Genomic DNA, 144179 nt, shown 5'->3' with positions numbered 1-144179 from the left:
AGAGTGGCTTGCTTTAGCTTAAAAGAGTCCACAGGGGGCGCTATACTGGTATAGCCAGAGCACTGTAATTATACAAGTATAGTTATGCCAGTAAATTTTCCTCGGTAGACAAGCAAGAAGCATGTTCGAGACCATCTAGAGAAAGAGAGACTGACTGGTTAACAGAGAAACAACAAGAGAACTCTGAACTGCAGATGGCACAACGTGGTCTAGGCTTAGCATCCCATCAGTTAGCTTGGAAGTGTCTTAATTAAGCCTTTTGGCCCTGATTCAGGAAGACATGTAAACATGTCTAGACTTTAAGCACATGTGCAGGCTCAGTGACTTCACTGTGGCACTCATGAGCTTAAGCACCCTCCTGAATATGGGCCATAATGAGTCCATGTCCCCCAACACAGCTGAAGGTCAAACTGCAGTGCATTTTCCCCCTCACACAGAAAAAGGGAGCTGCTTTGTTGCCATCGGCTCCTAGGAATGGTGGACAATGATGCACCCTGGCCTGCCTTGAGGCTTCACGGGCCCACCACTTGGAAGGATACTTGGGTCAGCAGAAGGTTCTCACACAGCGAGAAGCACAATGCAAAGACATTTAAACAGGGATGTTTCAGGCGACAGGGAAATGGGAGCAGTGTACTGGCCTGAAGGACGCTACCTACTGAAGGAAAGAAAATAAGGCCTCTGAATATTTTCTTGTGTGTAATTAGAGGCACTCCATGCCTTGGGGTTTTAGAGAAGATCACCATTAGGCTCAGAGAATCCCAAATTAATGGGCAACAACAGGGAACATACCAAGGGAGGTTGCAAGTGAGTGGTGTCTCAGGCATTCAGAGATGGTATGTGACAGGCAAGAGTGCAAGAAGATGCATGTGCAAGTTTGGAATTATTTTCTCAAGTGCGGTTTACACATGCAGCTCCCCATCTGCATGCACCCAGCCTCAGCTGCCTTTCCAGCTGAGCAAGGTTCTCGCCACATACAACTCTCCTAACTGAGGCTTACCGCATCATCTCTTTACAGACCAGCTGCAGGAAGTGTTTACACACTTATCCGCCCTCTCCATTCCTGCTCCTGCCATCGCTGCCCGTGCACCAATCGGATTGCAGGATTGGGGCCTTTCACAACCAGACACACTCACATACCTACTCACTGCTGAATGTGTCCTTATTGGTACCCATTATTAGCCATAAAAAGGGGGCTCTGCATACAACAGCAGCTGCCCCTTTGAAAATTTACTCCTGGTTAAACAGCAGTTGTGGTGCCAGCAACACATCCGGCAAGTCTGGCTCCCCTCAAGGCCCTCTGTCTACAAAAACGGTAAAAGGAGCCATTCTCACAGGCTAACATGGAGTCATACTGGCAGGTGATCAGGATTTAAGCCTGTTTTTCCTCTGCAGAAAACAGCCCTTATTCCCTAAGAGCTTGCAGATCTCAAAGGGACAGGGCTATGAAACTAACCGTCCACGTGATTGGAGAGAAACTCGGGGCCTGGCCAGGAACGGAGGAAGCTTTCTTCAGAACAGGCCATCTCCCTTCCTGCGTGGGTGCTGAGCACATTTAATAACCAACAATATAAACGGCTCACTGGGATTAAGACAACCCACTCACTGGCCAGGATTAAAAACAGAGTTGTTCTCTCCTGCACAGATCACTGCTGCTGCTGGAGAGATTCAGGACATGGGAGCACCTAGGGAAGAGAGATTTCTGTCAGGTCTGAAAGGCAAAGCGCCTGTGTCTGTTGGGTGCAGAGGAGCGGGGGTGCTACGGGGTGCTCCATACGAGAGAGGTTTGCATAGATGGAAACAGCAGGCAGCACCAGAAATATGTAGCACAGTTCCTGCAATTTGCAGGGCCAACAAAATTTGCTGCTGTTGGGCACTACAAACAGCTTCCTCTGAGCAGCTTTTAGCAAAGCACCTTTCTCCTTTCAAAGCAGCGAAGAGTCCTGTGGCACCTTATAGACTAACAGATGTATTGGAGCATGAGCTTTCGTGGGTGAATACCCACTTCGTCGGATGCACTTCTCCTTTCGGCTCTGCTCTTCCTGCACGGGGTGGGGGGTTGTCCCAGGGATAATGCACAAACATTGCTGAGCCAAGGACCACGTCACGTCTAACTTACATAAAATGGAGCGGACTCTCTTCTATCCCAGCAGCATGGGGCCATGCAGATGGAAGAGCCCAGTATGCAATGCTTCCAAGGTGTTATGCCAGGTCAAGGTGGGACATTTCATGAAGGGAATTGTTGTATCCATGGGCCACAACTTCTTGCTGAAGAAGAGGAGGTGCTTAGGTCCTCACACAGAGCCCTGCAGGCCGTACTTCAGCCACTCCCTGCAGGAAGCAGAGAAGCCAAGCATAGCTGCTGCTCAGAGGGAGGGTGGGCTATGAGAAGCCCACTCCAAAAGTGCTCAAAATGGAGCAGGGAACAGAAAAAACCAACAGCATCTGTCTGGCTCACCAACAGCATGAGATCCTCAGCCTCCGTGGCAATGTCTGCATAACCATGTGGGTCTTTGGTCCATTCTAGTAGGGGACACACACAAGACCCTCAGAGACTACTACCGCTGTTGCCAGCAAAAGGTGCTAGTGTTTTAGCTCAAGCAGTAGTCTCGCTATTGAGACTTTCAAAGCCAACCAGACACAAACTGCTATTCAAATTACAGGGAACTGCATGTCTTGTGCTCTAGTCACTGCTGAAAGTCTTAGCCCACCCACGCCTTTCACGTTGAAGGACCCAGACTGAAAACCTGGGCCAGCCCAAGCAAGTTCATTACACATGCAGTAGGAGTAGCTATCATAGAATCAACTTTCCATGGGGCCACCCTCTTGTTGTGATCAGATAGGGAATAAAGATACAAACCCAACCCTCCCCCCAGAATCACTCCTGTAGGGAGCAGCACCCGATAAACCTATGGGTGGAAAAACCTCCTGCTTGTCATTTTGGGGCTGGCCCATTGCCGCCTGGCATTTCCTTACTCTGCTGCAGCCGAGCATGATTCCCCCTCTCCACACAACCAGCCATTTCCTTAAGCTGCCAAGCCACCAGGAGCTGGGACCTTCGGAGGATAATTAAAACCAAGCCAGCACACAGTCCATTGTCTTGTTTTCACTTTGAAAAAGGGACACTCTTTCCTTTCCTTTTCCCCAGGTTCCTCCAGTTATCTCCTCCTGCACTTAGTGTGGAACCCCTTAATCCCCTCCACAAATCTGCTAAAAACCAGCTTCAAACACAGTCACTGTCCATAAAACCTCCTGAGTCGCATTCAAAATGGGGGGGGAGGGGAGGGCGAATCTAAAAAACCAAACCAAACTCAAAATGCAACAAAACCCACGCACCCCCACCACCAGTTCAAATTCTTCTTTTAATCTCAATATATACAACCAAGTCCCTAGCCCAATTACTTGTCTTGCCATTGACATCACAATATTAAACTAAGAACTAAGCTGCTCTGAAAGTACAACCTGGCCATGGCTACACTGGCGCTTTACAGCGCTGCAACTTTCATGCTCAGGGGTGTGAAAAAAAACACCCCCCTGAGCGCTGCAAAGCCTCAGTGTAAACAGTGCCGCAGTGCTGGGAGTGCGGCTCCCAGCGCTGCAAGCTACACCCGTAGAGGATGTGGAGTACGTGCAGCGCTGGGACCACACTCGAAACTTCAAAAAGTGCAAGTGTAGCCATACCCCTAGTCTAAATCTTGTCTCCTTTTAAGTATTTAATTTCTAGTCCCTGGCACTGTCAAAGTCACTGATGCATAATCAGCAGCCCTTTAAATGAAGGCTCCCAAATTCGCATTCTGCATAGCTCTTGTAAGGCACCATGTGTAGTTTGTTGTTTTTTCAAAATGCTAATTGATTGTTAAATAATGTGTATTGACATTGGATAGCTGCTGCATATAACAGGCACAAATCGGTGAAAGAGGTGTCCATCCTCCAAAGGTTGTGGTTTTATTTCGGGTGAACAGTGCATTTAGCGCTGGTGAAAGAAGTCCGACTGACAGCCCCGGAAACCAAAATCCTCTCTTTATTCCTAAAACAGGAGTATGGAGGAAGCAGTTATACAAGCACCTCCACCCCCACCACGCCTCATCCATGACTCCACTCTCTGCAGCCAACTCAGACCTGGGATTATCTGCTGAGACTGCAGACAAGGGGCCCAGTTGTGATATTCTCTAGAAGGCAGACCTAGCAAAACAACTATGGGCTGGCAAATCAGATTGCAAGCCTCTCAAGGCAGGGACCAAGACACCTTGCTTGCAAGGCACCATGTCCCCCAAATCCTACCAACAGACAGTAGTAGTGGAACAACTGTTGGTCTATCCCACCTTGTCCAGAGACCTAGAGATGAAGCATTCCATACCCAATTCCCTAGAGCCACACTGTCACCCTTAAGTCTTATGGGCTCATGGATTCATGACAGTTCACCCAGGATAAGTTTTCTAAGGTATTTTTAATGACTAACAATAAATGAGAACAGGCTCCAGTGGAAAGACTGAGGCCCCAAACATCTGCCTCAGCATCTGAGAGAGAAGGAAAATATATTACTGCTGCCCTACAAATTATGGCTTCACTGTTGAAATAGCCCCTTCCCTAGTACTGTGAAGCCAAGATGCTCTGTTGCATCACAGTTTTTGGTATTGGAGGGCCGCTGCTGGCTACTAACCCCAGACAAATGCCTAGCCCTGTCACTTCCATGGAATCAGAAGCCACTCTTCACTGCTGCAGTTCACACGGTGGCTTTAAAAGGTCACCCAGACACAAGGGGATGTCAGCTGATTTAATACTTTTTCAACAAGCCATTCAAGTCTGTGAAGGTAAGGAGCATTTCAGAGAAGAGAGGTTTTCCTCTGAACCTGCTATTTTCATTCCCAGGAGCTACTAAAACAGCACAGAACTAGTCATCTCTTTGCTCACTCTGTAGTTAAGGTGCCTTTCTGTGCGACCTGAAAGTTTTTTTGAATACTCCAGTCAGTAAAATTTAAAAAAAATCACCTTCTTTTAAACAACAACCCAAGCCCCAAAAGCATCAATAAACCTGCTTGCTGGACATATATGCATTGAATTGCTACTTCTCCAGCGCCGAAAGACAGATACTTTAGCAAAGGGAATGCATTCTGGAGTATTTACCTTGGGATGCAGGCAAAGACATGCTACAGCTGAGCAGAATGGCTTGGATGTTTTCTGAAAGAACATAAGACAGGAGAGATCCTGGAAGACTGGAACAGGGCTAAGGCAGTGCCTCACTTTAAAAGGGGGAAAGGAGGAGCCAAGGAACTATAGACCAGTCATCCTGACTTCAATACCTGGGAAGATACTAGAGCAATGTATAAAACATTCGATTTGCAAATACCTGGAGGATGAAGGGTTAATCAGTAGCAGCCAGCATGGATTTACTAAGAACAAATCATGCCAAACCAGCCTGATTTCCTTCGACAGGGGAACTGATTTGGACTTCAGCAAGGCTTTTGACACAGTCCCTCATGACATTCTGATAAGTAAGCTGGAGAAATGCGGGCTCGGCAGAACTACCATTAAGGGGTACATAATTGGTAAAAACAACTGCAAACAATGAGTAGCTATTAATGGAATTACATCAGATTGGAAGGAGGTTTCGAGTGGGGTTCCACAGGGATCTGTGCTGGGTCTGATGTTGTTTAACACCTTTATTAATTACCTGGATGTAGGAATAGAGAGCACGCTGATCAAATTTGTAGATGACACAAAGCTAGGGGGAGAGTTGCAAACACTTTGGAGGATAGAGCTAAAATTCAAAGGGATCTTGATAAATTGGAGAACTGGACTATAGACAACAAAATGAAATTCAACAAAGACAATGTGCTACACTTAGGGAAGACAAACCAAATGCACAAATACAGAATGGGGGATAACTGGCTTGGCAGCAGCATTGCTGAAAAGGATCTGGGAGTTTTGATGGATCACAACCTCAGTATGAATCAACAGTGCGATGCTGTTGCAAAAAAAGAAATGCAATTTTAGGTTGCATTAACAGAGGCCTAGCATGCAAGTCACAGGAGGTGATAGTACCGCTCTACTTGGCGCTGGCAGGGCTGGCTCTACAGTTTTTGCCACCCCAAGCAGCACATTGAATTGCTGCAGCAGACGGCGGGGGCAGTCTGTGTGCTCTTAGGGCGGCAGGTGCGTTTCTGTGGCGGCAGCAATTCGGCAGCAGCTTCTATGTTTAGCTGAAGCAGCCGTGGACAGCTAAACATAGAAGCTGCCACCGAATTGCCGCCACCGCGGAAACCCGTGAGCCGCCCTAAGGGCACATGAACTGTCCCCGCCACCCTCAGCGGCAACTCGGCGCGCTACTTGGCGGCAAAACAACAGGGACTGCTGCCACCTGCAGAATGCCACCCCAAGCACCAGCTTGGAATGCTGGTGCCTGGAGCCAGCCCTGGGCACTGGTGAGGCCTCAGCTGGAGTACTGTGTCCAGTTTTGGCCACCAATTTATAGAAAGGATGTAGAGAAACTGGAAAGGATCTAGAGGTGACAAAGATGATCAAAAGGATAGAATGCAAGCCATATATGAGCAAAGGCTGAAGGAACTGGGAATGTTTCGTTTGGAAAAGAGGAGATTAAGGGGGAATATGATAGGGGTCTTCAAATACTTGAAAGGCTGCCATAAAAAGATGGAGAAAAGTTGTTCTCTCTTGCTACACAAAGGGCATGACAAGAGGCAATAGGTTCAAACTACAGCATAGTAAATCTAGATTAAATCTCAGGGAAAAACTTCTTAATTGTAAGAACAGTAGGACAAGTATCAGAGGGGTAGCCGTGTTAGTCTGGATCTGTAAAAGCAGCAAAGAATCCTGTGGTACCTTATAGACTAACAGACGTTTTGGAGCATGAGCTTTCATGGGTGAATACCCACTTCATCAGATGCATGCTCATGCTCCAAAATGTCTGTTAGTCTATATGGTGCCACAGGATTCTTTGCTGCTTTTAACAGTAGGACAATGGAACAGACTGGCGGGGGAGGTCGTGGAAGGTCTTTTGCTGGAGATATTCAAAGAGAGGCTGGATAGCCATCTGTCTTGGATGGTTTAGACCCAACAAATCCTGCATCTTGGCAGGTAGTTAGACCAGATGACTCTTGTGGTCCCTTCTAACCCTATGGTTCTGATTCTACATCACAAACCCAACAGTTCTCCAGGAGGTACTGTGGGTTCCAGAAGAACTCACATTCCAAATGGTACGCAATTATTTTGCTCCACGTAATCACAGTCATCTTTAGTCAGCCAACAGGGACCTGACAATTTCTCAGGAGTAGATTAGAGCAAGTAATTTATAACTTAGATGAATTTAAACTCCTTTCATTCATAGACCATCTGCTGACAGACTGCACTTCTCAGGTTTATTCATTATTCATATAATTTCTGCTAATTATTTGTCTACTTGCAACTTGTGAATATTTAATGCTCAAAATTTGAACTTTTTCATTGGACACAGTTCACGATATGTTTCTGTCATCTGATTTGATGTGCACGGTTCTTAAGATCAGGTTTCCATTGCAGAGCGGCCTTGTAACAGTCACTTAAAATTTATCTTGGTCCTGTGAACGGGCTCATACATTAGACAGCCTGTGGAAAATTCAGTCAAGAGGAGCACGAATGTAGTCAGAGTTCATTAACAATCTGAATGAATATTCACAATTTTATTTTTTAAGCAGCACTCTCCTGGGTTTCAATTCTGGGTCAGCCATTCACCACCTCATCCTCAGCACTGCAACCCCACCTACAAAGAGTTCACTCAGATGTCTGCTTTCTAACACTGGGTTTGCTTGGAAGGTGCCAAGCATCAGAAATATTATTTATCCTTCCGGTCCTTCCTAATAAGGAGGTTCCAGGGCATCTCCAAGAAAAAGATGACCAGAGAGACAGCAACACACTACTCAGAAGCAATAGGACACAACTACAGATAGTTATGCCCTCTACTGAGGGAAACAATTCACTTCTGACTAAATGAAAATTCAAATGCTCGTAAGTCAAGCTTTTGTTGATTTTTTTTATATAAATCAGGTTACATTACAGTGCCTGCCTAATCACTTGCAATAACCTAAGGGATGTGGTGGAGACAAAACTGTAGAGTACAATAACTTACACTTTATAGCATGTCCATAAAAAGGCACAGCAGATACAACTGGAGGTGGTGGTGCTCCTGTGGAGAAAGTGCAATTGAGGGCAGGTGAGGAGAGAAAGGCAAGATAAGTAAGTAAGGGTTTGGAGCAGTGACCCAGAGCTGCAATGAGAACTCAGTACCATCCCCTGTGCTCATTCTCCCACTGTATTGGTGGGGATGCACTGAATCCTGTGCCTGGATTAAAATGTAACGTCTCCCCCCAGGCCGGCACTTAAGCTTGATAGCAGCAGGATGAGGGGGCTCAGTTAAGAAAGCAAAAGAGTTTGCAGAAGGGATATTAACCCTCCTGCTTCCAAGTATTAGCCAGGGTTAAGAAGGAGCTTTCCCCACGGGCAGATGGTGCCATAACTTGTACTGTTCCCTGAAGCATCCAGTACTGGCCATTCACAGAGGCAGGGTACTGGGCTAGCTAGATCATTAATCTGACCTCTTACGGCAAATCCTCCACAAATTATCCCAGTGGCATCAACTGAGTCACAAAGGCCCATTCAGTAGGACTACTTATGTTAAAGAAGCTTTGCTGGACTGGATCCGGACTACTAACATGAAGTACTGTATATAGAGGCTGCTGTCCCATGTCTCATGGGACCATAATGTCACCAAACAAGATGAATAAAACAACCTCTTAAGACAAACAAATGAGCTGAACATTCAGAAAACGGAGTCATCACTTGTTTAGATTTAGAAGAAACGAAACAGTCACTAGAGACAAGAATAATTTTTACTAGCCAGTCAGATTTGTCAATATCGATTCCAGTCATGACAAAGGAAGAGCTTCCCTGGCTAGACAGGGGATGATTTATACTCCTGTCCCTTTGCTGAGCAGAAGAAGGTTTTGGTGGCTGGCAGGCCAGTTGCTCACTGGAGGAGAAATCGATGATGCAGAGTCAGGTATTTTCTTAGTATGATTGGTTTATTCCCAAAATGTATGCATCTCCCACTCCCTGATACAGGGGTGGTTGCAAATGGTGCAAAGGCAGAAGAAACCTCATGTCAGCCATCACTACCCTGTTCCCAGAAGCAACTGTCCTGCCTCTGTCTCTCAAGTCAGTCTTTTCTTCCTGCACCAGGCCCCGAACTGGTCACAGAGGAAACATTCCTAGCCCAAAGTGCTTTACTGGGGCCACTAGGCCTTCAGAGGTAAGTCTGGGCATGAAGCCCCTCACTCCCCGACCCTCCCATCCTCCCCTTGTGCAGCTACAGTGTTGTTCAAAGGAATCTCAGCGCTTTACCTGCCAGAGTGCTTTAGCCCACACAACTTCCTTAACAAGGGTGTGTGTGCTCAGAAATCAACAATCTCCAGTGTGCAAACCATTGACACCTTTCACCATCACCACAACAGGAGCTTTTCCATGTAGGTCAGTAGGCTAGGTTATTTGATGGTTACTTACTCTCTCTTTTTTATTATGACTGGCCGCAGAATAAAGGAATGGCCATTCTTTTCCTAGCCTTACTTTCAAATAGCTCCCAAAGTCAAGGCTCAGCAACTTCCAATGGCACTTCTCCTAAATGAGCTTTAGATAAAGTTTGCTCTGATTATATAAAAGTGAAAGGCATTACGGTTCAGGACACAGGGATTCCCTGCAAAAAGGAACTGCATCCTAATATGACTACAAGGAACTTTACTCTTTTGCAAACCTTCCTTTAAATGTCACAGCCACTCCCAGATTAATGGCAGCCTGCTGCTCCCTTTACCAACAATTAATAAATAAATAATACCATCTAATTCTTATGCTTGCTCTCACTTGTTTACAAGCTATTTACCAAAATAATAAATTGACTCTCCAGAATCTGGACGAGCAGCAGCCAAGAGAGCAGGCAAGCTTTTGAAGGAATTTCAGCACATCCCTCAGAAGAAATACAAATTCTCTTTATGCATTGCCTTTGTCAACTATGAAAAAGTGTTCGACAGTGTAGAGATCAATGCAGTGCTGAAAGCTTTTGCAGAGCAGGGCATCGACACAAACTATATCAAACTACTAAAGGAAGCAAACTCTGACTGCATCATGGATATAACTCTGTTCAACACTCCCCTTCACATCCCAGTGAAAAAAGGTGTGAAACAAGGAGACAGAGTTTCACCGAAACTCTTCACAACCTGCCTCGAAATGCTAATGAGGCGAATGAACTGGAAGGGTGGAATCAGCGTCAATGGCGAGCAGTTTAACCACCTCAGATTTGCAGATGATATCGTGTTGATTGCCAAAAATACTATCTAGAAAATGCTGCAAGAACTTAACATAAAAAAGTGGTCAAGTCAGACTGCAAATGAACTGCTTTAAATGAAATGTATGTGGTCTGATGCCTTGCCAAAAGCCCAAATAGTCAAAGGAGAACAGATAGAAGAAGTTGAACAATATGTCTGTTTGGGCCAAGAAATTAACACAGGCCACGACCAGGAAGATGAACACTCGTGAAGAAAGAAAGCTGGTTGCTGTGCATTCAATTCTATCAAGGATGTCCTCCACAGAAAAATCAACAAGGCAACGTACGCCAACCTCTTCTTCAACTCCCATAGCAGGGTTGCCAGGTTGCAGCATTCATACCCTTTGCATCAAACATGAGGTCGGATAAATGCTAACTTACCAACCTCCACCTGAGTGAACCTTTGAGGAACCCAGCCAGGAGCAACTGGCTGAGGAAGGGCCATCGCAGACAGATTTGAAACATTCCCATTTCAAAAGGGGCGAAAAGTCAAGCTCCTGCCATGCACAATGCTGTCACTGAAGAGCTGAGCAAGAGAAAGACAGAAGGAGCTTTCCCACAATAGCCAAAGCCAAGGAATCTGGCAGAGAGAGAACAAACCCGACACTTTCACTTCTAGGCCACGACCTCTTCCAGAGGCTCACAGCACAAAATACGAACCGATCCCCGTTTCCTGGGAATTGTATCACCACCCTTATTTTACACAGGACTGAAGACAGAAAAGTTAAAATATGACTTGTGCTAAGGCCCACAACAAGTCAGCAACAGAGCTGGGAATCCAAGAGTCCTCATATCCCCGTCCCATACTTTAACCACTATCATGCTCCCTCCTGGGGCAGGGAACAGAATCCCAGAGTCCTTGGTCCTCTTCCAACCACTAGGTGCTATTCCCTCTTCAGAAAGGGACCATGATAGATTTGAGATAACAAAGGACCAAAGACTCTTGGAGAATTTTAAAAGCGAATGCTTTGGTTTCTTTTCAAACTGGAGCTTACCAAAGCCTTCATTTTCATCTGCCAGGTTTTTCCATCACAGATGAAGCAGCTGCTCTCAGTAACGAGATTTCAAAGATCTCTCAGGAGAAACATATTCCTGTGAGGCAGTCCCAAGGGCCTGTGGAAAAGTGGATCAGTTTAGGTAAATGAGGAATGAGAATTCTCCAGCACCACCTGTGCACCTGAGTCTAATTGGGCTGCAGCTGCTGACTACACTGTTTTTTTTTTTTTAAACACCCTGTCTCTTTCCTGGTTCTACTGGAAAAGAGCAGGGACTTAACAGCTAATTAGGCATTTCCTCCACTAAATTCCCACACTGTTTCTCATTCCCACTTTTCCTCTCTCAGGCCATGACTACACTTGCAGATGTACAGCGCTGTGAGTTAAACCTGCCTTCGTACAGCTGAGTAGGGAAAGCACTGCAGTCTGTCCACACTGACAGCTGCCAGTGCACTGTTGTGGCCACATCTGCGGCACTTGCAGCGGCATTGGGAACGGTGCATTATGGGCAGCTATCCTACAGCTATCCCACAGAGAGCACCTCTTCCCATTCTGGCACCGTGGGCTGTGGGAAGGGGGCGTGGGAAGGGGCATTCTGGGTCCTGTCCCAATGCCCCGTGATGCATCGCTTCGCATCCCAGCAATCTCTGTGTTTCTGTCCACACGTGGCACCATCTTTCAATGGTTTTTGTGCAGCGCAATCTGTGTTCTGTTTTGGTCTGCGGGAAATGGAGCTCGAACTGCTGAGGAGTATGCTGACAAATGTCACCAGCATGTCACGTTTGGCAGTCGAGCTATTCCTTAAGATCCAAAGTGACAGTGAGGAGTCCGTCGATGATATTGAGTCACATAACGCAGACGACACAAAATTGCTTGTGGCATTCACGGACATGCTCGGCACCGTGGAATGTCGCTTTTGGGCTCAGGAAACAAGCACTGAGTGGTGGGATCACATCGTCATGTAAGTCTGGGATGATGAGCAGAGGCTGCAGAACTTTCGGATAAGAAAAGCCACTTTCATGGGACTGTGTGAGGACTTCGCCCCTACCCTGCGGCACAAGGACACAAGAGTGAGAGCTGCCCTGCTGATGGAGAAGCGAGTGGCTATTGCAATCTGGAAGCTGGCAACTCCAGACAGCTACCGATCGGTTGTGAACCAGTTTGGAGTGGGAAAGTCGACTGTTGGAATCGTGTTGATGCAAGTTTGCAAGGCCATTAATAGCATCCTGCTCAGAAGAACTGTGACTCTGGGGAACATGCAGGACATTGTGGATGGCTTTGCACAAAATGAGTTTCCCTAACTGTGGAGGGCCAATAGATGGGACGCATATTCCTATTCTGGCACCACTCCACCTAGCATCCGAGTACATTAATCGGAAGGGGTATTTCTCTATGGTTCTCCAGGTGCTTGTGGATCACCGTGGGTGTTTCATTGACATTAATGCAGGCTGGCCCGGAAAGATGCATGACACACGCATCTTTCAGAACTCAAGGGAGAGTCTTCTACTGCAATGCGGCTTCTGCCCTGGCCCATATGCAGTTTGCCTGTGTGCAGCAATGGTCTCCCGCGGCACAGTGGTGTGGACACGTTAGCCTGACTGGGACAAGGACTGCAGTAGTTCTCCCAAGAAACCTGCACAAGCGCATTGCCCACATTCTGGATGAGACTTTCAAAGAGATTACCAAGGCCGATTACTGCGATGTGATAGACCACATCAATGCGCTACTCCGCATCTAGGCATGCACGCAGCCCTAACCCTCCTCTCCAAAGAGCCTGCACCGAAAAAATTCCTTCCTGGAAAAAAAGCCGCTACTGGCAACCTGTTCTTCTGTTTGTCCTCCACCAAGTACCAGCTGCTGTGACTGGCTACCTTCCTCCTGGCTCGAGAAGAGCTCCTGGCTGCATGCTTCCAGGGATTCTGGGGCGTCTGCCCTGCCCCAGCACCCTCACTCCCGCTTTCCTCCTCCTCCTGCTCTGAAGAGTCCATGGTAGTGCTCAGAGTGGAGGTGGGGTCACCACCAAGTATCGCGTCCAGCTCTTTGTAGAATTGGCAGGTCACGGGAGTGGGGGGGAAGGCCCGAGTGGCTGTTTGCCTCATGGGTTTTGCGGTAGGCACTCCGCAGCTCCTTCACTTTAACCCTGCACTGCAGAGTGTCCTGGTCATGGCCCCTTTCCATCATGTCCATTGATATCTGCCCAAAGGTATCATAATTCCTATGGCTGGAGCACAGCTGGGAGTGGACAGCTTCCTCACCCCCAACACTGATGAGGTCCAGCAACTCGCCATTGCTCCATTCTGGGGATCGCTTGGTGCGTGGAGACAGTCACCTGGAAAGATTCGCTGATAGCACTCCACACCTGGCTGAGCAAACAGGAAGGGGATTTTTAAAATTCCCGGGGAATATAAAGGGCGGGTCTGATGGTTGGTCACCTGAGGCCAGGGCAGTAGAGTTCGAACTGATGACGAGAGTAGCTAGAACAGGCATTATGAGATACTGCTGAATACTTCTGAAGGCCAATCAGAGCGCATTGGGCGGCCACACTGGTGCCGGCGCAATACATTTTATTCCTCTCGGGAATGTGGAGTACCAGCAGCGCTTTAGCTGCGGAGAGACAGTGCTGTGTATGCCTTGCCAGTGTGGATGGGGAGTGACATACAGCACTGTGGGCGGTTTTATTGCACTGTAACTCGCAAGTGTAGCCAAGGCCCCAGATTTGCAAGGAGCTCCAGAGATTCTTTGCTTTTCAACAATCCTGGAGACAAACTCACTTTTATTAAAGTCCTGGTTTTTTTTAAAGGAAGTGGATCAATATGAGTAAAGCAGGTGTGAGTGCGTGTGTACGCACGTGCCTGTGGTACTCCTGGGGGAATTCAGTGCTAAGAAATTAAAAATTCTGTGCACAATATTTTAAAATTCTGCCTATTTTATTTGTCAAAATAACACACTATAATCAAGCCATTTCAATTATATTGGTAATTTATTTCAAAATACCTGTCAGTAATTATGTCTGTAACAATACAGACAAAAAAAATTCAGGAAATGTTTTGACAAATAGATTCCTTACGAGGCATATTATAGAACTGTGAGTAATAATTCAGCTACAGTACAGAAATGTATTTCCCGCCCCCCTCAGAAGCAGTGCAAAGGCTTGGGGGAGTCAGGGCTAATGGAGGGGCTGAAAGAGAGGGAAGTAATTGCTGAAAGGACCTGGAAGTGATCCTGGAGGACTATTGGTTGTGGGTGGGAGAAGTATGGAACATTTTTTTTTGGAGGGTGAGGGGGGATTGTTAGGGAGTTGGGAAGCATCCATCATGCACATCCTGACTGACCCTCTAGCCTCTCCCATTCAGTCAGGCACATCTGCCCATCCCCATGTATCCCTGCACCCCACTCAGCCAGCCACCTCCCCCTGTCCCTGTGTGGCTCTGCACCCCTTCTCCCCATCTCCATGTGTTCCTGCATCCCCACTCCCATTCAGCCCCTGGCTCAATGCTGTCATCCCACAAGCTCCTGTGCCCCCGCCACAGTCTGTCCCCCCCACTAACTCTTCTGAATCCCAGTCTATGTGACCCACCTCCAGCAGCCCCATGTGCCCTGTCTGTCCCCCTTATATCCCGTACCTCCTCACCTGGCCCTGTGGGCAGGGTGCTGTGAGGCAGGCAGCCTCTGCGCCCCCCTCCCTCTCCACAGCTGGCTGCTCCAGTGGTGAGGCAGCTGCCTTCTCTTCTGGCATCACATCAGCCCTTAGTGGGCGAAAGGTGTAACTGCAACACCTCCCTGGAAGACACTATTATCCTGCAGAGGAAAAAAAAAATCTGTGGGGAATATGAATTCTGTGCTCGTGCAGTGGTGCAGAACTTCCTCCAGAGTAACATGGGCACATGTTTGCATATGTGCTCCTGTTAGAGGGTGTGTTTCTGGGCTACAGCTGGTATTATGCATTCTGTGTCATAGAAGTACTAAGCAAGCTTCAAGTTTCAGAACACATTATACAAGTGGAGTTATGTTTTCTTTGTTCCCTGCCACTCTTCGGCTCCACCCAGCACCAGCAGCGAGCTGTGCTCAGAGAGGTTTACAGAAAACCACTACCCTAGCATGGGGAGTTCGGGTTTTGTAATATTGACATGGCAGTGGCACTCAGCACGCCAGATGCTGAACAGGTGACATGTTCCCTGCCCCAAAGAGCTTCACAGCTAAACAATGACCCGTCAGAGCATTACAAAGAGAAGGAAGAGGGGATTTGGGGGGAGGGGGGACGCTTTAGTTCTTTTGCACATGACTTGGTACAAAGAATACATTTCCAATCCCACCCCCAAAGTCTCCTTTGGGGCAAGACGCTCCCCTCACGCCACACATCCCATCCTCTCCACTATGCAGCCAATCTCTGTCCTCATCCACATGGTCACTCCAAGCCAATCATCCTCAACCTCTCACAGGAGCCATCCCCTTCCCTTAGCCCAGCTCCCCCTGCCCCCCGACATTGCTCCTGATGGGAGAGGCTCTGACGACTCCCAAAACGGTTTGTCTTTCCCCGTTACCCAGCCAAGCTGCCTGAACAACTGACTTGTTGGCTGCGCTTCTTGGGCTGGGACAGTTTGACCCTTCACCCCATGAAGAGGTTGTTCCATGGTCTAAAGAGAGAGATTTCACAAGACCTGGGCTGGGCTCTTCGTCTCTTCCCTCCTAGTCTCTGGTGGGCAGGGAGCGCTGGCTGGGATGAGCTAAGAGCTGGCAAAGGCACCAGCAGCACTGGAGAATAAGCCCTGTCAATACTGCCAAAACTTGGATAGTGACAATACCAGTGCCCTCTTTCCACTTTGCTCTGCTGCTGCACCTCAAGGGAACTGCCACCTAAAGCAAGACAAGGCAGCCAGGCAGGAACCAGATATTTCAGTCTGTTTCCAATTTTTAATCCTTCCAAAACAACGAAAAAAATAGAAGTTTCCTGCACAACACAATTCTGAAAATGTTTTGTTTCAAGTTACTGGAAATGTTTCACTGAGAAAACCATAATTAGTTCCAATTTCATCCTTTTAAACTTTTTTTAAAGGTTCTTATAGATTTAAAACAAAATAATTTTGTTCAGAAAAGTAGTTTTGAAATGAAAAATCAAAATGTTCCATTGCAAGAATGTTGAACTGTTTTCCAACAGTGACCAGTGCCAGGTGCCCCAGAGGGAATGAACAGAACAGGTAATCATTGAGTGATCCATCCTGTCGACCATTCCCAGCTTTGGCAAATCCTGAAATTGTCATTTAAAAAAATTTCAAAAAATAGCATTTTTCTTAAAAGAACCTATTCAGAGGAACAATTTCTGACCAGCTGTACAGGAATAAGCCTGCTGGTGCCAGCTGTGGTGGTGAAGTGAACACCTGTCCACTGTGTCAGTCAGTAATACTGCTCTGGTCATTAGTTACCAGCTTAGATCCCATCTGAACGGCAAGGGCACAAATTGGCCATTTAGCCTGCTGTAGCAAGGGCAGCAGTGCTGTGTTCAGGATTTCCACCTCTACGGTTCAAAACTTGAGGGTTTTTTTTGTTTCAATTTATGAAACATGTCCAATGAGTCTTGCAAATACATTTTAACCTACGTGAAAGCTGGAGCATAATCCTCTCTGCTTTTAGCCCATCTCTGAGATGCAGCTAATGCTGCATGTGGTAGCGTGCAATAGGCTTTAGCATTCCAAACAGCCTCATTATGACGCAGACAGAAAGCTCAGGAACAGCTTAAACATAAAATAGGAAATGTTTTCCTTGGTGCAAGCCAAAAGACCCTAGACAGCAAAGCAGACAGCGGTAGCCCCAGTACACATTTCTGGTCTCTAATTAGATTTTACTGTCCTAGCCTAAATGAATAGGCATTAACTAACTCCTGAACCAAGGTGCAATTAGTTGGGCATAAAAGAACACTGAAGGGATACTAATTACATTCTAAGAAATGAATGGAATTGAGTCAGAGAAGCAGAAAATTACCTTTGTGGGAAATCAGCGTAATAGTTTAAACTGAAGCAGCAGCCACTGCACGGACACCACTGAGATTCAGGGCTATCTCCCCACCTCCTTATATTTATGGCTACAAAAAAGTCACAAGCCTGCATCTAGATAGAGCCTGGGCAACAGCAAGATGTTGCATCTTGCTGGTGTGTCACACTGCAGCTGCCTGCACTGCACCTCTTGTTAGTGGGCACGTCGTCATTCTGGCATCTTACCAGCACAGCTCACAGGCAGTCAGGTTCTAGCTGCATTGCAGACTGTTTGCTAGAGTGGGGATTTCCCAGCCGTGTGGAGGGAACCCCATGCAATTGTCTCTGCTCAAATGCCCAGGATATGAGGAGATATGCAACACATTTCTCAGCACTGAGAAAAAAGTCCTGCAAACTCATATCTGCACCTATTTGGACGAGATTGTTCTGGCGTTGGACTGCTGAAAATGAAAATTGTTTTTTCTGCACGTAGAACAGAGGGCTCACCCATTGGCGTGTTCCTCACAATTAGGCATGGAATTCCAGGCTCTTTCCCCATTTAATGCTCCCTGCTGACTACTGATTCGGCCCTGCTGTGGTCTTTCCTTGGCCCTCTGGCAATGTCATGATTGGTTTCCAGCCCTTCCAGAGTCACAAAGTCCTTTACCAAGTCCAGTGGAAATATAAAGTCAACTGAACCTTCAGCCCCAATTGGGCCCAGCTGCCTGGCCATTTGTCTTACAGGCAAGCCTCATCTATAATGCAATGTCATCACCTCTGTCAGGCCTCCATACCTCAGTCCGCCCCATAGATCAGGGCTGGCAGTGTGCTCAACCTTCCCAAGGTTTCATGCAGCCTGCTGTCCCTCAGTGGTTTCTGATCTTCCTGCAGCCTTGAGGCTCAGCTTAGGAGCAAACCATCTGTTCCCCTGCTCTTCCTACCTTCTATCAGGCCCCTTCCCAGACAAAAGAACTCTCTACACCAGCGGTTCTCAAACTGTGTGTCAGGACTCAGGTGGGCTCAGGTTTCAGTCGTCCCCCACAGGTCGTTTGTAGTCATTTTTGTTGCCAGAAGGGGGTCGTGGTGCAATGAAGTTTGAGAACTGCTGGTCTACACCCGCTCGCCTGTGTCTCCTCCTAGCTGACCTCTAGTTTCTTTGAAATCCGTCCCCTTCACCTGGCCACACCTGCTCCAGGTGCAATCGGTGAGGTTACCACCACTCTCAGGTTTCTTTAACCCTTCTGGTGCCAATACGGGGCCTTCACCCATCACATGTAGGCAGAAAGCAGTTCTCCAGGAAAACCGATGATATTTCTGTATGTGTCAGTCACAAAAATTGGTGACTGCCCCCAAAGCTGTATTTGAAATGTTAATTTTTCTCTGCATTAAGTTTGAAAAAAAATACTTATGAGGTGGGGAAAAAAAGGGGTGAATTTTCACTGCTCAGGTCTGTGGGTTTCTCATTCCTCCTACTGTCACCACCTGAAGCACAAACCCAGGTGAGATTGTAGCAGGCCTACGGTTTCGCTGGAAAACACAGTCAAAATCTGCAAAAATACCGGTTCGTGTGTACGCAAAGTTAAAAGGAGAAAGCTTTTTTCCCCCTCTTTAAAACTTCCTGCCACTGAAACAAAAGCTAGAAGAGGAGGCCAGTTCCTAACCTCATGTGGTAACGACAGCTTCTTTTGATGTCTACTGGAAAGAAGAGAGTTCTGGGCTTGTACTGACCTCATTCATGACTTCGCATTTGAATCGGGAAGCTTTGCAGCCCTCTTTCCGCTAAAAGCAAAACCTAAAGCACAAGGAAGACTGAACTCTTGCTCTTCTGCAGCAGGAATGAAACTGAGAAGGCCGTGATGGAGCACAAGCCCCAGCGAGAGAAGCTGTGATAAGTGCAAGTGTGTGAGAGCCCTACCTGGTTCTAGAGAGCAAAGGATGAATCCCAGCCCAGCGTGCCCCACCCATGACACAGGTGCTCAGGGGGCAGGGTTAGAGGAGCGGGGGCTTGCTAGGTAACAAGGGGGCAAGGGGAAGATGCCTTTAGGAAGGTCAGGTTCCCCGTTCAGACTCATATCACTGAGGTGAGCCCCAAGCTGGGAAGTTTCCCCATTTACTCTATTTCTGCTGGTTATTTCCTGGTATAAGCATGGGACCAAAAACTTTGATTTGTGTAAATCCACTTGATTTCAGTGGAGCCAAGGTCAAATTTGGCCTTTTCTTCATTAAAAGATGCAACCTACCAGCTGTGCCTGCTTTTTCTGGTTGAGCCATACCCATTCCAGCAGCTCACAGGCCATTCATAGATATGTTAATACCTAAAGTCTCTAACAGAGATAATTGCACAGTTGGTTCCTCCCCCTGGAAGTGACTGTAGTTCAGACCTGCATTTGGATGGCGATTCTTAACCACCCTCTGTCACTAAGACTATCGGGGTCTGCTAATAATCTGTTTCACACCAGATCTGTATGTTGTTATTTGCAGGGCTTGCTGAGTTTCCATATCACAAGCACTGGATAGCTTTAATCTCAACAGGTACCACTGCTTTCTTGAATGAGTCGCGTTGGTCATTTGGGTTTCTTTTATGATGGAGTAATTCCAGCCAAAGCCACAGGCATGAAACCAGAGCCACCCCCTAGGATAACTCAGTGGTTTGAGCACTGGCCTGCTAAACCCAGGGTAGTGAGCTCAATCCTTGAGGGGCCACTTAGGGACCTGGGATAAAAAAGGAAAAAAAACCCATCTGGGGATTTGTCCTGTTTTGAGCAGGGGTTGGACAAGATGATCTCCTGAGGTCCCTTCCAACCACGATATTCAATGAGGGCTATTCCATGACACTCACCAGTACTTCAGCCAGCTGGATCCTGAGCAGGCTTTTCTTCCTTCCTTCTCCAGATGCTCAGTATCAGCCACTCGCCTTGGCTGGGCTCTTGCAGAAACAGCCCTTTGCTATGGGTGCTGGAACCAGGGGTGCAGCCGCACCCCCTGGCTCGAAGTGGTTTCCATCATACACAGTGTTGAGTTTGGTTCAGTGGCTTCCAGCGCCCCCACTGTACACATTGTTCCAGTGCCCCTGCCATTTACTGGAGATTAAATGACTAAATTGGCTACACAGAAAAACCAATGTTATTTTTTACTACATGGAACATAAGGAAAGTGAGCTGGTTCCAGGAGGTAAAAACAGCCAGTGACAGCAAGGTCCAGTGGGGAAGGCCCCAGGATTTGTGCCATGGTTTACATGACCTTGGGCAAGACATCACATCTCACTGTGTCCCTGCCCCCCAGCTGAGACCATCTGGATAGCGATACTTCCTCCTCTCATTTAAAAAGCACTGAGATTGGTAGGGAGTGCTGCATAATTCTTATTATGCAGCGTGTTAGCCAGGGTTCTGTGTTCTTATTTCCCTCTACTCGAGGTACAGGCAGAGTGCCCCTCACCACAGGAGCTCAGATTATGAGTCCAGACTCAGGTGGTGCAAAAGACTCAAGTGCTACCCCCTTTCCTTATATACAGCTGTTCTGCAAGGACTGGGCTGACAGTACAAGAAAAAGGCATCAGAGGGGTCTCTGTCCTCTGCTATCAGTATTGGGGAAAGTGCATTTTAACAGCAGAATGCATATAGGATAGGCTATCCTCATTGCAGCTATTTACAGCAGCCCTTTTAATTAGTTATGCACCACTAATGAGCATGTGCTTGTAATGCAATGCCCGAGGAATTAGTCACACAATTGCTGTTAACACCATGGGAATTACATTGCTAAAGCCTGATCAAATTGACATTCTATCCATATCTGTACTATGGATTCAAATCCATAGAACACTCGTTTTCCACGTTTAGGTCACTGCTGGCTAAAACCCAGCCGGTGCCAGGCAAGGGGATGGAGACAGGGATATGAAATTTTATCTTTATGTCCCTGGCTTTAATTTGATCCAGGGTGATCTCAGTAAGCATATAGGTTCTTATGTCATGCCCATCACCATTGAATCTGCATGTGCACCATTGTAATGCCTTCTCCAGTGAGATCTCAGTCCAGACCAATAGCCACACTCCATCGATGGCACCCTTCTTGGCCATGCGAGCAGAGGGGTTCTGGTGATACAGACAGGGCTTTATGCTCCAGGGATGGAAGTCTGACATCCGCTTAGCACTAGGTTTGATTTACAGACACACGTTAATGTGAAGATCAGCTAGAATGACAGAGTCAGCTAAGGAAAATGTGCACAGAAACATAACCCTAGCCCCCAGAGCACACCGCCTGGCCACCCCTTCAGAAGGAGACCCGCACTGTGCTCTGAAAGTCCTACACATGCAAGCTCAACCAGATCAATGGAGCGTGCGTGGTGGAGAGAATTATCACGAACACCCTGGCTGGCCTTGGCTCCCCGGATGGAGCACAGGGAGCAAGATGCACTGTGAATCAGCCACGACTGAAAGCATGGAAGGAGTCACTGATCGAAGTCAGTACTTCAAATCACACCCAGAATTAACTGGAAACCAGGGCAACCCCCAGAGCACAAGTGTCACTTACTCCCTGTTTGCTTTGTGTAATGACATCCCTGGCTGGGACACTGTAGGGACCTGGAAGCAGGAGCTGCTGCTGCTTGAGCTAAAGGAGGTGGCAGCAGACTCAAACCTCTATAGGTGGTCTAGCCAACAGAGGGAGCCAGACAATGACCCACATGATGTCATATGGCTTACAGCTACTGCAGCAGGTGAAGCTCGAGTGACCTCCAAGGGCAGCTTCACACAGAGGACACTGCAGTGACCCAACCTGGGGGTGACAAGGTGAGAGGGAAGCGAGAGAGCACCACTGCAAAGTGCACATAAAGAACACTATGAGCGGCTGCTACTAAGGACAGATTCACTCGCAGCCCACAAGACGGGCTCTCTCCAGGAACATTCCTTTTATCACCTCTGCTGTCCATTCACGCCCCACATCAATTCCATGGTATTCCTATTTGCATAAACCTTCTTGTATTAACAGCAATGACAGAACAGTTGAACATGAAAAACCCTCTTTGGAAGCAGCAAAATCAACAAAGGAACAAGGTTTCTGGTCCTCCCTGAGTGAACATTACTTTCTACATTATGTCCATTGTAATGGGAGCATTATAAACTCTTAATGTACATAGCCAGCCTAAGTTTTAGTCAAGCAAGCTGTCATCTAGGCACAGGGATAGTGTAGAGACCTCACTACTTAAGTGTGCTGAACAAGGGGCAGAGACAGCGCTATTGGCACTGCGGTAATTCTGCCAGAATGTCCACAGGGCTCAGGTATCTCGGAGGTAGGAGGAGACAGGCTCAGTTTTAAGATTTATTGTGATGAGGGTCTGCCCAGCATACAGCCATCTCCTCTGACGCTGGGGCACACACGCAGGGCTCTAGGACATTTGTTGGAATTAAACGTAAAAATAGAAACTAAGATAGGCCTCTCTATAAAGGCTGATCCCAATCTCCGTTAATGGAATTGAATTCTGCATAGTAGCCTTTGTTACAGGTGGCACGGGGTGTCATTACTTAGTCCTCCAGGAAGAATACAGATATTTCAGGTCGAGGAGAAACTACATACTGCATAAAAATCATAAAGCGCATCCTGGGAGGTGAGGAGGGAGGGAAAAGGAGAAAAATTTTAAAGATGATTTAAGAAGGAAATCCTACAAGCACCCTTAGGGCAGCTATGTGTGAGTGCGTGTTTTCTAGAACTTCTCATCTAAACCCCACAAGCGCAAACCTTAAGTCTTTCTTTTAAGAACAGTTTGCAGATACCTTGACTATCCCCTTTTGATTATTTTTTAAATCCTTCCAGAATTCTAACTAGCCCTTAAGTATTCTCTAACCATTTAGCAATATTCAAAAAGACTAAGATGCTCTGTTCACACTTTCCCAGCAAACTTCCAGATATTAGCTCATAGCACCTTCCTGACTCATAATTGCTTGCAATAATGGCACCTAATTCTTCTCAAATGAAAATCTCCTGATTAAGACCCATTCAGAGATAACAGGCAAGAAGAGATCCAGTGTCATCAAGTTTCCTTCATAGGGAGCTCCTGCCAAACAAACCCAAATTCTCAAAGGTCTGCCACTATCTAAGGGCTGGTCTAAAATTAGGGAGGTGGTGAGGAAAATCGATCTAAGATACGCAACTTCAGCTACGTGAATAGCGTAGCTGAAGTCGAAGTCTCACGAAGTCTCGTGCTCACAGTGCGGGATCAATGTCCGCAGCTCCCTGTCAACTCCGCTACCGCCGTTCGCGCTGGTGGAGTTCCGGAGTTGATGAGAGCGCTTTCAGGGATCGATATATCATGTCTAGATGAGACACGATATATCGATACCAGATAAATCGATTGCTACCCGCCGATACGGAGGGTAGTCTAGACATACCCTAACTGTGCTGGCACTTAAGAGCCACCCAATCTACCATCTGACCAGCTAGCCATTTTTTCCCCAAGCATTGCACATATCCTGTGGATCAGCCATGAAACACCTGGATAGCAGAAGAATCCCTTGAGCTACAGCGCACAAGGGGTATGTTGTGGGGACAGGAATTCCAAAGCAAACTGCAGTGTCTACTGGGTTTATTAACCTGTCAGCACTGTGAATACTCTGACTGTAGATCTTTTCTGTGTGGTTTGTTACAGGAGTGCTCTGTACCTGTACAGACAAACAGCCAATCTGCCACCGGATGGCTCTCAATAATATAGAGCACAGCGCCTGGGTTTTGCAGGACCAGTAAGATGCATGGTTGATGTTGTCATGGTACAATTCCCCACTCTGAACATTAGCGTCCAAAAGATGGGGTACCAGCATGAATTCCTCTAAGCTCAATTACCAGCTTAGATCTTGTAGTGCTGCCACCAACCAGGACTTGCAGTGCCTGGTACACTCTGGTCCCCCCAAAACCTTCCCAGGGGACCCCAAGACCCAGACCTCTGGATCTTACACAAGGAAAGTAAACCCTTTCCCCCACCGTTGCCTCTCCCAGGCTTTCCCTCCCTGGGTAACCCTGGAAGATCACTGTGATTCAAACTCCTTGAATTTAAAAAAAGAGAGGAGTGCACCTTGCCCCCTCCTCTTTCCCCCTCCCCAAGAGGTAATACAGATTCAAACTCCGTGAATCTAAAACAGAGGGATTCCACCTTCCCCCCCCTTCTCTCTCCCTGTCTCCCACCAATTCCCTGGTGAGTACAGACTCAATTCCCTTGAGCCTCAACAAGGGGGAAAAAATCAATCAGGTCTTAAAAAAGAAAAACTTTTAATAAAAGAAAGAAAAAAGTAAAAGTTGTCTCTGTAATTAAGATGGTAAAGATTACAGGGTCTTTCAGCTTATAGACACTAGAGAGAAGCCTTCCCCCCAGCACAAATACAAACTAAAATCCTTCCAGCAAAATACACATTTGCAAATAAAGAAAACAATCAAAAAGACTAAACCGCCCTTCTGCTGGTACTTACTATGTGAACAGAAAATTAGAGAGCCTGTAGGTATGTCTGGTCACTCTCAGAACCCAGAGAGAACAACAGACAAACAACAACACAAAACAAAGACTTCCCTCCACCGAGATTTGAAAGTATCTTGTTTTCTGATTGGTCCTCTGGTCAGGTGGTCCAGGTTCACTGCTTGTAACCCTTTACAGGTAAAAGAGACATTAACCCTTAACTATCTATTTATGACAGATGTGCATTGCAAATAGCTTCCTCCAGCTACTATTTACACCAGCTCTTACTCTGGTTTTCAAGTCAGAGTCATGGCAGAGGGAGGCACCACAACACTTCAGACACTTTCCTTTTTATTGTCCTGTTGGGTTGATCACAGCTCGAGCCATCAGGACCATTCCCGTGTCTCGTACTGCAGAATAGTTATTACATTGCCTGCAGGCACAGCTCTAATCATAGACCCACCATAGGTAAAATCTCGCTCAACTGAATCAATGGGAGAATTACCACTGACATCAGTGGAGCTAGGATTTCACCCCATAACCGCATGGGGAGGCTGTGTCCACCCTTCCCTCACCTTTTACTCTCTACGGCACCCCCATCAGCACACCAGTTTTTCATCCAGGGCCATTCCAACTATCAACCCTTGATTCCAGCACCCCAGGGCCTCCTTTGAGGAAGGGGTGTAAGAAGCAATGAGGTCGTTAGCACTCAGAACAGTTCTGCTCCCTCTTGGACCTGCCAAACACAGGACTGGATTTCCCCATGCAGAATAGCAGTGGGAGGCAGAAGCTGTGCAATCCAAACTGCCTCTCATTTTGTGCTACTGGGCTAGACCACACGGGAACAATGTTGCTTTAATGCTGTCACATGGAGCTGATGACAGGCGTCAGCAGCAGTTGTCCCCAGGAAGACAACACGTTGTATAGGATGGTTTTCTTGAGCGTATGCTGGTAGGGTGACCAGATGTCCCAATTTTATAGGAACAGTGTCAATTTGGGGGTTTTTCTTATATAGGCTCCTATTACCCGCCCCCCATCCCGATTTTTCACATTCACTGTCTGGTCACCCTATATGCTGGTAATTAACAATCTGCTTTGCTTGAATCTGCCTCTAAGAGGCTACTGGGGTCAGATAGATGGGGTTTGGAGCCAAGCTTGTTACCTAGCTGGAAATGCCTCCGAAAAGACATGCCTGAGATTGGCCTCTCTCCTTTTCATGCAGAGACTTCACCCTGTGCAGAGCTCTCAGCCCAGTTCTCTAGCCTAGGGGAAGAGGTCTCTGTTTCTAGGGTTTTGGCAATTAGGAATTATATTTAAAGCCCAGTTACCAGAGTGGAGAATTTCTCAGGACTTTGGAAGAGAGTTTGAGATACAAGCTCTAGCTTTGCACTCTTTTCCTCTGCATTCAGACAGACACAATCTTTATGTTCATAATAAAGCCTCTGGCTGATTTGTGCTTATGGGAGAAGTGCTCAGAATTTGTTGTGCAATATAACAAATAAGTTTATAAAGCAATCCAGGAGGTGGTGATCTCAGCACCGCTGCCACTTGTTACCTGGCTGCATGAGAGCAGGAGCAGCTGCAGCTCTGATGTTTGCTCCAGCCCTGAGTCACACGCTGGTTTTATTTATGGGATGCATTATTTACTGCCTTCACATGCAGCTAATTTAAAAATCAGATTTATCAGCAAAGCACACTGCTCCCTTGCCACTCCAGGGAGCATCATATTCAGCAGAATGTTTCCAGAGCATGAATGCTGAATAGGCAGATTCTATCCCAGTCCGCCACTATTTGGCATTGAAATCAGACTAAATACAGATTGTATCTGAGTCAGAATAGACGAGTCTGGTACAAAATCAGGCACATGCACTGGCTAGAAGGGGACCTGCACTGCTCCGCCCACTCTGCTCCTATACTGGATCTGAAGGAAATTCTCGTTAAAAAATTCAAATGTGATGTTTGGAGAAGAGAGTCACCCGTCTGCTCAGTCAGACCCCCTCTGCCCGTTGCTAATCAGGAACGTCCAGGACAGCTATGTGCCTGGGGCAGCTATGCCCTCCTGCCGCTCATGCCACTATGGCTATGGTCCACCTTTAGAGTGCTAACTTGATCACAGCTAGTGTGGTCATGTCTCCTTGAGCTGGGAACGCCACCTCCCAGTGCAGACACACCAGAGCTTTGCCCCAACTCTGGCAGGGAAAGGGTCGATCACAAGCTCCCACATTCTCCTGTTCCTTTCAGCTGCTTGCAAGCCCAGAAGAATGTACCATCTTTGTACTAGAGCTCATCACAAGGGGGGAGAAACAGAGGTTAATATTCTTGGCATCTCCTCAGTGGCTTTATGAAGGGGTGAAAGTAACTTACAGGACTTACTGGTACTGCTGGAGTCCTGAGGGGGGCGTGGCCTCATCCAGAAGAGGCGTGCTGTCAAGCAGAAGAGGCGAGGCCTCTCAAGATTTAAAGGCCCTGGTGCACCAGCTGTGGCTGGGAGAGGGGCTCCCAGCTGAAGAGATGGCTGGGAGCCCCCTGGGGTTCGGGGCAAATTAGAGGGCCCGGGGCTCTAGCCGCTGCGGGGAACCCCAAGCTTTGCTGGGATAGAGCTGGGATTTAAAAGGGCCTGGAGCTCCTCCTGCTGTGGGGAGCCCTGAGCCCTTTAAATCCTGGCGCCAGCCCGGCCACCAGAGCCGCAGGTGGGATTTCAAGGGCTCTGAACTGCCTGCAGCCACAGGGCGCTCTGAGCCCTTTAAATCCCGGCCCCAGCCCGGCTGCTGGAGCCACGGGTGGGATTTAAAGGACTCTAGGCTGCCCGCAGTGGCAGGGAGCTCTGAGCCCTTTAAATCCCGGCCCAAGCCCGGCCGCCGGTATGCCGTACCGGACCGTACCGGCTTACTTTCACCTCTGACTTTATGTGATATGGACACTCTTTGGCAAAAAATCAGAGGCCAAGGACTGAGTGTGAACTCCCTTCTCAGTGCCAGCGGTGGCAGGGTGGGATGGAGGGATGTAATGGGGCCATGCTGCACAAGGACTGCCATGCCCACCAGTTGCTTTTGCTGCATAGTCAGTATCCAGGGAATTCAGTCCAACCCTTTCACCAGCACCCACTGCACTGCTCTACCCCCTACAATACACACGTTGTTTAATCCATTTCTCTCCAAGGAAGGAAATGCAGACGGGACGAGGGAGAACCTTGAAAAGCCATACTTAGCAGAGACTCCAGAGGAACAGGACACTCTCCAGCAGGTTCAGTTATATTCCTCCCTCCTGAGGCTCCCTGGCAAGATGGTGACAAGAGAATCTGTACAAAAAAAAGTACATGGGATTGATTTCTGCAGCTATTGGAATGGAAGATTCAGGACCCAGAATGCAGAGTTACACCAAAGAGAGGGGTTCTGTTGAACTGGAAGAAATAAGATTCATTTGCAACATCTCAGAGAAGTATCACACTCAGACTGGAGCTTCCGAGTATATTTACACTCATTTATCCGAGGAGTCCTAGTAAAGGCAGTCGGAAGGCTTAGACATGTGATGTTTATGACTTAGAAGGGATTTCCCTAACATAGAAACCAATTCCACATTAACACACAGCATAAGCCTTGAATATTCAGGCATCAGAATGCTGCAAAAGCCTCAACAGATGTTCTAGCATATCAGAGTGTGGAGATTTGAAAATATGGTTACTGAGTCCTCTTGTTTGTGTCTGAATTCTGATAGTGCCTGCAGACCCCAACTGTGACCAGGGACCCTTGGTGGTAGCAACATAACACACATGGACTACAAGACAGGCCCTGCCTCAAAGAGCTTACAGTTTCAATAGGCAAACCAGACAAAGGGCAGGAGGAGAAACCGAAGCAGAGAGAGGGGACACGACTTGCCCAAGGTAACCCACCAGGTCAGGGCAGAACTGAATCCAGGTCTCCTGAGTTCCACTTCAGTGCCCCTTCCATTAGGGCATGCTGCCTCCTGGGTGCCCTAAAGGAAACCAAATGACAAGTCTAATACAAAAGTGAATCGCATTTGAGAGGAATTTACAATATGGTTAAAGTCCATTACGGGGAGAGATTGCATGCTAACGATTGATAGCTATGCTAACGTGCTGGATGTAAGTTCCCCCTTCCTCATTACAAAGGAGAGCTTGTCACCAGGCCCTCTGGCTCCTTTCTCCATGGGCCCAGAGTATAACAGATCTCCCCACCCTCTATTTGTGTGTTGGGGAAAAGGCAACATTTAATATTTCCCCATTGGGATCCAAACTCTGCCCTTTGTCCCTAATCGCTGTGATGACAGGACCCCTACACAGAGGGTTTCTATGCACAGCTGCCATCAGCTCCGAGGGAAGAGATGGATAAGCAGTGGGAAGGTGAGCTGCCCATTAACCACAGCAATTGGCTATTAAGAGAGGGAAGACAGACATTAATGATGCACTTGGATGACGTCGGACAGTTGTGTAGAAGGCTGTAGCAGGGAGTTGTTTATATACATCCATGACACACAGGGAGGGCCCTACCAAATTCATGGCCACGAAAAACACGTCACGGACCATGAAATCTGGTCTTCCTCCTGTGAAATCTGGTCTTGTATGCTTTTACCCTATAGTATATGGATTTCATGGGGGAGACCAGCATTTCTCAAATTGGGGGTCCTGACCCAAAAGGAAGTTGTGGGGGGGTGGGTGGGGTGCCACAAGGTTATTTTAAGGGGAAGGGGTTGCAGTATTGCCACCCTTACTTCTATGCTGCCTTCAGAGCTGGGTGGCTGGAGAGTGGTGGATGTTGGCCCAGCAACCCAGTTCTGAAGGCAGCGCCCCACCAGCAGCAGAGCAGGTGTAAAGGTGGCAATACCTTCCCCTGCCACCCTTACTTCTGTGCTGCTGCCTTCAGAAGTTGGCGGTTGGAGAGTGGTGGCTGCTGACTGAAGGCCCAGCTCTGCAGGCAATACCCTACCATTCGATCCTTACTTCTCCGCTGCTGCTGGCAGCGGCTGTGCCCTCAGAGCTGGGCTTCTGGCCAGCAGCTGCCACTTTCCAGTTGGCCAGCTCTGAAGGCAGCGCTGCTGCCAGCAGCAGTGCAGAAGTAAGGGTAGCAGTATCGCAACCCCCCCCCGCTTCCCCCCCACAATAACCTTGCAGACCTGCCCCCACAACTCCTTTATGGGTCAGGACCCCTAAAATTACAACACTAAAATTTCAGATTTTAATAACTGAAATAATTAAATTTATGATTTTTAAAATCCTATGTCTGTGAAATGGACAAAAATGGACCATGAGTTTGGCAGGGCCCTACACAAGCTGCCCCCATCACCAAGATTCATCTGTTCCATCCCCCTAACACATAGGACCAGCCCAGAGCCCAACAATTCCTATTTAACAGTAGGTGGTTCCCCTTTCTCCACCTCACATGACAACCTACCAGCAAACACTTCAGAAACTGCTAATATGTTTCCTGTACTTAATGCGTTATCAGTAGATACAACATCCTTCAACTGAACAGCCCTGGAGATATTGTCTTAGCGCCAAGAGGTTTTAGTATGCAGCAGGGAGTGTCAGCCATTCTACAAAAGGGGCCACTCTGCATAAAAAGTTGAATGCAATCAGAGCTCATCAAGAGATATCCAAATCTATCTCCCCTCTTCCTTTCCCCATCTGCTGTCCCTCCCCTCACCCCAATTCTCTTCTCACTCATACATGAATTTTTTTCCTCATTAATCTTTCTGGCTTAAAAATAGAAGCAGTGTAATCGGATTGGAGCAGGAGCCATTCTTGCTGTGATCCCCTTTTCTTCCCCAAAGATTTGCTGACTGTCTCCTTTCACGCTGCCATCTGTTGTGTACCAGGCAGATGCATTCAAACACCAATAAAAGATGAAGGGGATAAAAAAATAAACTAGGCAAACATCTGCTGGCTGACAAACCTGCAGCCTCCACTGAAGCCAAATGCTGGTGATGGGCATCGGCTGGAAAATTGGAAAAGGAAAGTCATGCAGCTTGGCCATACACACCCCTGACCAGCTCCAGGGAGAGCCACTCACTGGGCAGGATGCGAGGAGCAGAACACAAGACTGAGACCCCACTCGCAAAGGGACAAGGTTTTAGCAATGCATCACTTGCTGCAGAGCAGTGCCCAGCCTGGAGTAACTGAGCCCATTTTCCCCGGCTGTACCAGCCAGTTTTAGCCTGTGGCGGTGCTAGGGCTTCTGCAAAATCCAGAGTTGCTCCACACTGGTTAGAGGGCATGCAGTGGAACAGGAGGCACATGCAAGTAGGGACTCTAGCAGTAAGAACAAATGGACCCTAATTGTGAGCTCAGCTGTGAAAAATGAGGGTAAGGCTGTAAAATGTCACAACACATGGTGATAGGAAAAGGTGCAAAATGAAGACAGACTGAATTAGTCCAAACACAAAGGTCTGCTGATATAATTCAAGGGTGATGTTAAAATCCTGCCTGGTAAACCAGACCAGAGTGGGACCAGAAATCAATGAGCCCAAATTGCTGTGTCAGAAATTAGGCCCAACTAGTGGACCAAATAATGAGGGAAAGGGATATTGCACCCAGCACTTCCATCTGGGGCCCCTAAAGAGACTTTTTGGGGAGGGAGAAATATGGATGGGCAGCAGAGGCGAAGCAAAGGGTAAAGTCAGCTGACTGAAAGATGAGAGAAGGAGCGACTGCATCCCCACTATCTCCTGGGTCCCTCTCCTAATCCAGAGAGAGGCCCTGACTAGATTGGGACAGAGTGGGGCCTGGATGACACTACCAGCTCCACCAGCTCCAGCTAAATCCTATACACCACAGGGAAAGTGAGACTGCCTCCCTATGTGCCCTTTTCCTTCCCTACTCTATTTCTTCTTTCCTATCCCTCCCATCTCTGGTTTGGTCTAAGAAGAGTCTGCCTTAGCTGGCTTAGAGAGCATACTTTGCAACACTGCTCTGAGACAGTACAAGCTTGCCAGACTGTAGAGAGTCTGATCATACTGTGTACTGGGCTTGTGTTTCTCCAGCAGTGAGGCTGCAAATGCAAGTGAACACCAGAGACAAACACTGCATTTTCTACCTTTGCTCTCTCCCCCCATCCCTGCCCCTTTTTTGTGTGGGGGTTTGTCTTGTTCATCATTCTAGTAAAGGGCACTGGCCTTTAAGAACAACAGCAACAGTGATAGCTCCAGCCCATCTCAACGAACTTCTTCTCTTTCCCTCAGAAGGACCGTTCTTACGCTCTGAGAGACTGTCAAACAAGGGGAGTTTTCCTTCCCAAGACTCCCTCCAGCTAGAGGGAAAGGGAATAGGGGATGTTATTGTTAGAACAAAAGCCTAATTTAATACAGCATTTCAAATGCTGTAACGTCTTCCTTCTTTTCTGAGTCTTTTAACAGAAGGCTAAAAAGATTCTAAGCAGGCTGAGGTCTCTGCATCCCAACCCTGAACCCTGTTTAACACAGTTTAATGTTGGGACAGTTACAGGGATACCTTTGCCTCTTTGGGCCCTTTATTCTATCCGAATTAATACAGGCAGACCCAGCTAGGTCCAGGCACACACGCTTGAATTTCCAGCACTGGATGATGGACAGATGCATGCTGCACATGCTTGTATGCAGTTGGGAGCTAGCAAGTCAGGGACAGCAACAGTTACTAGATCTACTGGCAAGTACCGGTCTGGAACCTGGCACTTCAGAACCAAACAAAAGCAGTGGGCGTGGAGCAGATGCTCTGTCCCAGCTGGTAAGCCCCAGCACAGACAAGCTCTTTCTGGCCACCAGAGGCGGGACACTGCCCACAGCATGCTCCCACCAAACAGGCTGTCATTGGTTGTGGGTCTTGAACCTGAAGCCCAATGAACAGCCCCAGCAAGACTGTCTGTGGGGCGCCCTGCCTCCTTCACATCTCTGCTGAGCAAGTAGCAAGCAGCTCTTGTGCCTGTCTGCACGCGGGTCTGTCACATAGAAAATGGTACACGTGGCTCAGGGGTGGCCCTCACTCCGAGGTGGCAGACGCATTAGCCAGTCTCCTTCCCCTGCTTGCCTTTTGCATCACAGCATGTGTTCGCTGGCTAGGCAGAGCAGCTCGAACACGGGCACAGGGAAAGGGATCTGTGGAGCTCTGATCCCAGCTCTAGCACTGACTGCCTCTGACCTGGGCTTAGTCACTGCCTCTCGCTGTGCCTCACATACCCCACCTGTAAATCGGAGACAGCAAATGGCCCACCCTGCTGGGAGGTATAACTATCCCCCCCGCCTGCACACACCTCCCCGTGGGGCAGGATAGAGACTTTTACACAGTGATTAAAGTAGGGGGTGAAACAAGAGGGCAGACCCCACTGCACCAGGCTAGGAGGAGCTGGAGTTGTGTGGGTGTTTACACACGCTCAAGCCAAGTAAGGGAGGAGCTGTGGGAGTGATGCCTACAGCTTACCCTCCCCGTCATTTTAACCCCTGCTTTCAGGTCACATCCCCAGGAGCTGTTACTGCTAAAAGAGGGGCTCACCACAGCCAGTCTCCATCTCTCCCCAGGTCTCCTGGCTGGTGCTTGCAAAAGGCTGTTTCCCACTGGCTCGAACTGTGCCTTGCACTGCACCCTGTGCATACAGCCCCACATCCTCTCTGCCAGCACAAGCAAGGGGCTTGGGTTAAAACTTCCTTATTTGAGACAGGATAAAACTCTCTTCCCTACAAGCCCCCTTGAAACAACCAGCACAGCAGCTCCATTAAACCAGCCAACACCAGCTCCAGTCCATGCTGCAGATACAACACAGCTTGTGCTCCCTTTGAAATGGATCTCATTAAAGGGTCCTTGACAGAGTCACCATAGTGAGGCAATCAATGCCTCTCAGCAAGATGCCCAGCTCTGATTGCTACCCTGTTAGTCATGCCCACCACCCAGTCTGCATTAGCCTGAAAGGACCTGAATGACACCGCAACAATGGAGTCCTGACCTGTTCTAGTCCAAACATTTAAAATCTCTCTCTGCCAGGAGAGAGAGGGGGACAGCACGTCTGAAAAGAGTTGAAGAGGAGGTGAGAATCTGATACTGTCTTATTCCATTCAGCTCGGTGTCCGGAATGGAAGGCTCACGTCAGGGGAGTCTGCACAGCCCAACTGGGGGGTTTATTTTCTTTTATATTTCAAAGAAAACATCCAGGCTACAGTCATTGGAGAGTCTTAGGCTAACTGTCAAAATTTTGCAAGCTAGCAGCTTTGGGAATGAGAAGAGACGAGCCCCAGAGCACTGCAGCTACTTGCATTCCCACTCTCTTTCCCCCTGTCCTTGACCTAAGGCATAGGAGACTGGCTAGTGAGAATGCTCAAAGCACTCTGGACTCAAGGGACAGGCTGAGGACATTATTTCAACAGCTCCAAAGCCCTGGGGCATGATGGGAAGTTGGCTGCAGAATCTCCAGTAAGGGTTTGGTCCAGAAGTCTCCCAGCACCCTCAGACTCAGACTGCAGGTATACTGGGGTAAGCCATGGAACCCTGCACGAGGGACTGCTGAGGAACACAGCTTTGCTTTAAATCTCTCTAGGCTCTTTTCATTCTGTGTTGTTTAAAGACATTTGGGCTCTGATTTCCAGAGGCACTGAGCACACGCAGCTCCCACTGACTGCACCTGAATTCCAGGTGGTCAGGTCCTGCTGGGGCACAGGTTGCTATTGCTGCATGCTGGCTCCAATACTCCCAAAATCAAGGGCTGGGCTCTGGGCATTACACCTCTACCCCGATATAACGCTGTCCGTGGGAGCCAACAAATCTTACTGTGTTATAGGTGAAACTGTGTTATATCGAACTTGCTTTGATCCACTGGAGTGCGCAGCCCCGCCCCCTGGAGCACTGCTTTACCTCATATCTGAATTCATGTTATATCGGGCCGCGTTATAATGGGGTAGAGGTGTATTTTGCCTGGGATCATATACCCTCAAAAGGAAACCAGGGCAGCTATAAATGTCCTTATGGAAGGATGGGAAGCACAACACAGCCCCATGCCCACCAAAAGCCAAACAACTACATGTCACCAGCTCCTCATCCTCAGCCAACTTGCAGTGACCCGTAGCCCAGTTCCTGCTGGTCCTGTCCATCACGTATTTTATTGTTGCAGCTGGAAAGATTCCTTCTGCTATCAATGACACCTCACTTGTCTTCTGCTAGCCTGAGATTTCTTGACCTGTACTCAGGATGGGGGGTGGAACTGGGGTGATTTACCCCAGTAGCCTTTTCCAGATAACTGCTCATTACTTACTGGCTGAGGTAAGCATGATGTCATCACATCCAAAACAGTCCGTTCAGATTGGCTTGCATTATTCATATTCAAGGTCACACTGATGCATCTAATTGCACTGAATCAAACTGAAAACTGAAGTGCCAAGTGCAATTTAAACTATTACTGTGAGTTCCTCTTGGCTAATTCACCTTCTTCAGCACTGATGAAGAAAAATAAATCAGCATCATCGTTCGATCCTAAGCAAAATCTAGTGCATTGTGCAGAGGTAGATGCAGCAAGGGGGGGGTCTGTGTGAACTAGAGAGAGCAGTGACTGTTGGACATACGCAAGGTGCAGCACCCACCCTTCCTCCCCAAGTAGCCATGTGATCTCACCCCCACTGCGATACCACTTCAAGTCAGGAGTGGACAATACATTGCTGTTCATCATTTCCCTGCAATAATTCCCACCCTGTGGCAGCACCTTTGAAGTCTGAGGGAAAGGATGGCACCAGCCCTGGGAGCTCACAGTCAGAGGTCAGGGCAGGAAACAACGCAAGGGGATTTACTCTAGAAGCCAGCAAGACCCACTCTGGACAGTAAGTAGTAGGTCTTCAACAGAGACTTATACATACTCCAAGAAAGAGCCTTGTGGCAAGCTCAGGAAGGCCATGCCTCACCTCATGAGTTATGGCAGGCATTGCAGTAGTGCCTAACAGCTCCGAATCAGGATCCCACTGCACAAAACACACAGTGCAACAGGCCCTGCCTTGGAGAGCGTCCATCTTTTCTAAACACCTGGAATGGCATCTCTGCCTCTGGTCAAGGAAGACTGCCTCCATGCTCAGGGCCAACGGAAATTTGCAAGGAAGAGACCAACACAAGTTGGGGGCAAGGAGTGGCCTTGGAGGCGAAGTGACTTCGCTTCTCCCCCTTTGGACATTTGCAGTCCCGGTTCATTTGTGGACTGGGTGGTTTTGTTCCTACTTGCTACTTCACTGGTGACATCTGGCCCCTTCTGTTTAGTTTCATAGATCCATAGGCCAGAAGGGACCATTGTGATCTCCTGGGCTGAGAAACTCCCCCAGCAGATCTGTCAGTGAAACCCTGAGTTAAAAATGATAATGACGATTCTATCATTCTGAAAAGGTGATGATATCAGCCAGCCCAATTTGCTTGCAGAAATGTGAGTAGCAGCTCCCAGCTCTCTTCTATCCAGCTGCTTTGCTGTAAAATACCACACTGAGAAAGCACCAGAAACTTTGGGTGCTGTGAGATGAAGGTGAGATAATGAGAAGAGGAGACAGATGGAAAGGGATTTTTTTCTGTTCCTTCCCCCTTGCCCATCCCTTTTCTCCACTGTCTGAGCTGCTTCACTTTGTGTGTAACGGGAAGGAGATTTTACGATGTTTCCTTGGCATTCTAGGGCCTATATCAATTTCTTTGTAAATTACATAAAGTCTGAATTGCATGATTCATGATCCCATAGTCTCTTCTGCACCAGATGGGAATTTCATAGAACTCCTATCACAACTTACAAAAAAAGTGTATGATATGAATTATTTAATGCATTAAGTATCTAGGACAGAAACAGGAGCAAGGGCAGAACAAGCAAAGGCTGGGGTGGAATGGACCCATACATTGGCCTCTGAGTCTGAAGCCATTCCTAAGCTCAGTGCCATCATTCACAGAACATCGCTGCCATTGCTGGTGCCTGAGAAGGTCCAAATCAGATGGACAGATCATGTTTCTCCAGCTCTTGAGTTTACTAAAAGAGAGCTGGAGCTCTCGAGAGTTCCCTCAAGAGATTTCCAATCCCCCTACTTGAGCTGAAAAGCACAAACAATAGGCTCTCTCATAGCACACCGGCCCTTCCTCTGCTGTTTGAAGCCAGACCATGCTGTGAATATATACTTAACCTTCAGAGAATGGTTCCTCTGTTATTTTAGATGACCTATCCCCAGCCACCACACTGGGACCAACCAAGAGTCTTCAGGGCAGACATGTGGACAAAAACATATAAATGACCTTAATAACAGCAACAACCCAAAGCCTTCCGAACATACAAATTAAAGTTAGCAGAGACCCTCTTCTGGCTGACCCATTTGCATTCTATCAGGAATTTATACAGAGTTTGTCACAGTGGTTGTAGGTGCCACTTCACAGAGTCTAGATTGGGAACAATGAACCCCAAAGCAATAAATGAACAGAGGGAGCTGTCACTGAGTCCCCAGGCGATGCTCTGGAACTGCTCCCCACAAAGCCAGGCAGGACTTTGGGGAGTTTCCTCTCCCTTGGAGCAGACTGTCTCCAGGGTAGGAAGCTCACACGTAGCATTCAGCATGTGCCCCTCCGTGTGCTTCCCACAGCGAGTCCACCCGGTCAGGGTCCTGGGGAAGCCAGAGGGTCCTGCACCCCCATCTTGCAGTCAGATGTGACTCTCAGCCAGCCAGTAAAACAGAAGGTTTATTTAGATGACAGGAACATAGTCCAAAACAGGTCTTGCCAGTACAGACAACAAGAACCCCCTTAGTTAGGTCCATCTGGGGCCCCAGGGAGGCCACAGCCCCGCTGGGAGGCCCGAACCTCCTCAGGGCTCCCCTCCATTTTCCAGCCAGCTCCAAAAACTACCAAACCCCCTCCAGCCCCTCCTCTTTGGGCTGTCTTTCTTTCCCAGGCCAGGAGGTCACCTGATTTCTCTGTCTCCAACACCTTTAGCATCCCCTTACAGGGGGAAGGGCCTGGCCATTAGTTGCTAGGTGACAGAGGGTCGGCCAGAGATGAGGCCCCCCACAGTATTCAGATGGGAACATTAAAACCAGTCCCACTTCGTCACAGGAGCAAATTTACCATGACCCCAGCCTCCTGCACTGGAACCCAATGGACAGACACAGACACATCAGCAATTTCAGAGTGCTTAGAGCAGACTCTGGGCGGGGGTAGAGAGTCTTTCAATGCATTATAGATATGGCAAGGTTTGGGCTAAGCCAGGTTTCCAGTGGGGACTAACTGCAGAAGGAAAGGCCTCCTGGTGAAAGCACTCTAATCTCTCTCATCTCCTCGTTTATAGTGCCATGCCTTTCACCACCTGTTTAAACACCAGCAGCATGGTAACCATGGTCAGTACAATTTAAATGCATCAGCTCCAATGGCAAATATTTCCCTTTGCTGCATCCTTCACTGCCTGTGGCTGGCTAACAGCTGCTATTACCTCACCTGAGCTGGTCATGGCTTGGTCATCTCTTGCAGGAGTCGTCCTTCTTGATGCAGAGCCAAATTCCCCAGCAGTGGGAAGACTGTCACACTGCCCTGAATCAGCAAATCAGGGTCACCAACTTATTTGCCTGACCCCTCCCATGTGGTGCTCAGGGCAGAGGGAGAGGCACACAACCCGCACAGCGCACACAGCCTGGTGTTTGGGTTATCTGCACCGAAGCCTGCTTTGCAGTCAGAACTGTTGCAGTGCGGTGAGTCCATAGCCAGAGGATTGACCTGGATAAGCAGCAGAGTCACATTCTCCCAGAGCAGCATTTTCTTATCAATAATAGAAGGCAATTTCCCCATACAGGGGCTGGAGATATGTGGCCATTCACTATCTTCAGCTGCTGCTGACAGGATGGGAAGGAGCTTTAATAAGATGCGATTTGACAGTAACACAAAAACAACAACAACATTAAGGAAAGAATAATGGCAAACGCAGCTGTCAAAAACTTCCTGTTCTGTGACAGTGAGTGAAATCAGAGCTGTCAGGCTTAAGTAGTGGAGTGAAGGGCAGCCAAAAGGAAAGACCAGACCATGCAGGAAAGGACAGGTACGACCCACTGCAAGGAAGAGGAGAGCATTTACGATTCCAGTTCCCTCTAGCATGGCAGCATTAGTAGCATGACACCCCTCAGGAGAATTCCACTGGAAATCTCTCCCTGCTGAGTATTAAACCCGAAAATCTTCCCATCAAACACCCTCCACATCTCTAGTGCCTCTGCCTCCAAGGACCCAAAGGGATGTTCCGAGGATATACGTGTGGTGCCACTGAAACGCAATCAGCTCTGGAGTAGATGAGTAGCAGTCAGACAGCACAAGCATCATATTGTGCAGGGAACAGGAGCTCCATAAGCTCAGCCTCCTGAGCAAATATCACTACCTGGTGAGGTAAGAGTGAACAGAGGAACAGTGAATCCACAGCAGCAGTGCATGAATCTAGAGAGAGAGAGAGAGAGAGAGAGAGAGAGCGCGCCTTGTTAACAGAGGGACTGGACATTTTATATAGATCATACCAATATCCAGAGACTGAGTTGTAACAGTTAATGTTTAAAAACTTTTGGAAAAGCTGTAATACCTCATGCTTCCGGGGTTAAGAATCTGATTACTAAGGATGAGGAGAGACCTTAATTCCACATCTCCCCGCTCTACAGTTCGTGCACCTTCCTTTAGAGCATCTGGTGCTTTCGCCATCTGAAACAGGCTACTGGGCTTGGGTCTGACCCAGTCTGGCTACCACTTCATTCCTCTCACCTTGTCCAAATTCCTGGAGCAGAGCAGCCCTAAATTCTATGCCTCTGGCCCATTGTCAGTTTCACCCAAGCAGACACTGGATCTTGAGCAACAGCATTTGGGAGGAGAGCAGCTTTTGCTGGTGTGTGTTTGAAGCACCACAGGTATTGGGGCCTCATTAGCCATTTCTTGGTACGCTGGGGCTCCTAATGGGTGTGGCTTGAAGTCATACGCCTAAGAAAGTCCAGCGCTCAGGTTCCTGATCACTCTGCATCCTACATGCACCTTGCTACCAGCTCAGGATGAAGGGACAGAGAAGCCGTTACAGTTAAAAGAGCTTCAGCAGCAGTGGCATTTGCTACCAGATCAGTTGAATGAGTTAGCACTTCCCACCTGCTTCACTGGACGGACAGAGAAAGCGTGGGATGGAAGAAGAGGTTGGGGGAGGGTATGATGTCAACTGAGGCCTTGAAACTGGGGTATCATCATAGCTGGTGATTACACATGGAACATGCTTCTCCTCCCACAGAATTTCTCTCGAGACCAGATTATTACTAAGTAAAATCTGTTTATTCACATTTGAATATCAGTGACATCACTGCAGATTTTTTGGAAACCTTCTTGACCCAATCAGTAGCTTCAAGCATTCAACAGCTGACCTCCCAGTGGCCTACCACACTTCATCTATCCATCTCCCTCACTGATGGTCCCCTACAGTCGTCCCCTGCCACTGTTCCTTCCACGATAACTTTCTTGAGAAAGTTATTTCCCTCTCTGTACTTGATGTGACTAAAGTTTGTGCCTGTTGATTCCTGACAGCAAGGTCTGCTTCTCTCCAATAATATTTCTAACAAACGTTTTCTTTTAAATCCAGGCGATAAGCAAGAGTCTTCACCAGCACTACATCTCCAAAGCTTCAATTTTCTTCTTGCCAGCAGCATTGGTTTCCCATGACTCACATCCATGAAATGCTATGGAAAAAATTAAGTTTACCAGTCGAATCTTTGTATGTTTTTAGAAGTCATGGCTTTTCCAGACTTTCGCAAGGGAAGCCATCATTGAGCAAGCCATCTCTTGTCTTCTACATAGGGATCTCACTAAACTGGGTGACTGGGCAATAAAATAGCTGATGAATTTCAGTGTTGATAAATGCAAAGTAATGCACACTGGAAAACAATCCCATCTAGACACACAAAATAATGGAGTCTAATTAACTGTTAGGACTCAAGAGAGATCTTGGAGTCACTGTAAATAGTTCTCTGAAAACATCCACTCAATGTGCAGCGGCAGTCAAAAAAGCAAACAATGTGGGGAATCACTAGGAAAGGGATAGATAGTAAGACAGAAATATCATATTGATTCCATATAAATCCATGATACTTCCACATCAAGAATACTGCTTGCAGATGTGATCACCCCATCTCAAAAAAAGATATATTGGATTTGGAAAAGAATCAGAAAAGCACAACAAAAATTATTAGCGGCATGGAACAGTTTCTATATGAGGAGAGATTAATAAGACTGGGACTTTTCAGCTGGGAAAAGAGACGACTAAGGAGCAATACGATAGAGGTCTATAAAATCACAATGGGTCTGGAGAAAGTAAATAAGTTGTTATTTACTCCTTTTTATAAACACAAGAACTAGGGGTCACCAAATGAAATTAATAGGCAGCAGGTTTAAAACAAAAGGCATTATTTCTTAGACTCATAGACTCAGACTCTAGGACTGGAAGGGACCTCGAGAGGTCATCGAGTCCAGTCCCCTGCCCTCATGGCAGGACCAAATACTGTCTAGACCATCCCTGATAGACATTTATCTAACCTACTCTTAAATATCTCCAGCGATGGAGATTCCACAACTTCCCTAGGCAATCTATTCCAGTGTTTAACTACCCTGACAGTTAGGAACTTTTTCCTAATGTCCAACCTAAATCTCCCTTGCTGCAGTTTAAGCCCATTGCTTCTTGCTTCTTCACACAATGCAGAGTCAACCAGTGGAACTCCTTGCCAGAGGACGTTGTGAAGGCCAAGACTATAATAGGGTTCAAACAAGAACTAGATAAGTTCAAGGAGGATAGGTCCATCAATGGCTATTAGCCAGGATGGGCAGGCATGGTTTCCCTAGCCTCTGTTTGCCAGAAGCTCGGAATAATCAAAAGGGGATGGATCACTTGATTACCTGTTCTGTTCATTCCCTCTGAAGCACCTGACTTTAGCCACTGTCGGCAGACAGGATACTTTGGTCTGACCCAGTATGGCTGTTTTTATATTCTTATGTTCTTAATTTCTTTGGAACAGCCTCTCTGGTTGGAGATGTCTGATCCCAGATAATTTAATAATTTATATCATAAAAAATAGTGTAAGATATGATAGGAGTTCTATGAAATTCCATCTGGTGCAGAAGAGACTATGGGATCATGAATCATGTAATTCAGACTTTATGCAATTATAAAGAAATTGATACAGGCCCTAGAATGCCAAGGAAACATCATAAAATCTCCTTCCCGTTACACACAAAGTGAAGCAGCTCAGACAATGGAGAAAAGGGGTGGGCAGGAGGGGAAGGAATAGAAAAAAATCTCTTTCCATCTTTCTCAGGACTTTCACTTCTATTAGACGGGAAAGAAGAGCAAGTTCGCCATATCTGTTTAGCCATTCATAGGATATAAGAGTAATGGAACATTCAGTGATGTTGGAAGGTAACAACATTAAAATTGGTAAGAGGAATCAGACACACAGTGAACACGTGGAACTCTCTGCCACAAGGTATCACTGAGCCTAGGAGCTTAGTAGGATTCTTTGAAAAATTAGGCGAGTGTCAAGCTAATGAGAACACAGAATCATAGAACTGGAAGGGACCGCCCTAGTTCAGTCCCCTGCACTCAAGGCAGGACTAAGTATGATCTAGACCATCCCTGACAGGTGTTTACCTAACCTTCTCTTAAAAATCTCCAATGATAGAGACTCCACAACCTCCCTGGCCAATTTATTCCAGTGCTTAACCACTCTGACAGTTAGGAAGTTTTTCCTAATGTCCATCCTAAATCTCCCTTGCTGCAATTTAAGCCCATTGCTTCTTGTCCTATGCTCAGAGTTAAGAAAAATAAATTTTCTTCCTCCTCTTAACCACCTTTTACATACTTGAAAACGGTTATGTTCCATCTCAGTCTTTTCTTTTCCAGACTAAATAAACCCAATTTTTTCAATCTTCCCTCACAGGTCATGTTTTCTAGACCTTTAAACATTTTTCTTGCTCTTCTTTGGACTCTGCAATTTGTCCACATCCTTCCTGAAATGTGGCACCCAGAACTAGACACAGTACTCCAGTTGAGGCTTAATCAGCGCAGAGTAGAGCAGAAGAATTACTTCTCCTGTCTTGCTTACAACACTCCTGCTAATACATCCCAGAATGATGTTTGTTTTTTTGCAAGTGTTACACTGTTGACTCATTTAGTTTGTGGTCCACAATGGCCTCCAGATCCCTTTCCGCAGTGCTCCTTCCTAGTCAGTCATTTCCCATTTTGTATGTCACTTAAGAAAGGACAGAGTATTTATGGGTATATAAACCTTCCTGTCTCAAGGTACGATCCAAATACTGCCTGGCCAATAGGACATTTTCTTGCATCTTCCTCCGAAGCATCTTGTACTGACCAGGGACAGGAGACTTGGCTACACAGACCACAAAAGAGCAGTTTTTAACATCTGAGGGCTTTGCACTTACCCCATAGTGTTTGACTTGCTCTGTGCTCCAGGAACACAGCCTCTTTGCAGTTATCAAAATGCGGCAATTTCGAGCACTTAGCAAGAGGCAGCTCATCATCCCTGAGTGACCTGGGGTTTCATAGCTCATGAAGCAGTTGTCTTGGGACATCTCCTTGAAGTTAACAGCTGAACACGCTGCAGACTCCTGATGGAAGAGAGTGGCGATGACATGGGAAAAGAGCCAGTATTTTCTAATACCTTTGGTAGATATTTGCCAAAGGCAACAGGAAGCAGCAGTATAACCAGAGAATGGCACTATCTATAGGATTTACGAGCTAGGGACATGTGAAGCCTGTGCAGAGACTGGAATGCTGACGAGATCTGCTCAGGCTGCTCTGGGAACTCTTTGTAGGTGGTTCTCTTCTACAAGTGGGGACTTCATGCTGGCTTGACAGCCCTGGAGACTCTCCCAGCACAACTCCAACACAAAGCTCCCCCCTCACACACTGCCCCGTCAGAATGCCTCAGTAACCTCACCTCAGCTCCCCGGCCTCTCTGCTGGGACTGCTAACAGTGCCAGTTGCTGCATCAGTCTGAATGACACTAAGGAGCTGAACTTCAGACCGTCCACGCTGCAGAACGGCCATCCTCAGAGGGCAACAACTTTCAGGCATGGCCAGCCAAAAGGCCCCACTACCCAAGCTCTGAGCCATCCAGTACGGCACTGGGAATGTTGTCTTGCCTTCCAGCACCTTGCAGTGGAGTAGGGGAGGCCCTAGACACAGACATTTAAGGGGATGTGCAGTTAGCACCACCTAATGCTAGAAGCGAGGGAAGTCACCGTGGCAGCATGCCAGTGGCTAATGGATGCAGATCCCTCAGGCTGGTCATTAGAGTGAAGCAGGAGCCTTAAATCAATACGGAGCACTGAGAAACAGCATTTGGAAAGTGACCTTTCCACCTGGCCTTCAGTCTGAGCAGATGCTGTTACTGTTAATAACGCCTCAGCTCACTTCGGCTAGGCTCAAGCCAATTAGACCCAACACAGGCTGGCGGGGTACTCTCCCTTTAACAAGGTCATTTGATTTATAGATGTTTGCATATTCCCCACCTTTAATTTGATCTGGTGTCAATGATTCAATTTTGCTCACAAAAACCATTGTGGTTAATAATCATACTGTGGAGAAATCTATCACACAATCAAAGCACTGGGCGCTCAATTTCTGAGAGCACTACCCCCTTTACTGGAATGCAGATTAGCAAGCAGCAGCCACACAAAGCATCTCAACAGATAAGATCTCATTAAGATTCTATTGTCTCTCAAAATTTATAATTAAAAACTGGGGGCAAGCGACTCCTAGACCCCAGTACTGACTAGATTTTTTTTTTTTTAAATACTATCAGCTTCATTTTATGAACACTTTAGTACACAAAACCCAGAGAAAAAGGATTTGGATCCCTTGGGAAAGCATCCTGCCATGAAGAGATGCTGGAGCATTTCTGCATGATATTAGCTCCTTTAAAATCTCCACACTAGGCTATTGTGGTAAAAATGCTTCCATCATCGGTCTTCAGCAAATCCCCTTTCTTCCCAGTGAGGGTGCAGGAGCCCAGTTAGGGGCAATGGGGAAACCTAGCACCATACAGAGACTCAGTTCTCCACCAGCCAGGATTAGCATTAGAGCGGCAACAGGGTTTTGAGACAGGTGCTGGCACTGTACACAGTATGCATTGAGTGGGCTAAGGGCAAGTCTGAAGTTAATGTGGGGCACGATAAGTCTAATGGCATTAAGGAAGCTTATGGATACGGAGACAGACAATATGGCTTCCCTACATCACCTGCTCCAGCACATCAGGACCGCTGTCAGGTTTCTAAGTGGAGTGAGTGTGCAGTGGCAGTGTTGTCCCGTGGGCAGGGCCGTCCTTAGGCATAGGCAACATAGGCAGCTGCGTAGGGCACCTGAAAATTTGGGGCACCACTGGGTCTTAGTGTCCACCCGCTTGTTTTCCTATCCCTGTTCTGACCCTTCCTGCAGGCTCCCACAGATGGCTGCTCTAGCCTGGTGAGTCTTCCTTGGGAGGGAATCTAGTAGTTAAAAGTGAAAAAACCTCCAGCCTGCCAGACATATTAGCACAACATTGAAACTGTTAAAGAGACATTCAAGGGGTAATAAAGCCATTTAACAGACATTTGCCAACCCCAAGGTATATACTGACAGGTTTCAGAGTGGTAGTCCTGTTAGTCTGTATCAGCAAAAACAAGGACGAGTCCTTGTGTCACCTCAAAGACTAACAAATTATTTGGGCATAAGCTTTTGTGGACTAGAACCCATTTCATCAGATGTCCACGAAAGCTTATGCCCAAATAAATTTTTATACTGTCAGTTTCTGACTTTACTGACAAAAATAGTTGTGCATTAATGTAATATTTACACAGAACATGTCAGTCTACAGGACCTTAGTTTAAAATTTGCTTTAAAAATATTTCATTAGTGAGCTGGTGAAGATTATAAAATCACATTTCTAAAAAATGCTTGCATAGAGTTTTAGATGCACAATCATCTTTAGCCTTAAATGTGTGGATCTTCAGACATACAGTTTTTTAAATAAATCCTTCAAAAGACCTCCCTTATCTAAAATACACATTTTAATTACTATAGTTAAAAAAAAAAAAAGTGCTTCCAAGTCTTCCTGTGTCCTTTCTGTCCATCCCTTCACCACCTCTCCCCCTACTCCCCACTGAAGAGAGCCCTTAAAGGGACAACAGTCCTTCCCTTCCAGATAGCTGGACAAAGAGTTTCCCTTTCTTTACTTCTGACTATCCGACGAACTAGTTTTAAAAGAACCCTCCAGCAAAATCAGTACCGTAGTAAGACAAAATCCTTGTTATACCTAAAATCTTTGGAAACATATTTTTTTTAAAGTTGGTGAAATTTCATAACCATGTCTCTTGTTATGGAGATCACACAAAGTAAATTACTGTTCCCTTTTTCTAAAAGCAATGAACATTGTTATGAACACACTAAACCTCTCTGATTAATTTAAAAGAATGTCTTTGTTTCAGTGTGTTAAATATGTAGTAATCTGGAACGCTGGCTTAAGATCTGAGTACATTTAAAATATAAATTCAGTTTCGAAATACTGATTAAGAAAATGTAAAACAGAGAAGAGCTGCATCATGTATTCCATTATATGTAATGTTGTATTCAGCAGGACAGCTGACTCACCCTTACTATGAAGTTTTTGCAAATAAATCTCTGACAAACTTCAGGGCATATCAAAAAACCTGTGACTGACATTTTTTATTCCCAAATTTTAGTGCTTTTAATTAGGTACTTTCTTCATGTCCATTCTGCATGAGGGAGAGGGCATGGAAGTCTCTGTGGGGAACTGTGACTCTCCGCCACCACGAGGCAGGCCGGGCATCTCATTATCCTTTGCTGTCAAGTCCCTCCTCCCCTTCCCCACCAGGCTGTGAGCTTAGGCTGCCATCCGGCATAGGGGCACCAGTTTAATAATACTGCGTAGGGCCCCATAAATCCTAAGGACGACCCCGCCCGTGGAAGCCTGCTGCAATTCTGGGCCCCCTCCTCGTGACCTCACACATACAGCTCAGCGTGTGACCTAGCATGTATAGAGGATGCCATTTGGAGACTCAGGCAGCACTGAGCAGGACGGAGCAATGACATCCGACAGGCTGGATATGGCTTTTATTGCAGGGTTGCAGGTGCCGAGCGCCGTCGCTGTGGGTGGGCACAAGCTATCCAAGCCAGAGACGCTTTGGTTAACATTTCATGTGTGTTACGCTGCTCCTTTCACTGTGACTGCAACAGAAAGGTGCACAGCATACAGGGAGATGTGGTTATTAGACACTAGAGCAAGTATTTTAGAGCAGGGTGCTCCTTAGCAGTGCGGTTGCAGGAGAACTCAGCCTCAGGATTTAAGTAACGTGAGCACCTGTTGTGAGAAGCACACTGAGGTGCTGTCTAAAGATAATGTAGTGGCCCTAACACAATCGTGCCAACACAGAGGAATGCAGGTGAAAAAAGAGACAGTTAAGAGGTCATGGATAAACACACCCAGAGAGGACAGACCAGTTACAAGCTGTTAGAAAGAAGCCTCGGGAGCTCTGACAGCCTCCTCAGGCAGGGACCTGTGCCAAAGTAAAGGCAGATATTTAGCTCTACCTACCCCAGACACATGTTTACACAGAAGTGGTTTGCAGATAACTAGACAAGAGACTCGGTTTCCACAGCCAGTGAGTCAGATACTGGATCCCAATGGGACTGGTGTTCATTCCTAGGCTGGGTACAATGTTCCACTTGAGTGTTTGCTATCGTGTCAGGTTACACTACAGCTTGTTGCCTTCATTTACTTTGCACCATGTTGAATTTAACATGAATTACTCCAGCACTATAGCATCACTTAGGTAACTCAATAATTAACATTTCAAGAGAGCATGGATTAAGGTTTCAGTCAGCGAGGCCCATTCAGGGAACAACGCTGTCCCAGGGACTGGGGAAGGCTGACATGAGAGCCCGCAGTTACGCCGTTCCCTTCCAGAGGATCAGTCTGTCAGCCAACACAAGCTGAACAAGGGTTCCAGCAGGAGACCTACTCCCTGATCTTTCAGCAGAGGAACATCATGGATGGAGGAGTGACCTTGTCCTTTGGCCATTCACCTCACTGCTCATTCTGTAATTTCCTTCCTTCATTCCATTTGTTCCCTAATACACCTCTACCCCGATATAACGCAGTCCTCAGGAGATAAAAATCTCACTGCGTTATAGGTGAGACTGCGTTATATCAAAGTTGCTTTGGCCCCCTCGTTCTTTGTTCCCTGACCACTCCCTCCAGAGACCCCCGTCCCAATCACCCCCAGGACCCCACGCCCTACCCAACCCCCCTGTCTCCTGACCCCTCTGACACCACCCCACCCACTGAGAGGCACTCACCGACGGCGGGAAGCGGAGTGTGGTGGCTGGCAGGTGGCGGAGTGGAGCAGGCTGAGGCTGGGCTGCTCTGCTTCCCGCCATTGGTGAGTGCAGGGAGGTTGGGGAAAGGATGCCCCCCTGCACTCACCTGTGGCGGGAAGTTGAGCGCCACTGCTGGGAGCTGGCGGACTGCAGCTGGCTGGGGCTGAGCTGCTCCGCTCCCCACCGCAGGTGAGTGCAGGGAGGTTGGGGAAAGGATGCCCTCCACACTCACCTGTGGCGGGAAGTGGAGCGACGTGGCCCCAGCTTGCTCCACTCTGCCACCTCCCAGCCGCGGTGTTCTGCTTCCCACCGTGGGTGAGTGTGGGGAGGTTGGGGAAAGGACGGACCCTGCACTCACCTGCAGCGGGAAGCGGAGTGCTGTGGCTGGCGGAGTAGGGCGGGTTGGGGCCAGGCTGCTCTGCTTCCGCCGCGGCCGGTGAGCGCGGGCTGGGGATCCCTTCCTCTAAGCCCAAGCGACACAGCTGGGCCTGGGGCAAGGGAAGCAGAGCGGGCTGCTCCCAGGCCCCCATTAATCTCCCGGGGCACTCTGGGACTGCTGGGCTACCAAAAGTGCCCTCCCACAGCTCCTGCCCCCCAGACCTTGGGAGGGGGGGAGCCCTTGACCACCTCCGAGACCCTCTGCCCCTTATCGAACCCCTCGGCCCCGGCCTGGCCCGGCACCCTTAACAACGTGTCAGAGCTTTACCGCCTTATATGCGAGCCCATCTTATATCAGGGTAGAGGTGTAGTTATTTTATTAAAGAATTAAAAAAAGTGTTTTTTCCCCTCTAATTGCTTTTGGCTATACAATGCTAACAGCCACTTGTTTTATTTTTGTATAGCATGGCCCAGGCCTGGGCGGAGCTGGGACCTCTGTCTTCCACTAAATTGGCATGCAAGGCCCTCTGGCATTGCATGCTCACTGATACTGTATATTAGGTGGCCTGGGGCAGAACTGACTAGTTAGTGTCCTTTTGGAATATGCCGGCAAACTAACAGCAGCAACGAGATTATATGCACCACTCTGAAAAGAATGCAGTGAAAAGCCAATACCTCGGGCATAAAACAACACGCTAAGAACCAGGGACTGCTCCTTGCTCTGTGTAAGAGGGATGCTGGGCTAGGAGGCACTGTACCCCTTAAGATCAGGGGTGCCCAATGTCCTAGCCAGCCATCGAGCATCCGCCGAATTTCGGTGGCATTTTGGTGGCGAAGCCTCCCGATGACGCTACTTGCCGCCAACAAGCGATGTCATCGAGAGGTGTCGCAGCAGAAATGCCACCGAATTTTGGTGGCATTTTGGTGGATGCTCGACTGCCGCCATGGTCCTTCGCCTGGCGCCCACCAGACGAAAAATTGGGGACAACTGCTTAGATGATCAGGAAAGTCTCTTTGTAAATGGTAGATGATGCAAAGCATTTTGTTCAGATGTCTGAGCACAAGACAGGAGGAGGAAAATGCAATTTGTGCCTTTCCTGTATTTTATGACCATGGTGAAAAAAACAGGCAGAAGACAAGTTCCATTTACAAGGACATCACAAGCCAAGGCTCTGTTAGCACGGAGATAATTTCACTGCCTGGAAGCAGAGGCTAGCAGGGAAATGCACTCTGGAATTTGCACAGGAGGGGCTGGGCTTGGCTTTATGTAACTGAGGTTCTTGTCCGGTCCCCATTGCCATACTCATCTCACATGTATAGCATTTACCCTCACAACCCTGGAGTGGTCAGATAGCGCTATTATCCCCATTTCACAGGTGAGGCACAGAGAGTTTAAGTAATTTCCCCAAGGTCACACAAGGTCTATGGTGGAGCGGGGAACTGAACCTGGATCTCCTGGGTCCCAAGCTAGTGCCCTAACCAGCGAAATGCCATCCTCTGTGAGGCACAGGGGATGGATCACTGGATGATTCCCTGTTCTGTTCATTCCCTTTGGGGCACCTGGCTTTGGCCACTGTCAGAAGACAGGATACTGGGTTAGATGGACCTTTGGGTCTGACCCAGTCTGGACCTTCTTATGTTCTGTGCCATAGAGTTGTCTCAATGGCAAAACGCAGCTGGCCCCTAATTCCAAATCAAGGCACATCAGAAAATAAAGGTTCTGCCTCACAGAGCATACGGCTGGAAGAGACTGCTCCCATCATCCTGTCCAACCCGCTGCCTAATACAGGCCAGAAAATTTCATCCAGAGAGTCTGGCAGCAAGTGAATACTGGAGCCCAGTAATTGTTCGATGGTAAATAATGTAGGTGAGAAAACAAGGGGAGTTTGGATTTAAATCCTGTTTACGCATCCCTCTCAGGTGCTTCTCTGGACACCAGGACTGCACACACTGAATGCTTCATAACTGTTAACGTGCTTACCTCCCCAGCACTGGAAGGCAGGGCAGTTATGTTATCCCCACTCTCATACAGCTGGAGGAGTAAGGTAGTAAGAGGCTAAGGGACGTACCCAAGATTGCTAAAGAGGACTCTGCTAAGGGTTTGGGACAGAGTTGAAAGCAACTCTAGAAAGGTTTTTTCCTGGATGTCTGCAAGGTATGAGCTAACAATTCACTCCTGAGAACAGTTCATGTAGTCAGAGTTCTGCTGAGTGTGAACCTAGGCCCCGAGCCAGATTTGGTCTTGCCCCTGTACCCGATCCTAAACCAGAGCTGATTGCCTCCTTTTCACCATTCCCCAGCGAATTTCTGGATGACAGCCACTGCAGGAGAAAGATTTCCACTAGTAGAAAGAGCTAGCCAAGCCCAGGATTGTTTAAGACATTAACACCAGTCCAAAATGTAGTCTATGAAATGCAGGAAAGAGTTAAACGGCTCGCATGTCTGGCAAGAGAAACAAACAGAGCTTAATGAAACCTTTATTTGCAAAATATATTTTTTAATTTAAATGCAAATGGGGTGCTGCATTGTGTGCAGGTCACTCATGCTAAGATGCTGTGCAATTAGCAAGGCTGCATCTCAGGAAGCCAAGACTGCTAATGGGCCAGCATTTCGCATGCATTTGTTTTTAGTTAGTTAATTTTTTTTCAAAAAGGGATGAGTCTTGCTTTGCAAAATACAATCCAGACTCCATTCAATGAAGCCTCTCCCAGCCAACGATGGGATCAGGGATACACTCACAGCAGCCCATTAGATATTAATCGAGTGGGACACAATGATTTCTGTATCCTGGAAAGCCTTTTGGCAAGCCACAAATCACAGCCTAGTGGTCGATACAAGCTCCCAGTCTCGGTCCTGCAACAGTCAGTGCCAGATGAAATGTTATGGACAGTAAATCTGAGCAAGGCTCTGGGAGAGATTTTTCTAAATACTAGGATGAATTACATAGAAGTCTTCAAAAGAGACATTAAACAATGTGAAACTGCACCTTAAAAGTGATGAACAGGCCAGTTTAGCAGAGCAGTTATTCCTAGTGCTACACGTAAGTTATAGACAAGTTAATAAAAACCCTTTGTAGGGGATTTCATCTGGAGAAAATCTCTCTGTACCAAGAAAGATGAGCTGGAATTGGGTCATTATGATCCATGCCCTTCAGGGACATGCTGGAACTTACAAAGCCTCAGATTGTGTTAAGCTCTTCTTCTTGCTGGTCCAGCTCTGCTCTACTGCTGCCGCCATCATCTGCTGAAGGCAGCTGGACCTCTAGCAGCATGGGAAACAGCGAGAAGCTCATCAGTAGTGACCAAGCAGCTGTGTGAGCACTCTGCTGCCAACCTGTCAAGTATGTGCCAACAAGCAGCTGCTGGAGTTCAAGCAAAGCAACTGAGATAATATATATTTACAGGAATAATCTGAGTCATTGGCAAAGGGTGGCAAGGGACTGACTCAGTGAACTGAAAAGAATTTGTGTTTATGGCTGCTGGAAATCACACTTATAGCTCATATTAGCGCTACCATAAGGGCTTCAAAGCCAAAGGAAGTAATAAGGATTGTAAAATTACCACATGAGCAAAATATATCACAGTTACCATCTATGGTTGCCCCTTTGCTGCTTCTCCTAGGCCAATTTGCTTGGGAAATTCACCTTGCTGGGACAGGCTGAGGAGGGAAGTTCTGCTGGGAGTCCAAACATGCTGCAGAGTCCACACCCTCCCCTACGCTCCCACGAGGGAGGATATTTGGGTCTCATTCCTAAATCTGACAGTGGTAATGGATGTGTGATGGATGAGATCTTGCAACATTCTTGAGCATCTCACATGAGAGAAAGAGAGAGACACTCACCCACATGGAACAGAGTCAGCCTCTCCCTCTCCCCACCCCAGACATATGCACTTTCCAGGGGCTTCCATTTCTTCGCTAATCTTTCTCACTTGTGCAGGATAAAGCAATGAGCTTTGCTGAGCAGGAACATACTGCACCACACACATAATGGGAGCTGCCAGTCATATGCTGCCCAATACCACAGAAACCTCAGGGACACATCAGGGACACCCCAGATTATGGGACTGAGTGGCTTAGTGGACTGCATACTGAACCCTCCCACTGCCCCAGGGCACCAACTCCAGCCGGGGTAGGGCCTGGGTGCTGTTTCCACCACCCGATTGGCTCCTGGCCCGTGTAGAGAAAACTGGTAGCCTCTAGCACCTGCTCACCTGATAATACTGTAATGGGGGTCACTAAGCTCTTGAGCGCCTCCTGCTGCTGCATGCGGTACGGCAGCCCTTGTCCCACTCCTGGTTCCCCCTGCAGGTTGACAGCCTCGCTTGGTGGATCTTCAGTGACTCAGCCCTCTGGCCAGGTCACCCAGTCAAAATGAACCCCTTCTGGGGCAGCAAAAGGTCCAGCAAAGCTGTCTGCCCGCACCAGGGTCTTGAGCCCCTGCTCTGTCTGCACCCCTTCGCTCAGGCTTCCCAAGTAGCCTTGTCCCCTTCTCAGGGCTTGGCTTAGGCCTGTCTCCCCTCTCCCAGGGTTTATACCACTTCACTGGTGGCTTGGGGGAAGGGAGAAAATGGGCTCACCCACTACTCTGGGTTCCAGTCCAAGGATCCTATTAATAACAACCTCTTGCTGGTTCTTCCCTGGGCCTCTTCCCATCTGGTCCTTCATCTTCAGCTCAGGGCTGAAGTTCTTAGAGCCTCGCTCTTCCGCTTTATGCAGCCACAGACAGATCCAAGTTCTGGTTGTCTCATGAGCGCCTGTGGCCAGAAAGGCAAGGCATGGCCTGCCCTGACCTGTCCCTACCTTCTGGTCCCAGCTCAGAACTGTCTTGCTACGACTCTGCAGTTCCTTTTACCAGAGCCTGCTGGGCTCTAATTAGATGCTTCCTGGAGGCCCTACCTCTGCAGCTCCTTTCCTGGGATGGGATGTAGTAGGACCATAGGGCTTCCATCAGAAGACACCCTGTCATCAACTTCCCATGGGCTGCCTCAGCAAGGAGCGCAATGACTGCCTAGCTTCTGGAGGTGGAACTCCACTACCAGGCAGGGCCAGGCACACTGATTGGGTACAGTGGGCAAAAGCTGTACTTGTTCTGTAGTTGAAAATACAGAGAGGGCTTTGCTCTCAAGCCAGCAAATCCACCAAGCACTGAATTAACTGTCAAAGGCACAGGCTCATAGCTGGGAGCTTCATCTGCCCATGGAGATTTTCACATTCCAACTAAAAATCAGGTATGCCATAACTGTATTTTGTGCAGCATTCCTGCTTCAATGACAGCTCTGAAGCAAGCTTCACCAGAGACCAGCTCAGCCCATCTCTAGGCTGTGAGGAAGGGGATTAGTCTGTTTGCACCAAGCTGTTCCCTTCATTTACAAGGACACTTACCATGGCTTAATCTACATATGTGCTTGCTGTTTAAGGAGCTGCTTTAAATGGAATTATACAGAGGCTGTTATTGCTTTGCAACAGGCACTTGCCGAACGGCAGCAGTCTTGTTCCAGAAGGGAATTAAATTGGGATTTTAGAAAGAAGAATGTAAGCAGCACAGCTCCTCAAAGGGCAGGAATTCCTGTGGTGTAATGATTTAACTATTTGGTCAGTTCTGCTTTGTGTTCCAGCAGCAGCTAAGATGGTCACTCAGATTGTCAAGGCAACAGATTCAGGGGAATTCACAGTAACATCGGATGAGTGAACAAGTGACACACCCAACATTTCTCCACATGGGAGAGATGCAGAAGCAGCAGGCAAAGATTAGCATGGCGGTTCTTTGCAGGGCGTTGATATTTGTTTCCCTGCCCACAGTATAAAAGCAGCGAACATGAGACCTGTGCACATGTATTGCGCCCTATCCAACAAGTGATCGTAAGGACTCTGACTTAACAGAGCATCAGGCAGGTGACGCAACAAAGTCAGTGTTACATAGGGGGACCACACAGAATCCCAGATGTTAGAGCATTTCAAACCACTAGATGCTGCAATTTGTCATTTAAATTTTTCCCACAAAACACTTCTTAAAAGACAAACTATAAGAGAGTAGCCAGTGTAAAGACAAGGTGTCCTCCCCAGGGCTGGGAAACATGGAGACGGGGGCTAACTCACCTTCCTTTTGCTCTGCTGTTTCCTTCCCCTGCCCTGGCAAGCATGCAGCAGAGAGGTTCACCTTGTGGGTTACCCACAGCTGTGATACTGGGCTAGGGGCCAGTCTGGAACTGTGAGAACGCTGGTTCTGGGAAGTGACACACTAAGTCCGATGAAAGCTGTGGACAGGAGAAACAATGATACATCACTACCCTCCCTAATGCAAACTCAGGGAGCATTGCTAATTATAGAAAAGCAAGAGCCAGTTCAGATCTCCAGCTACAGGTCACCAGCTCTGCTAGGTTTTGCAATTAAGCAAAGAGACGCAGCATGTATCAACCTAGGAACCTGCTCACTAACAGACACTTTGTTGGCTCACAACAAGCTTTCTAGACACAGTGCCATCACTCCCTAAACAGATCCAGGCAATTTGCCTGCTCCCATCACCTGGGTTGCATCCTGCCTGCTGCCAACGCCCATTAGTGTCTGTGCTGGCAGATTGGTGCAGGCTGCTTTGACAGTTCCTTGAACAAGGAAAAACAAAAAGCAACAAGTAGCCATTCGGATAGTCACACTCCACCACCATGGAGTCACTGTTTGGTTATAGGCCACATCATAACAGCGTGACCAGGTCTATGTATGCAGACTTCTCATTGGCCAGAGACTGAGAAGTCTCTGTGTTCCAAGTGTCATTTACGCTCACTATTCTGGGCCTCCTCAGTCCAGCACTAGGTTTCCCTAATGATACACAGCTGCCATCTGGCACCACTCCCAGTGGAATTCAGCCTGCGAATTCAGTGAATAATCTCAGTGCCTGCTGCTAAGAGCAGAACATGGCTGTTACAGCTCTCTACCCCTCATAGCCTGTTCCTTATTCTCCACAGGGAATCCCAGACAGAACACACTGACAGTGCTTGTATCCTGCTGTTCCACTAAGCAACAGCTACACCCTCTGCCAAAGGGTTGCAGTGAAGTCACAGGCTCCTGCTGACCGTGGGCCCAAAGCGTTCCACAGAAATGCCCTGGTGCTTTAGGGCTGCATGGGGAATGTGCTGGGCATGCTGGATGCTATTTGAGTGGCTTATCTCCCTGCCTGCAATAACAATGAGTGCATCTTGATTAGGGGAGCCTGAACCAGCACAGCAGCCCCTGTCCCTGCAGTGGAGGAGAGCAGCCAAAAAAAGGAAGGGTAAATGTTAGCCACAGGCACCAGAGCATACCCCCAACCCTGACAAGTAAAGCCATGGAATCTTTACTATCCAGGTAGTTCAGAGATGGCTTCTTGCAGCATACTGCATAGAGCTCAGAATCTCAGCCTCATATACTCTGCTGGGATCCAGGCCTGCATGTAGCTAGACAGATGCTATGCCTGCTAAATCATCCCACCCAGCTAAGTAATTCCTCATGCTGATGGCCTGAGTCTCTGCAGTAAAAGCTGCCAGCTGCTGCACATCTCCAGTGACTCAGCTATCTGGACTCTTGCTCACTAAGGGACAACTAACTTGCCCAGAGCCCAGCACCCATCTCAAAGAGTGAGGCCAGGTGCCTTGCAGATGTGCGTGGGTGGGAGTGAAATACTGCGGAGATTGCACCAGGCCAATGGCTGTGGAGCTGCTCCATGTGTGGAGGACAGAAAGATGCACATGGGAATAGAGCTCAGCAGAGGAGGGCATGCAACCCCCTGTATCCTCCCTCCTGCCTGTGCAAAACAATTGCACCTGTTCTGGTGCAAAGTGGGGAAATCTGATCCTATTGCAGTGGCCACGTATATCAAAATCCTACAAGTCCAGCTGTTGGGAGCACAGTAACCTGGTCTGCACATCAGGGCACAGGGAAGCTGCAGCCCTTCCTGTCCCTGGTGTTTGGAATTCGGCAGTATTTGTCACTGAGGGATTGCATTTTCTCCCTCTCTGCAGGACAAAGCGGCAGCCAGCCTGCGAGATAAACCATGCTGTGAAAATGTTATTGGCTAGAAGGGGAAGCATGATCCTCAAAGCCCTGCAGCAGTGTCAGCTCTGAGCAGAATGGAGATGAGGCTGAAAAGAGCACTCTCTCCAGCACATACAGATCCCTCACACTGTCCTTTTAGCGCTCATCAATAAACATTTACAGTTTAATCAACATACATCCCTTTATAAAGCAAATCAATAGCTGCTCATTGGCAAGAAAATGAGATAAATAGTAGCCTTACGAGCATTTCTGTTCCCTGGTCTGGGTCCAACCCTGTGCTGCTGGATGAAATGAGACTTAAAAAATGAAGTACATGGACTTTGAGCAGTTCTCTGTAACACTGTCTGATGTTCTCCCATTTCCAGGGACAGTTGTGATTCTGCTCAGATGCGAAGAGGAAGAAGCATTACAGCTCCAACAAAGAGCTGAGTTTCAACTATGGACTAAAAGGAGCAGCTGTGGTAAATGGATTGACTATATTGGTGGGGCTCAGGACTCCTGGGCTCTAATCCTGACTTTGCAATGCCCCTGTTGTGATCTCAGGCAAGTTCCTTACCCTCTGTTTCCTCATCTGTAAAATGGGTTAATGAAGCTCATCCACCAGCATAAAGTACCTTGGGAGTTACAGATGAAAAGTGCAAAGATATATGATGGATTCTCGTACCACTCTTAGCTCTGAGACACCAAGGCATGGCTGTACCCTCTGTATCAACTACCCACAGATCCTAGCTGTTTCCTCTTAAGATGCAGTGCAATCCATTCACACTGAGGAATCACGGGCACTCTGACCAGCTTCCAGCTCTTGCATATATACTTCCTGCCATCCCATTGATATACACTTTGACACACCCATTCAAACACAGACATATATGTACATGATGGATACAGTCAAAAATCAGGGAGCTTTCATGATGCTGACATCAGGATTCAAACAGCTGCATGCTTTCTGGGGTGATGAAATCTGGTCTAACATATTTTGATTCAGGGTAGATGCTATAAAAATTAGGACTTTGGGTTCAATTTGTTCAGTACACTTTTGTCTAAGAACCGCAGTTTCATTCTGAAAAAGGATTGTGTCTCCCTCCCAGCTTCCCTGCCAGGATGGGCAGGGATGGTGTCCCTAGCCTCTGTTTTCCAGACGCTGGAAATGGGCAACAGGGGATGGATCACTGGATGATTCCCTATTCCGTTCATTCCCTTTGGTGAACCTGGCACTGGCCACTGTGGGAAGACAGGATACTGGGCTAGATGGACCCTTGGTCTGACCCTGTAAGGCCGTTGTTATGTTCCCCTATGCGCGGAGTAATCGCTCTGGCCCATGGGGTTTCAGTGCAAGGGTTGTACCTAGACAGCCCAGCGAGGTATGTGGAATCTCAAAGATGTAAGAACCAATTCCCTCCCCAAGTGGCAGGGGCTGGATTCAGTCTCTTGCCATCTCACTTCTCTGCTTCTATTACACTTGCTTGTCCCTTTTTTATGAAGGAGATGGCCTGAAGGACTTGGAAACCTGGACTGTTTTGGGTACAAAGGGAAAGCTGTCATCATAAAGGGAAGAAATTTCTCCTCCTTTCTTTCAATAAGAATCATCACTGACTGGCAAGGATCCCACGGTCAGCAGCAGCAACTCCCACCTGCCCTCCAGTTACTGCTGAGAATAGGACATGCTGGCGAAGGGGCAAAACCATTACAGATGACGTGATTGAGACCTGGCAGCACCTCCCCCAGTCTCACCTCCCGCACCAGGAGGCTGGCAGCTGCAGCATGCGTTTCCCAAGGCAGGTTTACGCTCAGAAGCATAAACTAGGGTTAGTGTCTGTGGAGAAATATGAGCGCATGTTCTCCTCTTTCCTCTGTATTACTACAGTTCCTCTAAGGCTAGGTCCTTTCCCCTCTTCCAGCTATTTTCTCCTTTGGAAATGCCCCGCTGAGTGTTAAACTAATTTTTCTTCTCACATTGTTTTACTGTGGGGTGCTTGGCAAAGATGGATCCCGTGTAATGTTACATAAACTGCCCTTCTGAATCATCTATCACAGTCAATTATTGCATCCCCAATGCTAATGCGCCATCTAGGGATCAGCCTGCATAGAACAACGTCCCTTATGGAGATAAGCTAAAGTCTCTGTGACAATTAATGTCCCCCCAAAAAAAAAGGCATGTGGTGGTCAGGGAGGAGGGCAGATAGAGGATTAATGAGCACTGTAGCCTCTACATTTAGAGAAGCTTCTGAAAAGGACCATAAAGTGTTACAGGGACAGATAAATTCTAGCAGCCAGAAATCAGGGAGACGAGAAGGAGTTTAATAAAATATCCAATTATTTTCAATCACTGAAGGATTAAAACACAGAGGAGATAGGAGCTGCAACAAAAATCCAAAAAATGAAAGTCATTAACAAAACCCCAGGTGGATGCAATTGTTTTCCTCTCTTTGATGGCCCAGTTTTTTAATTTTACCAACACCAGGCTACTGTGTTAATTTTTAAATAGGCTTGGGTAACAGACTATTAACTATGCATGATCTCTTAATAATTATTGGTTCTCTGTTACTACTTTAGGGGCTGAATATGATGAACAAGCAAGCTCCTAACTTGGTAGAGAAGGCAATATCAGAACACAGTTTTTTCAGGCTTTCCTTATAAGTACGCTAAGGTGCAGCCTTTCCCAATTGCACTTGGGTTATGAAGTGAGGAGCTTGGGGATATGACACTCAGGACGGGGAGCTCTTCTAAAAGTAGGGCAGTTCTGCTGCAATGGGGACAGTGCAAAGTCAGCCAAGGGAAGTTAGGAATGGCCGTGGGGACCACACTCAGAGCCAATGCCAAGTGTTGCCTTCTTCTGAGTTATCTCAAAGCACTATCATTAAGCAAGTCTATCCATTTTTCAGACAAACAGCAGGAGCATATGAGGGACCGGCAGCCAGGTATAGAATTGGGAATCCCTACACCCAGACCTCTGCTCTGACCTCTAGTAGTTTGTAGCAGAGGCCTGCCCCTCATCCGCAGCACAAAGCCGCACAAGTCCACAAAGGCAGGCAGGTACCAAAGCTAACAGCATTTATTTGCTCTGGGTTTGGGCCCTGTTCTGCTCTCCTTTTTCCTCTCTCCAGAACCTTTGTACAGACCTATCCCAGTGCAGCCACCCTGATGTTCAGTTCCCTTCCCAATAGAAAGCTGTGCCTTAGAGTCCCAATGAGTCCTATAGGCACACATGGGAACTGAATGAGGCGCACTTAAGTAGCTGAGCAATCACATGGAGCATCTACCAGGTACAATACAAGCCTGCACAAAGCTACCAGGCAAGAGCGGCAGCTAGCTGATGGCCCTTCTGCAGCTGCAAAGCCTCTTTCAACAGCTGGCAGCAAAGCCAGGCCTACATGTGGGTCAGCTAGCGCTCCTGGAAATGCACAGTGCAGAGCCTGGCATCTGGATTTTACTCCTGCCAAGTCAGTCCCCTGGGTGACCCTGCTACTTGGCTCTGCTGCAGCAGCAGCTGTGGGGGGGGGGGGGGGAGGCCAAAGGTTCCCATATGTCACACTCCCACAACCAGTGACATGCCAAGTGACTAATACAGTCATGCACACCAACCACTGCTCTCTGCAACTAGGGCTTTGCTCCTGCAAACTTCCCTTGTAGGTCAGAGCAGACCTGCAGTAACTGGCACTTCCCTGCTTTGGAGTAAATTTGGGGGTGGGATTTTAGCACAAAGATTAGGGCAGATGAAGCTAGAGCGGCGCACAGAGCTGTTAAAGCAAGTGAACACAGAAAACAGCAGTGTCGAAGATGGAGCATGGGGGGTGAGGGGGAAGGAGACAGAATGGTTATACATTCCTTACCAGAACAAGAGACAGTGCAAGAAGGAATATATTGAAAGAAAATGGGTAAACTTAGCAAAGGAAAACAAAAACCTACCACACTTCTCAGAGAAAGGTTGGCACAGCTCTCTGGGAGATGTCCCGTCTCCCACTTCTGCAGTGAACAGCTGGGGGCTTGCTCACATCACCAGTCGTAGCCGGGACACCTGGCTACTAGGACCTGGAACAAGAATACCAGCTCATGTCAAATCAACTGACAGTTGCCAAAAGGAAACCATCTGTGGTCACTAGCGGGATATGCATGTCTGAGTGGAAAACAGCAGCCGAGTGGCTTGCCCTGTATAGGTAGCCTAGACCATGGCAGGTACCCTGAGCCTTACAGAAGTGCATACACCATCCCGCTCCAGAGCAAGGCTGGGGGAGTCTCCTACTAAGAAAGTGTTACAAAATGAAGATGACAAACAGAATGATTTCTTCCTCCACTAAAAGCAATTAAAAAAAAACAGACTGAAAATATAAGTGGTCTGAAATTGAAAGTAATTCACTTTTCCAGATGGAAGGCAGGAGACAGGAACAAAGCTGGCAATTAAGAATCATCTGCTATGAATACTAAATACCTGCCACAGCATGCACAAGGGCACACAAGCAAGAGGCTCCTTCCCCCTCACCCCCCATGCTCCAAAACCAGATCATTCTAGTTACATCAGCTCAGACATCCTAGTTACAATGTCTGAATCTTGCTACTGGCACCTTGCTGCAGAATTCTCTCTTGGGCCCTAGTATGAATGAGCCATTAGCTAGCCAGCTTCAGCTGGATCATTTCAAATACCCTTTCCTTCAGGAAGTCTTTCCACAGAACTGATATTATAAACACTAAGAAGAATAGAAACTTCCCAGGCATCAAAGGTCCTGCACATTTTCTTAGAAGAGATGGACTTTCAGTTTGAACAATGACACTAAGAACTGACAAGTGGCCCACGGATGTTTTTGGACACTTAGATCTAATGTGATTTTTAGCTATGATTTGCTAAAATACATTAGAGATTGTACAATCATGTAAGCAATTGTACATATATAATATCTCAGACTAATTCCAGTTCAATGTTTGACTATTTGCGAGGTTTATTTTGAGTGGTTATACGTGGCCAAGCTGTCGGCAAACATTAGTTGCGCTTATTGTATTGACTACTTTCTTGCAGCTAACCAAGAAAACGAGCATCTTGAAAATGCCTGCATCACTGTTAGCCTAGAGTACATTCCTGTCTTCTTACCAGGGGAAACACACAGCCCTGGTTTACGTTTCCACAGGTGAGAATGGAAGACTGAAATACTGCAACACACTATATTAAACTGTGTATGTGTAGGAGCCGCCTCACTAGTAGGGCTTGCAATACGCTACATCACTCCAGTGCAGAGGCTCCAGATGAGGGAGGGTTGCAACAGGATATGTGATAGGAGTCTAGGAATCCTTTTTCAACCCACTACACTAACTTATCCTGTGTTAGAAATAAGTGACACCTTGCGCATTGATGCCAACAGACTCTCTCTGATGGCCTGTTAGGCTGTCCCGTCCCTACAGCACTTGTGCTATGTTGTAGTTTTAATCTAGTTGCACAGAGATTGCCACTTGCAGTCATTTCTTCCCAACCCATCCCCACATTCTTAGTGACAGAAGTGGATTAAACCACTCAGCTCCCTCTAACGCAGGTAAGCCTGTAGAATGCATCAGCAACTGGCAGGATCAACACTTCGGAGTTCAGACTCATATGCTCAAATCTTATCTATTGAGGGTATGGCTCAGTCCCAATGGAGCAGCCAGCTGCCACTCCGCTACCACATATAGAATCCAGCTCTGGAACCAGGCGATGTCCCTTATCCAGGGACAGAAGGAATGAGAATCACTGAAGACCCAATACCCTTCCAATTGTTCAAATCAAGAGTATGCTCATGATGGTCACTTATATATGAAGAAACATCCACCTTTCACATTAAGAGAAGAACTAGTCCCTCTCCCCCCTTGACTGTCACCTAGTTTTGCTGCCTTTTCTCTGGAAGATTTAAGTCTGTTTTTTGTGACTGTTGTGTGCCCTGTATGCGATGGAAGCCACACCAGAGACTCGCACTGTATGTAGTGTTTTATTGAAGGACGGTAAGTTACAACAAACAAAAGTATGTTACACATGCTATACAAAATATACATTCTTATACGTGAGAAAAATAGAGATACTAGGAAAGAGCAACAGTAAATGAGGGCAGATCTGTAGACAGTGCCTTAGACACACCCATTATTAGAGCTGCTTCACTTTGGCATTGACTAACAAAGATGGGTATGTTTATGGGAAACAGAATAACTTCTGTTATTCTCTGCAAGTCAGACAGATCTCTTGGTAAACAGATAGGTGAATGTCTTAGCAAAACACAGATAGCTGCATCATCCTGTTTCTAACTGTGTAATTTAGGAGCTGTTGCTCTTAAAACTGCAGTTGGAAACTTAGCCTGTTTTTCAGAATGCAAAAGTAGTACATTGGTAAGTCAGTCAAGGCTATGTACAACCAGCTTAAAACCACTTTGAAGAGGCCACTGTTTATGCCAGGACACTAAGTAAATCTGTTCTATTGCAGGTAGCATAACTTACAAGCCTTAAACTTGATTCTGCACACCTTACAAGACAACACTGCTTTTGACTTCACTGGGAGTTCTGAGTACCAGGGCAGATGAGGCTCCCTAACCTGTCATGCACACCAAGTTAGCATCAGTGGGTTGCACAAACAGAGATGCTAATGCCATGTTGACTTGTGCTCCATACAAAATAGAGGGAGAGGGAAAAAAATGTTTGCCAAATGGAAAGAGGAAAAAGCACAGCAGAAATGAAGTGTTATTTTTCTGCTGCCAAGAGATCATGGCTCTTAACATGCTGTGGACCAGCTATGCCACACTGACATTTATCATGTGTGACCAAATCAGGCAGAAAGCCTGAAATGATGCAAGTTTCCCATTGCAGCAATTTCATAATTGGCACTTCTGATGTGATTTTAGGCTATCAGAGTATGTCTACAGACTTTTGGAGTGAGCCTCCCAGCCCAGCCCAACAGAATTGGGTTGCAGGGCTTGTGCTAGTGCTCAAACAGTAGCTGCATAGCACTTGGAAGTTGCAGCTCAAGCTGACACTTACCCCCCTGCCCCAGGCTTTAGGGCTCGAGCCGCAACTTCCAAATGCTGTCTACATAGCTACTTTCAGAGAGCTAGCTCGAGTGTTGAGCTGCTTTGGGAGCCTCACTCCAAAATACTGTGGAGAGATACCCATAGACAACAGCAGGGTTCTTTGGAACAAAGGTAAGTTCAGGCTAAAATCAACTATATGCCTTCCTATATGCAGTTCAGAGAGAAACTTAGGGTTTCCACCCTCTTCCCCCATCAGGTACTTAAGAATTTCCCTTTGAGCTGTAGTGAGTGTTACATTTAGTAGCCCAAAATATTGAGAACTTCAAAACATCAAGGGACTAAAATGCCAGTGTTTAGTTCTACTTTATCTGAACATCAAAAACAACTGACTCCCCCCCACAGTACAGCTGCTGGACTACCTTACGGTTTGCTTTAAGAACTCTGGGATAACTGCCACTGCTGAATCTTTGATCCTTGTTTGCCTGGATCTGACCACCAGCCACGCCCGAGAAGGAAAGTAATGGATATTTTCAAAAATATTTGAGGCGGCTCACTTACCCTGTAGGTGAGCTGATCTCTGGCTCAAGCAAGTTCTAGCTGTGGTCTCTGAGAGGGGGGGCGTCACCTGAGATGCCTCAAACCTTACAATCCCATCTAAGAAGTGAACAGCAGGAGAAGTCACTAGTTCTTGCAGAGTTCTACCTTTTGGTTTGATGCAGACTGCGTTTTTCCTTCTAAAATTGAGAGTCACGGTGCTGAATCCACTACTGATCAGTGGATTTTCTAGAGACTGAACAAAGGCATCAATGATCAGGAGGAAAGCCCTGGGGATCTTATTTACTGGAGACAAAATACACTAGGAAGGACAGCACCACCAAGTGCTTTAGCTATAAGCTCACTGTGTCCTTGAAGATGCAAAATAGATGAAAATCATGAAAAAACAATGTAAAATGAGCATCTCTACCTAGATGATTTTACCAGAAAGTGACAGCTTTTTAGACAGTGTAGGATTATATTATTCCTTTGATATATGTTATGTGATTGGTGACACTTCTGTGCCTGTGCTGCTGGGGAGAAGACATTCATCGAGTGATTCTGCTGCTAACATGTCACACAGGGAACCTCAGCAGTAAAGGGAACTGCTTTCCAAATGTAGGGAAAAAATGGCTAGTAGGGGATTTAAGTTTTAAAGTTTCCTGATTTTTCAAAGGTGAGTCTTACCCTTTAAATATTTAGGATGAAATCCTGGCTTCATTAATGTCAATGCAAGTTTCTGAACCAACTTCAATGTGCTAGGATTTCACCTCTGATATTTTGACGGATAGCTTTCAGAAGTGCATATTCACCATTGCTGTGGAACAGCTTACTAGAAAACCCACATAACAATACACCATGACACTTCACCATGGACATCCACTTCACAGCTTGCCCCCAGTAATCTAAATGTCTAAGTGCTGCATACTCAGTACTCACCCTTTTGCAATGGATTGGAGATATTCAAATACATTAAGGGCTATTATAGAAAGAGGATGGTGATCAACTGTTCTCCATGTCCACTCATGGTAGGACAAATCATAAACAGCTTAATCTTCAGCAAGGGAGATTTGGGTTAATTTTTTGGAGAACTTTTTAGCTATAAGGGTAATTTCAATCTAGAACAGGCTTCCCCAACGATGGGGATTCCCCATCCCCCCTTGGGTGTTTAAGAACTGGTTGGACAAACACCTGTCAAGGAAGATCTAGGTTTATGTGGTCCAGCCTAAGTGCAGGGGGCTGGACTTGATCTCATGAGGTCCCTTACAGCCCTACATTTTGTATGATTTTATGTCCAGCCCCACACATATGGTGAGTAGCTGGAGGTTTCTGGTACAGCCACCACCAATGATATGGCTGCATTTGCGATCAGAATTAGGCTTTGATGTTGACAACTCACTGAGATGAGAGGGGAAATTTACTCCCTTTTTTTGGGGTGTGGGGCAGACTAAGGTCTTGTCTGCACTGGATATTTCAGCCATCTGTGACCATCCACTTGTGCAAACACCTCCTTAAGACGGGAAAAAATGCTATAAGCCATGATTTGTATACCACTTTCAAGCAGGGAGAAAGTTGCACTGGTGCAAATAGTAGCCAAGTTGTCTGTCTACACTAAGTTGGTATTTACATTGGTGCAGCTTAACATTACTTTGAAGTGCACTATACTGGGTGCCTGTATCAGTGCAGCTAACTGATGGTTGGCCATTGCTGGCTGTAACGAGGGCAAGTCGGCCCTACAGGTAGAGGACAGGTAGCAGAGTATCAGGTCATCCAGCCAAAGCTCTCTGCTGTATACAGCATAGAAAGGTCTTTTTATGAGGACATTTTAGATCTTGGCAGAGTCTAAAGATAGTAGCTACTGAGAGCTCATTGATTTTTCACACCTAACACTACTTTCCCAGATGATTATGAAGAAAAGTCATTTTGCATATTCAGGCCACTGCCAAAGTATGTCACCATTTTAATCTTGTTTTGTTCGCCACTTACAAGAACTCCTAGGAAAGTCGAGATTAGGTTCTGGTTTGTTACTTCAGGGTTTCTGTGAGACTTCATGCTCCATGGAAAATGGAGGTAGTGTTTCATACAAAGAATTACAGAACTCTTCAGGCAGATTTAAGTGGGTCAAACTTGGTGCTCAAGACACCCGACCATATAATGAAGAGGGAGCAGTTTACATGTATACTGTCAAGCCAGATGCATACACAGCTGTATGTAAATCAATGCTATTCACTAGGGTCACAATTTCACCGACATCCCAACATGAAAGGATAGATCTATCCCTGAAGAAACAAGCGTTCAGACCCACAAAACCTAATCAGTACAAATCTTTATGGTTTGATAGCCAGTTCTCAAGAGTACAACAGGATGTAACAGTATTTTTGGCATAATAAAAAATATTTACATTATGGCCAACACATTTATTTGTGTATATAAAATATTTATAAATGCAAATCTATTTACAATTAGAGCAGCAGTTCTCAAACTGTGGGTCAGGACACCAAAGTGGGTCGCGACCACCTTTTAATGAGGTCGCCAGGTCTGACTTAGACTTGCTGGGGTCCAGGGCCAAAGCCAACCCCCAAGGGCTTCAGTCCTGGGCAGCAGAACTAAGGTTACAGGCCCCTGCCTGTGGCTAAAGTCCTTGGACTTTGACCCCCGGGCCTGGGGCAGTGGGGCTTAGCACTCCCTCCGGGTGGCAGGGCTTCAGTGGGCTCAGGTTTCAGTCCCCCCTCCTGGGATTCTGTAGTAATTTGTTGTCAGAAGGCGGTCGTGGTGCAATGAAGTTTGAGAACCCCTCAACTAGAGCACTACTTTACTCATAGGAGAAAAAACAACCCTCCAAAAAGTTACCAGTCTGACACAATGATGCAACTCCTGCTAGCAGATTAAAGGAACAGAAAGCTGGACAACAGCTGTATGGTTGCAATTACTGGAGAATTCTATGGGGAGCATGAAAGGCAACACGAAACAGCAAAGCCTTCTTGACAGAATTTTCAGAACAGACAGCCCGTGTTGATATGACATCATAATGCTCATGCCTTCCAATACTCTTGTAGTGGAGTTCACTTCATTCACCAAAATTGTCCAACCATAATATAATGCTGTGGCTCCCCGTCTTTCCAACACAAGTAAATCCAGGAGACAAAAGCTTGTGCCATCATCCCACTCCTAGCAGAGAGTCTGTCTTGGTCCACTCAGCCTGTAATTGTAGACATGTGTATAAAGCATCTTTGGGCAAGGGGTTAATCCTGAGGTAGAAAATACAAAGTCAGTTGATCTGAGTTTGCTTCCAAAGCTTCACTTTGCTGTTTATGTGGCTTTACTAAATTCCTGAATGTTCCGAGTCCTGTTAAAATCCAAGTTATGTTCACGTAACCTGTGGCAAGGTCTAGGTGAAACAGCTTGTTCTCTCTCACCGTCAATGACTCCCTCACTTCGGAGACCTTGAGGGGCCTCCTCACGGATTGACTGCTGCTTTGGGAAGCGTGAGTGAGCCAGCCCTATGTCTCTGTTTAGTCCCCATAAGGGTAGCTGAAAAGGTTCTTATAAAAAAAAAAAAAAAAAAAAAAAAAAGGATAGGCATTTGAGTTCATGATACATGCACCAAAATTCTAAACAAGGATTAGATGTGATTTGGCAATATGACATTCTTAACAAGATTATTTTCTTTTTAGCTTTGAGAGCACATTTTACTGGAAGCCTTCCCACTGTAGCAATCTGTTATCGTAACCAGCTACAACATGCCTGCAAGTTTCTCCAAAGGTTCTCTGGAAGAATCACAAAAAACCTTGATTCTATTAAATTAACAATGTTTTTTTCTTCAGGTGCTTTGAAACATTAGGAATTCTATTCAGTAAACATACAAAAGTGCTATTTGGATTTCTTGTGGGATATCTGTGTGACTCTAAAGCAAAGACAAAGTTGGCAGAGAAATATACTTGATATATATAGTTTTTCTCAACTCCAAGAGCATTTGGACATTTGGTGCAAAGCTTCAGATTTCTGTTCATTCAAAGTGCAGTCTGGAGAGGAAGTGTTCAGTGATTAGATTAACTACCCCACACACAACAATTTGACCAGATAAAATTGGACTAGTCCAGTACGAATATATAAGGTAACAGGCAGGCTTGTGCCGTTGGACTGGAAGAAGAGGATGAGTCACGAACTTACCATTATTAGTCTGCTGAGATGAGAGTTTCTTCTCATTTATTCTGTCATGATGGGTAAGAAAGGCAGACATTTCTCTGTCTACTATAAGATTATCCAGAATTCTGGCTTCATGTTGGGTGTCTGTTGGATAGGTCTCCTTGGGCACTTGTACCATAAGACTGGACAATGTGTGATCCAGTGGGTCCTCTTCTGTAATGTATGCATAAGGACAGTACTCACGGGTCCTGGAGTAGATGTTTGCATTGTCATAACAATCTGAGCAGATCACTAATGGCCCTGTGCCACCTGACACAATGGGGGAACAAAAAATATTCTTTGTTTAAAAGAGTAGGGATGCCAGGTCTCTACAGTTGCTTTTATAGAAAGGTATGATCATGCAATATCACGTGCCATAGTGAGAAAGACACTGACACAGGATTGGTACTGAATTCCACAATGCATGCTTGCTTCTTTTGGAAAATAAGCTGCAGGAGAAATGCGCCATATTCACATGCACAGCAACCTAAATTCATGCTAGCCCGGTGACTCAGAGCTTGCCTGGGAGAACAGAAGTTTAATGTGGTGTAAAGCAAACTCATATTGCCTTGTAAGTTCTAAGAGCAAAGACGTTCCAGTATCTAATTAACATACATGTCTTCCTAATCAAATTTGTATTAAAACAGTTCCTTACCCTACAATTACTGTGGTTCTTCGAGTGCTTGTGTCTATTTCCCACTCTTGATGCACATACTCCCCATGTTATCCAGATCAGAAGCTTTTAGCCAGGTTCTGTTGGGATCACATCTGTATCCTGTGTACCCTTTGCACCCCCACCTCCCATCTGAGAGCATGAAGGGTGGATTGGGGCCAACTATCTCTCAGTTCCTTCACCAAAACATAACACAGGTCCTGTAGTAATAGGGCTGGAGGACAGGTCATGGAACAGATGAATATGGACAACGTCTTGAAGAACCATAGTTACTGTAAAGTAAGTAACTGCTTTTTCTTCAAGTGCTTGTCCATACATATTCCACTACCGCTGATCTTAATTCCTATCTAGCCTCCTGTGAAGTCTGAAACTTCATGTCATTTTACATAATCATACTTGGCAAGTTGCGTCTGGTAACTGACAATCCTAAAGTGGAGGCTGACAGAGGGCAGGAGTAGCTCTTGGTTCAGAGGAGATCCAGACATCTGAGCTACTTTTCTTTAGGTGTTTGCTTGCAGCAGCTTTTCTGTTCTGTCCTCTCCTGAGCAGCAGTGAAAACAAGGGATCCAGGTGTAGGATGAGTGTAAAAGTACTAGAATTCCAAAGATGGTACCTGGGACCTTCTGTCTGCCTTTTTGGATGCTGGGGGAAAGTGATGCGGGTATCTGCCTCAGAAGCTGTGCAGTTGCTACCTGTCCCTCGTTTATGGCATAGCCAGCCAGTCAGCCTTGCACTGAGGAGTGCAAGATGTTTAACAATTTGTGGGATATCTCCTGCCCTACATCAGCTGGAATCTCTACTGTCTCTGCCATCTGTTGAAGGAAGTCAAATTTTTAAAATTAAGATTGAATGCTATTCTAAAAGATCCGCTCTAGGAATTATTTCAGGGAAGTTCTAGGGCCTGGTTTATACAAGAGCTCAGACCAGATGATCACAATGGCCCCTTCTGCCCTTGGAATCTAAGAGAAGCGCTGTAGTCCTCAGGGTGCGATGGAACAGATGAGACAACAGCATCAGGTGAAGATGAGATGGCAGAAGGGCAAGTTCAGCTGACTGATGAATTTCAGAGACTTGCAATTGTTGAGGGTCACTAATTGACACCTGTGGGCCGATGCTGTTGGACCCTCCTGGACCCTACCAGGGTGGGAGATCTAGGCTTAGAGGGGGCCTAGGAGTGAAGTTTCTTGGCATGATGGAAATCTCTTGGTGCCCAGTATAGCCATGAATGAGGGCTGTATGCAAAATGAATTGGGAGTCACAGCAGAGTGTAGCAGGAGGGGCGTCTCTGTAGATACCTTGTATTTACCACAGTAACCACAAGTCCTGGATTCTCTATATAAGGATCATAGAAAGAAGCCTTGGAGTAAATAGCTGAACCGCCCCCACTATGGAGATGAGGAATATTCCTCTTCCATTGGTGGTGCTGATGCAGTAGGTGTGTCAGAATCATAAGAATAAAGGAAGGGACCTCGAGAAGTCAAGTCCAGTCTTGTGCTGGGGCAGGACCAAGTAAACCTAGACATCCTGACAGATGTTTCCAAAACCTGTTCTTAAAAACTTCCAATGATGGGGAATCCACAAGCTTCATTGCAAGCCTGTTCCAGATTGTAATTATCCTTATAGCTAGAAAGTTTCTTCTAATATCTAACCTAAATCTCCCCTGCTACAGATTAAGCCCATTATTTCTTGTCTTACCTTCAGTGGATATAGAGAATAATTGATCACCATTCTCTTTGTAACAGCCCTCAATGTATTTTAAGACTTTACCAGGTTCCCCTAGTCTTTTCTCAGGACTAAGCAGACCCAGTGTTTTTTGTTTGTTTTTGTTTTTTTTAAATCTTTCCTCATAGATCAGATTTTCTAAACCTTTTGTTGCTGTCCTCTCAACTCTCTCCAATTTGTCCACATCTTTCCTCAAGTGTGGGGGACACTACTCCAGCTGAGACCTCACCAGTCCTGAGGTTACCTTCCATGTCTTACATGAAACATCCTGGTAATACATCGCAAGATAACATTAGCCTTTTTTGCAACTGCATCACATTGTTGACTGATTCCATTTGTGATCCGCTGTAATCCTCAGGTCCTTTTTAATAGTACTGCCAGCTAGCTCGTTTTTCCCCCATTTTGTAATTGTACCTTTGATTTTTCCTTCCTAAATGCAGTACTTTACATTTGTCTTTATTAAATTTCATCTCATTGAATTCAGACCAATTCGTCAAGGTTGTTTTGAATTCTAATCCTATCCTCTAAACTGCTTGCAACCCCAGCCAGCTTGATGTCTTCTGCAAATTTTATACACACTCTCATTTCATTATCCAAATCATTAATAAAGATATTGACTAGTACTGGACCCAGGACTGACCCCTGCAGGACACTAGATATGCCCTCCCAGTTTGACAGCGAACCACTGACAACTACTTTTTGAGTATAGTCTTTCAACTAGTTGTGCACCCACCTTATTAGTAATTTCATAGACCATAGCTCCCTAATTTGTTTTTATGATAATGTCATATGGGACTGTATCAAAAGCCTTAGTAGGTCTGGGAAAATCTTTTGTCGGTACACTACACACCTCTGGTGCTGAAGAAATAACAGTGATTGATATAGCTAAGGAAATGTTTATGGTTTATGATAATTGTGACTCAAAAGACAGATGCTACTAGATCTAGTGCTGTGTATCTCAGCATCAAGACCATCAGTACCATGAGCAGCAACTGTGAGGTGGATGGGGCAGAACATTTGTGCTAACAAAATTTGTACCAAAGTAGCTGGTACTGGAGCAGAAAGCCTTAGTGACAGTATGGAGTGCCCAACAGGCAGTGTCACAGAGACAGACAGATGGAAACTGCCTGAGAGTGCTCTTTGGCTGGTACTGGTATATGGAGAACAGCATTTTTGGGTGCAGAGGAACCCAAGCTGGGTCCTGTGCTACCCTTGTGAGAGGAAAGCTGCAGCGATCTATGCCTCTGACAGGTTCTCAGACAACAGCCTGTTCTTCTCTAGAGAAGTGGATGACTGCATTCTATTTCTTTCAGCAAATGAAGATGACTTGAAGTGGAAGCAGTAGAGGAGTGCTTCTCAGAAGCTGGGGCTCTAGATGCAGTCATAACATTCACAGTCAACTGAGTACTTCTGGTGGAGGACTGTTCAGATCTGGGTGGATACTGTTTACCCTGATCAGAAGCTGACCTCACTAACTTGTCTAGAAGATCAAACTTCCCTTGCCTAATGGGTTCTTTTAGAAAAGATACCAACAAATGGAGCATTTATCAACAACATGCCTCCCAAGGGATACAACACTTACATGAAGGACCATACTTGAACATGAAAGATTTTTGCTCAGCCATAAGGGCTGAAGCCCAGTATCCAGAAAAGCTTTCCAGAAATGAACCTGAATAGATGATTACCCAAAGCGAATCAAACTCTGATCTACACTGCATAGGTAACTTATACAAACCAAAAGGGACAGGCACCTTGCTCTCAGTCCTGTTCTGCAGCCATGGGCTGCACCACCCTTTGTGCCACAGGGGGCCAGGAGGGCATTTGGGCACAGACACAGTCCCAATGAATTGTCACCATTCTGATCTTGAGCATATGGGGAGCATGCACCCCAAAAGTGAAAAATATATACATACAGACCAGCACTCTAAGAAAAAGAGGTAGGGTTTTCAAATTTAGAGTAAAGAAAAATCTAAAATTTCTAGAGTCTAAAACATTTAACCTTCAATGCTAATGCAATTACCTATTATCCTGCTTTGCGTAATGCTACAATGCAAAGAGGCATACTTACTATCTGCTCCCTTGTGCACATAGCCATTTGCAGGAGGCATAAGTTGTTGATGGCTTCCTGCCTCTGAGTTGCTGTAGCCTTCTTGAGGTTCAGAAAGAGTTCCCTGGGAGGATAAATAACTGGGAATATCTGCAGGTAAATTCATCTCCTCTGAAAGAGGCAGAGATTAACATTGACTATCTCAACAGTAAGTGATAGTATTTCAAAGTGGTGCTGATGCTATTCAGCAGACTAATGCAAACATACTGAGAAAAGGATTTCGTTCATATGCCATCCCCATTCTCAAGAAATTAAAAATCCACATATCCAGTTAAGAAAGACTAACCAAAAAGCAAGCAGAACCAGTCAACATCTTACTCTAAGTCTTGCAAGTATTCTCACCCAGACATAAATTTCAAATTCTTATTTACTACCAACTTTGTGAACTCATTTGTTTCCCTCATTTCAGAAGAGCACTATGATTGACACGGTATAACATATTTAATGTTAAGGAATGCATGTTTGACTACTACTTCTCACCAGAAAAAGAGAGAGAGAAAAAAAAGAAAAAAACTCTAGGGAAAGCCTGAATATACCCAGTTGACCCTGTGCATAAACCCAGAATTCAGCTGTGACAAACAAACGCTTCCCCCCACCCCCGTCAGGTCTCTTCCTTTACATTCTTTATGGAATTATTTCATTTAGTTATAGGTTAAAACACAACAGAAGTAAACTGGCCTTGTATTTTACCTACCTGTGTTAGTGATGCTGTAGTCTTCACTTTTTCTCCGCATGTGATATATAACTATAACCCATACCAAAGAGGTGCCCACAACACAGCAGACTACAACAATAATCACAATGCCAACTGTCGTCCAGCCATCTTCTTCGTGTAAAATACCACTTTGGGAGGAATCACAATTTTGGGAAGATAATACATTTAGGTAAATATGGCCACGCTCTGTGCCAAGTGTGTTGGACATAATGCATGTATATTTCCCAGCATCCTCTAATCCAGCATCCACAATGATAAGGAGTTGATTGGCAGCAGCAAAGAAGTGTCGTTCTGTTACTGTTAGGGGCCCATCATCTTTAGTCCAGTTCAGGCGAGGGGCTGGACTGCCACCAGCTATACACTGCAACACAGCAGTTTCACCTCGGGTTACTGTCCTGTCTTCCAGAGGCCTAACAAACGAAGGAGTTTCTGGATATGGTGGAGAGGAAGAAAAGTTATTTTAATATTGTTAAGTCAAATAGGATTAAAAAGATAATTGCACAGAATCTCAATTGCAACCTTCCTACGTGTATCAAATAATATTTAGAATCCAATCCCAGAGTTTGAAAATAGAGATGGGCAAAGAACAGTGGTCAGGAAATACTGTGACAGATCTGATGTGATGGAAGACACTTCTATGAATGGTGGACTCACTGGAACTGATCTCGACAGAGTTCTGCTGAATACATTGAAGGTAACACTGCATGAGGTGATGTGAAGTCTTTTCCATTTCTATAGTTTATATATGACCTTCATGTAAAAAAAGGATAGAGGATCTTCAAAAAAAACAAGCCCACCAAAAACAGCCCTTCTCGTGGTATTTCCTTCCTATACCAGCTCAGCATAGTCCAGGTCGCCTGTGATTAACTTCAGCTCCCTGAGTCAAAGTTGGAATTATCAAATCTATAAAAATCAACCTAGTCAAGAAGCGTCCCCATAATTCTCTCCCCCAAACCCATGCCAACATATACAGTAAATGAAGCTGCAGACTAGCTGTGCAGTGAATCACTGATCAGAGGTTATTTCATTATGCAGATTGATATGGACAACAGACAGAGGCAGCAGAATTAGAAACGGTTTCCGAGGTTGGCATTCAACTTCCCCAAGATAATGCAAGTCAACAACAGGGAACTCTGCTGTAGCCACGCACATCATCAAAATACATCTCTTCCATGGTTCTTTACTGCAAAACGCCATCTACAACCAGATAAGTAGAACACTGGTCCCTTTATAGCTTAGTCACATTTTTTAAGATGGCTCAAACTGCTACCTTAAGATCAGAGAAACATGCCATTCTGGTAGCACATTAATTTACATCCAGTTCATTTAGATTCCTTATCAACTTCTCATGTAAGTCAGCTACCACCATCATCACAAGAAGTTAAGTGAAAGGATCTGTACAGTTCCAGAATTGTGCTTTGCTTACCCAACACAGTCAGTGTGGCATTTGCTGATAGACCTCCTGCAATGTTTTGTGCCATACAGCTATAGATTCCCATATCTTCTATTTTTACATTTGCGATGAAGAACACATCGTCTTCAGGCATAACATGCATTCGCCTCTCTCGTGCTGCAGGGAAGTCTGTGCCACCGTCTTTCTGCCATGAGATCTGGGGAGAGGGGTGGCCCTCGGCAGCACACTCAAGTCGGGCCATGGCCCCAGTACGGATAGTTAGATCCATGGGGGTCTTCAGAAAGGAAGGCAGCTCTGCAGTGAAGGAGACATTATGAACTGAATGTGAAAACATTTTCAGATCAGGGCATATAATAGCAAAGTTCTTCTCTATACTAGAGGAGTGAACTGTACCAGATCTTACAGACTGCTGCAATTCTTTTAAGGATTGTAGGAATTATACAAATGCAGTATATTCTTTTATTTAAAATTCTATAATGGAATACTACATCTGCAATGCCCCATTAAGATCATCTTAGTGGGGGACAAATGTCCCAACCACTACCTCTCAGTAAAAGGTGAAAGCAGCACGGCTTAGCTTAATTCACAAGTCTTTATTTGTTCATACTTTTGTCGCCTGTAAAAGAGATGAATTATACGTTAATAACTAATAGCAATATCATACATGGCTCTGCTAAGTGCTCACAGGCTCTCCCCCCACTACGAGAGTCAGTGCCTTTGGAGCAAGCCAGTCAAAACTGGTGTCTCCTAGAATGGATTTCTGCTCTGGACAGACAGTCCCCTCCACTTATCTAGTGTTCTCTAAAGAGTTGGTTTAACATGGGTTTCTTGGCCATCTTCTTTTAGGTCATGAAAACAGAAACCTTAAATGGGGCTCAAATACCTCAATAAAATGGTTGTTTCCTCAGTTTTATGTAGCAGATCTACTCATGTCTGTCTCCCTCAGCTTTGCAAGTTTTTATAGGGGAAGAGTGGCTGGCTCAGCCAACGTGGGGAGCTTTCAGTTTAGAAACAGTAATGCTGCACCCATTTTACTGGACTGGAGAGAGAATTATTCACAAATTGTGACTAGAGCTTGGTGAAAACTAAAGTTTTCAAAATTTGATTTATTTAATTTTGGCCAAAAGTGTTGTAATTTTTGACCACTGATGGAAATGATAGGTTTGATAACTATGATAAATGCTGAAAATATCATGCAAATTTTTCAGCCAGCTCTGGACATGACTCCTCTCCACAGACCCATTATAGAAGCAGCCAGTTTTATTTCTGCTTTTGTGAGCCTCTTTATGGAGTCTGAACAAACATTGGAACTTCAATGAGGAGGAAATCATAAGCTTTTGTAAATCACAACTAGCTTCAAAAGCATTTTTCTAGATAAAAGTTTAATTATAACCTCAGATGAAAAAAAAATAAAGTTTCTCTTTTGTTAGCATATCTGCTTACCATTGACAGTCAGTTTGGCTTTGTTGGAATAATTGGAACCAAAGTGATTGGTGACAATGCACTGGTATTTCCCTTCATCGGTGAAATTCACATTGAAAAGATGCAGGACTGTGGTGTACTCAAGGACCTCTCCATCTTGCTGCTGATACCTGGCAAAATTCTCAACTTCTGCATCATACAATATTTCGTTGTCTTTACGCCATGCAGTGGACATTGGTGAATCACTGGTGCTTACTGCAGTGCAAGTCAAAGTCACATTTATGCCTTTTAGAGCAATTGCGCTCTCAGGATGTACTCTTATCTGTGGTTTAGGAAAGTCATCTGCGAAAAGAATAGCAAGATTAATCAGGTTTTCCCTTCAGCATGCAGCTGATGTTGCAAGAAAAATACTGAAAGGTATTTTATGGGGAAACAATGCTGTCTGAATCATAGTAACATTTGCTTCCACTGCTTATCCCCCACATTAAATTATCTTCAGTTTGACATCAGTCAGCTGCTGGGGAAATGAAACTGCGCAACAGGATTATGACAACAGGTGGGGGCAAGACAAACAACAAGAATAGATGAGGTGAAAGACACCTCAAGGTCTTCACCAGGACCCTGTATTTTTTAGTTACCTGGATTTGCTACAGATATACACAGATGCATAATTGTGCTTCACAATCTAATTTTATTTTTTAAGGTACAGAAACTCTTATTGCAGCAAAGACATCTTTATAGGCATCACACAATGTAGACTGGGGGCTTGCTGCGATATGTCTGCATACAAACAACCTAAAGAAACCTCTCTGAGAAACATGAACTGTCCCATTCCTCCCGAAAGTGTGTTGACTGATGTCTGGTGACGATTTACATGTCAACATACCTATTTCAAAGCTTACTGTTTTAACAAAAAAGCTTCAGTTGTGCTAATCCATTGGCAGATGTTAGGTTGGGAGCACTCAGGTAGGAATTAGGAGCTCAAGACTCACCAAAGATTGCTAGTGACCAAAAAAGGAGGTAGGGTGCTGGGGAAAACAGACATGTGGGTGGACAGATAAAAATGGCCAGGTGGTTAAGGTGCTAGCCTGGAACTCAGGACACATGGATTAAATTCTCAGCTCTTCCGCAGAGTCCCTGTGTGATCTTAGACAAGTCACAGTTTCCCCCAATCTATAAAATGCAGATAATAGCACTTTCCTACCTCACAATCCTTTCGCAAGGATTAATATGTTCAAGTTTGTGAGGCACTCTGATATTATGACAAAGGAAGCCAAATAAGTATTACCCTGTCCAGGATGCCCAGACTATCCTGTGGTACCAAAAATTTAAGCTACCCATACTCTCCTAGGTACTAAGAGAACCACTATTACTGGGTTCAACACTTTCTACAAAGCGACAATCAAAAACTTGAGCCACATAAAATTTTCACAGTAAACTAAAGGATCCTGCCACAGGACTTCCCCTCTTATAGGATCATAGAACTGGAAGGAACCTCAAGAGGTCATCTAGTTCAGTCCGCTGCATTCAAAACAGGACTAGGTATTATCTAGACCAGGGGTTGGCAACCTATGGAATGTGTGCCACCTTTGGCACACGAACCGATTTTGCCTGGCATGCGGCTGTCAGCCAGGGTTCCGGCCGCCGGCCCCACTCAGCATGCAGCTTGCTGAGTGAAGGGAATCCCAGGCTGGCAGAGGCTGAGTGGGGCCAGTGGCCGGGAACCCAGACCAGCAACAGGCGTGTCCCCTGGCTCCCGCCTCACTGTGGTCGGGTTCTGCGGCTCCCAGGAGTGTGAGCCAACGAGGCGTGGGGCCCTGAGCCTCCTATGGGAGGGGCAGCAGCTCACACTCCAGAGAGCCGGAGAGCCCGAGCGCGGCGAACAGGGGGCGCATGGGGTGAGCTGCCCGCATGCATTCGCTGCAGGAGCCCCCCCGCGGGGGAGAGGGTATTGGGCCACAGCCTGGGCAGGCACACCCCCCCGCTCTCCTCTCACTGTGCTCAGGTTCTGCGGCTCACGGAAGTGTGAGCTGCCACCGCTGTCCCTCCCACAGCTCCCCCACTCCCGCTGCCTCAGCACTCCACATGGAGTTTTGCCTCCACATGGAGCCAGCGTCTGACTGGCATGGGCCTGGTAAGAGGAGTCCCGGGGGCAGTCAGGGAGCAGGGAAAGGGTTGGATTGGTCGAGGGAGTCCCCAAGGGTCTGTCTGGGGGCGGGGGTGTGGATAAGGGTTGGGGCAGTCAGGGGACAAGGAGCAGGGGGGGTTGGGAGTTCTGACCAGGGCAATCAGGGTGGGAAGTGGGAGGGAGTGGAGCTAGGGCAGGGCTCTCCCTTCTTTTTTGATTGTTGAAATATGGTAACCCTAGGCGAGGGAGGAGCCGGGGGGCACATGAGGGCTGGCACCTGCATACATCCATACAGCCTGCAGGAGCCCCCGGGGGAGGGCGCTGGGCCGCGTGCTGGGCCGCACCCTGGGCAGGAGGGGCAAGAGGGTGCAACTGCTCCCCGCTAGTGGCACCGCCGCCTTTGCAGGGCTGCTGCCCCGCTGTACTGCACTGGCTCCTCCATGGCTGGGGCTCGCTGCTGCCACAAGCAGGATGCTCTGGCTTTCCAGTGCCTCTGAAAGGTGGCTCCTCCCTGCCGAGCTGCTGCAGCAGCCCAAGCCCAGCAAAGCCAGTGAGTGGACTCAGGGCGGGGCCACCTGGGTGGGGTGGGGAGGGCTCGCAGGGGGGCTGTGCACCCTCCAGGGGAGTTCAAGGGACGGGGAGGGGGGAACCTGGTTTGAGGAGCAGCCCCTGGGCATGGCTGGCCCCTGGGGTCTATAAAGGCTCGTTGGGATTTGCCCCTCAATGAACTGATGTGTGGGATGGGGGTGGGGGGCTGGCACACAAGGTGGAAGTTTTGCCTAGGGCGCAAAATATCCTTGCACTGGTCCTGCCCCAGGGGGTGCGTGCACCCCAGGTTAAGAACCACTGCACTAAACTCATAAGATCTGCAATTTTAATTTAATTTTAAATGAAGCTTCTTAAACATTTTAAAAAACGTGTTTACTTTATATATAATAGTTTATAGACTTAGACCTTTTAAAAAAGTTAAAATGTATTACTGGCACGCGAAATCTTAGAGTGAATAAATGAAGACTCGGCACAACACCTCTGAAAAGTTGCCGACCCCTGATCTAGACCATCCCTGAGAGGTGTTTGTCCAACCTGCTCTTAAAAACCTCCAATGATGGAGGTTCCACAACCCTGACAATTCAGAAGTTTTTCCTAATATCCAAGCTAAACCTCCCTTGCAGCAATTTAAGCCCATTTCTTCTTGTCCTATTTTCAGAGGTTAATAATTTTTCTCCCTCCTCTTTATAACAACCTTTTATATACTTGAAAACTTATGTCCTCTTTCAGCCTTCTCTTCTCCAGATTAAACAAACCAATTTTTTCCATCTTTCCTCATAGGTCATGTTTTCTAAAACTTTAATAGTTTTTGCTGCTCTTCCTAGACTCTCTCTAATCTGTCCTCAAATGTGGCACCCAGAACTGGACACAATACTCCAGTTGAGACCTAATCAGAGCGGAGTGGAGTGGGAAAATTACTTCTAGTGTCTTGCCTACAACACTCCTGCTAATACATCCCAGAATGAGGTTTGCTTTTTTTGCAACCATCTTACACTGTTAACTCATATTTAGCTTGTGGTCCACTATGACCCCCACATCCCTTTCTGCAATACTACTTCCTAGGCAGTTATTTCCCATTTTGTATGTGTGCAACTGATTGTTCCTTCCTAAGTGAAGTACTCTGCATTTATCCTTATTGAATTACATCCCATTTACTTCAGGCCATTTCTCCAGTTTGTCCAGATCATTTTGAATTATAATTCTATCTTCCAAAGCACTTGCAACTTCTCCCAGCTTGCTATCGTCCACAAACTTTATAAAGTGTACTCTCTATGCCATTATCTAAATCATTGATGAAGAATCTTATAATAGACTATACAGTGCCTCAGTGCAATAGAAACCAGGGAACTTGGGAAAAATATATAGCCACGGAAAGAGCCAAACCAAAAAGTGATGGTAGGCCAAGTTATGCATGCACACACAAATTATTTCTTTGTCTCCATTACTCAGCCCAATAATCTCCTTCAATTCAACATGAATGTCTGGTTTCCAAGAGGGGTGCCTTTCTACTTAGGTACTACCATACCCCTAAGTCAAAGTCATTAAGAATACAAACCACAGACAAAGTCTTCAGGATTCACATTGAGAATGCTTTGTCCTGCTAGCCATTCAGGGTGAGCACAGCTAACATTTACATCCTGTTGTAAATGGCTGTCAACGAGCCACTGAAGCAGCCATTTCAACTGGCAGTCACAGAGAAGGCTGCTGGTGTTCAACATCCTGCAGAAACAAGGTTAAAAAGGAAAAGTCATTCGTTTTAATTTACTCATTTCTCATCTATGCTATTGTGGTGACATAAAGCAGCCGAACAGCATTGGCATATACATACAAAGTGCCCACCACCACAGTATCTGGATCTTAGGATACCTACCGGCTGCTGTCAGTAAATGCCGTATCAGGAAATCTTTACTGGACTGAAAAAATTATTCACCCCCTTCTGGAGAGTGAATCTGGTGATTATTTACTTAGAACCAGGAAGGGCATGCACCAAAGAATAAGAGATTCCTTTCAGCAATATCCACTCTTGTCCATGAATGACAACTCATTTTAAAAACATACAAGACAGTGAATAAAGTCTCACATGAGTGCCTAATGTAGAAAGCATGTCTCACTACCCTCCTCCTCTCAGTGAACTTATGTGAAACTAAGGCCATGGCTACACTAGAGAGTTGCAGTGCTGGTGAGGGGGTTACAGCGCTGCAACTTAGGATGTGGCCACACTTGCAAAGCACGGCCAGTGCTGCAACTCCCTGGTTGCAGCGCTGGCTGTACACCCAGTCGTGCCACGGGTGTAGCGATTCCAGCGCTGGTGATTCAGTGCTGGTCAGCAAGTGTGGACCCCACCAGCGCTTTTATTGACCTTCGGTGTATAAGGAGGCATCCCAGAATTCCTGTCCACAACAAACCGGAAGAAAGGGGGAGCTCAGAGTTCAGCCAAACTGCTTATTTAAAAACAAACACAGCTCCTGTTTGCTGAGCGAGCGGAGGCAGGCAGGGGAATTACTTTGGAATGTTCACAGCTGTTTGCTTGAAGAGAGAAACAGCACGCTCACACGGCAGAGGGGGAAGGGGAAGTCCATGTTGAGCAGATGCTTATCTGGTCTGACGGCTATTTAGGAGTGCATAATTTGCATTTAGTGAATGAGAGAGGGGTGGGGGAAGGGGTCAGAACTTTTAAAATGATTGAAGGTAGGCACTGTGTGTCTTCCAGTCCTTAGAACTTGCAAGGCAGGGAGCTGAGAACAGTGTCAGCTCCAAAAATCCATTCTCTCTGTCTCCCCCATGCTCCCTGTCACATTCCACCCCACACCCCTCTTTTGAAAAGCACGTTGCAGCCAATTGAATGCTGGGATAGCTGCCCACAATGCACCACTCCCAACAGCGCTGCAAATGTGGCCACACTGCAGCGCTGGCCCTACACAGCTGTACGAACACAGCTGTAACTACCAGCGCTGCAGAACTGTAAGTGTAGCCAGGGCCTAAGTAATAGCCCATCTGGCCAGGATTAACTAGATGGATAATTTTAAAACAGATTACATGATATTCAGACTTCATCTTCTACAGAGCTATGAATTATACTCCCATAGAATATCACTGGGTGAGTGGGTCTCTCAACATTACATAACATTCTACATGTTTAAAGATCACATGTGCCTTTGGCAAGTGTATCTGCTGAGCTAGTAAAATCCCTGCATAAACTTCAGTAATACAAGGACTTTTCCCCCCTAAAGGGGGTTCAAAACATGAGGCTAGTCAAGCCCCCTGGAAAGGTTTCCGTTTGGTCATTTCTCCTGTTCACTGGCTAAGTTCCAAGAAGTTTTGAAATTTTTATACAGGGAATATCTGAGGCTTTTGTCTCTTAATTGTCTGAAAACCAGGCTAGATTTTTGAGTAGACAAGTCAACAGCTTTAATTTAGTTTCAGAGGGGCCACATGAAGCATTTAATTTTGTAATAAGGAGTGGGGTACTGCTAAGAGCCACATTAATGACCATAACAGCATCAGTCTGCAATGTTGGACCCTTAAGGAATATAAAGACTTCCTCTGTGTTCTATTTCAAAGCAGACATGCACAAATATTAAATTTTTTTCTTTAAAATTCCCTCCTCCCCCACACACATTCTAATATGTTTTCAGAACACTCCTCATTTTACATTTTAAATATATATATTTTTACAGCAGAGAAATTTGATTCCACCAAGCCTGGTGGAGCACAGTTCTGATATGCAACCTCGTTCCGTGCCATCACAAGGGATTGTCAAACAGAAAAATGCAGATACGGATTTCCTAACACCAAGTGACAAAGCCAATTATAGACACCCAGGAAGTCTGGCTCCTGCCATTGTGGGGATAACAAAAGCTAACCCCAGCTTTTTATTAATCAGAGCACTGCTTTAAACACCCACACCCCGAAGCAAGAGTTCCCATGAACCACTCTCAAGATGAAAGAGCAAAGAAGATGGAAAAACACTGCAAGGAAGTATTGTAGTTTATAGTAATTATGTTCAGGAAGAGATGATATAAATTCTATCAGGCATTAGATAAACCCTATAGCCATTGTTAAAAATTTAATTTTTAGATAGAATTTACCACCACTGATGTCTACTTTGTTTTACTGATATTTTGTAATAGAAGTGGAACATATTTAAGCAAGACTGTAGGAAAGTCTATAAGGGACACAGTATGGTCTAACTTGCAATAAAGAAATATACTTACAATTCACTAAAGTGAGTCTGAGCAAAAGCATTTTCTTGGATAGACATTATTGCATTGTTGTTCAAATCTCTGTAAATTAAGCAAGAAGAGTCACAGTGGGAAAACTTCATTTTACATTTTAATGCTGAACAGTTGTGATATTTGCATGTTTGAAGAAGAGACATGTCTGAGGTTGATAAACAGAAAAAGCGACAAGAACTACAAAACAAAGTACTTACAGATGTTCAAGTGCTTCAAGACCAGAGAATGCTTTCTTTGTAATTGATTTGATCTGGTTTCCTTGCAAGATTCTGAAAGACAACCCCCCCAAGGCCCCAACAAAGAAGACTTTAACAGACAAAATATTTTAATACAATATAATGTGGCGTAGTGTTGGCCAATGTGAACAAGGGTGGCTAGGTCTCGCCTTACCTGGATGCAAGTTTCCCATTAGTATGAAGGAGTTCTGCATGCATACCAGTGACACTCCCACCCAACAACATGGTAACTGCTTTTCCAAAAGGATTTTAAAATAAAGGTCAAATATTCTGACAGGAACCTGCTGAAGTGAACCCAAGGGAGCTAACTAATAGCCCTTCCAAAGGATGAAAGTAAATTTCATTAGCTCTGACCGTTAAGAAGTTGAATTGTCAACAATGATTTTCAGCAAAGCTTTTACCTGAAAATCTACTGGCACTTAAAACTTTCCTCAGATATAGCCCAGACAGTAATTTTAGAATGCATAACAGACTTCAGGTCTCAAATCATGTTTTCTGAAGTGAGACTGGAAGCGATTTTATCCTACAAGTACTTCCATCATTTTCAATACTACATCAGAGACACCCACTCCTGAATACTATTGTCAAGCAAGAGTTCAAATAGCCTTAGTCTAAATTACTTAGTACAGGGACTACATTGAATACAAATGTTCTTAACAGAAAAGGCTTTTCTCAGACTTAATCATATTTGCGTTCAAACTATGCGCTATTAAAAATATTACTGGCTTCATTTCTATTCCAATGCATTGGAAAGACGTCATTTCCAGGGCTTGTAATACATACAGTTTGTTGAGGCTGCTGAGACCTGCAAAGGCTTCATTCGAATCTTCTATGGCCCAAAAGATCTCGTTGTTCCGCAAATCTCTACAAGAGTATAAATGCCTCATTTACATGCCTGGGAAAAATTATATTCATCATCGCTAGTTACTAATGACTGGGGATACAGAATTTCTTTGTGTATAAGTAGTAATGTGCTACTGCATAGTACTTTACAAACACTGAACCTCAACATCCCTGCAGGAAGATAAACACTTCATTATACAGATGGGGAAACAAATGGGGCAAGGTGGGTAAGTGAATTGCCTAAAGTCACAGCATCACAAGCTGAATCACAAAGAAAACCAAGAAGCTCTGAGGTACAGTCTCTTGACTGGATATTTGGTAAAGACCAATAACCTGGCTAGTGATCACCATGTGACATGGACTATTTACTAGAGACTGGGAGGAGCTCCTGAAACCAGTTGTTTGCGTAAGTGAATTAAGCAATAAGTTCATAGTGTTAATCTTCCAAGTGACAGGCTTGTGATAACGTTAGCATATTAAAAGATTACATGCAGGTTGTAGCATACGGCTGCCAAGCATGAAGTAGGAGATTTGCAACACAGCGCGGGTGTTCTGCTCACAAATCTTGTTACCAGCTAATGGGATTTCTGCTTGACCCCTGCACAGCGCTTCTGCCCTTACAATTTAGTCTGCTGTTCTGTACTAAAACCAATGCAGCACTCCCTGGTTTGGGAGGGATTATTAAATGATTCACTGGGGGGGGGGAGGGAAGAGGGGGTAATAATAGATTCAGTAAAGTTCCTTTTAAACTAAAAGTCGGATTTACCTATGATTTTAATATCTTAGTATATAGAGGTATTTGCAGATATACCAGCGAGTTGTGAGGGAGAAATATTAACGCAAAACAATTGATGTTTCATTAAAATATAGACATTTATCAATACGATAGTGCTCATGTGCAACAAATTAACTGCCATAAGAACACTAAATAAAATTAAGGACAATAGAGAACGGGCCTCATTTAGCATAAAAAATTATTTTCTTTGCTGTATTTATGGTGAAACAGAACCATTGTTAGCATTGCTTAGAATGGAAGTTTTACTTTATAGACATTAATATACTGAAACAGACCAAAAGTCTACCAAGTCCAGTTTTTTGCCCGTGGCAGTAGCCATTTTTATTCGTTTAGTAATCCTGAAGTAATTGGCTCAGCACCTGCAGAAACATGTTCCACAGGTAGGAACCATTTATTAACTTTCCTTTTAATCCAGGATGCCCAGAATTCCACCACTACTAATGAAGAGCTAGAATGTGCAACTTCATTCATGCTGGCAAGCGCTGATGCACACAACAGACCCACCAACTACAATGGGTAGCAGTGCTCACGACTGGGAGCAAAGACTGCATAATCTAAACCCAAAGTAATTTTGATGCTAAATTAGAGAGTTTCTCTTTGAAGACTTGTTTACGGGGTAGGCAACATACACATCCCTAAAGTGAGGTTCTAATCAGAAAGTTGTTCCAAGTAAGTGACACTGTGGTTACATGGGAATAAATGTAGCAATACCTACTTCTGGAATGCTCTCTAGGTCAGCCAAGTTTACAGCTTTGGATAGTTAATGACCAGTCAGACATAATATTATAAAGTAAACAAGGTGATAAGATTTAAGACTTTTGAACTTCTGTTTTTAGATATCTGATCTCTTTTTGCACATATTCTTTAATCCACAGAAATATAACCCATATATCATCTGCAGTTTCTGTGTGGTTACCTATAAGTTTACTATCTTTAAAAGAAGGAGTGTTTAAGAGCATAGGGTACAAAGAATACTTAAGTCAATCTTAACATACATTGGGCAGATGGAGGACTAACAACGGAAATTAATTTAACTATTAAATTGAGTCTTGGTGAGTGTATACCTGTGCTATTTGGACCAATTCGGTGTTTTGTTTTTGTTGTAAAGCACCAAGAGGGAAGGGAGAAGGGGAAATAGAACTTTATTGTGTGAACCGACAGAATTTGCTCCTCACGCACGGAGAGGCATGAATGCTCAGAGCCTTGTTAAACAGGCCTGCCTGTTAGCTGTTTGACGCCCCTTAAGAGCCCAACAGAACCCTAATAATTAATCTGCTCTTGTTCTTTTTCATGCTACTCTAAATCTAAGAGATTAGTTTTAATTGTTTCATTAAAAGGTTGCATTAAGGTTAACAGAATATGACTGCTTACATAAAGGTGTCCAGTGATTTTGCCTAAATAGGCACTTTCTTAATGAACTGACGGAACGCTTATAAACTTGCACTCTTTCAGGTAGCTTTGTGTAGAACCATTAGAAGCGTTCAGCTCTGAAGATGTTTTTAGCAAGAACCAGGATTGAATCCTTATTGCTGGCTAAATCCAGTCAGAGTTACATGTATTAATGAATTTATCAAAATATATGCACAGTTACACCTTAGAATAGAGGTGGCAAATCTTTCTGCACTGTTATGTTATATATGCATTGTGAAGTGACCATGTGTGGAGGGCAGAGAAGGGGGAAGGCTTAAAACAGTAATTTTTATGCCTAACATGGATTCACTATTTATGTTGGTTTACATGTTTATTCCCAGGGTACCCAGTCACTATAAACTGAATGAGTTAAAAAGCAACATTTGGGCCCAAGTTCACAAGGCATCCTCACAACTGATACTTATGTTGGCTTACTGAATGAAAAGGATGATTAGACCATCTCCAGTGTCCCCTGCAGAGAGGCAGCTCCTCCAAAGCAGGAGGATGGTTTTCAAGTACCCAGTAGGATGGTGTAGAGTATCAGAGGGGTAGCCGTGTTAGTCTGGATATGTAAAAGCGGCAAAGAATCCTGTGGCACCTTATAGACTAACAGACGTTTTGGAACATGAGCTTTCGTGGGTGAATACCCACTTCTTCGGATGCATGTAGTGGAAATTTACAGGGGCAGGTATATATATGCAAGCAAGAAGCAAGCTAGAGATAACGAGGTTAGTTCAATCAGGGAGGATGAGGCCCTGTTCTAGCAGTTGAGGTGTGAAAACACCATCATATGCCAGCAATGCCCCTCTGCTATGTACATCGGCCAAACTGGACAGTCTCTAAGGAGAAGGATAAATGGACACAAATCAGATATTAGGAATGGCAATATACAAAAACCTGTAGAACACTTCAACCTCCCTGGCCACACAATAGCAGATCTTAACGTGGCCATCCTGCAGGAAAAAAACTTCAGGACCAGACTTCAAAGAGAAACTGCTGAGCCTCAGTTCATCTGCAAATTTGACACCACCGACTCAGGATTAAACTAAGACTGTGAATGGCTTGCCAACTACAAAACCATTCTCTCCTCCCTTGGTTTTCACACCTCAACTGCTAGAACAGGGCTTCATCCTCCCTGATTGAACTATCCTCATTATCTCTAGCTTGCTTCTTGCCTGCATATACACACACATACATATATACATATATATATACACACACCCACACACACCTACCTGCCCCTGGAAATTTCCACTACATGCATCCGACGAAGAGGGTATTCACCCATGAAAGCTCATGCTCCACAACGTCTGTTAGGACGTCTATAAGGTGCCACAGGATTCTTTGCTACTGTAGGATGGTGTGCACTGACTCTTGCCGTCGGTTAACAGGATACTCCCCAGGGCTATCAAGCTGCTGCCTGCCGCCAGCACTAGTGTTTTTTTTAAAAAGCTTAAGACTCTTGGCAGCAATTACTCCTACAGGACAGCCCTCTCAATGCCCCCATCCCTTCAAAGACAAGATGACAGCACCACAGGGACTAAGGCTTCTATTGAAGGCTTTATAGGCTCACACAGTCAGTAGCGATCACAGCCTTTGCTTTACAACTAAGGAAGCTAACAGAAGTAAACAGGAATTTTTAAACTGGAACCCTTCTGCACTTACAGAGTTTGAAGATTTGACAGCCCTTTAAAGACACCATCAGCAATGTGAATGATTCTGTTGTCACCTAGATTTAATTTCTCCAATAAGCCAAGTCCCGCAAAGGCAGACTCATCCAGGCGGGTCAGCTGGTTGTACGACAAGTCTCTAGAAACATTAAGTGTACACAGTAAGGGGAAGAGACAAGAGACTAACCGACAGCAAGAATATCAGACAATGAGGTCATCAGAAATCAAGAATCCCTGTTCAGATTTATTTTCACTTCTATTAGAATGTTTTGACAAAGGCCTAGCAAAAAGAGATGCAGCATTTTCTATGCATGTTCTAGCCAATGTCATGAAGTCCCCGCTGAAATGCAGCCCAGCACTTACAGTTCAGAAAGTCTCTGGCAGAATTCCCATGCATCTGGACTGATCCTGTTAATGGCATTTTGGCTAACGTAGAGTTGTTGCAACGTTCGTAAGCCATACAACCAGCCCTTGTTTATTTCTGTCAGGTTATTATGTTCCAGTTCTCTAAAGAATTAGAGAAGAAAACGTTTTCCAAGTAGACATTCAATGAGAAACACATTTTTATAACACATTTTATAGCACTTCCCATCAGTTGATCTTAATGATTTGCTAACATTAAGCCTTGTAGCACGCCTGTGGGATAGACAAGATTATACCCTTGTTATAGAGGCCAGAGGAATAAATGGATGCCCACAAAAAGGGTAAATGACTGCCCAAGGTCACAGCGTACCAGTGGCAGAGTCAGAATCCTGGCTTCTATTCTTAACTCAAAATTATCTGTTCTATCCAGTAGAAGATATGGCCTCTTGTTTTAAATCAACTATTAAAATCTCTTGGTAGCACTGCTTGGGTGATACATATGAGATCCCCCTGTGTCATTCATACACCTAAAAGCCAAGACCTTATAGTTAAACCACTAACATAAAGCAAGTCCAGGATTAGCAGCATTCTCACTTGTACCTAGGTATAACAGAGACTCCAGGTCGCTTCCCCTTCCCACCCCCAACCCCTCACCCCCATAACATTTTTTTTTAATGGAGTAGTTTGCACAATTTCATTTCTTAGTTCTTCATATGATGGCAAGAGTAGTAAAACTGAGTGAGAGTCTGAACTTAAGATTCTCTTGGAAAGTTTCTGGGAGACTTCCCAATGGACCTTGAATTTATGGGTACACCAAGCTTTAATATCAATCATACCTTAGTTGGAAGGCAATCCTATTTGTAATGTCATCAGACAACCAATCAGAAATGATTGTTTCATTTCTATATTCTTTGGAGAACAGTGGTTCAGGGATAGGTTGGGAAGGCAAAATGCATACCTAATCAGAGCTTTTGGACAGCACCAACAGCTGGGGCCACAGTAACAGGGTTGAGGCTGTAGGGATTGATATGTAACTACCATAGAAGGTTACAGTTTACTCAATAGTTGTGCATGACAATGAGAAGACTGGAGAAATCTTAAGAATACTGGAAACAGATTCCATCAATGCAGTAGAGAGAGGGTGACACTTTCTGATTCTGGCAGAAGGGAGAGAGACAGTAATATCTTTACATCCTCTTTGGAGTTACCATGAAAGATGTGAAGCCATCAGCTTCCACAGTGAAGAGTAGAAACGTAAACACATTTTCTGTACTACTCATCAACAATTCCAGTGAAGCCAGGCATCATGAGACACACAGTGAGGACCCACTTTCCCTGTTGGTGCCTGAAGAGGATACCTAACAAAATGCTATGAGCAGCCATACTTACAGTTCTTCCATATTATCCAATCCAAAGAATGCTCCATCCATTAGTTTGCTAATCCCATTGCGCTGCATTTTTAATGACTTTAAGGATTCCAGACCCTGGAATGTAAGACTTTCCACTATTTTAATCCGGTTCCTTTTAAGTTCCCTTAAATAAAATAAGTTAGCCGTAAGAGTTTAGATATCTTTCACTAAGAAACACTTGCATCTACCAAGAACACATTCTCAAGCAAATGATACGTTTTAAGCATTGTTCATTGAGTTTAAGGGACATCACTTACAGGAATTGCACGTGAGGCAATTTGAAGACCTTTGGTGGAATCATACTAATTCTGTTTCTGTTTAGTTTCACCACCACTAGAGAACTGGATAAGTTATCAAGGCAGCCTGCTTCTAGGGTAGTTATTCTGTTGTTACTCAGATTCCTAAGAAAGGAGGAGAAAAGATTTTCTCAATATGGAAAATTCTACTTTAAAATTGCATAAGAATGTCAAATTAATATTTGTATTACAACTAATGTCTTGTAAAGTTACTTGGTCTCATCAAGTCCCTAGTTTCAGGAATTCAAGTTCTGGTATCATGGGTTAACCTATTTAATCCAAAAAAGGACTACAGGCAAGAGAAGGCATGACTAAGACAAGGACAATCAAGTGACATGGCCAAGGTCAGCAAAAACCAGGATACACTAGGAAGTTACCCAATGCTGGCTGTCAGACACAAGCATGTTAGTATAGGAAAGTCACTGCTAGTGTAGACGGGACAAAACCCTTTTCAACCCAACCTGAGAAAGCATGAGTATGACTTAGTATCATTGTGTTTTAAGTGATTTTGTCCTATCTACATTTGCAGCTGTACAGTTCAGAGGGACACGTTGCTCTATGCTCTATACTACAGATGGGACCTTTGACCGTAAGGCTCTTTGAGGCAAGGGATCATGATTCCTATCGGCATGTAAAGTACAAAACACGTTTATAACATTGCCTACATAAGAAGCACGTGGCTGGTCAACAATTCAGCCTGGGTGGGAAAAAAGGCTTCTTCTGACTCCTTAGCCCAGCCATTAGTTCTCATATCCTTTTTTACCATGGGGAAAAAAGGTGATGTTAGGTTGTACTACAATGTAACTATGTACTTTCAGCAGACTACAGATCAGTTACCTCATCATACTTACAGGTACTTCAACTGCATTCGTGGGAATGAAGCAGCTTTAATTTCTGATATGAGGTTAGAGCTAAGGTCTAGGTTCTCCAATGAAAGGTAAAGTTCAAGCTGCTCTGCATTTATCTGTGGAATTGTATTGTGTACTCTACAAACAAAAGAAACAGCAATGTGAGGACAATCACCAGAACGCCACTAGGAATGAGCAACATAACTAGCTATAATTAGGGGTCCAAGGATTAGGATTAATAACCCATGTCTGAGTTAAAAAAAATCTAATGTACCTTTCCGGGTGTTAAGATCCATAAAACCTTATTTCAGGTCTTGGCAATGTTGGATGTCTCCTCCCCACAACCATCCTGACAGTAAAGGTGCTTTTTATAACAGTCAGACTTTAGCCTCTGGGGGGCTGGAGGTAAGCTGTTTCCTGTGGGAATCCTTGAGTCTGGAACAGACACCCCTTCCCCCCTGCATCAAAGCACCTCAGGCTTGTTTATCAGACTGCACGACAGAAATCCTCCACACACTCTCCTCTCCCCGCTCTGCACTCCCAGTAGCTTGCATTCGCAGGTGATTTAGAGTTAACTTTTGGTCAATTGCGTTACTACTGTTTTTTGTGGGGTTGTGTGCTTTTAAAAAAAAAAAAGTGTTGTACATCTACCTTGAAGCATTTTAAATAAAGATATTTAAACAAGTTTAGTTTTTTAAAAATTATCTGCTTTCAATTCCTTTGAGACTAACTTTTTCACTTGCTTATAAGAGAAAGCAATTTTTTCAACTCTTTAAATATTTACTTACAATGACAGAATAGTAATATTAGCAGTTGGTTCTCCAAAGTAGGGAATTTCACTTAGCTCATTGTAATTCATCTTCCTGAAAAACAGATTTCTTTACTGACACTTCAAAAAGGGAAAAGCCATTCTAGAGAGCTGAACAACTTAAACATTTCTCTTGATACTATAGCATTGTGAACACTTTAGCTACATGAATGACCTTTTGCAGTAGACAGTGCTAGTAGACCCCTTAAGAGCTAGTTTAGTAACAAAAGTTTGGAAGATTCAGCAATCCAAAACACAGAACTGCTTTAGGTAATTTAATTTAATGGCATCTAAAAATTAGCTACATTCAAAACAAAGTGATGCCCTATTTCTATTTTAAAATAATGGAATGAGTACTAGATTTCTACGCTTCCTGCTGAAATGTGGTTCTGAGGGTGGAACATCTCTGCCTTACACATACTGTGCTACTAAAATAGGGCTGTCAATTTCTGCTACCTTGCTTCAGATATTTTTTAGTAATTCAGACCATCCTGATGTGCCTTAGGAATCAGATCTTAGAAATTGTCAAGTTAAAATCCTAAATATGAACATGTAAGAACTCTGCAACGAAGTGTTTAAAATAAACAAACAATGATAACTTAGATTAACTTACACTTCTTGCAGTGTGTGATTAGACAAATCAATGCTCCAGTTAGAGGACAGTAAGTGATTATGACTTAAATCCCTGGAGAATAAAGAGAAATAAGAGATTATTCTATAGTCTGGACCCAAGTAGTTGTGCTGTACATGACAAGTTGTTTCACTAAAATTCACAAGCAGTTCAAATCCACTTTCATTTTTTTTTTTTTGGAACATATTATCCATATTACACCAAACAAACAATAAGAAGGGTTCCCTCTAAGCTTACTATATTCATTACTTGGAAAAAAAATCTAGCTCTTTCTGCCATTAGTGGACTAACTCTTTGTTTTTTAAAATAAATATGGGTTGACAGATAAAGAGATCATATGACATATTTGCCATGAGCACTTTTTGGAAGTTTAATGGCAGTTTTCCAAAGCTCACTAGGAAAGGCTCCCCACACCTTCAAAAGATGTGCTGACAATACCCTTTTAAGATTCCAGCAGTGCCTCTGGGAAGGTTTTTGCAGTAGTGACCCTGTTTTCTCACCCTCCCCAATGGTAAAACCCTTGACAGATACATATATCTTAGCAGTTAAGGCGAGTTATTTTGAAGAACAATCCCTGCACAAAGAGCACATAAGGAGGAGTCAAACAAAAGATAGGAAAAAAGAAACTAGGGCACATTCAGAAGCACTGTTTTAGCTCCAGTTTGTTTTTGTTTACAGACTACACTAGTGAGGAAAAGGGAGGACAAATGGAACAGTAGGAAGGGAATGTAAGAGTTTGGTAAACAGAAAAACAGGAAAAATTAAGTCTTATCCCAATTCACTTCACATTTTGTAAAATGCTCTACTTTTTCCTCAGACCTAACGTGTCGATTGTTATACAATGGGGCCTACAAACCCAAACTGACGTGCGGGACACTGGACAAGCATATAGTAAGATTGTAAGCTCTTTGGAGCAGGGACTATCTATTCTGAGGCTGATGTGACTTACAACAATTACCAAAATCAGGCTGACAAGAGAAATGTGATTCTAGCCTTAACTATGGAGAGAGAGAGAGAGAGAACTGTCGCTCCATAATAAGGTTGCATTAAAATATTTTTTTTAAATCCACCTTGTTGATGCATTTTGGCTTCTATCCACGGCAAAGATGAAACCCAGGCAGCTTGTGCTGACAGTCCAAACATGGTATATTAGAACAGGGCTGGCAACAACAGCAACTTTGTGAAACAGGACAGATAACAGAAATGGTAACGGTTTATCTCCCCCTAGCAAGCACACCAATGACATCTGTCTATATGTTTCAACAATGTCTTTATTAAAATAGAAAGTTCTGTCTCAACTAGCTTGAGTCACACCTGCCTATCAGTGAAGTACTGGATACTTTCACCCTGAACTTTCATTATAGCTTTATGCATGATACAGTTAAATTAAGGTGGTATCAGCAATAGTAGCTCTCCTTTTGCTAGAGAGGCATTCTTCTCAGATATAACACACACAGTCACACTTTATACATTGCTTATAAAAGCTTAAGTGATTAATAGAGGCTACAAATATAGGCTGTATGAGTTACAAGCACATCAGAAAGAGCTGGTGCATAAGCCTATAAGCAATTTGACCCATGGAACAAGCAACTGCATAGTTTCTAAATAGAATCTTCAAGTGCAATCACACACGCCATGCTTAAATTAGGCTTGCACATTAGTAGCCAAGAGTGGGTTTTGTTTTTGTTTAAAGAGAAAGGATGATTCCCTTTATAAAATACCAAATTTGAATATAACATGATTTCCAACATTTAAAGTGAATTCCATGATTTCACAGTCCTTTAGCATTTTAACAACTTTCCAGTTTGAGTGAGCTCACATCTGAAACCTTATTTGTTAACGTTTCCCTACACCACAGATGATAGTTGTGGCAGACACTAACCTTATTTCCATCAATAAAGAGAGAGATGGGTATTTGGGATAAACACCGAATGGGATCTTAAAAATCCTTACTGGAGTCCTCAAAAAAACTTCTGAGCTTAATTTTATGCCAGAATCTGGGAATATTATTTATGCTTCAAAACTGAATGGGACACAGTCTAACCAGAGATGCATGTACTTTCCTGAAAACCTGGTTCTCTCTCAAGTCAGAATTTAGTTGAAGACAAAAAAAGGCATTATCTGAAATTATGCAGTTTGTTTTGAATGTTTGAGACTGTTGCATCCAAAGACAACAGCTGGCCTCAAATCTTATGTGTACCTCCTGGAGGATGGGGAGGGCAAGGCATGGTGCACACAATGTCACTAAACACTTACAGTAAAACAAGCACATATCACATTATATAGAAATATTAGCAAGTGGGGGGAAGTCAGAAAGATTGATAAGTGCACTCAAGCAAATGGATTTTTCTTGCATGCAGGCTTGTTTTAGCTTGAGTGTAGGAAGTTCTGACAAGTGCAAATAAGTTCTCAGTTGCCACACATGGAAAAACTCATTATATTTTTGCAGATTGATCAATCACATGGTGACCTGCACCATTACCTCACTTCAATTTTCTCATGAACTGAGAGTGAAAATGCCATAACATGAATCAGGAGGGGCCACAGCAGTAACAGAATAATTTACTTCTCATTCTAAAATGATAGCCTCTCTCTCGAAACTGATGTTTACTGGCTGTTTGTGCTCTGATCGTCAACATCACATAGCCTGTGGACTAAAAACTTCCCCAATTGTTTGCTAACTCTGGAAGTCAAATGTGCCAGAGGGCTAGAGATAGTCTAGCCGAGTATCCTATCTATTCTGATGGCCAATCCCAGCTGCTTCAAAAGAAATTTCAAGGAACACCATAAATGAGAATTATGAACTACTGACCCACATGGAACATTACATCCCAAATCCAGGTGCATAGTGGCTGTAACCTGAACAGTGAGGGTGTATATTTCTTACAATGTTTTTAATCTTATCTAATGTAGCTGTGGATGTTGCATGCTAAATTTTTTTAATCCTGCTAAATTCTTGGCAACAACATCTGGTGGCCATGAGTTCCATGTACCCGAACTCACCAGACAGGTCTCACCACTCATAGATCCCTCATTTAAGCTTCTAAATATACCTGACCTGCCACAGCTGTCTCAGACACCTTCCTCTTCCAGAGCTGCTACAATGTAATCAATATCCCTGATTAATTTAACCTGTTACAACACCAGATTGTTGCCACCTAGACACTCAGTTACTAATGAATCTTAATTTCTTTCACCACTCCAGCCTCTAGAAACCCCAATGCTATTTGAGTATTTATAGAGTGAATAATGAAAACATGTCTTTGTGAAGAAGAAATGGCTTTTAGTGTTATGAACTTAACTCCCACTCATGCTAAATCTGTAGTGACGTAAGTGTAAAAAAATGATGAATTATAAAAATTCTTGGTATCATGCGGTCACACTTGCTGTTAATGTCACTCTTTAGTACCACTGGGATGTACATAATTTATTTAGATACGGCATGCAGAAATCCAAACAGGCTTGTGAATGAGAATTTGGCGCTTCAAATAAAATTTAGAGATACTCTCAGAAATAGATGAATACAAGTGACATTTTTCTCCTTCTGAGGAGTCCATGAAACACAGGTAAAATCCTGTCCACATGGAAACCAGTAGCAAGACTCTCTGTCAACTTTCATGGGGCCAGGATTTCTTCTTCATTTGTAAGAGACTATAGACAGCATATTTGTATCCAGCATTCTGTAGCATTACCTGAATAGTAACTGAGATGCAAATGGCTCCTGTAAGAGAACTCTTTTGCAGAATTGTTTTCACACAGCGTTTCTGCACCACATGCTGCTTGTCAATAGTAAGAGCGAAGCAGCAAAATATTAAGACCAACTGCCTTCTCTTCCATCTGATTATCTGTATTGAGTGCAACTCTCTCTGGCACTAACAGGTATGCTCACCACAACAGTATTAAAAACAACACAGCAGATGAATTACAAACATTTTGATCATGGCAAGAGTAAGTCAATTACACATCCATGGAAGAATAGCAGAAAGCAGACAAATTCAGTCCCACAGATTTATCCACTCATTAACCTTGTTCTCACAGGGTGAAATCCTACTTTTCAAATCATGTCAAGAAACTAAGGATAATCTGGAAATTGAATGGTTTGAGCGACTGATTGCGAGTTAGAACCTGTTGCTCAATTCCAGCACAGACTTGTGGTCACCTAGAGCTTTATGAAAGCTGTTCAGTGTCTGAAAGAGGTCTGGTGGCTTCAGTCTGCTTCCACAGACAGCAGAGTTCACACACAAAAGCCACCACTTGAGTAGCCATCAAAGACAAGGAACCAGGAATTGACTAGGTGATGGAGACTAAACAAATCTTGCCCCTTAATTTAATGATTTTAGCAGTCATTGCCACTAGTTTCTCAAGTCAGAGGCCTTGGCTACACTGGCGCTTTACAGCGCTGCAACTTTCTCGCTCAGGGGTGTGAAAAAACACCCCCCTGAGCACAGCAAGTTACAGCGCTGTAAAGTGCCAGTGTAAACAGTGCCCCATCGCTGGGAGCGCAGCTCTCAGTGCTGTAAGCTAATCCCCATAGGGAGGTGAAGTACCTGCAGTGCTGGGAGAGCTCTCTCCCAGCGCTCGCGCTGCGACCACGCTCGCACTTCAAAGCACTGCTCCAGCGGCAGCGCTGTACAGCTGCAAGTGTAGCCATACCCAGAGATTACGTTCAATGTAATTTGAAATCTGTCTCTCTAAACTTTCAGAAAGGACATAACTACACCACTGATTCGTAGAGCTAACAGCCTGAGATAGTGACTAGAACAAATGATAATTGGAATGATGTGAAAAAGGTCCTACACCTTGGAAGCGAATGATGAGCTGCACAGCTTTCTATTATTCTACAGCAGAGTTTAAGATTTACTCTTTGGACTACTGGTGTGCAGAGAGCTGCCTGCTCATATGGCGCTACATCCTCATTTCATGCTGTAACTACTATTAGCAATAAATAACTTTCTAATATCACCTTTCCATGTCAGCAATTGTTGCAGTTGCTCTAGAGAATTTTTCAGTCATAAGAGGGATGAGAAGAGGGAGATCACCACAAGACAGTCTCTGTATTAGAAAGAGGGTTACTTTATGAAGCAGTTTGAGTACACTTGAAACAAACCATCAGGACAAGTGTATTACAAGTCTTACTGGATCCTCAGACTAGCAGCGCTTTCTTGGCACTGACATAGAACTGAATATAGCAAGCTCTGGACCTTGTATTTTTTTGTTCCCTGGGGATTCATATTGCTACCATGGGAATGTATGCTAATTTCAGTAAAAAGCTACTCTGTAGCTGAGACACTGTTAGAGAACTACCTGGCACTACACAAAAGCTTATGCTGAAATAAATTTGTTAGTCTCTATGGTGCCACAAGTACTCCTGTTCTTAATACTGTGCTGCAGCTAATTAAGATTCTCCCGCCCCTGCCCCCCCACAAAACAAAACAAAAAAAGCAACCACCCCCCAAACCCACACAGTTTCTGAACTCATCTTATACCTCATATGGTGAAGCGATGGCCTCAAACACTACCCTATACCGGAAACCCACTGACCGCTATACTTACCTACATGCCTCCAGCTTCCATGGAGGATACACCACACGATTCATTGTCTACAGCCAAGCTCTAAGATACAACCGTATTTGCTCCAATCCCTCAGACAGAGATAAACATCTACAAGATCTCTATCAAGCATTCTTAAACTACAATACTCACCTGCTGGAGTGAAAAAACAGATTGATAGAGCCAGAAGAGTACCCAGAAGCCACCTCTACAGGACAGGACCAACAAGGAAAATAACAGAACGCCACTAGCCATCACCTACAGCCCCCAACTAAAACCTCTCTAGCGCATGATCAAAGATCTACAACCTATCCTTAAAGATGATCTCTCACTCTCACAGATCTTGGGAGACAGGCCAGTCCTCGCTTATAGACAGCCTCCCAACCTGAAGCAAATACTCACCAGCAACCACACACCATACAACATAAACATTAACCCAGGAACCTATCCTTGCAACAAAGCCCGATGCCAGCTCTGTCCACATATCTATTCAAGTGACACCATCATAGGACCTAATCACATCAGCCACGCTATCAGGGGCTCGTTCACCTGCACATCTACCAACGTGACATATGCCATCATGTGCCAGTAATACCCCTCTGCCATGTACATTGGCCAAACCGGACAGTCTCTATGCAAAAGAATAAATGGACACAAATCTGACATCAGGAATCATAACATTCAAAAACCAGTGGCAGAACACTTCAACCTCTCTAACCACTCAGTGACAGACTTGAAGGTGTCAATTTTGCAACAAAAAAAACTTCAAAAACAGACTCCAAAGAGAGACTGAACTCAAATTAATATGTAAATTGGATACAATTCAGTTAGGCTTAAACAGAGACTGAGAATGGTTGAGTCATTACACTAATTGAATCTATTTCCCTATGTTAAGTTCTCCTCACACCTTCTATCATCACTTCAAAAGTTTTCTGGTATTTTTTTTTCTCCTGCTGATAACTCATCTCAACCGATTAGACTCTTCCTGTTGGTACGCATACTTCCACCTTTTCATGTTCTCTGTATGTATAAATATCTCCTGTCTGTGTGTTCCATTCTATGCATCCAAAGAAGTGAGCTGTAGCTCACAAAAGCTCATGCTGAAATAAATTTGTTAGTCTCTAAGGTGCCACAAGTACTCCTGTTCTTTTTGCTAATACGGTGAGAAAATCTAGGAAAGCCATAGTTTAAAGGAAGTTGACGAATTCCTAGTGACTTTTAAGAAATGAAAAATTAGGATTCTGTTCCCCTAATCCCACTGCATTCTAAAAATACAGATCTTTATTCTGCACTTGTGGAAACCTATGCTGTAAGGAGCATACCTATAGTTACCAAAGACTAATGGATAAGGAAAGTAAAAAGTAAATTTCTGGTCTCACAGGAACCAGCTTGCATTTCCATTGGGCTCCTGGTTGCAGATTCAGCATCCTTGTTCTTCTAACAGACTATTTCACTTATTTTCTACCTTTGACATTTGACCATTGAATTCTGCCAGCCTTGGACAAATATGCCAATCTACATCAGATCTTTTATTGTTTTCCCATCAGGAACCATTAACAAAATCCCTTATTTTCAGGAGATGTGAGAGGAGCAAAAAGCCTCTTGAGATGCAACATAAAACCTAGCCAGGTATAATCCAGTGTGTTAATCTTGTGATCCAAGAGTCCAAGGCACTTCCTGGGCTTTCAATGCCAGGATGCACTAGATTCATCATTTAGAGTCAGTTCAAAATGCACACGGGCACTGCAAAAAGGCCTGGTTAATTAATAGCCACAACTTGCAAGCAAGCTAGAACAGTTCATGAAATAAACAGGTATTGAGAAAAAGCATCTAGGAAAGTATTACTATGGATTTACCCTGCTTGGCAAGGCTAGAAAGCTCTAGCCTTCCTATAGATTTGTGTAGTTCTTCAGTGACTAAATTTGCCAAAAGAGACTTCTCACCTGCTGTTATGCTATCAATGACACTAGCTTGAACCATTCTTCACTTCATTAAACTCCCTTTTTATAATACATGATGAAACTAATTAAATGAATCCTGGAGTGCCAAAGCAGGAAAGTTTCCGCTAATAAAGTTATAAAAATGTAAGGAAATGACAGATTCAAATGTTTAGAATAACTATTTTCCAGCAAATAATTCAGAAGAGATTTACTGCAGGAATACGTTGGGCCTCGCAGTGGGGCAATAAACTTGCAATATGATGGGCACAGGAGATTAATTAAAGCATAACAGCAAATAGTTTATCACCTTGATTATTAATATAATCTGACCCTCAACAAAGCCCACAGTTTAACCAGTCAAATTCTAATGTCTGATTGTCTACCAAATGATATTATGCCAAAGGCTCTGACTGGTCTCATTAAGATTATTGTGGAGATATAAATTTAAAGTTCTAAAGCAAGGTGTTTATTAAGAAGTAGATCAAAATTGCAAAATGGGTTTTCATTGACAAGATATTGAAGTAAGACTACCTGCTTTTTCAAGAACTTTTGCATTTGGTGCCTTAGAGTAGTGTTTCCCAAACTGAGGTCGCCCCTTGTGTAGGGAAAGCCCCTGGTAGGCCGCGTTGGTTTGTTTAGCTGCCGCGCCTGCAGGTCCAGCCATCGCGGCTCCCACTGGCCGCGGTTCACTCCTCCAGGCCAATGGGAGCTGCTGGAAATGGTGGCCAGCACATCCTTTGGCCCATGTCGCTTCCAGCCACTCCCATTGGCTTGGAGCAGCGAACTGTGGCCAGTGGGAGCTGCAATCAGCCGAACCTGAGGACGTGGCAGGTAAACAAACTGGCCCGGCCCACTTGGGGATTTCCCTACATAAGCAGTGTCCCAAGTTTGGGAAACACTGCCTTAGAGCATAATTTTGGACACTTTTTATAACTAGTCACCAACTATTCCTTATGCCATTCATTTTCAAATAGATCATTTGGTTTTTCTAACATTTTACATTTCACGATCAAACAAGTTTGACCTTCCAAACAATGAACAAATTATTCAGTCACACAGATAAGACTTTCTGCTTTCATCCTAAACTAAGTATAATTTGTACTTCCTTGTCCTGAAAAAAAATCTGCTGTCTTAAATATGCTTGGATTTGCACTGTGAAGTTCATGTTTTGCAGTATGCACACTGCTCCATGTAATCACTGTATTTTAAAGATTCATCTTGTGTGGTATATAAGTCATCTAAACATTCACTGTGAGCTGAACTATTTTTTATCTGTTAAGTAAATAAGAGGAAACACACATACCAAACTGATGTCTTTATAAGTCCTGGAGAATGATCCAAATCCAATGTAACTGAATAAGTAGATGTTCGAGTTTGATATGACTACAATATTCTCATTCCTTAAGCATATAATGTTTAACATCTGATATCGTTTAATGATACATAAAGATACAGTCTTAAGTCCACAGTGTGGAAAGTATGGTAAGCTCGATCTGACCACAACTATATGAACATGTTGTACTTCAGATTCACCCTCCAGAAGTGTAGTCTCCAAATCTTTTCTCCAACAATAAAATGGATAGGTATGTCAGTTCACTTGCCTGATGTCAAATCAGATGTCATTCCCTGGCTTACCTGTCAGATGCATTCCACTAGATGGCAGCTCCATTGATTCCTCCGTGCCAACTCCAATAAATTATAAGGACAGAAGGAATCATCATCTAGTCTGATCTCCTGCATAACACAAGTCATAAGACTTTACTGAATTAATTACTGCTTAAAGTCCAATAGCTGTGGATGAACTACAGCACATCTTTCAGAAAACTACTGATGTTCTTGTAAATCAAGTACAAGTAATGGAGAAACCAGCATGCCCCCTGGTAACTTACCCTGACTTAAAAATTTGTACCTTATTTCTTAATATGTTGTCTGCTTGTCTAACTTCAACTTCCAACCATTGGATCTTGTTATATCTTTGTCTGTTGGATTGAAGGGATCACTATTATCAGATTTCTATTTAAATACTTATAGACTAATCAAGTCACCCCTTAACATTCTCGTTGATAAGCTGAATGGACTGAGATCCTTGAGTCTTTCACTACATGGCATGTCCTTTAATCAAACTCTCTCCATTTTTTCAACTTCCTTCCTGAGTTGTGGACACCAGAATTGGACACAGTATTCCAGCAGTGTTTCACCAGTGCCATAGAAAGGTAATAAGATCACCCTGCTTCTGTTTGACAGCCCCCTATTTATACAGTCAAGAACTATATTAGTCTTTTTAGTTAGAATCACACTGGAAGCTCATCTTCAGCTGCTTATCCATCATGACTCCCTCTTATATCTTTTTCAGACTCTGTCCCAAGATAGATCTCCCCTCCCCGTACATATGGCCTACATTCTCTGTTCCTACATATGACCTTGCATTTGGCCACACAGAAACCAGAGCTGTGAGAAGAACCAATTTTTCAATTTCCTGGTAATTCTGAACATTCTAAAACAAACTGTCTCAAGCTGAACTGAAAAACCAATTTTTAAAAAAAATTTCAGTTAACTGAAGAGTTAAAAATGTGTTTCAGGTCATACAAAAAGTGTTTCATTTTTAAAACCTAAGCGTTTTGTTTGACTATTTTTATATCTTGATTTTTAATACAATTAAAGAATATTTTGAAGTGAAATTCATTTCAAGTCCAAAAAAATCAAAATATTGTGTTTTGAAAAAGTGTACAAAATAATATTTTTTTTTTCCTGACAAACAAGTCATTGAAACTAGTATATATACTAAATGTTTTGGTGTTGCCAAGCCACCATTTCTCTCCCAAAACGTTTTGGCTGAAAAATGTGTTACTCAGCTCCAACTGAAAATACCTTTTAAAAAATACAAAAAAAACCAAAACCCTTTGCTCAGTTTACTGAGCAATCTATTTCGATCTGAATCAGTGACCTGTCTTCATTATTTATTACTCCTCCAATCTTTGAGTCATCTGCAAACTTTCAGCAATGATTTTGTTGTCTCCCAGATCACTGATTAAATAGTGTAGGGCCCTACTAGAAACACACTATACTGATGAGGATTCCTCATTTACAGTTACATTATATCAATGCATTATCCAGTTTTTAAATCATTTAATGTGTGTTGATTTTCTCTCATTCCAGTTTCTTAATCAAAGTGCCACATGGTACCAAGTTAAATGCCTTACAGAGGTCCAAGTATATTAAATCAATACTATTCCCTTTATCAAGCCTGCAATCTTAAAACATGATAGATCTTGGGCTAGAACAGGGCCTCATCCTCCCTGATTGAACTGACCTCATTATCTCTAGCTTGCTTGCTAGCACACATATATATACCTGCCCCTGGATATTTCCATTACATGCATCTGAGGAAGTGGGTATTCACCCACGAAAGCTCATGCTCCAAAACGTCTGTTAGTCTATAAGGTGCCACAGGATTCTTTGCTGCTTTTATAGATCTTGTCAAAGTACTTCTCATAAATCCACATTGACTGACATTATATTACCCTCTTAATTACTGATTAATGGAGTCCTGAATCTGCCATTTCATTATTCCCCCCCTTCCCCCCACAAGATAGGCTATCAGGCCTAGGAAGCAGACCGTGTTTATCCTTTTTAAAATATTGGCACAATGTTACTTTTCTTCCAGTCCTCTTGAACTTCCCTAGTGTTCTGAGAGTTCTAAATGGCCCCCACAGCTACTCCAGTTGCTTTTAAAACTCTTTGGTGAGAGTTATGCTGATTTAAAGATCTTTAGCTTTAGTGCTTGTCTTCCACACAATCCATGGAACCTAATCAATACTAGGGATACTGCATCATAGGTAACCATGTTCTCCCTCGCCTTGCCTCCCAAGAGAAACATTTGGAATGATGGCTTTCTTAACACTTTATAACAAGCCCACATTTTTAGAATTCATTTACCCAGGAAGGGGGGGGGGGGAAGCCTGCTAGAACCTTTATCCGCCAATAGTTTGGGAAAAATTTAGGCAAAGATAAGAATTTCTGGTCCTTTAAAGCAAGAAGGGGCAGAATTAGGGTGACCACATAGTAAGTGTAAAATCCGGACAGAGGGTAGGGGGTAATAGATGCCTATATATGAAAAAGCCCCCAAAATCGGGACTGTTCCTATAAAATCAGGACATCTGGTCACCTTACGCAGAACTGATGTCAATATGCATAGGTGTCAACATTTATTTCATGTTAAGAGATTTAATTCTTAATTTACACAAAAATGCAGGTAAATGAATATTGAATGGCTTTGTGCATTATAGCTTTTTGCTTGGATCCAGAACACTTAGACTAGTTGTGGAAGTAGCTGTGTTCCTGACCCTAGATGCTTTTTGTGCTGAAAGCCGTAACAGAGAACATATATTTAATTATTGTTTACAGCATTTGTCAGATTGCACAATCTTGTAAAGGAGCCAACAACACTTCTTTCCATTGCATTCTGTAAGAAGGTTTTAAACACACCCCTTTATCTGCTTGGAGAACTACATAAGTACTTCTGTAAGCTAGAAAACTTGCCCTCATTAAATAAAACAGATGTTTTTTGTTTTGTTTTTGTGATTAGCTACCTGATAAACTACAGTTATTCTTCAGGAACAGAATATTTTCCTTGGAGAAAGTCTGAGTTAAGACATTCCCAAAAACACTGGTAGTGGTTTTCAAGGTTTGTTAAATCTTATAGTAGCCTGGTTAGCAGGCAGTATTTGTGTGCTGAACTCAACTTCGTAGCTTCCCTTTATCAGTTCTTATTGCTTACTGCAAGGAAGGAACATACCTTCTGTGTTGCATTACCTATCTACAGGGTAGTGGGCAGAAGACAGCATGTTAACTCAGACATGCCCTACTTTTCATAGTTCAGATCCCTGATTCCTGCCAAACCTACAGCTTTTCACAAGCAATTTTTGTTTATGACTATGGCCTTGGCTACACTGGTGCTTTACAGCGCTGCAACTTTCTCGCTCAAGGATGTGAAAAAACACACCCCTGAGCGCAGAAAGTTACAGCGCTGCAAAGCGCCAGTGTAAACAGTGCCCCACGCTCTCCCAGCGCTGCAAGCTAATCCCCACGGGGAGGTGGAGTACCTGCAGCGCTGGGAGAGGCGCTTTGGAGTTTCGAGTGTAGCCAAGCCCTAAGTACGTAAGCTATGGGATTCCAGAACTTGTTATAGATAATTGAATATGGGTTTTGCATTTATCTTCCAAATGGACGTTATTAAACAGTTCTGAGCATTTAAATTCTCCTTTCATCAATCCAGTGTAAGTCAACTGGGCCTAATCTACATAGGGAAATTAACAATATTTTGGTCCAAGATAAGGCCTGCCCATCCTTTTATACACAAGGGCATTGGATTTCCCTCAAACTCAGGCCCAGATCCACAAAGTTATTTAGGTTCCTAACATCTACTGATTGCAATCAAAGTTAGGAGCCTAAATACCTTAGTGGATATGGGACTTTATCCCTTCTCTTCCATATAGCAGTACGCGTTATGCAATGATAATTAGTATTTATGTTTAAGACAATGGTGTCTAAGGACGAGACTTTCAAGGACATAACTGACCAGTTCCACCCACCCCTAGTCTGACAGCCTCTGTGCTGTTAAGGAGGATGAAATTGCCTGCCAGGTGTGAAGGTCGGGGATCTCACGAGACATCTAGACAGATGTATGTGCAGTGCTGGAGAGGAACCAGTGACTGCGGTGTGTGTGGGTACCAATGACATAAGGAGGAGTAGGAGAGAAGTCCTGGGAGCCAACTTTAGGCTCCTAGATAAGAGATTGAAGTTCAAGACTCCATGGTAGCATCCTCTGAAATGCTTACAGCTCCACACACAGGGTCAGAAAGACAGGCAGAACTGCAAGGTCTAAATGGCTGGAGGAGATGATGGTGTGGGATGGAGAGTTTTAGATTTATTAGGAACTTTTGGGAAAAGGATAAGTCTATTCAGGAAAGATGGGCTCCACCTAAAAAAAAACAAACAAAACAACAGATCCAGACTGCTGGCATGTAAAATTTTAAAATATATCCTACAGTCTTTTACCTAGGGGTTGGGGAAAGCTGACTGGTGTGAAGGAGCATATGGTTCAGGCAGACACATCTGTTGGGGAAGAATTTATTAAAGGGGGAATCTCTATATCTAGTAAAGAGGATAGGAAAAAAGCTGAAGTACAGGTAGAAGATAGAGTAGAACAGTCAAAATGATTGCAATACCACACCTATGATTGCTTATGTTATCACCTAAAGTGTGAAATCCATGCAAATTTCATACAGTCATATAATCTGTCTAGTTTTATCAAAAGCTATACCAGGGGAATTAGACACTTTTTGGCTTACCGAAACTATTACAGATACTGGCAAATGCCTTGATTAGCCAAATAAAAAAATTAAGTAGTTACATTTTCACTGTACCCAATATTAGCTTTAATTACAGTTAAAATCTGTAGATGTCCAAAGAGGTTGTTCCAATAAAGTAGTCAATTGCTACTACTCATAGGATCCCAGAGAGCTTCACAAACATGTGCACGCAGCACCATTGAATTGCAATCACTAACTAGCACAGTCCTGTCAGGTGGTGCAGGGAGAAGAAAGAAATTGGCAAAGAACAAGTCAAATCCAACTTTTTAGAAAGGACTAGTAGCTTTCTAATATATTCATGTGGACTACACTGGATCCCAGGTTTCAAGGGGATATTGAAAAGTTAACTGCATGAATCTCAGTTTCTCTCTTTCCAGAAGATGAAGGGCAGAATCAGCTGGGATTAGAATTGGCATTTCAAATCTGATACTCAGAACAAGTCATTACCTCATACCATGGACTGTGAAAGAAAGATGTTATTAAATAGTCTAGAGCATTTAAATTCTCCTTTTATCAATCCAATATAAGACAATTGGGCCTAATCTACACAGGGAAACTGAGACAATGTTTTGGTCCATGATAGGGCCTGCGCATTCTTTTACAGGTAAGGGCATTTATTTCTCCTCAAACTTTGGCCCAGATCCACAAAGGTATTTAGGTTCTTAACATCCAGTCTTTTCTCCATCAGACTAAAACCAGAAACTTCACTCAACACTCCTTTCTTGGCAGTCAAGGAAAGCAAATTTGCACTTTATAGCAATGAAAATACTAATTATTTGAGTCACTTTCTCAACCACAACAATACAACGATCTCTCTTTCCCCCAGATATCAGATTATATACATTATGATTCAGTTTCTACAAAAGCATTACCTCAAGACACCTCTTTCTATTGCTAAAATAATCTGTAGTATATATTCTACAAAAGAAAACTGCAGTTTTATTATATATTTTGGAAGATTAACTGTCACTTAAAGTCAATTTCCTGGCTAAACAAAGATCAAGAAGCAGGACACATCTAAAAATGACAAGTTTCAGAAAATGAAGCCACATGTAACAATGATGCTTTTCCAAAATAAATTCTGCTTCTTAAAGTTTATTTCAATCAAAGGAAAGAAACAGCTACCTGCTTTAACAGCTGTGCAGCTGATTTATTCAACTTAATATGTAGCAGGAAATATGTCTCCTGCGGAGCATTTAGCAAGCCCTGGACAATTCGTCAGAAAATGTAAACATGGTTCAATCCAGACTATGAGATGGATATGCACTCCTGTATTAAATATATAGGTTATTAGAATTCAGACCTTTCTGTACAGTCTCACACACATTACACAGTCAAGGCCTTCCAGCAGCCTACGGTTCCAGAATTTGCCACATAATTCAGTGATTTGGGGGTTATTTGCATTCTTCCCTTTGATTTCTCTGAAGACAACAGCGGAGGCACACTCACCTGGGCTGACTCTCCCAGTATCCTTAGGATACAAGGGATTTGTCTGAATTCACTTAATTAGCCATTGCATTACTCAGTCGGTGGCAGCAGAAATAACTGGGTATTGGAAGGCGGCTCAGCAGCCCCATAATTGCAGCGCTTAGTACCAACGGGGGTTGCGAGCCAGACACCGGCAGCCCGCGCAGCTGGGCCCGGACGGGCTGAAGCCCGGTGCACAAGGGGGCCCCGCCGAGCGGGCAGCGAGGGGCGGCCTGGCGCGCAGAGAGGCGGGGCAGGGCCAGACGCCCTAGCAACGGCCCCCTAGCAACGCCCCCCTCCTGCCCGTACTCACAGGCCCGTGGTGCCGGCGGGCAGCGGCGGGATCCTCCGGCGGCCCGGGCCGGGCCCCCCCGGCAGGCGGTGGCGGCTGCAGTCCAGCAGGCCGCGGCGGCAGGAGCAGGGCGCGGCGCAGGCCTCGCCGGGCGGCTCCCCGGCCGCGCACACCCACAGCAAGAGCAGCAGGGGCAGCGCCCCCCGCCGCGACCCCGCTCCCCGCATCCCGCCGGCCGCGGCCCTGCCCCAGGCGGATACGGGGCGCACACAGGCCGGGACAGCCGCTGGCCCCGCCCACAGCGCGCGGCGTCTGACCTCAGCGCGCACGGGGGCGTGGCCAACGAGGAGAAGGGCGGGGTTTCTAGACCAGCAGGTAGGCAGTGACAGGCAACAGGGGGCGGGGCTACAAACTGGCACCTGAAGGGGGAGGAGCCAATAACTGAGAGAGGTGAGGCGACAATTTGAGATCTATAAGGGGGCGCGGCTAGAGATTGACAGCTCAAGTGGGAGGAGCCAGCCTGGGGAGGGGGTGGGGCTTCAGTCCCTGATTCTTGGCTCCAACGTGGGAGGACATTGACCCAAACCTTTTACTGTAGGGAAGATGAGTGAGCCAAAGCCTGGTGTGCTGGGGAAGATGTGGCCATGCTACTGCTCTTGCTGCACCTGTTCTGGGGATAAAGCAAGACTGCTGTCTCCAGGGCTCGTAATCCAGCACCGCGCACCAGCCAGAAGATCATCTGAAATGTGTCTTTAGCAAAACATAGCAACCAAATAAAAAATTAAAATTGAACGCAACTTCTAAAGCAGGGGGCAGGGGAAAGCAAACACAAGACTCAGCCACTGAACAAAGTTCTTCTTAAAACTCCTCCACGCAAAGGGGGTTGCTACCTTTAAAATTATATTTCATTTGTATAGCAATAATGTCCCCTGTAGAAATGCTCAGCTGAACATGCAGTTGCAATACAATTCAATCAGTGGGATATAGTCATCTTCCATCTGAAAATTTCCTTTGTCATTACTTATAACCTCTAGGATTTCTGAGAGACTTCTCTATTTTTCCCTACCTTTTTTCAATTTGTTTACCTTTTGGATAGTCCACTACACTGTTTTGCAGATGGTTGCATTTCCTGTCTCTGAAGTGGTATTGGGGCTGTGCCTTTAAAAACTGAAGTTCCCAGACAGGGAGTCTGGGGGGAGGACTGTGAAGCTCTCACTTTTATGCACAGCCAATTGGAGCCAGACTCAGAATAATGCAGATCTCTTGCAAGCATTTTAAGCAGAGTGATCACTCATCACATCACCACCTCATACAACAGCACCATGACATCACATCACTCATGCATACATGGCTCTGTGTATGTTCTTCCACTGGCTTCGCAAGAGGGTGTAATCAGTAATTGCAGGGGGCACAGTGCCAATCTATAATATAATATAGTGCCACTCTACACAAAGGGAAATAAGAACAACCCAGGAAATTACAGACCAGTCAGCTTAACTTCAGTTCCCGGAAAGATAATGGAGGCACTAATTAAGCAAACAGTTTGCAAACATTCTAGAAGATAATAAGGTGATAAGTGACAGTCAGCATGTATTTGTCAAGAACAAAACGTGTCAAACCAACCAGATAGCTTTCTTTGACAGGGTAACAAGCCTTGTGGATGAGGGGGAAGCGGTAGATGTCGTATGTCTTGACTTTAGTATGGCTTTGGATACTGTCATGCATGACCTACTCATAAACAAACTAGGGAAATACAACCTAGATGAACAACAGGGAGTCCGGTGACACCTTAAAGACTAACAGATTTATTTGGGCATAAGCTTTCATAGGTAAAAAACCCACTTCTTCAGATGCATCTGGGTTTTTTACCAACAAAATCTTATGCCCAAATAAATCTGTTAGTCTTTAAGGTGCCACTGGACTCCTTTTTGTTTTTGTGGATATAGACTAACACGGCTACCCCCTGATACTTGACAACCTAGATGGAGCTACTATAAGGTGGGTGCATAACTGGTTGGAAAATCATTCCCAGAGAGTAGTTATCAGTGGTTCACAGTCTTGCTGGAAGGGCATAACGAGTGGGGTCCCGCAGGGACTGGTTCTGGGTGCTGTTCTGTTCAATGTCTTCATCAATCATTTAGATAATGGCATAGAGAGTACACTTATAAAGTTTGTGGATGATACCAGGCTGGGAGGGGTTGCAAGTGCTTTGGAGGATAGGATTAAAATTCAAAATGATCTGGACAAACTGGAGAATTGGTCTGAAGTAAATAGGATGAAATTCAATAAGGACAAATGCAAAGTACTCCACTTAGGAAGGAACAATCAGTTGCGCACATACAAAATGGGAAATGGCTGCCTAGGAAGGAGTACGGCAAAAAGGGATGTGGGGGTCATAGTGGATCACAAGCTAAATACGAGTCAACGGTGTAACACTTGCAAAAAAAGCAAACATCATTCTGGGATGTATTTATAGGAGTGTTTCAAGCAAGACAGGAGAAGTCATTCCTCCGCTCTGTTCTGCGCTGATTAGGCCTCAACTGGTTGCCATTTTGGGGTGGGTGTATTCCTGGAGGTTTCATCACATGACAATCTTTCATTAAAGATTAATCTTTTAATTCCTGGAGACTCTAGGACAATCCTGAAGGGTTGGCAACCCTACCAGTTGGCTGCAGCCCAGTCCTGCAGGGAGAAACTAGAGCTGCAAGGGGTAACTCACACTGAATCTGGTGGTTGGATCTCAATACAGTTTCCTGTAGTTTGACATGTTGTTGGGCCTTATAGGTCTGCAGCCATTCTATGTTGAGGTGCCTGTACAGTTCTTAGCCCCAAGAAGGAAAATAAGTATTTGTTTATATAGCAATGGATTATAATTAAGGGGATAGGGAAGTCTGCTGCTTGCCTACAAGGGTGGTGCTTTCCTCTTGTTATTCTAGGAAACAAGTTTAGAATTAAATAATTAGGGTAGTTGTGTTTGTGTATAATTGAGATACAATGCAAACAATTCATCTAAGTGCAGAGAAGGGGCTGTTAATCTCTCAGGGGAATATGTCAGTCAGGTACTTGGAGAGAAATATCCTCCTGTAGCAGAGGCCCCTACTTTCACCTCTCTCTAGGTTGAGGGTACATCATGAGGTCTGTCTTAATCTATCTGTGTCCTGAGCTGACTCCTAGGAATGGAATGAATTATGTTATCACCATTCCTGGGATATGTCTGTCCTGCTGTGGCCTTATTAGCCTGATGGTATTGGTGATAAAGACAGGAGTGCCATCTAGTGGCACAATTGGAAAACTACATCTTGCATAGAGCAGTGCAATTAGAAATCATTATTAGTATGTTCCCTGATCTGACCTTTCTCTCCTTGAGTACGGCGCAAGATCAGTCCCAGGGTGAACTTAATGCTGGTAAAATTGGTAGCCCATGAGACTAATCCTCTGTTTATCCAAAGAACAGCTACAGATGGACAGTGGCAGTGTGAGACTTCCACATTCACCTTCCTTTACCAGTGCCTCTCCCTGCCCTGCCCTCCAGATACTCATTCCATCTTTGTGCCTCACTCATTCACGGGCCTTTCAGGAGAGGGCTTACCAACAAATCAGCACCAAATTAGGTGGTGACATTTCTGGTTACTTGGCCCTTAGGAACAGTACTGAGCAGCCCATGGTGCTGTTGCTTGGTCACTACAGACTTGGGCTGGATTTGAGGTGCTGTATTCCATTATCCGTTCTACAAACTCTCCCATCTCCTATAAGGGATGCTTTTTAATCTGGCACCTTTTATAACACTTGCTGAGTTCTCCCCTGGCTCTGAGCCGTAGCTGCTGTCAGCTCTGTTTTCATTCAAAGCAGCAGTACCGTCTATTCTACTCATTGCACGCACAGAGAGTCACTGTTGTTAGCAGTTACACACTTTATCAGGCAGCATGAGAAATAAGTGTTTGTGGCACATTCTAGTGTGAAGAAAAATCAGACCAAATAACAGTTTCATTACCATATTATTTCCTAAATGGACTCATTCTTGCCCACATATGCTAGATGAATGTGTTGTGTTATTGTTCCCCCCCCCCACATCTTAATTGGAGTGCAAACTGACTACATTTAAATTGTTTATGTGAAAACAAGAATGAAACTGCTTGATAACAAACCCACGCAAATGGAGGTGTTTCTTTTCCAAAATCTGTCATCTGCCCCTAATTTGAATGATTTTTAATCTAGTTATTTACAGTCTAGGAGCAGGTTTTCAAAGGGGCTCAGTACACTGGTACAGAGTGCATATGGAAAACTGGCCCCAGCTGTGGGTGCTGAGCATTTGAAAATCTAGCCCTGGACTCTTTTGAAAAATTAGATCCACAGATCTGATTCTCCACTGCCTTGTATTTTGTGTGGTCATTTACATCTGTATAAAGCGTGTGTAAAATGCTACCCAATCAAAATAGTTGTGTTTCACAACTTTGAACGGGTGTAAATGAGTCCTCAAAGGGCTAATGCCAAGGAGAATGAGGCCGTTGACATCAATGGAAGGAGGGTCAAGACCTGAGTTTGTAAAATCAGGAAGTGGCTGCAATCTGCAAAGAGCTATTTAATAAACTGGTAATAAAGCCAGGGACTTTTTGGAAGAACTCTGTTTTTCTTAAGAAAAATACTATTCTTGGGAGAAATTTCTCAACGCAGAGAATGAATTCCAGCTTCCGATCTCTTCTAGGACTAGAATATGGAACTCTGCCCCTAGGGCCAGTACTGGGTGGGCATTTTGCTCGATCCTTGTTCCCTGGGTTCTCTTCTCTTGGATACATGTCCACATCTGACACAGTGATTAGCCAATTCACCATGAGCAATTCTCCTGAACTGCAATCCACTCTAAAGCTACTTTCTAGCTACCAGGCAGTCCTCTGTCTGCATTCATGCCGTTCATTTTTCATTGTTGGTTTTCCCTTTAATTTCATTGGTTTCTTCCTCCATTTCATATGGGATTAGTTATGAGAAAAACATCAATAATGGATCGCAGTAATGACAGCACTCTCCCCGAGGGAGCCGGGGGCATGTATGCTGCTGTCTGCCATCAGTCTGCTTGAATAGCTTTGCACTACAACCCTGGCACTTTCCAGCCACCTTGGAGGAGATGAATGGGAGCCGTCATTGGAGCTTTGTCCATGAAGTACCGTACATCCTGTTTACTTTAAAAGAGTCACGATTCCTTACAATTAGGGTGATATGTATTTGCTCCATAGAATCTCACCTACTCCTTGGAACTAAGAGGCTGGAGTGGACCCTGGCATGCTCAGTCTTGGCAGGGAGCTCTTCTGAAAACCTGGCTGGGCCCTAATTGCGGGTGCTGGGAACTTCTGCCTGGCCTATGCCTGGGAGTGTGTGGCAGAGCAGCAATTGAACCTACACCCACAAGTCCTAGTTCAGGGCCTTACCCACAGGAGCATCCTGCCTTTCTAATGACCTTGGCTGGCCCTGCTTTGGCGGTTGCAATTGCTCAGGCTTTGGAGGCAGCAACAGTCCATGAGGATGCAGAAAGCTCATGTTCAGGGATTGCTATGAATGTGCTGCAGGCAGAGGGTGCCTCTCACATTGTTAGGGGCACCCTTTGTCATATGCCCTAGCTAAGGAGGAGCCCATCCTGGCAGGCAATTAAAAGCATTAAAGATATAAGTAGAAATAGCTGCACCATCATTCCTACAAGGGCTAGCAATGGGGTGTGTGTGTTCCAGACTCGTGCCTGCACCGCCCCCTAGTGGTCATTTGGAAATTACCAGCTTGTGCGATCAGGTGTGTTCTCCAGTTGTGGCCTGATTCTCAGGGTGTTGAGTAGACCACAGTTCCAGCTGAAGTCAATGCATCAGTGCTCAGCATCTCTGAAAACCATACCATCTGTGGTTTGCTCTCAGCAACTGGCACATTCACAGCAATCTCTGAACATGAACAGGGCCTGAAGCTGGAAGGGAGCTGATTCTGCTAGTTCCCTTCTGGTACAATGGGCAGGTGGCTGTTGTAAACATGTAGGCCTGTGTTGTCAGTGTCCCCGGAACTGCCAAGAAGAAGAACTGCATTTACAGAGCCTCCAGGCTCTGCGCACAGAACTTTGGACAGGCAGCAGCCTTGTCACTCACTGTTCGAAGGAACACGTCCCCTAGACTGATAACGGATATTATCAACCACAGCCCATGTTCAGCAGAAAGCTGGTGGGGTAGTGCTGGTAGAAGCTCCCTTCCTCCTTCCAAATGCTGTGTCCAGGGATTAGGATAGGAATACAAGAAAAACAAGCCCTGTCCTAATGCCTCTGCTAGTCTGGATCCTGCTGCTGACAGAACACCCACAGTGGCCCTTTGCTCAGCTGGGTTTTGCCCCGTTCTTGCAGCCTACAGGGTGCACAATGGACAAACAGTACCTGCTCTGGGAGCCCCTGACAAAGGGCTGTGCAATGTTCAGACTCATAGGATGAAGTTCCTGTTATACTGTGCTGTTGATTCTCACCCGCCTCAGATGGAAATGCCAAGATATTTCATTTTGGGGATTCTTCTGGCTCTCCGATTTTCAGGGCCCTGCCCTCACTTCCCTCGGTAGCTGAGCAGGGCATGTTGAGGTGCAGACCCCATCAGCACCTCTCCAGGCTGAACATGGTTCTCCCACAGCATGCCCTGCTCCTCCAGCCTGTACAGCGAGGATCTCCTCCCCAACTCTGGGCACTCTGTCTCCACAGCACACCCAGCTTGCCTGGGATGCAAGAGCCACACTAGAGTTCAGGCCTGGGGTTCCCACCAGCCAATACACACACCTCTTCAGTCACTGGCCAGTGATGTTTTGTCATAATCCCCTGGCCAGCACCTTCTACTCGAGCTCACTAGGACTGTGCCAGTCTGGGCTAGGGTTTACACTCGATAAACTCTGACTCTTCCTCCAGCCACAGGAGCCATTCAGATTTCTGCTTCTCAAAGCAACATGAAACACAACACTGGCGATTCCCAGTGTGTAGGCTGTGGTTTGGAAGACCATGATCTGTATGGAAGCAAGCCTGAACATTCAGAGAAAAGTCACTGCAGAGGACGGCTGAGTTCATTGCTCCTGGCAGGTATCCTAGCATCTGTGAAAACCTGCAGATCATATTGCAAAGACAGGAGCTGCTCAGGGAGGGGCAAAGTCTTAGTCTTAGCTGTACCAACTAAGGAGCTGTTGAAACTACTTGGGTGAATCATTCCAGATTTGTCACAGAAAGAGTCAAGTGGGGAGGGAGGAGAGTCTGGAACCAAAGCACAAGGAGTGCAGGTCTCTTCAACAACCTTCCCTCCAGGATTTCCTTTACAAGGGTATTGCCATGGCAGCAGGAATTTACATCTTAATGGTAACCCATCCCACATGTTCAGCTGGTCCTCACCTGCAGGATCAGAAATGGGACTGCTCTGTTATACCAGCAGCTTTAGTCTCAGCTAAGCCAGTTGCCATCAGAGGCCCTGCCTCTACAGAGGAGTTTTTCAAACAGAACAAGCCTGATTTTCCTCTCACTTGCAGTCTTGTAAATCAAGAGTGGCTCCATTGACATCACTGCAGTCACAGCAGCATGAAACCTCTGGGAGAGGAGTCTGCAAACCTCCATGGGAATTTTGCAACCCTGGCTTCGCTTTTTAGGGCAGGCACATTGGTGGGTAAGATGCAGGATGGAGGGAAAACCAGCCTCAGCCACAGCTCCAGCAGCATGGCTGGCTGGGGACATGTTTCCCAGGTCCCTTGGTCCAGATCTATTCCAGTGCTGAACTTCTAAGGAATATCTAACAGCCCATGCTCAATGTATAGGAATGAGGGGCAGAGCATGGAAAAGCCAATCTATCTGGGTGTGCGCTTTGGATGAGGATTGTACATTCTAGCTACACTCATCTGCCAGAGAATGAGCCCTGCGTGACCAGCCGTCCCCTCAGGAAGTACGCATCTCTCACATTCATGCTTGAGAAGGGGCAGACTCCTGAGGGTCACTGAAATCTCCCCCCTAACTGATAAGCGAGCTGGGTTAGAAGAGCTGTGCAGGTGATGGAAAGAAAGGCTTGTGGAATGTTTTATCAAGGACACTCATCATATTAGTTATTTAGATTGAGATTTTCAGGAGCAGCTACCAGATCAGGGCATCTTACGGGGTTTTTCAGTGGAGGGTGCTCGGCACTTGCTTGTAATTTGGTCCCTTTCGGGTGTCTTGATGCTTTTTATTCAGCCAGCTCTAGTGAGAGCTGCTGGTTTATTGAGGTTCTCGTCAGATGAGATGCTTGCTGGGTTTAGTGGGTGGTGGTGGCCGGTTATTTACAGGAGGTCATACTAGAGGATCTGCTGGTCTCTCCTGCCCTTAAACTCTGTGAATCTCCATGGATTCCCCACAGCACTGCCCTGGAGTGTTGTCGGACATAGTCTCACATCAACAGCTAATGCATGAAGCCAGTCACACCCGGGGAAGCTGCTACTAGGAGCTAGTGATACATTGTGTGTAAGAACACTGGCTGTGGACATGATCCAGTTAACAACGGCCATGCAGTCACCTTGCTGTGCCCAAGGAGGCTAAGATAGGCTCCTGTAGGAAATATGTGAGCTTTGAATTTCTTTGCTTCTGTGGATTTATAATCTCAGTCCTCTGGAGCCAAATCAAGTACACAAAATGAAGTGTTTGTTGCACTTGACACTTCTCCATTCCTCTGAGCACCACAAGATGACAGTAGCATGTTACAAGTCAGTGGGGTGAGTGAGGCCATGCAGACAGCAACTGCCTCATACTGGCTCAGGTTATTGCTATGCCCATTATGATGAAAGTTAGGGAAAGCACTTTCCATCATCCACAAAGCCTGCAACAGCCTTTTGACCCAAGGTAACAAAGTTCAGAGAAAAGAACCTACATGTCTGGGAAGTGGCAGCTGCCTGGCAGGGGAGCCAGGTAACTCTTTTAATTAAAAACAGCACCAAAATATGAAATTTGTATTATCTCCACTTCTGATCCTGGGACTTTTAACTATGAAATTTGGTTTGAAGGTCACAGAATAAAAACATCACAGTGCCTGAAATGTCTGGACTCAGTAACATATGCAGCAGCGGTGTGTGTGTCTCTGCACATGTGTGCGGGTTTCTTTACAGTACAGAAGCTTGTGACTAATTTGAAGCCCACTTTTTTCAGCTGGATGCAAACCTGAGGCCCTGACACTTGTGAGCACGAAAGTTTCTATGGCATTTGCTGCAACCATTGGAGTGTTGTGTTCTGGTCAGATGCTGATATTAGTGAGATTGAAGGAGGCAGAACTCAGAGTGGTCGCCTTGTTAGCCTGTATCAGCAAAAACGATAAGAACTGTAGTTTAGAATGGATATTTGGTATTCTTTTACACTTCTTGTGCCAAATAATTGTGTACCCTGTATGCTGTTAATCAGCTGCCAGCTTCCACCCCAGAAAGGTCTGCATTTCACTGGTGAGCCATTGATTCCTGTGCATAGTTTGTATGTTGATTTAGATCCTTTGGGATGAATGTGGATATTATTAGCAGTAATCACCTGAAATGAACGAGAGGTTATGCAGAAATCAACCTGCCTCGCTCGTTTTCCTGCCACGTCCCAAGTCCATTCCTCTACTCTTCCTGATTTTAGCTCAGCTTCTTGTACACGTCACCCACATGCTGACATCAATGCACTTTACAATTTCTGCATTGATCTAATCTCTCAAATGTTTGCTGACAGTCATTCACTGTATCTTAAATTAAACTAGACAGTCGCAAATCCTCTAGCCCCTACCATGTTCTCTGGCTAATGACCTAGCCACTGGATCCCTTTCTGTGCCTAGCACCAGCCAGCCCGCAGCAATGACTAAACACTGCTCCAAGGCACAATGTTTCCAATGGAGTGCCAGGGCTGCTTTTCCCAGAGGCTCATTGCAACATGCAAGTGTCTGCTGGAGCTTTGGAGCCCAGCTTAGGGTTTGCAGAGGTATAGGCCCCCACTCCAGGAATGAAGTATGTTCACTTCCTCAGGTGCTTGGCGTTCACTGACCACAGCCAGCTCAAGTTAATGGAGTTATACCAGGGAAGAATATGGTCCAGCATTTTTCCAAAAGGCACCGGTGTCGGCAACCACATACTGAAGAAAGGCATTTAAAAGCAGAGCAGCTCCCCCAGCAAAAAGGCTTAGCAGTAAACCGCATTGGTCCTGGACATGTGGGGACAAAGTGCCTGTCACAGGGTGCTACTTCAGCTTCAGCCTTGCCTGTTTTTATGGTCCCAGTCACAGACACACATGGCACTTGTCTACACTCCAAACGCTGCGGTGGCTGCAGGTGCACAGCTGTAGTGCTTCAGTGCAGATGCCACCTACAATGCCGGGAGGTGTTCTCCCATTGCATGGGTAATCCACCTCCCCGAGGGGCGGTAGCTAAGTCGATGGAAGAACCATTCTGGTGAGCTAGCGCTGTCTATATGGGGACTTAGGTCAGTTTAACAGTGCGACTCAGGGGGTGGATTATCACTCCCCTGACTGATGTAGTTAAACCAATCTAATTATCAAGTAAAAAGAACAGAAGTACTTGTGGCACCTTAGAGACTAACAAATTTATTTGAGCATAAGCTTTTCTGGGCTACAGCCCACTTCATCGGATACATAGAATGAAACATACAGTAAGAAGATATTTATACATACAGAGAACATGAAAAGGTGGAAGTACCCATACCAACTGTAAGAGGCTAATTAATTAAGAGAAGCTATTATCAGCAAGGGAGAAAAACTTTAGAAGTGCTAATCAAGATAGCCCATTTCGGACTGTTGACACCTTTTCATGTTCTCTGTATGTATAAATATCTTCTTACTGTATGTTCCATTCTATGCAGCCGCTGAAATGGGCTGTAGCTCACGGAAGCTTATGCTCAAATAAATGTGTTATTCTCTAAGGTGCCATAAGTACTCCTGTTCTTTTTGCTGATACAGAATAACATGGCTGCTACTCTGAAACCTGTAGACCAGGCCACAGTCTGTTACTTTTCTACCACGTGTACCTTTAATCCTTTGTTTGCACATAGAGTGGGACTTGGCATTCATAAACAGTGGAGGGGTCTTCTGCACAGGTTCGTTTCTCCACCCACCTCACCCTCTGAGCCTCCCGTTCCCCCCAGTTACTGAGCCAATGGTCCATCAGCCCAGCAGTGTCAGGAATTCCCTTCTAGGAACAGGTTAAACCTGCAGCCTTCTCCATATGGCAGAACCTTCAGTGTCTAGGGTGCTACAGCCAGCACCGTCACAGTGCCCACAATCCCACATGCAAACCTCTGCGCTCTTGGCACAGACACAGCTGACGCTCTGAGGAGGCCAGACATATACCCCTCCTCTGCCTCCCAGGCCTGCTCCAGAGGGTATGGTGACAGCTGGAGGAGAAGATTTTTTCCCTCTTAAGCAAACAGGCGGCTCTGAGTTAATGGTCTAGTTATTTTTAATGGTAGGGACGGCCCTCTTCAGAGACTATGAAATCAAGCATTAACAATCTGTCTAAATTAGATTTTATGAGAAATAAATTAGGAACAATTTAATATTTATCCCAGTGCTGAGGCCAAATACAGTGATAAATTTAACAGTAAAATATGGCCATTATTTTGTAATCTTTAAATGATGTTTAAATTCAGTGGCACTTCAGGAAATTAGTCTTTAAAAATTAAAAACTCCTTTCATTAAAATTTGCATTTTCAGCTCCAAATCAGAGCAAAGCATCTTTAAAAAAGTTTATTTTATGGTTCTTTTTAGACTCTCATACACTGACCCACGGTTCTGTGTTACAGAGAGGCGTTCACCCTGTGACACGTGGGGTTGTGCTTTTCACTTAACAGGTTGTTGCCATGTGCCTTCTTTCTCATTATCAAAAATGATTTTGGACTTCAGAAATGGCCCTTTCCTATCCCTTCCTCCCCAAATCTGCTCTTTTGATTGAATCCTGCAGTCAAGTCAGTTGGATTGGTGACATCACAATCATTTCCATAGCAACAAACTGTGGTGTCATCACAGGATCATCATTCATTGCAGGATCTGGCATGGGAAGGAGCCTAGTTCAAGGGAGACATGCCCAGCACAAGGCTTTGCTCTTTGGATAATAGTCTCTCTTTTCCCATTTGCCCCAGTCTGAAGGTCTCAGTGTAGGGATACAATGACTGCAAGCCCTCCACATGTCTCAGCTGTGCTGAGGCAGACCCTGCAGCTTAGGATTTGTTGGGGATGTGTTTCAGACCCTGGCCTCACTTCTGACAGGTTGTGGATGGGGGCACATGGGACTGGTTGTTTCAGGAAAAGGAGCATTTAACCTTAACTGCAAACAAAGGTTTGTTTTTGTTTGTTTGTTTTTTAGCAAAAGGCCTTAATCCTCCTGCCTGGGTCCTGGTCCCGAGGAAGCCAAGGAGAGTTCTGCCGACAGTCTCCAAGGCAACAGGATCTGTGGTTTGAAGTCGCCTGAACCTGGAATGGGATCCAAAGGCTGCACCTTCCTAACTGAAGTAAAAGCTGGAGCAAAGTTCATCAAAACAGAGTGTGAGGTTTGCAGGGTGGAAGGCAACAACAGAAGCTGTGTCCATTATCTGTGACTGCCAAAGGACAGGGAAGCACACACAGTGCCGGCCTGATAGGCTCTGCTCCTCCCTCCCCTCTCTGGGCCTCAGCCTTCCCTTCTGGAGAATGGGGCTCTACCCAGGGAACAGCAGTTTTGCTCTCTAACCCTGTCCCTGCTGATGCTGCTCAGAGCCAGACAAGCTTGCGAGGCTTGTTCGGAATGGGTGTAGTTCTCTGAGCGCAGCAGAGCAGGGCTTGCTTTGCCAGGAGGGAGATTCCCCTTCCCCTGGCCAAAGGAAAGCACCTTGACCTAACCTGGCAATTCACTGGCTGCAGTGCCCAAGTCCGCACTTCGTTGACATTTTCCTCCATCTAGAACACTCAGACACTGGCAGCAACTGCCTCCTGCTCCCAGTGACTCCCACATCCAGCCCCAGCTGCAGCCACAGGGAGCAGGGCCTTTCCACTTTGCCCCTGAATGCTTCTGGAGAATTCCGATATCAGATGAGTCTTTACACCCACAGGTCAAGGAGAGCAATTCACAGGCAGGGCCAGGTGGGAAGCTGAGTTGCCTTTTGCACCTTTCTCGCCTCTCTCAGCTGAGGCTGGAGCTGAAATAGAAATGTGGAATATGACAGGGAACCTGGAGTTGATAGTGCTGGAAAAACAGGCCACTGGACCCAGTGGTCTCTTATAGTGCTACCCATCACCATAATATCTAGGCCCCTTCTGCATAAAATCCATAGCAATAGCTATGTTCCTAATTAACTTCATAGAGTGTCTCACTCTTCTCCTTTCTCAGGGTAAAACCTCAGCTTGGGGCAGACTGGGGTTAGTTGGTGAAAGAGGTATCTCTGGTGTGGGCCTCAATCTTCTGCAGTCCTGGCCTCAGGCTGCAGATAAAATGCAGAGATCATAAATAACAACAGTGCAGCACCGTGCAGCTGGCAGCAAAGGAGCTGGAACTGGCTTGTAACTTGGTCCATCATTTGCCCTGTCATGATGTAGGACCTGTGCTTAGGCACAGCCAGCACTGTTCTGATAGCCACAGGATGGTCTAGTACAAAGTCTCACTCCTACACTTCTTGGCCTTGGTGTTTCATGCTAGTGACGCTTACCTGGTTCAGATAAAATAAGAGCAATTCATGTGTGGCCTGGAATTCAAACCAACCCTTTTCTGAGTCTTGGCTAAGCCTGGGTCATTTCCCCCTCGATGTTTTCCATTTTGGCACCGTCTCTGCTCTCCCTCTTGGTGCAGGGAGTGGATGGGCCATAAACCCCACCATGGAGCCAGCCTGGTTTTGCAAAGAGCATTTCTGGGGGTTTCCTCCAACCAAGCCCTGGAGCATTCTGTAATTCATCCATCAGTGTGTCTGAACCAGACTGTGATGCTAGCTTGTAATGGACTTCAGTCTCTTGGCAATCTAGAGTCCTCGATTCAGGACAGTGCTTCAGCATGTACGTAACTCAGTGGGACTTCATGCTTCAGTGCTGTCCCGAATAGGGGTGGGCTTACGTGTGTGCTTAAAAGCTTCCCTGCATTGTGGCTAGGTAAGGAACTGGTTTATCCAATCTTGCCATCTTCACTTAGGCAAAAGTCCCAAAGAGGCAAAGGAGAATTTTGCAAAATTGGGCCCTTAGGAAGGATGAGAGACAAGACCTGAGCAGAACTGGGGACAGGTAGTGACCCTGAGGCAGACAATGGAATATGGGGTGAGCTGAGATGAGCGAGCATGGGAGCAATGTTGCGCAGCCAGCTGGGGCTGTGCGTAGGGGAGAGATTCCCTCTGCTGTATTTGCACTGTGTAAGCTTAGCAGTAAATTCAGAGCAGTGGGAAGCAGAGCAAAGGCAGAAAATGGATGTCTCACACAATTAGACCAAACTGTGGTTCTCTGGTGCCAGTAATAAGGAGAGGTATCTGTTATTATTAGCATTATTTCCAGTGGAGAATGAGGCCATATTGTGCTAGGTGCTGTACACACACGGAGCATGAGACAATCCTTGCCCCAGGGTGCTCACAATCTAAAGAGACATGGCAAATGGAAAGTGATTTGCCCAAGGTCACCCAGCAGCTTAGTGGAAGCACCAAGAACAGAACCCAGAGTGCCTGAGTCCGAGGCCAGTGGTTGATACTACTGCTCTTAGAAGCCACTGAGCCAAGCTCCTACTCTGATCCTACACCCCACTGGAACAGATTTTTCAGCTCAGCCCCACAGGGGCACTGCATGCAATGGGCAGAAGGAAGTGCTGCATGAGGGAGCTGCCCCAAGGACTTCAGGGGCAGAGAGAACACAGAACTCAGTCTATTCAAATGTGCTGGGGCTTTGGTGTGGCCGTGAATTTGGGGCCTGGTCTGGGGAGCTTGAGGAGCTGGTTTGGTGCTTGGAGGCATGTTCCTAAAATGTCAGCATGTGTCTGAGAAATGCAGCCGTGCCTTTGTATCGCGGCGCAGCTCCCCTCTCCATCTCTGTGTGCTCCTGCAGCAAGGGATGCTCCTTTGAGGGCCTGCCCTGGAATGAACCAAGCCACCCAATGCAAAGCCTTGCAGCAGGCTGGCGCACAGAGAGCAAGTGTGCGTGTGCATCCGTGTGTGCACACTCAGGCCAAGACACCATCTTCCATAGGGCTTTGTCCACACCATCACTAATCATATCAAGGAGTTCTGCCAAGTTCCTTCCAGTGAATCTGGGACTTTATTCAAAATGACAGGGGATCTGATTTATTATACTAACAAGCCGGCGATCAACAAACATGACCTGAGAGAATCCCAGTCCCACAATTCTATTCTTGTTTGGTTCCTTGGGGGAGATGAAAAGTTTCCTACAACTTCCCAGTGCTACCCAGAATCTCCCCCACTTGATCTGCCAAAGCCTTTTGCTGCTCTTGAGCCGGGCATTTGATTAAACTGACAGAAGCAGCTTATTAATTGAACTAATGAGGGGCTCTGCAACATGGAGCAATGGGCAGAGATGGAGAGAGTCCAGTGTGGCTAATACAACGTGCGAAGCTGAATGGAGCACCAGGTCACCCTGTTGCTATGCTACTAGCTAAGCTGCCTGTAGGACTAATATGTGAACCAGTAGGTGACTCTGGGAAAAAAATTGCTCCGTAGCTCACATAATTAATAGGACAGTGATGATTTATTTTCTCAGATAGAATATTGAGTAGGGAAGTTGTGACTGCCCACATACCACAAGCCTCCGAGTTCTGACTGCGGTGCAGCAAGAGAAGGGGTTAGATGCTTACAGCAGAGGCTGAGTGGGTGCTGCACTGGCCAGCCGGGTTACATTCACACCAGCATCGGGCCAGGCCAACGTGGTTCTGAGGTTTGGCTCAGAGAGAACAGTGAGTAACTCTCAGTGCTGGGGTCCATGATCACAAGTTCTCTGGTGGCATTTTGGCACAGGTAGTGAGGGGAAGTGCATTGTTTCCAAACCCCAGGGGAGAGCTAGAGTTTGGTGTTCAGACCCTGCCGCTGCTGAGCTCAGCCAAACTGGTTTTCCCAGTTCCAGTTCAAAGCTGAGGTGAACTTCTGATGAAGTGAGCTGTACGCAAGAAAGCTTATGCTCAAATAAAGTTTTTAGTCTCTAAGGTGCCACAAGTACTCCTGTTCTTTTTGCGGATACAGACTCATATAGCTGCTACTCTGAAACCTGTTCCCTAGGTAGCTTCACTGACAACAGATCCAATCCAGAGACAGTGGCCTACAGCAGCTGTTGAGTGCAGAACTGTGCCTGGTTTCCCTTGTTAATTTTTCTCTGGTGCTGCAGAACAGAGAGGGCACAGAGAACATCAGGCCTCAGCACTACTGCAAAGGGAAGGAGCAGTGACCGCAAGTGCTGGGTGACTTGCAAAACAGGGTCAGAATTCTAGTTCACATTGGATAAGCCTTCAGGCCGGCTTTCATATGACGTTACTGGCACTTCTGGCACTGCGGCTGGAGATCCCAGAGGGATGGCTTCCTTCAGGGCATTTCAGCTGCTGGGTCAGAACGTTTCTGGCCCTCAGAAGTGACTTGATCAAGACTAGGTGAATCTTTCTAACAGCTGGGCTCTAGCTCCACCAGCGCTCCTGGGCTGGATGCAGGTGTCACTGGGGGAGGTTCTGGCCTGTGTTTTGCAGAAGGTCAGACCAGGTGATCAGAATGGTCCCTCCTGCTGCAAGGTTTAAACCAATCTCTGGCTATTGAGGGGTAGGATGAGATCTTTTTGGGGAGCAGATGAGCCCACATGTGCCTGCTGTGGAGTTCTTGAACCTTCCTGTAAAGCATCTGGTCCTGCTCCTGTCAAAGGCAGGATACTGGGCTGGACAGACCCTAGTCCAAGCCAATCTGGCAATGCCTGTTTGCCAGAGCAGGTTGACTTTCAGCCTGTGTCTGTGCTGGCTTTGATGGCTGTCATAAACAGATAGTTAAGGGTTAATGCCTCTTTTACCTGTAAAGGGTTAAGAAGTTCACCAAGCCTACTGACACCTGACCAGAGGAACCAATGGGGGAACAAGATGTTTCAAAAGGAAGGAGGGAAGTTTTCCTTTGTTTCGAGTTTCAGTTTCAGCTGGAATGAAAAAGATCAAGGAACCAGCCTCTTATCAGAGCAGCAAGTTTTAGAAAGGGATAAGTAGGTTTATGTTTATTTTCTTTGTAACTTGTCTTGGTACCATTAAGGGAATTATCAAAATTGGGTATTTGGGTATTTTTTGTGTAACTAAGTTTGTGCCCAGGGGAACATCCTCTTGTATTTGGAATCTGTTGTCCGTGAGAGTAGCTGGTATGCTAATCTCTCCCAGAGGGTTTTCTTTTACCTTTCTTTTCTTTAATTAAAAGCCTTTTTCTTAATACCTGATTGTTTTTTTCCTTATTTTTAGATCCAAGGGGTTTGGATCTGGATCCACCAGGAGTTGGTGGGAGAAAGGAGGGGGGATGGTTAATTTCTCCTTGTTTTAAGATCCAAGGGGTTTGGATCTGTGTTCACCAGGAAATTGGTGAAGTCTCTCAAGACTACCTAGGGAAGAAAAGTAGTGCTTGTGAGTGGTGGCAGCAAAACCAGATCTAAGATGGTAATTAAGCTTAGAAGTGTCCATGCAGGTCCCCACATCTGTACCCTAAAGTTCAGAGTGGGAAAGGAACCTTGACAATGACACATTAGGCTCTGTCTACAGTACAAGCGCTGCAGCGGCTCAGCAGCGGAGCTGCCACGGAACGCTGTAGTGTCAATGCTTGTTGCAGCGACAGAGGGGGCTTTTCCGTTGCTGTGGTAAATCCACCCCCTCAAGAGGTGGTAGCAAGATGATTGTAGAATTCTTCCATTGACCTAGTGGTGTCTACACCAGGGCTTAAGTCGGCTTAACAACGTCTCTCAGAGGTCTCTCATGCCTAAGCAATGTAGCTAGGCTGACCTATGTTTTAGATGTAGAGCAGCCCTTTGACTTAGTCTACAGAAAAGCTTGCACCTGTTTAGTTAAACAGGTGCAACACCCTGTGTGGACAGGCTTATTCTGGTTTAAGAATGGCTTATTTTAGTATAGATTAAACATGTTCCCAGTGGTTTTAAACTAACCTGGAATAAGCCTGGTTTAAAAAATCTGGTTAAATTAAACTGGGGCAACTGTGCGTAGACAGGCCCTGAGTTTGCCAGAGAGCCCTGAGTCCTCTCTTTGGCCTTGTCTTCACTAGGATACAAAGTGTGTTCTTGCCTTGTGTTCGCTAACAGGTGGTAACTAACAGGAGGTAAAATCCTAGTGAAGATACAGCAGTGTGTAGTTTTCACATGATCAGGGCAGACCGTAGGCTCCCCACTTTCTTTTACCTTGACCTGTGAACTGGAAAGAGCAATGGAGGTAGGGTGACCAGATAGCAAGTGTGAAAAATCGGGACAGGGGGTGGGAGGTAATAGGAGCCTATATAAGAAAAAGACCCAAAAATCGTGACTGTCCCTATAAAATTGGGACATCTGGTCACCCTAAATGGAGGGTCACGCCCAGGGATGTTAGCTCTGCATGCCGCTGGGTCAGCACCTCAAGTCTCACGGACAGACAGAGGCGAAGGCCTGGAAGCACATGACGTTGTCTAATACCAGGGCAGTGAGCTCTGTGGGGCTGGGAACATGGCCATACACACTTGGGGTGCTGTATAAATAAAACAGGAGCAATTTCCAGTTTAAAGCTATATCCCAGTTTGGTGAGGCTGGTTTCCACCTTACTGTGGAATCCTCCGATGGCCTGTCTACACTGCACCAGTGACTGATCTAGAGAAACTGGTTACAATGGCCAGGAATTGTAGTGTAGATGGCATCTAACTCCATCTTTGGGTTAAAGCACTGGACACTCCAAGGCTCTTGCACCTAGGTTCCATTTGTGCTGCAGCTATTAAGCAGGCTGTTACCAGGCCACTGGCAGCTGTAATGTAGCTAGGAATAGGATCCAGCTGTGTCTCCACCACTGGACTTTACACTTTTGCCCTGTCCAGGGATTTAACAAGGTGACATGGCTAGGTTCCATCTATACTAACTGTTCAGAGGATTTGATGTGTGAATGGAAAAGAAGAAAGGACCTTCCCTCTCCAGAGCAAAGAAGCAGCTCAGTTCCCGTGACACTTTATATATTGTTAAACAATCTCATCTGATTTCAAGAAATGAATTACAAACAGGAAAAAATGAGAAGGGCCAATTGTATTGCTTAATGTGCTCCCTGAAGAATGGAGAAGAGGGGGCTGGAAGCTGGGGTTATCACCACCCAGCGCTCTTTCACAAGCAGCTCGGTGAATTTATGAGCAGAGTCAATATGTTTGCTAATGGCATCCGATAAAAAAGGTTAATAACTGCATCTGTTTCAGAAGACGGATGAAATGTTGTGGCGTGCAAGTTGATGGGGGACCTTAAATAACCAGTGGCATGAGCAAACTGCCAAGATACACTGGCCTTGGCTTATGCTGAAACTCCCACATATCACCACTGCATGAGATAACTCAGGCTGCCCTGAGCCAGCAATAAAAGCGCATTTCCCCAAAAGGACAAACTGCGGATCTCTCCTAAGAGATGAATTCCTACGTGGCGCTTACCATGCAGCACGTGCACACTTACAGTGATAAACAAGAATAGTCCTGATTCGTCTAGGGAGAAAAATGGAAGAGTGATAGAGAAAATTCTGATCCCAGGTCTTTTTCTTTGTCTCTATTTTTAGACACCCATTTGAGGGCTGGATCAGATCTCTCCAGGCTGCACTCTGGTGGGTAATGGTCTCTGCTCAGGTTAGTGCCCACAATCCAAGCCAGGCCTTTAGGTTTGCAATGACACCTTTGTCAAAGGCAAATATTAGAAGTAGTCCAGTTATTTTCTCGACTGCTTCATGCCCCAGCACATGGGAAATCTGGGACAGGAGCTATCTGTTTCCACTCCCTGTTAGTACCATGAGTGTTTTGGGGATGATTCAGGAGGTGAGTGGATAAAAAGGAATTAGGCATGGGCCATGCTGCTCTTGGAAACCTGGCACTGGCCAGCTGCACAGGTGGTTTTACTGATAGAGTCCTCAGGAGATGTTTGTCAGAGCCTCCTTCCCCATGTAGGCATGTTCCTCTGAGCAGCTGCTCCTACAGGTGAGAGAGAAGCTGAGATTATAGGGGAACTGCAGGAAGTCCCGGGACCCCTACCCTGAATCACTGCCTCAGAACAGCGAGAGACACCCTGGCATACACCCCTCAGGGTGAGAAAGGCTTTACCCAAATGCCTAGCAGCGGCCAAAGACATCTGCTGGGTCATTAAAGGCCACTCAGCCATCCAGTTAGTGTCTCATCACAGCACAGATCTAAGGGGCTTCACCCATAGCATGGCTGTGTCTCTGTACTCAATCTGGGACTCTCTCTCCTGACTCAGTGATATGGGAATCGTGCCCACACAGCAGCTCTCCGCATCATACATGGGGCTGAGTCAGGACTGCGCTGACAACTGCACTGCTGCTAAGCCATAGCAGTGCATGCTGGGAGAATCTGGGCAGCTCCCCCATCATGCCTTAGCAGGACACAGTGTCCAGAGACATGGACACGGAGCAGCTCTGCACTCTGGGATGTCCTGCTGCACAGAGAGCTGGGAGGAAGCAGGTCCCGCCAACCCGTCATACAGACCTGCTCAGGGTCCTGCTGACACTGCAAAATAACAGGGCGTGGAGCCGGTTACGGAAAGACGATGTGGGCCTTGGGCAGGAGTGACACACTGTTAGCTGCTAGGGTTATGTGCTTGGTGTGCAAGAACTGTGACAAACTGGGACTGTTTTTAATGTGGTCTTTGAATGCTGAGTGGAGAGTGTTGGCCTGGAAGGACGATCTGCATTGGGGGATGGGAGACTGGCCTTGAGGAAAGATACCTGAGCATGTAACGTGAGAACCCAAGAAGGGGTTAGAGGCCAGGTGACACCTCTGCCCGGGAAGCTGAACAAAGGCTGGGGAGTGAGAGGCGTTTCAGGAGCTGGCTGGGGACTGGAGGGAAGCACAGACAGGGCTCTGACCCCCCAATGGGACTGTGGTGCTCCTGGGACCCCAAGATGGACCTAATTGGGGAAGATCCTGTTGTCTGTGCCTGCAAGACCTGTCTTGGACTGTGTTCCTGTTGTCTAAATAAACCTGCTTTACTGGCTGGGAGTCATGGTGAATTGCAGGAAGCTGGGGGTGCAGGGCCCTGACTCCCCCACACTCTGTGACAAACACAAACAACTCAACGTGTCACTAACTAGTGGCCAGTTCATTTAGAAGTCTTGGCGTGGACAAGACCTCAGAGATTTGCCCTGAAACTCACTCCTGCACTTTTCCTCTGGGTTTGGTTTGGAGGGTGCTCATGTCCCTATAGTGGAAGGCCCTGTGCAGAGAATTATCCCCAGTGGTCTGGCGAGTTTACCTAAAATAAAGTCGTGTTGTAAATTGAATGTGGAATATGGTGGGGCTGCTCTGTTGTGTGTGATTCTATCAGTGGAAGCAATGCTGTGTCTTCCACAAAGGGTTATTGTCATCAAACTACTTTATTTTCCCTTAAGAGAAGCACTGCTGAGTCGTGCCTGGGCAATGGGAGCAGACAGCAGTAACCTATAAGCAACATAGATGATATGCTGATTACTCAGTGAAAAGGCCTCCTTTCCAAAGGCTTCTCATTATTGTCATAGGAACAAAATGATGTGAAATAGAAACAGTTTTGCCTTGCAATGCAATCATTGAGGTTTTATCACGACTTAGCAACAAGGCCACACCAAGCCAGTGATTTCAGAGGAGAGAGAGCTCCTGTCACAATTTTTCATTCATTCCAATGACTTTGTTTCAAATATTTGGCCGGATAGGAATAAGTAATGCAAGAAGACTGATAATTCCATGCAGCAGCAAGACAGCAGCTGGCTCTACCATGGGTTTGGGCTGACTTTGAGAGGACAGGCTGGCTTACCAGGGTAGAGCTGTCCTTGTGTCTGCAAACCAGAAACGAAACTGCCTTCCTCATCACACCATTTAAAAAAACTAATAGTTTTTATGAATGTCACTGAGTCACCGGGCGATGCTCTCTAACTGCTCCCCACCAAGCCAGTCAGGACTTTGGGGAGCCTCCTCTCCCTTGGAGCAGACTTGTTCAGGGCAAGAAGCTCACACGGCTTCACCTCCTGGGTCTCTCCTTGGAGCATTCAGCATCCTCTGCCCCTCCGTGCGCTTCCCACAGCGAGCCCGCCTCAGTGGGATCCTGGGGAAGCCACAGGGTCCTGCACCCTCACTTTGCAGTCAGACGTGACTCAGCCAACCAGTAACACAGAGGTTTATTCAATGACAGGAACAGGGTCTAAAACAGAGCTTGTAGATACAGCGAACCGGACCCCTCGGCTGGGTCCATTCTGGGGGGCAATGAGCCAGACCCCCAGGTCTGCCCTCCACCCTTGACCCCAGCCAGCTCCAGACTAACCACCCCTTCCAGCCCCTCCTTTCTGCTCAGCTCCTTTCCCGGGCCAGGAGGTCACCTGATCCCTTTGTCTCCAACACCTTCAGCTGGCACCTTTGCAGAGGAGGGGCCCAGGCCATCAGTTGCTAGGAGACAGAGGGTCAGGCATTTAGGTGCACTGGCCCTTTGCTCTGCCAGATACTTAAGAACTGCCATGGGGACACTGAGGCAACAACACAGTATTCAGAGAAAACATTAAGAACATTCCCAGTTCGTCACAATGAAAAAGCTGGGTTCTGATAAACCTTTTTTCCCCACCCCCCAACTTTCATCAGCAAATGAGCAACAGATGGTCAGTAACATGGGAATATAAGATTTGCTGGACCAGCTCGAACACTGGCCCATCCAGTACATACCCCCCACAGGTCAGCTGTGCACTGTGCATCATAGGCAAAATGAGCCTGTGTGTGACTTCTGTCTAGGGGTCTCCAAATTCTTTACAGAGGTGGACAAGAATTACTATCCCCATTTTACAGATGGAGACGCAGAGTCACAGACCTGCCTAGGGTCATACAATGAATTAGTGGCAGAGCCAGGTCTCCTAATTCCCAATCTCCTGCTCTGATCATTAGATTATACTTCTTGTCACAGGTATAATGTCCATCAAGTGTTATTAGTGCTGAGAAAATTACCCAGCTACTTCCTAATCCCTGCCCCATCAACTGACACAGTCTCCTTTTGGTGCAGCAACCTTGGAATAACCAGCACGGTCTCCATGCAGCACCTTAGCAAGCAGCATGCCATTCATTTGCAGCTTCCTAGCACAGTTCTAGGGTCTCAGTGAAGGACCCACTTCTCTTTGTGTATTGAAATGTCGGCCGTGGGCTTTGATACCAAAGGTAAAAAAGAAGCCAGACTCTCAGCTTTAAATTAGGGGAAGGAGAGTGACTGCCCTTTGTGGGTTGGTCAGACCCAGTTTGGGCACTAAGGGGTAACCCCTCAACTAAAAAAATTTCATTGCTACCTCGTTAGGCACCTATCTGATGGTCTTTGTGATGTGGGCAGACCAGGTGCCAGCTCTTGCCGTGACTTCAGGCTTCAGCTGAGCACTGACAAATTTGTTGCTGGACCCACCAGTCCAGCTCACCGGTGTGTTAGTATGTTTAAGCTTGAACTTATGATAATGTGTATAGACTCTATGAAATGCTTGTAAGTTGCTACATGTATTAATCCCACTTATAACATCCATACCCCAATCTGTAATGTAATACTTACGTGTTTGTGCTATAGCTGTAAAATGTTTGTTCTGAACTAAGTCACTCACAAACAAGAAAAAATTTTAGCTAGTGCAAAATGATAAATCCCTGAGAAAGGTACTACTTCTTGTCCATCACAGCGTTGCCAACGCTGATGGTTTTGTCATGAGTCTTGTGATAAACTCAGGACAGACAGCTGCAAGGGAGGGGTAGGAATCAGTACCAGAGGGTTAAAAGGCCCTCCTCCTTATCAACTGAGAGGCAACCACAGGTCAATCAGGCTCAGCTGTGAAAGGGTTACCAAGGTAGCAAATTAGAATTAGCTGAGGGGGAGCTACCTGAGGTTAATTGGGATCAGCTGATTCCAACTTGGGGCTGCCTGAGACCTTTTTAAACCCTTCCCTGTGGAAGGAAGGGGGGCAGAGCAGAGAGAGAAGGAGCCCTGCTGCCAGGAGTAGCAAAACAGCGAGACCCACCAGGAGGAGAGGCAGTACTTTCTCCCACAAGGGGGGTAAGAATTCGCTAAACAGGACAGGTGGAGATACGGGGAGCAGACTTCCCCTGTGTCCCAAGGGGGACTGCATTACCTGAGCCTGTCTCACCAGGGCTAAAAGCAGCAGAGACTGGGGAGACTGAGAAGGTGCCTTGCCACACGTGGTGTTAGAGGTGGGATTTGAGTGAGACTTTGTGGCAAGTTGTCTTGGGGCAGGGTAAAGCACCCCCCAACCAAAAAAAAAAGAAAAAGGAAAAAAAAAACCCAAAATGGAGGATGTAATGAAGGCATTGGTGCAGGCCACTGTGGCCCAACAAGAAGCTACCAGGGTGCAGATGGCTGCCCAGCAGGAGGTAGTGCAAATACAGCAGGAGACAAATCAACTACTGATGAGCCAGGCGGCTCAGGATCAAGCCACCCTGCATGAGGTTGTGAACCAGCTAAAGGCCCTGACCACCCTAGCGCACGGCCCCCATGGGACTCAGCCCCTGCGGGCAAGCCACTACTTACAGAAGATGATGATGGATGATGACGTGGAGGCATACCTCCTTGCGTTTGAGAGAATGGCCTGGCGGGAGGCCTGGCCCCAAGACCAGTGGGCCAGTATTCTGGCTCCTTTTCTGTGTGGGGAGGCACAGAAAGCATATTTTGATATGACAACAGAAGCAGCTTCAGATTACTCCCAGCTAAAGGCAGAGATCCTGGCGAGGTCTGGCATGACGACAGCTGTAAGGGCACAACGGTTCCATGAGTGGAAATACCGAGTCAACAAAGCCCCAAGGTCTCAGCTGTTTGACCTGATCCATCTAGCCAGGAAGTGGCTGCGCCCCGAGACCCACTGGCCGGAGGAAATCGTGGAAACCATAGTTCTGGACAGGTACATGAGAGGGCTACCGCCGGACATACGAGGATGGGTTAGCCAAAATGATCCCTCCTATGATGAGCTAGTTGCCCTCGTAGAGAGACATCTAGCAGCGCAGGAACTTTCTTGGACCACCGGGGAAGGGAGGCGCCAGAATAGGAGGCAAGTCTATGTACCAAGGACCCGAGTTGCTGTAGCTCCGGGCCGAGCTGTGGAGGGGAGGAAGGAGGCCGAAGAGCGGCCAGAGGACTCGGAGGGACTTGGGGATTGGGAGAGAGAGACTCAAGGGATAAGGCCTCACAGCCCGAAACTAGGGGGCTGCCCCGAGCAGGATACCGATATTATGCATGTGGAGAGACAGGGCATATAGCTGCCCAATGCCCAAACTTAGAGAAACCCATGCAATGTGACCTGATAAATCTAGTAGAGGTAGCGATGGTCCCTCATAGATATACTAGGTCAGTTAAAATGAATGGCATAAAGACCACCGCATTAGTAGACTCAGGAAGTGCAGTCACTCTGGTCTCGGGAAAGCTGGTCGGGTATGATCAACTATCCCAGGCCAAGCGCACAGGGATATCCTGTGTCCATGGGGATGTCAATTACTACCCGACCATCCCAGTAAAAATGGAGGTCCTGGGAAACCCCATTAAGGTGATGGTGGGAGTGATCCCGAAACTCCCCTACCCAGTCCTCATAGGACGAGACTTCCCAGGGTTCGGCAGTCTACTTCCTGGAGGGGAGTCAGAAGGAGGTAACGACCCAGAGAGCAATGGGATGGCCTCGATAGTTAGCGACCCCCCCAGCCTTCCATGAATTTGCCCAGGATTTATTCTCGCCCCCTGGGAAGCCCAGGAAGACTCGGCGAGAAAGGAGGGCAGATAAGAGGAGAGGAACGAGAATCTTGACCCAGAACCAGAAGCCTATACTCGCAGGGGAAAGAGTTGGCCAGACTGACAAGGAAACTAGTCAGGAGGTTGAGAGGCCAGCAGCTGGACCCAGTTCCCCAGGAACCTCCCTCGAGGGGGAGGGGGAAGTAGAACCCCATGAGTTTGGGCAAATTGGACCTTCACTAGAGAATTTTGGGCAAGATTAGGCCAATGATCCAGTATATAATAATATTCACAAAGAAGTAGTTGAGGTGAATGGGGTCCCTGTGGAAGGAAGAGCCAAGGGCCCAGGGCCATATTATATCATCAAGAAGGATCTGCTATACAGGGTAGTCCATATCGAAGAGCAGGTTGTGGAAGAGCTCCTAGTACCACAGAAACATCAGAGGGGAGTGATGGAGCTAGCCCACAGCCATTTTTTCAGGGGCCATCTGGGAGTAGATAAAACCCTGGATCGAATTCTGCAGAGGTTTTTTTGGCCTGGAATATATGTGGCGGTCCAACGATATTGCGCCTCCTGTCCGGAATGCCAATTACATGGGCCCTGACCACGCTTAAGGGCACCTTTGGTATCTTTGCCAATTATTGAAGTCCCCTTTGAGCGAATAGCTATGGACCTAGTAGGGCCACTAGAAAAATCGGCCCGAGGCCATCAGCACATACTGGTGGTGATAGATTATGCCACCCAGTACCCTGAAGCTGTTCCCCTACGGAACACTATGTCCAAGATCATAGCTAAAGAATTAATCCAAATTTTTGCTAGAGTGGGAATACCCAAAGAGATCGTGACGGATCAAGGGACTCCCTTTATGTCTAAATTAATGAAGGACCTATGTGCAATGCTCCACATACGGACCCTAAGGACATCAGTCTATCATCCGCAGACAGACAGCCTCGTTGAGCGTTTTAATAGAACATTGAAGAACATGATACGAAAGATGGTGAGCCGGGATGGGAAGACCTGGGACACCCTGCTACCGTACCTAAGGTTTGCGATAAGGGAGGTACTACAGACTTCAGCTGGGTTCTCCCCATTTGAACTGTTACATGGTCGCCACCCCCGTGGCATACTGGACATTGCCAAGGAAAGTTGGGAAGAACAGCCAAACCCAGGGAAAAACCTCATCAAGCATGTGTTGCAGATGAAAGACAGGATAGCCCAAGTCAGCCCCATAGTGCGGGAACACATGGAATGGGCACAAGGGGCCCAACAAACATACTACAATTGCCAAGCAACTATCCGAAAATTCCAGGTGGAAGATCGGGTAATGGTGCTTGTACCCACAGCGGAGAGCAAGCTCCTGGCCAGATGGCAGGGGCCATATGAGATAATAGAAGCCATTGGAGAAGTCCGACAGCCTGGGCGCTGGAAGCTGGAGCAAATCTATCATGTAAACCTGTTGAAACCTTGGCAAGACAGAGAAGCTCATGTGGTCACTCTAGGGTCACCTCCTCCCGAGAGCAACCCACCTGGCCAAGTGAGAATATCCCCAGAATTGACCCCTGACCAATGATCTGAGGTGATCAACATGATCAAGCGGAACCGGGACGTGTTCTCGGAAAAGCCAGGCAGGACTACTGAGGTTCACCATCACATCCTCACAGAGCCTGGAGTGAAGGTGAATGTCAAGCCATACCGGGTCCTGGAGGCGAAAAGAGAAGAGATCAAAACAGAAGTCAGGAAAATGTTGAAGTTAGGAGTCATTGAAGAGTCTCATAGCCAATGGTCAAGCCCAGTGGTCTTTGTTCCTAAACTGGATGGCAGTATGAGGTTTTGCAATGACTTCTGGAAACTGAATGAGGTGTCCCAATTTGATGCGTACCCCATACCCCGGGTAGATGAGTTAATTGACCGACTGAGGAAAGCACGATTTTTGTCCACCCTTGACCTGAATAAGGGTTATTGGCAAATTCCCTTGGCCAAGGCCGACAAAGAGAAGACGGCCTTCTCAATGCCAGAGGGACTGTATTAACACACTGTCCTCCCTTTTGGTTTACATGGGGCTCCTGCAACCTTCCAACGGCTCATAGACAAACTGTTGTGTCCACATGGCAAGTATGCAGCTGCCTGTCTTGATGACATCATTATACATAGTCCAGATTGGGAGACGCACTTGGGAAAGGTGGAAGCAGTCCTCAACACCTTGAGGAAGGCGGGGCTGACTGCAAATCCCTCCAAGTGCACAATTGGGCTAGCAGAAGCCAAATACTTTGCGTATATAGTGGGGAGAGGCGTGGTGAAGCCCCAACTCAACAAGTTAGACACAATTCAGAATTGGCCCCGACCAGTCCGAAAGAAACAAGTCAGAGCATTCCTGGGGCTGGTTGGGTACTACAGGTGGTTCATCCCCCACTTCGCCACCAGTGCATGCCCGCTAACAGACCTAACGAAAGCCTGTGGCCCGGATATAGTAAGATGGTCTAGCGCAGCTGAGAAGGCTTTTGCAGATCTGCAGATCACCCTCTGCACCGATCCACTGCTGGTATCTCCAGACTGGGAGAAAGAGTTTATCTTGCAAACGGATGCCTCTGAGGTTGGATTGGGAATGGTTCTTTCCCAAATGGTTGGAGCAGAAGAACACCCAGTCCTGTTCCTCAGTAGGAATCTCCTGCCCAGGGAACGTAAATATGCCGTAGTAGAGAAGGAATGCCTGGCTGTGAAGTGGGCCGTAGAAAGCCTTCGCTACTACTTACTCAGATGGAGATTTACCCTTGTCACAGACCATGCCCCTCTGAAGTGGATGCACCAAAACAAAGAGAAAAATGCGAGAGTGACAAGGTGGTTCCTGTCGCTACAGCCCTTCCGCTTCAGAGTACAACATAGGTCCGGAATCAAGCATGGCAACGCGGATGGCCTTTCAAGGGTACATTGTTTGCTGACCCAAGTAGCCCAACCCTGTAGCTTTGAGCAGGGGCGGGGGGAGGGGGAATATGTGATAAACTCAGGACAGACAGCTGCAAGGGAGGGATAGGAATCAGTACCAGAGGGTTAAAAGGCCCTCCTCCTTATCAACTTAGAGGCAACCACAGGTCAATCAGGTTCAGCTGTGAAAGGGTTACTAAGGTAGCAAATTAGAATCAGCTGAGGGGGGATCTACCTGAGGTTAATTGGTTGATTCCAACTTGGGGCTGCCGGAGACCTTTTTAAACCCTTCCCTGTGGAAGGAAGGGGGGGCAGAGCAGAGAGAGAAGGAGCCCTGCTGCCAGGAGTGCAGAAGCAGCAAAACAGCGAGACCCTCTGTGACGGTGCTGCCCGTGGGAGCCAGCTGAGGTCACTCAATCAGGGTGAACTGCAAACAAAACGGAGCAGACAAACCCCAAACGCTGGTGGTTATTCCAATACTAGGATTTACCAAGCCAGCACAAAACAGCTTCTATAGTACCTCACTGGTTACTTAGAAGTCCAAACCATGCAGTTCCCTTAAAGTGCCCAGCCTCAGGCCTCCGTCCTGACACACCTGTCAGATATGATGATGATTCCTGAAAATTTTACTTCATCATATAAAAGAAAAGGTTCTTCCAATCCCAAAGGATCAGCCACACACCCAGGTCCAATTATAACCTAGATCTTACCCAGACTACACGCTATAGCCAATTCTTATTAACTAAGTTAAAATTTATTAGAAAAGAAAAAAGAGAGAGTGTTGGTTGAAAGATCAATATACATACAGACTTTAATTCAATTCTTGAGGTTCAGATACATAGTAGAGGTGAGCTTGTAGTAGCCAAAAGTCCTTTTAGAAATAGTCCATAGGTTATAGTCCAATGTCCATATTCAGGGTGGCTCCAGTCAATGACTGGGGATCTAAATCCTTGTGGCTAAAGGTTTCCCCCTCTTGAAACCCAAAGCAGATCTGAGATGAAGAAGGATCGTGTCCCAGGCTTCTTATACATTTCCAGCAGCCTTTCGGCCTGAGAAAACAATAGGCTTAACTCCTTCTCCCAAACATCCTGGCAATTAGCACAGAGTAATTTATCCATTAAACAATTCAGATACAGGTTACCACAAACTTCAAAGAGACACATAGACAATAATACTTTTTCACTCAAGTATCATCTTAAATGTTAATATTCCTTTTTTGATCTTTGAATTAAAACTATAGCAATAGACAAGACTTGTTTGCTTACATCACAAGACGTGAGCAAACACCTCCCCTTCTACCTCTAACAATGCAGACTTGCATTTCAAAGCTCTATTCATTTACATATCTTGCTAACCAGTTCTTAAGGTTCACCCATGGGTCAGGTCAGTCGGTGAGGTGAGTTAATTAACTCTTTCTGGCCCTCTCACCTTTCAGTGAGATATTATATTATACTCATAACATCACACCCACCAGGAGGAGAGACAGTACTTTCTCCCACAAGGGGGTAAGAATTCACTAAACAGGACTGATGGAGATACGGGGAGCAGACTTCCCCTGTGTCCCAAGGGGGACACCATTGCCTGTCTCACCAGGGCTAAAAGCAGCAGAGACTGGCGAGACTGAGAAGGTGCCTAGCCACAGTCTCATTATAATTATTGTTTTCCTTAAAGCCCCAGCTCCTGAAGTCAAATGGATACTTGATGATTTGAGCCTTCTTTCTTAAAGAAAAAATAAGTTTCTAGCCCTCGTGGCTGTGGAGAAAGCTTCAAAATATGACTCCAGTGCACCCTAAAGGCTCAAAAAGCAGAAGGCAAATAAAAAGAACACTAAATCTATTATGGCTACATAATCTCATGATTTTAAAGCCAATCTTATGATTTCCAGTGAACCTGACTCATGCATTTTGACCATTTGGGGATGACAATACAGTGCTGCCATAAGGCTGGGCTATCAACACAAAAGGGGCCATTGTGGGCATCACAATACAAAGACTTTGCTAACTGTCATTGCACACCCATGAAGCAGCCATGTGCAAAAGGGCTCGTCCCATCAGCTTGAATTCTGGAAGACAGAAATAAAAATAGTGGACAAGACATTTTTCATCTCTTTGAATGTTTGGACTCTCCCAGGGCTGGAGCTAGGAAACAAGCAGAGATCCCCAGGGTCAATCTGGGCTAGTCCTAAAAGACGTTCAGTGCTGACAGATTACTACAGCTCTGTCACCTTTTGGAACCATAGAGTTTGACTCATTTGGATAGATATGTTTATGTGCTTTAACCTGTAAATAACAATCTCATTTCTTTTTCCTAGTTAATAAATCCTTAGATTGTTTACTATAGGACTGGCTACAAGCATTGTCTTTGGTGAGAGATCTAAGGTACAAATTGACCTGGGGTAAGTGACTGGTGTCTTGGGGCTGGATGCATCCTGAATATTTTGTGATTTTTGGTGTAGGGCAACCAACTAATACTAGGTGCAGCTTGCCTGGGGGACAAGAGAGACTGGCACGCCCAAGAGGACTGTTTGTGACTCCATGGTGCAACTGTTGTTGTGCTTCAGGAGTTCACACTTGTACTGGGTTGGTGACACCCAATTATAGAACATACAAGCAGTTTGGCAGTCTGCCCTGAGGTTGGCATTCACAGTCATAAACCACCCCAGGCAGCGTGACAGCCGTCATCATGGTCCAGAGCCTTGACTGTGTTAGGAGTGCTGCCGAGCCAAGGAGGGGAAGCAGCATGAGGAGAGAATGGGCAGCTGGGACAATTTATGCAAAAATGTGGTGATTGCTTCTGACGATTTCCTCAGCCCCGAGGTCTCTAGCTCAGGGGATAGAAAGCTCTGGTGTGTGTTACAGTCTGAGGCCTGGTCCGCACTGGGGATTTCTCCATTTCTAGCTGCAGTGGAGCAGACCCCTAGCGTAGATCCTGGCCCTATCCCACTGTGGCCACTGTCTGCACTGGGAGCAGAAGCAGACCTGGTACTGCCATAGGCACTGGTGAGCAGGGCCGGCTCCAGGCACCAGCTAAGGAAGCAGGTGCTTGGGATGGCCAATTCAAAACGGCGGCACTCCATCCGACATCAGGGTGGCATGTCCGGGTCTTCGGTGGGAATTCGGCGGGGGTCTCTCATTCCCTCTCTTCCTCTTTGAGCTGCCACCGAAGTGCCGCCGAAGTGGAGGAGAGGGAGTGAAGGACCCACTGCTGAATTGCCGCCAAAGAAGTGGTGCGTTTGAGCTGCTGCTGAAGTGCCGCCACTTGTCTTTTTTTTTTTTTTTTTTTTTGCTGCTTGGGGTGGCAGAAAAGCTGGAGCCAGCCTTGCTGGTGAGGGTTACTCCAGTTTCAAGCAGGGGAAAATTGCACCAGTGCAAAGAGCAGCTTGGCCCGTCTGCACTAGGAGTTCACACTGGTGCAGCTGCCGTGATGGCTGTGACTGGGGCAGACAAGCAGGGGTGTTGGAATTTGTAGAGTGGGGGTGCTGAGAACCAGTGAACCAAACTGTAACCCTGTGTGTGATGGAACCACTTCAAGCCCAGGGGTGCAGCCGCACCCCTAGTTCCAGCAGCTCTGCAGTTAGGGCTGAGCCTTTGGGGGCTGGCTAGTGGGACATGGCACCTTTTGAATCAACCTCCATCTCCTGTCTCATGGATCTTCTGCAGCAGGCAACAGTAAAACTCCTGACATGCTGGGGAGGAAGATGGGGCTGCCTCTTGTTCAACATTGCACACGTGTTCCAGCTCTAATTCAGCTTAACAGAGAGCAATACAGCAATAACAATGACTGAAGCAGCATTCAACTGAATTAAACTTGAGTTCAAATTGAGCTGAATCTGGCTTGAGGTCAGGCTGGCCACTGGATTGAGCTGAGTTTGAACTGAGTTGAGCTGCAACTAGTAATGGCTGGAATTTCCTTCCCCCTGCTTTGGGATAAAAGGCCTTGCAGGCTGGGCTCTATTCTTCGATTTTTCTGCTGCGGTGCAGCTTGTGGCAGTCAAGACGATATAGGTTTTCCCAGCTCCCCCTACCTTTCCCTGGCTGCTTCCTACCTCTGCTTAAAGTTTGGGAATGGGCGCTGTCTACATAGGAAACACTCAGCTTATAGCACCTCACCACCTATTTACCATCAAAGCGCCTGGACTTTCCAGGTATCTGTAAGAAAAACAGGTGATTTATTCCCCTTCTGCCCCCACAACCCTCTTTGCCAGAATGTCACTAGTTCTGACTTCCCACCCCATGTTTCCATCCTCAGTTTGTATTGTGAGGCTTCCTCATACTCAGGAAAGAGGCTATCTTCAGGAGAGAGTCCCCTCAGCCTAACCTTCGCTGCCATCAAAGAGCACTTTGCAAAAGGCCCTTCGGAAAAGAATTGGCATAGAAGCGTTCCCAGACTAGGTCACTGGTAGCAAAGCATTTAATCAAAATACAAGCTTGGAGCCCTTTAAGCTTGTTTACTCTTGTCTCAATCATTGGCCAGGAGGCCAAATGCCAGACAGCAGGTTTCAAGCAGGTTAACTTTGGAACAAGATGATAACAAATTATCTTCCAAATACACATTTGGAAGCTCAGTGATGTCAGCATGTTTAACTTTGCATTAGCTGCTCCTACTCTAATATTCCCTGACTTTTTGTACCACTCAATACATTTCCTCCTCTCCTCTGAGCTAACCTTGGAGCCAACAGGATTTATCCAGTGGAAGGAGACTTTATCTTGGGATGCAGCATGTCTTTCTCTTTGGAAATTAGAGCTGTGTGTTCAGTATGAAGTTAAGTTTGGGAATCAATAAGGAAGCGTATCTTTCTTACAGCAGAAATAGATAACTTTATTAACTATTATTAAAGCAGAGTGGATAATTCAGAGTCAACAACTGATCAGGCCTCTTTAGCCTATTCTTCTGCAAGTGGAATATTCATGAGTTCCTCAAATTATAAATGAATTTATTCAAGGGATTTTCTTCTGAATTTCTTTACTTTATGAATGGGTCACAAACACAGCTCCGTGTTCATTAGACATTCAAGTATTTGAAAATCCAGCAGTGTTGCTCAGTTGTGACTGGCTGGGTAGGTCAAACAACATTGTATCAGTCACCTGACAGGGCAAATGCACAAGCATTTCCTGCAATGAATTCTTGAGCATGTGATTCACTAATTTGCCTTCTGTGAATACTCATGCCTATAAGTCTTAGTCACACCAGTGTTTGTGTAAAGTGAACACAAAAGGGGTGTGAACAGGAACTGAAGCAGATTCATTAAACATGTTGGGCAAACACCTTTTTGCTGTATTTCTCCAACTCCTCTTACCATTTACACTACACTTGCCTGAAAACAGCACTTTCCAACAGACAGAAAATGCCCTACAAAGTAATGCAGCCCCAATCTTGACAACTTTGCAATCTAAAGATGTCAGTGTGGAAAACAAAAGGAGCAAGGAGAGCTGAGTGGCTGTGGCTGCTGGCTGGGAGGCCTGACCGAAAAGCATGGGGTTTAGATGTGAACTGAGGGTGTGGAGCCATGGTTGGAAGTGCTGGAAATCAGGAATGGAGTGTGGCAGCAGCCGAAGAGGGCTTAGTGTTCTGGCACAGTGGAGAGAATGGAAAGGACAAATTGTGGAAGGATATAAGAAAAAGCAGTAGGATTTGGGAGTCCAAACACTGCCCTGTCCCCTTTCTGGCTCCCTGCTAGGGAAGGCCCCTTCCCTCTACACTGTCTTCCTTATTTAGTGCCGGACCCTAGATATTTTTATTGCAGGACTGTGCCACTCCAGAAGAATGCCCACACAGGGCGAGTGGTATCACCTGAGATGGGAGTAACTAAAGTAAAGGATAACTGCTGAAAAAAAGGGCAAGGAACTGTTGGCCTCTGAGCTCATCAGGCCAAAGCAGAAAACTATGCAATGGTTGGGACCATGCATATATATATATGTGTTTACTCTTCCTCCGAATAGATCTAACGTTATCAATAGGCTTCTTAATGTGGCTGGGCTCAGAACTCATGTCAAGCAGATGAATGACCCCAGAGGAGGAGATCTGAGCCTTCCAAAGGATAATACATCTTGTGAGAGATTTTCCTGGTCAGTGCAGGCCGAACTATGCTCCCATTGAAGTCAATGGTCAATTCCCACCCTCTTTGGCAAAGGCAGCATTAGGCTCACGCTGAGCGCTTGCTTTTGGAACTCTCACCTCTTGTGTCCCGAGGAAACATGCTGTTGCACGGATGACTAGAGGTGCACGAAGGCTCAAGACCCAGGCCCTGCAGCAGCCAAAGGGGAACCAAGGATTCAAAGCAGCTTGTTAGGAGGAAAGGACTCTGCCCCCAGGACACTGCCTGACTCGCTGCTGGCCTGAGCCAATGCCCACTGAGGTGAAATCCTAGCCACTGAAGTCAATGGCAAACCTCCCATTGACTTCAGTGAGGCCAAGGCGTCACCCAAGGGCAGTCTTTTGGTTTACTTTGGTGGGTGCTGGTTCTGGCCCTATGTTCATCCAGGCAAGTAACCTGAGTCGATCAGCTGGGATAACAAGTGGGTCACCCTGACACTGGCCCCAAGATGAGTTTTCCCAGGGAAGCACCTTGCAACCTCCCCAGTGCCATAGTCTCCCCTTTTGTTTCCTCTCCACTGCATTCCCATGTGTCCCCTCTCTGCAGACCTTCCTGCTGCCGCCTGTGTCTCCTCTCTGTTGGGCTTTGCAGAGACAAAGTGCAACCTGAGGAATGTTTAGCTTGGCAACAGAAAAATAATGTGAGAGCGCGACTCTGGCTTGCCATTTCCATGTGAGGTGATGTTTATTATTCCTGTCAACAGTAAATATACGTGGCCTTTTGCGTGCTCCTCTCCAGGGATCATTTGTTTAAATGAGAGCCTCTGAGCAGAACCGCTCAAACAGACTCTGCTTCCCCTCAGCCAGTCCCTGCTCTTGAGAAAGGATTGGGACCAAGTGAAATGTTTGAAACAAGTGAAAGGAATACATCTTTACACAAATACAACCTACCGGCTGAAAGCGAAAGGGTCAACCCAGCGGCTGTAACTGCTGAATCCTGCTCATGCTTGAGAGAAGATTTTAATGGCAACACAGATTATTACACACCTGTGCCACCCAGAAGTAGTGTCCACACAGCATTCCGACCAGGCTCCTGTTAGCTCTGGCTGGCTAGGAGAGTGCCTCGCGTGCTCTCGTTTGCTTGCATGCGCTGGCGTCCAGCGCAGGTGGCAGGGTGGAACTAGTGGGATGGCAGAGCACAGGGCTGTGTGGTGGGATAACATGGCAGGATCTGAAAGTCACTCTGTTCCTGTGATGG

General features: G+C 45.8%; 1 protein-coding gene across 5 annotated transcripts; it reads right to left on the bottom strand.

Moving 5' to 3' along the window:
- Positions 1-27639: 27639 nt before the first annotated feature.
- Positions 27640-108178, bottom strand: LRIG2 (leucine rich repeats and immunoglobulin like domains 2). 5 transcript variants are annotated; one of them, XR_004000285.1, is made up of 21 exons: positions 108117-108128; positions 92458-92529; positions 91825-91899; positions 91040-91174; positions 90150-90293; positions 89873-90016; positions 88484-88627; positions 88116-88259; positions 84185-84265; positions 83363-83434; positions 83145-83213; positions 80486-80649; positions 76275-76595; positions 74844-75125; positions 73397-73846; positions 72664-72813; positions 60417-60539; positions 54582-54739; positions 43151-43336; positions 28643-28725; positions 27640-28051 (listed from the first exon to the last, which is right to left on the bottom strand). XR_004000285.1 is itself a non-coding variant. In XM_030561753.1 (18 exons), exons 3-18 carry the CDS (start codon positions 91893-91895, stop codon positions 67325-67327), a joined length of 2889 nt encoding a protein of 962 aa, XP_030417613.1. In that variant the 5' UTR covers positions 91896-91899; positions 92458-92529; positions 108117-108178; the 3' UTR covers positions 62440-67324. The 5 variants fall into 5 exon arrangements, 1 of the variants encoding a protein (XP_030417613.1); XR_004000284.1 differs by lacking the exons at positions 27640-28051; positions 28643-28725 and adding an exon at positions 37766-39133; XR_004000287.1 differs by lacking the exons at positions 27640-28051; positions 54582-54739 and having other exon boundaries at positions 28400-28725.
- Between the last annotated feature and the right edge of the window lie 36001 nt (positions 108179-144179).

The sequence above is a fragment of the Gopherus evgoodei genome, chromosome 4 (assembly GCF_007399415.2).
Source record: "Gopherus evgoodei ecotype Sinaloan lineage chromosome 4, rGopEvg1_v1.p, whole genome shotgun sequence".
NCBI classification, from domain to species: Eukaryota; Metazoa; Chordata; order Testudines; family Testudinidae; genus Gopherus; species Gopherus evgoodei.
This window is presented reverse-complemented; position numbering and strand designations above follow the sequence as displayed.

Excerpts from the sequence above, each read along its gene's own strand:
- LRIG2 (XM_030561753.1), bottom strand. The coding sequence starts at position 91,895 with ATGAATTACAATGAGCTAAGTGAAATTCCCTACTTTGGAGAACCAACT. Across the intron at positions 80,650-83,144 it reads CAGACTCACTTTAGTGAATT|GATGTTGAACACCAGCAGCC; the intron begins GTAAGTATATTT and ends TTGTTTCTGCAG. Across the intron at positions 76,596-80,485 it reads TCCTGAAGACTTTGTCTGTG|ATGACTTTCCTAAACCACAG; the intron begins GTTTGTATTCTT and ends TTCTTTTCGCAG.